The 142,328-nt window shown below is 40.9% G+C and overlaps 8 protein-coding genes, 2 long non-coding RNA genes and 1 pseudogene across 17 annotated transcripts; 6 read left to right on the top strand and 5 right to left on the bottom strand.

Moving 5' to 3' along the window:
• Window positions 1–10,669: 10,669 nt before the first annotated feature.
• Window positions 10,670–38,016, bottom strand: carhsp1 (calcium regulated heat stable protein 1). The gene is made up of 5 exons (XM_003446417.5): window positions 37,821–38,016; window positions 16,850–17,011; window positions 15,461–15,569; window positions 14,283–14,405; window positions 10,670–11,309 (listed from the first exon to the last, which is right to left on the bottom strand). Exons 2-5 carry the CDS (start codon window positions 16,929–16,931, stop codon window positions 11,147–11,149), a joined length of 477 nt encoding a protein of 158 aa, XP_003446465.1. The 5' UTR covers window positions 16,932–17,011; window positions 37,821–38,016; the 3' UTR covers window positions 10,670–11,146.
• Window positions 38,017–43,755: 5,739 nt separating this feature from the next.
• On the bottom strand, window positions 43,756–47,542 carry naa60 (N-alpha-acetyltransferase 60, NatF catalytic subunit). 2 transcript variants are annotated; one of them, XM_003446416.5, is made up of 7 exons: window positions 47,321–47,542; window positions 46,673–46,788; window positions 46,341–46,470; window positions 45,313–45,409; window positions 44,224–44,458; window positions 43,920–44,085; window positions 43,756–43,814 (listed from the first exon to the last, which is right to left on the bottom strand). In XM_003446416.5, exons 2-6 carry the CDS (start codon window positions 46,780–46,782, stop codon window positions 43,929–43,931), a joined length of 729 nt encoding a protein of 242 aa, XP_003446464.1. In that variant the 5' UTR covers window positions 46,783–46,788; window positions 47,321–47,542; the 3' UTR covers window positions 43,756–43,814; window positions 43,920–43,928. The 2 variants fall into 2 exon arrangements, with proteins under 2 accessions (XP_003446464.1, XP_005468613.1); XM_005468556.4 differs by lacking the exon at window positions 47,321–47,542 and adding an exon at window positions 46,881–46,899.
• A 3,162-nt stretch (window positions 47,543–50,704) lies between these two features.
• On the top strand, window positions 50,705–54,292 carry LOC100707017 (putative zinc finger protein 876). Of its 2 annotated transcripts, none has more exons than XM_003446415.5 (4): window positions 50,705–50,860; window positions 51,516–51,622; window positions 51,975–52,377; window positions 53,405–54,292. In XM_003446415.5, the coding sequence occupies exons 2-4, from the start codon at window positions 51,605–51,607 to the stop codon at window positions 53,413–53,415; spliced, it is 432 nt and encodes a 143-aa protein (XP_003446463.1). In that variant the 5' UTR covers window positions 50,705–50,860; window positions 51,516–51,604; the 3' UTR covers window positions 53,416–54,292. The 2 variants fall into 2 exon arrangements, with proteins under 2 accessions (XP_003446463.1, XP_025762651.1); XM_025906866.1 differs by lacking the exon at window positions 50,705–50,860 and adding an exon at window positions 50,949–51,200.
• A 1,325-nt stretch (window positions 54,293–55,617) lies between these two features.
• Window positions 55,618–67,430, top strand: LOC100700560 (deoxyribonuclease-1). 2 transcript variants are annotated; one of them, XM_019358243.2, is made up of 10 exons: window positions 55,618–55,766; window positions 57,093–57,172; window positions 64,343–64,481; window positions 64,882–64,970; window positions 65,073–65,153; window positions 65,880–65,995; window positions 66,198–66,310; window positions 66,399–66,553; window positions 66,631–66,724; window positions 67,238–67,430. In XM_019358243.2, exons 3-10 carry the CDS (start codon window positions 64,344–64,346, stop codon window positions 67,283–67,285), a joined length of 834 nt encoding a protein of 277 aa, XP_019213788.1. In that variant the 5' UTR covers window positions 55,618–55,766; window positions 57,093–57,172; window position 64,343; the 3' UTR covers window positions 67,286–67,430. The 2 variants fall into 2 exon arrangements, with proteins under 2 accessions (XP_019213788.1, XP_019213787.1); XM_019358242.2 differs by lacking the exons at window positions 55,618–55,766; window positions 57,093–57,172 and adding an exon at window positions 63,437–63,590.
• Window positions 67,431–70,532: 3,102 nt separating this feature from the next.
• On the bottom strand, window positions 70,533–71,592 carry LOC112846750 (uncharacterized). Of its 2 annotated transcripts, none has more exons than XR_003219871.1 (2): window positions 71,342–71,592; window positions 70,533–71,001 (listed from the first exon to the last, which is right to left on the bottom strand). It is a non-coding gene; the product is annotated as an uncharacterized LOC112846750 (long non-coding RNA). The 2 variants fall into 2 exon arrangements; XR_003219870.1 differs by having other exon boundaries at window positions 71,358–71,592.
• Window positions 71,593–72,414: 822 nt separating this feature from the next.
• Window positions 72,415–76,373, top strand: LOC102083068 (zinc finger protein 525). 2 transcript variants are annotated; one of them, XM_005468557.3, is made up of 3 exons: window positions 72,460–72,558; window positions 73,953–74,031; window positions 74,130–76,373. In XM_005468557.3, exons 2-3 carry the CDS (start codon window positions 73,990–73,992, stop codon window positions 74,784–74,786), a joined length of 699 nt encoding a protein of 232 aa, XP_005468614.2. In that variant the 5' UTR covers window positions 72,460–72,558; window positions 73,953–73,989; the 3' UTR covers window positions 74,787–76,373. The 2 variants fall into 2 exon arrangements, with proteins under 2 accessions (XP_019213790.1, XP_005468614.2); XM_019358245.2 differs by lacking the exon at window positions 73,953–74,031 and having other exon boundaries at window positions 72,415–72,558.
• A 5,276-nt stretch (window positions 76,374–81,649) lies between these two features.
• LOC109202010 (uncharacterized) lies at window positions 81,650–83,793 on the top strand. 2 transcript variants are annotated; one of them, XR_003219869.1, is made up of 3 exons: window positions 81,650–82,579; window positions 83,050–83,266; window positions 83,468–83,793. It is a non-coding gene; the product is annotated as an uncharacterized LOC109202010 (long non-coding RNA). The 2 variants fall into 2 exon arrangements; XR_002061971.2 differs by having other exon boundaries at window positions 81,650–83,266.
• A 140-nt stretch (window positions 83,794–83,933) lies between these two features.
• Window positions 83,934–89,310, bottom strand: LOC109202008 (G2/M phase-specific E3 ubiquitin-protein ligase-like; annotated as a pseudogene).
• A 3,520-nt stretch (window positions 89,311–92,830) lies between these two features.
• On the top strand, window positions 92,831–98,821 carry LOC109202009 (deoxyribonuclease-1-like). Its single transcript, XM_019358246.2, has 10 exons — window positions 92,831–93,574; window positions 94,676–94,821; window positions 95,534–95,672; window positions 96,100–96,188; window positions 96,291–96,371; window positions 97,284–97,384; window positions 97,589–97,701; window positions 97,790–97,944; window positions 98,022–98,115; window positions 98,629–98,821. The coding sequence occupies exons 2-10, from the start codon at window positions 94,802–94,804 to the stop codon at window positions 98,674–98,676; spliced, it is 840 nt and encodes a 279-aa protein (XP_019213791.2). The 5' UTR covers window positions 92,831–93,574; window positions 94,676–94,801; the 3' UTR covers window positions 98,677–98,821.
• A 1,406-nt stretch (window positions 98,822–100,227) lies between these two features.
• On the bottom strand, window positions 100,228–105,516 carry eci1 (enoyl-CoA delta isomerase 1). Of its 2 annotated transcripts, none has more exons than XM_003446414.4 (7): window positions 105,381–105,516; window positions 104,723–104,848; window positions 103,310–103,437; window positions 102,956–103,102; window positions 102,708–102,829; window positions 102,149–102,327; window positions 100,228–100,840 (listed from the first exon to the last, which is right to left on the bottom strand). In XM_003446414.4, exons 1-7 carry the CDS (start codon window positions 105,421–105,423, stop codon window positions 100,674–100,676), a joined length of 912 nt encoding a protein of 303 aa, XP_003446462.1. In that variant the 5' UTR covers window positions 105,424–105,516; the 3' UTR covers window positions 100,228–100,673. The 2 variants fall into 2 exon arrangements, with proteins under 2 accessions (XP_003446462.1, XP_005468617.1); XM_005468560.3 differs by lacking the exon at window positions 100,228–100,840 and adding an exon at window positions 100,973–101,451.
• Window positions 105,517–109,947: 4,431 nt separating this feature from the next.
• Window positions 109,948–116,972, top strand: LOC100700282 (uncharacterized). The gene is made up of 5 exons (XM_019357449.1): window positions 109,948–110,080; window positions 111,328–111,503; window positions 112,761–113,277; window positions 113,326–113,622; window positions 116,191–116,972. Exons 1-5 carry the CDS (start codon window positions 109,948–109,950, stop codon window positions 116,970–116,972), a joined length of 1,905 nt encoding a protein of 634 aa, XP_019212994.1.
• The last annotated feature ends 25,356 nt before the right edge of the window (window positions 116,973–142,328 follow it).

Genomic DNA, 142,328 nt, shown 5'->3' with positions numbered 1-142,328 from the left:
TGAGACTGCTGACCATCACCTGTTCGCTCCCAACAGACTGTCTTAGGTGGACTTATTTTTCGTTTATATGGGCCGATGATGCTGGTCGATGTGGAAATAATAACTGAGTTGTTTGGTCTTGGCTAACGCGCAGCTACAACAGAGAGCAGCTATCTACCGGTGTGTGTCAGAAAAACATGCGGGAACGAGACATAGGAGGCGGCGAGGGGACCGCGATCACCGGTGGTAGATCGTGGATCAGGCAAACCTAAGGCAGGAGCGTGAGTGAACTGAATTTCAGGTAAGAAGTTATGAATTGCACAGGAGTTTCTATAGAGCTGTGTGCGCGCTAAGTTACTGACGTTGAACTTTATTTTATTCATAACGGTTAGTCCGTAGAGTTGCCGTACAAACGGAATCGTCCCACATTCAGAGAAAATATTACAATTTATTCTGTCGTTATGAAGCCTCCCTGTCATTCTCTGGCCTGTTGCAACTTCAATCGTGAAACTGATCAACGATCGCTTTTCGCTCTTGTTTATCGCGCTAAACAACAGCAGCACGTTTAAGCTTGATCAGCTGTTGTTAGAATTCATTTGATTTTAATTTTGCGGCTGGTCCAAACCAGGAGATGTCCTTACTGAATCATCAGAGCTGAACTGGTGATGGAGAAACAGGTTTACCCTTTACAGGGCTCGCAAATCGCTAGCCCGACGTCCCGGGGCTAGCGATTTTTCCAGTCGGGCTACCAAAATCCATCTCAGCCCTGCCGTCGGGCTATCATGGGAGGGAAAGATATGTCAATGCTTTTGCATTCTTTCGCAAAATGTAGCTGAGTAATTATGTCATCGGCATCGATGAGCCACTGTCAATATGTGACACATTGAAATCGCGTTTGAATTTGCGCTTGTTTTTTGCTTTCACTTTCACTTTGCGCTAACTGTGTGTAGAGAGCGACAGCACTAATTGGTAAGTCACAGATTAATTGCACACCAACTTCCTCTGACATCGTCTTATCAATCGTTAGCTTACTATCAAACATGACAAGTGAAATCTCTGCAGCAAGCTTAAACGTGATAGAGGCTGATTACGCAGAGAATTGCTGATCGTTATGTAAATATGCATGTAAGAGCAGATGGATTTAAGCAGGTATTTTAGTTCTGCAGAGCCAAACAAGAGAGGTCAGGGTGAAGAAGGGGCAGCCAAAAAAAGCCAACCACAAAACGGAAAAGTTATGACAAATCAGACTATGAGGGAAAAAGAAAGCGCAGCTTTATGGTTTCATGGACTAAAGAATTTATGTGGCTGGAATACGACGAGCTAAATAACCTCATGTTCTGCCGTGTTGTGAGTTTCCCTCGATTTCTGAGTCGACAAGCGCCTTTGTTACTGGGACCAGTCATTTTAAGAAAGACCCCATCAGAACCCATGACAAATGCAAGAAATGCATTATTGCCCAGTCTGCAATATTTCCCAGAACAAACACCAATTGCAAAAAGCATACTAAAAATAAACCAAGCATAACAAGAGTCCTGAAAATCTGTTTAGAACAGCCTCTATTTGCAAAGAGTGAACTACCATGACAAAATTTAGCAGTCTTTGCAACTTCAAAAGCAAATGGCCTAGATCTTGGTTGCACTTGCCTCTTACCTGTGATTTCAGTGGAAATGTCAAAATAAGGATCTGACACAGACTGATTCCTGTTGTACAGTTCTTACAAGTTCATAGAAATTTGTTCAATTAGAACCAAATATTTGAGTGATGATTGAAATTGTTGTTGTAATTTGTGTTTTAAATATTTTAGATTGATGTTTGTCCTTACAGTATTATACTTTAATGTATAATATTGTAAAGGAAACAAAAATCAATCAAAAAATTGTCCTCTTTTTTTTTTTATTCGGGCTACTTAAATTTATTACCAAAAACTGAAGAGTGCCTCCCGAAGGGCTACCAGGGATTTTGAAATTTTGCGAGCCCTGCTTTAGGTGACATGAATGAGTTGAAGGAAGTTATGAACTGTTTCTCAGAGACAAATAAACACCCAGCTCCTGTTTTTGTGTAGCTGACAGCTGGTAACTGTGCAGGGGCGGATCTAGCAAAGCTTTGCCAGGGGGCCAGGTAGGGCATAACAGGGAAAGGGGGACACAAAGATATACTTTTTTCTTACTCTCGTATAAAATATTTAGCTTTTTATTAAATAGTTATCTGCATCTTACAACCAAAGTTTGTATAATAATACACAAGTTGGCTGTAGACCATTGTTAATCATTTACTGTGTAAAATAACAAAAAACAAAAAGTAAATGCAAAAGTGCATAAATATTTATTTTACTTGTTTGATGTGTGTGGCGGGGCGTGGTCTGCAGTGCGCTGCAGGGGAGGGACCCACGGGTGTAAAGTCTGTGCTCTTTCGGCTGTTTTTGGGTGTGTCGGGCTGTCAGTTGAAAAGCTACAGCGGCTGTGTGGGTACACCAGCAGTGTGAAAGTGGTCCATAACGTAATGCTTCAAAGAGTGTTCATGCAAACATTGTCGGGTCTGCCGTGGTACAATGGACTTCTGCTCATGAACCTGTGTGCACAGCATCTGCAAATCGGGGCTGTGCAAAGTCACTTCATCTTTACCCAAAACTGTAAGCTGTCATCTGTGAGGCGCGAGCGGTGTTTGTTTTTACCATAGTTCACGGTGGAGAATGGCTGCTCTTCTGAGTTTTGCTCTCTGTAGCCGTATGAATGTCAAACTACACTGATCGCAGCGGCATAGGCACACATAAAATTTCTTCTGAAATTTTCGCTTTCTAGTTATTATTATTCTCCATCTTCCGCCTAAATTTCGGCACGTATCACGCCCCGCAGTTTTGAGACAAGCTTCATATATGTTACCTCATTTTGTGCGCCGGATCTGGAATGGTGTGCTATGACTTTTGGTGTTTATGAATTTTATAGTTTTTGAAATATTAATATTTTAGTGAAAATTTCCCGCGCTCCTCTGCCAAACATTTTGACATTAGGATTACATATGTTAGATCATTTTGTGCGGCTGGAGCTGGACTATTATGTTGTGACTTTGGTGTTTATGACTTTATAGTTTTTTAAATATTAATATTTAGTACAAATTTAGGCCAATTCATCTTTTGGCGCCAAATAAACAGACTTCATTTGTGGTGTCTTGGCTCTCTCTAGTGGTATACCGGGAGTAGTACAGCCGAAAAGATTTATCCTTGTTTTGAAAACTCCATATCCCACAATTCATAGCACGCCTCTACAGAGTGAACAATGGCGGCCACCACTTCGTTTTATATGTCTTTTATTCGTGTTTCTAGGTCACAAATAAACTTTTAAGATATTTTCAGGCGAGAATGTAGGTGTGTAAACTTCAAATATCTGCTTGTTTTATCAAGACATCCCATATTTAGCGACAGTGCTCTGACGACGTCGGTCCTGCCTGACAGCTAGCTGGCTACCTAGCTAGCTGCCGCACTTGGCTGCAAATGGATAGCGAGGGGACTCTCTCTGTCGTTTCACCTCCCCGGTCTCTCGCAAATGCTCGCACAGAATCGGAGTTACAGCTGGATGTGGAAAAATAACTGAGTTGTTTGGTGGTGCTATAATGCGGAGCTACAACAGTGGGCAGCTATCCACCGGTGTATGACAGAAAGGACATGCCGCGACCGCCGATCGACCGGTGTTTGCTAACGCGGAGGTCAATTGTGGATCAGGGAAAGCGAAGGCAGGAGCGTGAGGTGAACTGAATTTCAGGTAAGAAGTTATGACCTGCACTCTATTTGGGTCAGATATAAACCGAGTTTAGGTGTAGTTTATTTAGCAGCAGTTCTCTTATGTGTTGCTGATAGCCGGCTAGCTAGCTAGCGCCGCTAGCATAGTTAGCTAGCACCGCTAGCGACCCTTCGTGACAAAGCACCCAGGCTTGGCTTATATTGAGGCGGGTGAAACTCGTGTCAGCACCCGGTCGCTCGCCGACAGTATGTGTTTTAGCTGGACTTATTTTTCGTTTATATGGACCGATGATTTATTTATTTATTCATTTTAGTAACGGTATAAACAGTGAAAGGTGGTGGATTGGCCAGATGTAAACTTCAAATATCTGCTCGTGTTACCAAGACATCCCTTATTAGCTCTGATGTTTTCGGTGCCTGCAAAGAGCTAGACAGGTAGCTAGCTAACCCGAGCTGGCTGTCTTTTTGACTCAGGGTCATAGCTGGACTTATTTTTCGTTTTTATGAGCCGATGAGGGTTTTTTTTTAGTAACGGTACAAACAGTGAAAGGCGGTGGATTGTCCAGATGCTGGTCGATGTGGAAAAAATAACTGAGTTGTTTGGTAGTCGCTGACGCGGAGCTACAACCGAGGGCAGCTATCCACCGGTGTGTGTCAGAAAGAACATGCGGGAACGAGGCGGCGAGGCGACCGCCGATCGACCGGTGGTAGATCGTGGATCAGGGAAACCGAAGGCAGGAGAAGCAGGCGGCTGCCGGTCGGAGCGTGAGGTGAACTGAATTCAGGTAAGAAGTTATGACCTGCACTCTATTTGGGTCAGATATAAACCGAGTTTAGGTGTAGTTTATTTTCGTTGTGCTGACTTTTACAATCAGTTATAATAACTCGTACTGCGTGGTAGCTAGCACGATGGAGTTTCTATACAGCTGTGTGCACGCTAAGTTACTGATGTTGAACTTTATGACAGCCTCCCCTGTCATTCTCTCGCCTGTTCAAACTTCAGTCATGAAACTGATCAATGATCGGCTTTTCTCTCTTGTTTGTTTATCGCGCTAAACAACAGCAGCACGTTTAAGCTTGATCAGCTGTTGTTAGAATTCATTTGATTTTAATTTCTAGTATCAGCTGATGTTTGCTGGAGCCACAGCTGTAGAAGCGGCTGGTCGAAACCAGGAGATGACCTTACTGAATCATCAGAGCTGAACTGGTGATGGAGAAACAGGTTTACCTTTTTTTTAGGTGACATGAATGAGTTGAAGGGAAGTTATGAACTGTTTCTGAGAGAAATAAACACCAAGCTCCTTTTTTTATTTAGCTGACAGCTGGTAACTGTGCAGGGGCGGATCTAGCAAAGCTTTTGCCAGGGGGCCAGGTAGGGCATTAACAGAGAAAGGTGGACACAAAGATATACTTTTCTTTCTTACTCTCATACAGGGAGTGCAGAATTATTAGGCAAGTTGTATTTTTGAGGAATAATTTTATTATTGAACAACAACCATGTTCTCAATGAACCCAAAAAACACATTAATATCAAAGCTGAATGTTTTCGGAAGTAGTTTTTAGTTTGTGTTTAGTTTTAGCTATTTTAGGGGGATATCTGTGTGTGCAGGTGACTATTACTGTGCATAATTATTAGGCAACTTAACAAAAAACAAATATATACCCATTTCAATTATTTATTTTTACCAGTGAAACCAATATAACATCTCCACATTCACAAATATACATTTCTGACATTCAAAAACAAAACAAAAACAAATCAGCGACCAATATAGCCACCTTTCTTTGCAAGGACACTCAAAAGCCTGCCATCCATGGATTCTGTCAGTGTTTTGATCTGTTCACCATCAACATTGCGTGCAGCAGCAACCACAGCCTCCCAGACACTGTTCAGAGAGGTGTACTGTTTTCCCTCCTTGTAAATCTCACATTTGATGATGGACCACAGGTTCTCAATGGGGTTCAGATCAGGTGAACAAGGAGGCCATGTCATTAGTTTTTCTTCTTTTAAACCCTTTCTTGCCAGCCACGCTGTGGAGTACTTGGACGCGTGTGATGGAGCATTGTCCTGCATGAAAATCATGTTTTTCTTGAAGGATGCAGACTTCTTCCTGTACCACTGCTTGAAGAAGGTGTCTTCCAGAAACTTGCAGTAGGACTGGGAGTTGAGCTTGACGCCATCCTCAACCCGAAAAGGCCCACAAGCTCACCTTTGATGATACCAGCCCAAACCAGTACTCCACCTCCACCTTGCTGGCGTCTGAGTGGGACTGGAGCTCTCTGCCCTTTACCAATCCAGCCACGGGCCCATCCATCTGGCCCATCAAGACTCACTCTCATTTCATCAGTCCATAAAACCTTAGAAAAATCAGTCTTGAGATATTTCTTGGCCCAGTCTTGACGTTTCAGCTTGTGTGTCTTGTTCAGTGGTGGTCGTCTTTCAGCCTTTCTTACCTTGGCCATGTCTCTGAGTATTGCACACCTTGTGCTTTTGGGCACTCCAGTGATGTTGCAGCTCTGAAATATGGCCAAACTGGTGGCAAGTGGCATCTTGGCAGCTGCACGCTTGACTTTTCTCAGTTCATGGGCAGTTATTTTGCGCCTTGGTTTTTCCACACGCTTCTTGCGACCCTGTTGACTATTTTGAATGAAACGCTTGATTGTTCGATGATCACGCTTCAGAAGCTTTGCAATTTTAAGACTGCTGCATGCCTCTGCAAGATATCTCACTATTTTTGACTTTTCTGAGCCTGTCAAGTCCTTCTTTTGACCCATTTTGCCAAAGGAAAGGAAGTTGCCTAATAATTATGCACACCTGATATAGGGTGTTGATGTCATTAGACCATACCCCTTCTCATTACAGAGATGCACATCACCTAATATGCTTAATTGGTAGTAGGCTTTCGAGCCTATACAGCTTGGAGTAAGACAACATGCATGAAGGGGATGATGTGGACAAAATACTCATTTGCCTAATAATTCTGCACTCCCTGTATAAAATATTTAGCTTTTATTAAATAGTTATCTGAATCTTACAACCAAAGTTTGTATAATAATACACAAGATTGGCTGTAGACCATTGTTCATCATTCAGAACACTGTGTAAAAATAACAAAAAACAAAAAGTGAATGCAAAAGTGCATAAATATTTATTTTACGTGTTTGATATGTGTGGCGGGGCGTGGTCTGCAGTGCCGCTGCAGGGGAGGTGGACCCACCTGAGGGGCATCTGCAATCACACCTCTCGGGCGTAGTCTGTGCTCTCTCGGCTGTTTTTTGGGTGTGTGTCGGGCTGTGAGTTGAAAAGCTACAGCTGGCTGGGAGGGTACACCAACCATGTGTGAAAAGTGGTCCATAACGTACTGGTTCAAAGTGTGTTCGTGCAAACATTGTCGGGGTCTGCCGTGGTACAGAGGGACTTCTGCTTATGAACCTGTGTGCACAGCGTCTGCAAATCGGGGCTGTACAAAGTGACCTCATCTTTACCCAAAACTGTAAGCTGTCATCTGTGAGGCGCGAGCGGTGTTTGTTTTTACCATAATTCATGGTGGAGAATGGCTGCTCTTCTGAGTTTTGCTGTCTGTAGCCGTATGAATGGAAAACTACACAGATTAGCAGCGGCATAGGCACACATAAAATTTCTTCTGAAATTTTCGCTTTCTAGTTCTTTTTTGTGTTTCTGTGGTTGGATGACTTTTACAAGCTGTTCGGTAGAAACAGATCAGCAAGAGTTCCTCTTCAGATACAGTAGAGCTTCAGCGACCTCTGCTGGCAGAAGCTGTCACTGCCAAACGCAAGGTGCAGTTACGCCACCGCTGCAGCAGCTGTACTGTAGAGAAGACGCTGTGTTTGCACTCATTTACAGTACTTTTACTGTACTTTTACAGTGATTTTACTGCTTTTTATTTACAGTGTTATTGCATTTTCAGTTACAGTACCTTACAGTACTTTTTTACTAACATCATTGTAATTCTGTACTTTCATTTACCTTTATAGTTTTAATTTACAGTATTTTTACATTTTTTTTAGTGATGCTTTTATGAGTGTATTTTCATTTACAGTAAATGATTTTCATTTACAGTACTTTCATTTTTGTTCTTTTGCTGTGTTTACAATACTTTTGATATACTTTTATACATAAGGCAAGTCTGAGGAAGGGAGCATAAGTCAGTCAGTGTTTTGTTCTATAATGTGATGGAAATGATTTTTTTTTTTTATTTAAACAACTTATAAAATGTAAAATAATAAAAATCAGATAAAAACAGGTGGTTAGTATAACTGTCACTGTGGAGTAAAAAGTATGCCATATCTCTCAAATCCAGTCAAATAAATAGCGGAAATTGAAAATATCCACATACCTTAAGTACCACAAAATTATGCTTCAAATGAATACGAGCACAGCACCACAGCCCACCTGCTGTTTAAAACTTTCTGTTTACAAGCAGGAACCAATCAGAATAAAGACGATTCAACGGGAGAGACACTTGTTTCAGGCAGAACTGAGAGGCCGCACCACGACCCACTTTCACATAAACGAGGATTATTCTGAACTGTGAGTCATGCAAAGCTACTTTAGTGCACAGTTTAAAATTTGGAGCTGAAAATGTGCTCAGCAGTTCTGCCTTTAACTACTTAGAGTAAATACAGCCTGCTTACCTTCCATGCATGGCCTGTGCTTCTGATTTGCGGTTTGATTTTTTCCAGTCCAATAAAAACACAATCTTTTTTAAATACAAGTGACTAAAAGTGCTCAGAATATTTAAATCCACGAGGTGTTTCCTTGTAAAGGAAACGGTTTTGTAGAAAGCTGTTAAAAGCAGACGTTCCCTGATGCCATGATCTTTTAACATGGGAGTTCACCACCTTCAAGTGGTCACAGCAAGGAGCTGCATCGTTGAACATATTCATAGATAATAACCTGAACTTGACTTTATTAAATCAGAAAAGACCCAAACATGCTTATTGCTATCCGATAAAGTTATCACACATTGTCACTAGCAGGTTATTTAAAAAGATAGATCATCATCACTGATGTTTCCCAATATGCAGAGAATTCAACTTTACAACCAACCATCAGTAAGGTCCCTGTAAAGGAAAACACACGTGAAACCCAGCAGGTTCTTGCTCTAGCTCCATCCGCAAAGGTGAAAACATGCACGATGGCACCTGCGGGAATCCACGTCCGCACCGTTGTCGTCCACAGAGCGGTCGATGGCTGGACGTCAGCGAGCTGTAATGGATAAATGCTGCCAGAGGAGGGCAGCAGCCTTTTTCTGATGATAGTAACCTGTCAGAACGTGCATCACTTTTTATAAGCACACATTTTTTTCACCAAGATAGTAAAGATAGTTCGAGCCAAACGATCAGACAGAACGAGTAGATTCACTCCTACTCACACTTAGTTTCACCCTAATTTGTCCTTCAGTCACACGCGTGAATTTAGGATTTCATGCTATAGATCACGCACTCATTTTGCATTTTAGGTTTATTTGTTGTTCTATCCAACCTTGTATTGATCACAGTGAGTTCTGTTGAAGTTTTATTATAAGCCCGGCGCTGGCACGGCTGGCAGCCTTAAACCAATTTCCCTCGGGATGAATAAAGTATAATCAATCAATCAATCAATCATATATAGCACTTTAAATAAACGTGCACTAAACAATTGCCCTTTTGAGTCCTGCTGTTCGTGGGAGAAGTATCGAGTTTTTACTTTGGTTAACTTTCAAAGTTTCTGCTACTTTTCATTTTATTAAACCTGTCCAAGTGTTTAGTTTCTAACAGCCCACTGAATCTGTGATGTTTCACACTGATGTTAATTTTTATATATGTTTTATACATGTAGCCCTCAGAGGAGGTTCATGGATCCTGTGAAGGAGGCCAGGGTGAGCTGGAGGCAGGTGGGATATGTTAAAGGTCAGCAATCCAGCATTTCCCTAAAAGTCTCGTCACATGCAGGTAGTTCCTCCAAAGAACTGGATTTAACATTTACTCATAATCCTGCGGTCATGATAAGTGAGATTAGTGTCTCCATTTAGTATCACAGACACCTTACAAGTTATAATCAGCCTATTAATGTTCATGGCTTCATTATTTGCACCATACTGACAGGATGAGGAGAGAAAGAATACCTGCTGATGTGAGACTGTCCAAGCAGTCTGATGTTGCTTTGACAGCTTTTATCAGCAGTCCGTGAGTCTGCAGCCATCCTCCTGGGTCAGAATATACAAGTAAATTGTTTTCTTCTACTAGTTTTGCTTTGTACACGACAGAAAACTATCAGCATGGAAAAGGCCAGAATGAGAAGCTAACAACTGTCCATTGAGTGGCTGTGCAGCCCACACAGGCATGGTTGTTTATTCCTCTGGTTTCCAAGCTAACAATTAGGGTCCTACAAAACTGTTGCCAGATACATCCAAAAGGTTATAAAACTGCAACAGCAGCGTGCTGCAGTTATCTAAAGCCTGGCTTGTGTGTGTCTTTACTGGGTAATTTTGCCACATGTAACAGAAACCATTTATGGTGGTTTCTGCTGCTGACCAACTCATACAGCCGAGATCTGACAAAGGACCACAAAAGGAGATGGATAATGATGCCCCACTGATGAACAGAACATGCTGACGAGTCAGAGAGCGTGCGTTTATTCACAGAATAGAAAACAATTAGTAATGAAGCCATCAAAGAAAAGACCAGCACCTCCTCCTATGAGAGGTTGTGTAATATAGCATCTATCCCAGAAGCTGCAGAGCCTGTGGCACAGATTGCATTGAATCTGTGCAGAACACATAAAATTCACCAGTCAGACACAGAACAGGCTGACCTGCTATGGTCCTGATCTTAATGCAACTCAACACACGCAGAGCTGAAACCCTTTTAAAAGGTTAAAAACAAAACAAAAACCCTTCCCATCACTTTCCCACAGCTGAAACATAAAAACAAAATGACCAACACACTCAGTCGTACCAGGTGAAAGTTCTTTAATTCACTTGTTGAGCCATCCAAACATGTCAAACACAGATTATAGATAGAAGTAGGCACAAACAGAGGAGTACGCCTCACAGTGTAGTTTGTAGAATAACCCCACGGCGCTGGGTTCATGGGTTATTCAGCAGCCACGGCCAGTTCAGCTCTTCCAAACAAAAATCTGTGAAAACTTCCAGGAAATGGAAACTCTTGTTTCAAACATCTCACTATCAAATTTTTTTAAACAGGGATCTAAAACTCTAACATAATGTGAAGTCTCCCTAGCAAAAACATCTCCCACTCTATCCAGAAATCTATTCACATACCACTCAAACCAACTGTATGCACCACCTCTGGCTCCTCCATCTCTCCCAAGGCCCCCCCCCTTTTCATTCTTCCACCCCGCCCCCCCAATCATGTTGACTCCACCCACTCCTCTTCCCTCCCACCAGCGCGGTTCAGGGGTTCAGCTGTTCAGCTGTTGACGGTGTGCCCTGACCAGGTTTCATGTTTGGTCCCAGGTTTGAGATGGGTTATGGTCACCTCCACGGCCTGGATCTTCTCGAGTTTAGGAGGGATGGAGCACACCTTGTAGCTCACTTCATCGCCTTCCACCGGCACATACTCGCCCTCGATGCTGTAGGAGACAGAGAGAGAGGGGGGTTCAAACCCAGCTGGATTTTACAGACACGCTAAACTCATGCGTCTCCTTTTAGCCTCCTGGGTGTTGGATTAGCTGTAGATAGAATCGAATACAGTTTTCTGCTCACTGTTGATTTGGGGGAAACAGAAGGAAAGGATATAATTAAAGGAGATGAACCAGTGACACAGCTCAGTCTCATCAGCAGAGGTTTGCTGAAGTACTTTTACCTAATAGAGTATTTTTCAAGTAGAGACAAATGATCACTCTGCCACTCAAGTGGCCATTTGACTCCATTCACCCAGTTTGTGCCTCTCATGTTCTGCTTTAACAAGTTAGCCACAGAACAAAGACGTCAAATTTTCCCAAAAAGGCATACCTCCCTCTTATTTAAAAACAAACGATAAACCAGAAGATGAGACACTTCCTGTTGAAGAGGACATGAACAATAATAAGAAACAGTATTATTATAACACAGCTCTCGGGCTTTCTTTTGGATATTAGTGTAAGGTCAATGAATGAGATTCTTGAGTAGTTCCAAGGAAGTGTCGGTAAATCACCAGCGATGATTCCTCGTGTGGTTTCGTTTTCATATCCGTCTATGTGCACGACTCATCGCTCATCTAATTATTCAACAAACCCAGCAGCATCAAACATCACAAATCTGGATACTTTTGTGACAAACACTGTTTAGACATGATGAGTGTGGGCTCACAGTGCAGACATGCTGCACACACAGAGACCACAAAGACACGCTAACATGATCTATAAAAGGCTTATTTTTCAGATTTTGCAGGAATGCAATACATTACATTGTCTCCACTGTGTGATCTTTTGTTTTTTGATTACTGTCCTATTGGTACAGGCCCATCTTAGTTTTATTTGATCAAATACTGCAGCTCACAAACACGTTTGGCTGCTTTAACAAGTCTGTTTCCTCGCCAATCGGCCTCAATCAGTCCCACCCCCCACCTGGTCCCACGATACCAACGCCCTGGTAAAGGAGGCCCAGCAGCAGCTGCACTTTCTGTCCTGAGGGAGAATAACTTGGACTGAAAGTTGCTGCTGGCCTTCTACCGCTCCTCAGTGGAGAGCGTGCTCTCCTGCTGCCTGGGTGTTTGGTATGCAGGGGCCACTACTGAGAACAGGAATGCTGTGCAGAGGGTAAATAACACCACCTCCAAAAAAAATCATTGCCTGCCCTCTGCCACCCCTGGAGGCCTTCGCCAGATCCTCCTTTTGCAGGAAAACCAGGGCCATCACAGGTGACCTCTTGCACGCCATTCACCACCTGTTTGACCTGCTGCCCTCTGGTCGGCGTCTCAGCTTCACTAACAACTTGGGCCATTTGGACTGTCAACAAGCTCTGCCCCACCCCCCTGCCCATCCACCTCACTCTGAGTAACCCTTATCACTCAGGCCACTCACACACGGACTCCATCCTGAGACCAAATCTTTTCTTTGCACTACCTCCAAGCACTGTGTTGTCCAATGTGTGGCTTTCCCTTGTTCTGGATATATTCCTCTAGTTTGTATATATTTCTCCTGTTTGTTATTTATTCCTGCACAGTTGGTGTGGAGCACTCATAATGTCATTGTACAAGAACAATGACACTAAAGAGTTATTCTATTTTATTCTTCTATTCTAAGCAGGCCATTGTTCATGCTGAGTACTGGTTTGTCACTGGTAAATAAGAATAGTAGATTTTTCCTGAACAGTCTTCTTCACATGGCTTTCTTTACCTTGGAAAGGATTTCACAATCATCCCGCACTTTCATGGATGTCAAGGCCAAACTTACCAGCTTGGCAGGAAGTGCTGGAGCTTTTCTTTACCTCACAACTTACCAAACTGTTGATGTGGCCACTCCCAAAACTCCAGTTCACTCACTTACAGGTTTGCACTGAAAGTTCCTTAGACCGTGTGCTTTGAGTTTGCAGAAGTCTGACAAACCAAAATAAACCTTTGAGTGGGACAGCAAAGCCTTTAGGACTGGCTGAATCAACAATTTGGTTCATTCTTAAAAAAAAAAATGAATTTATGAACCAGCTCAACAGCACCAACAGACCTGAAGGACCAGAGAAGGCTAATGAATCAAGTCTGCACTTAAAATCACATTCAATCCAGAAAATGATCGATTATTATTCTGATAAGGGCTCAAGTTGATTAAGTGAAAAAAAAAAAAAGATGCATGAGGAGTTTATGGCAGATTTTGTGCATTTGTGTCAAAGGGTGCAAAACGCATTAATAGAGTGTAGATGGCAGAGCAAAGGACACTGGGGAAAGCTTTAACACAGTCAAAATGATCCCTGAATCAAAAAAAGAAAAATGCCAGAGCAGGACATGAGGGTTGATATCAATATATCAATAGAATTTTATCAATAAACATCACTAGGCTGTGTTATTGTGTCATTAAGCCTTGTTGCTGAGGATAAGCCTGGTCCTGTTATGTTCGACAAACACACGTCCTTCAAAGAAACAGTGGGAAAGTCACTCAAAGGCTTTGTGAACTATTTCATTGTTTTGTGCTTAAAAAGTATCCAATGAGCTGTTTCTACGTGTACGTAGGTGTTTAAGTGTTCATGTGCGTGCTGCTAACGTCTGTGTGTTTTAGGCCTGTGGGTGATAACAAAGGTACCGCAGTGAAGGTCATCAGATATTCTGCGGTCCTCCTACACTTGTCGTCGCCCTGCTGTGTGTGTGTGTGTGTGTGTGTGTGTGTGTGTGTGTGTGTGTGTGTGTGTGTATACACGTTTCCTTTTACTCCTACACAGAGAGCTGACAAACTTTAACATCAGTGATTCAAACCAAAGCTGCACACACCTCATCAGTGACAGAGCAATAAACACATCCTGACCTTTCACCCACAGAACGATGAGGTGTGTGCACTCACCACTCTCCACACCACAGGTGCTTCCCCATGCTGACATGACCACGAACACATTAATCTGCAGAGCACACACACACTTACTCTGAGATATGGACAAAGATGTCAGCGCCCCCGTCCGATGGCGTGATAAATCCATGGCCTTTGGAGCGCGAGAAACATTTACACACGCCAGTAAACACGGGTCCCTCCGATGCACGAGCCGTCCTACACAGGAAGCACATTACAGAGAGAGGGATGGGAGAAGTGAGCACAGAGCAGACTGATGAACCAGCAGAAGCAGATCCCTCGTAAGATTTTTAAAAACACTCGCGAAGACCCGCCATACATGAAATAAGCATTTTATTTTGAAAGGTCATTGGCTGCTAACCAGCTGGCTCTGTCCTGTTTGCTCTCCAGGAGATCCAATCCTGCGAGTCAGCCGAGTGACAAACAGGACTGCTGCAGGGCAACCTGCAGACAGCGCCAGGCTGGCCCTGAATGAGCGTTTAAAAACATAATATTTACTTTAAAGCAGATCTTATTATGCTCTTCAACAACCAGAGTAGCTTTGCGCGATTCACAGAATATAAACTCGTTTACATCATACAGAGCCAAGAGTGAAAAAAATACATATGCTAATATGCAAAATACAGAGTAATGTATGTGCTGACCTCATTATTTAAAACTTTATGTTTAAATTGAGTCTTCTGAAGAGCAGTTTAAGAGAACTGACTGTGACACTGAGCAGATTGTGAAAAGTGCTGGCATGCACTGCTGTTTGTCTCCATCAGCCACATATTAATCATTTACACATGCCTTCCTACGAATACCCCACAAATGCTGCATGAAATGTAACAATGAATGAATTTGCGAAGAGGAAATTCCAGGACACAAACGATGAAAGCCATGACGCGCTTCGTGCTTGGAAACAGCAGTGCTGCTGCCGTGGACGCTTCCCATAAAGTTTTCCGAGCTGATTAGAAGTTCCCACACATGCGATGGTGGTGGTGCTGGTGGGGGTTTCATTGTCAGTGGTTAGACACAGAAGGTCTCACTGAACATGCTAATCTGACAGTCTGATTAACAAACTGATCACCATGCAGCGTCCAGCACGAGATTATTTACCAGCAACGACAACAAGCCTCACAATAGTGGAGACATAGCAGCGAATATTACACTCGCTTCATTGACTTGTGAATTTGTTTCCTCTCGTTAATATCTATAGAGAGTGTGTGTGTGTGTGTGTGTGTGTGTGTGTGTGTGTGTGTGTGTGTCCTCACGCTGAGCAGGTCCTGTTTCTGCGTGTGGGAAGAGGGCTGGGGATGAGGTAGCCTCTCATAGGGGAAGGCGAGCGATCTCTGTGTCTGCAGGCCGGGAGGTGCAGAGATTCTGAAGTAGGGGAAAAAAAACCAAAACCCTCAGTGTGTTACATTTCAACAAATTTCACGCTACAGTATGGCGAGGGGTTAGAGCAGGGAAACGTTCTGTGCCTGTAATACATCGTGCAAATAAATGAACCGTGGCCTCGGAGCCAGAGATGCTAATACTCGTCCGTGCCACATCATAGCTGTAAACCACCTCAGTGTGAGCTCGACGCGCTCACATGATGAAGTCAGTCACATTAAACATCTCACAGCATCAGGGACGGTTAATTATAAGTGAACCATCCCACCACCACTATAATAATAACAAGAACTGGGTTAACGTGCACAGTAGGTCCACATCAATGCAACACATACTGTTTGTACGTTGATCTGTTTATAGTGAGTGCTCTAACAGTGCACTGTTCCTAAAGTTAGCTCACCTTGCTTCTTTATTCTGTATGCAAATGACTGTGCTAGCTTGCAGCCCAACTAATATGATTTTTCTTATGAAACTTATTCTTAATTTGCTCACAGCCGAGCCAACTCTGATATTTCCAGCCATAAAGCAGGACTGCATAGGCTCATGAACTGGTATGATGAGCATCACTTGCACATTAATAGAGAAGAAATGATTATAGATCCCAGATCAGTTGGAGAGCAGACACCTATTAACACATGTGGCCATGACGCTGGGACAGGTTACTCTGATAGTGCACTTACTTGGCACATGCATATGGAAATGGTGTATAAGACAATCCATCAGTGTCTTTGTTTTCTCTGGAGACTTTGAATTTTGGACTCTGTACCAATCACCCCTCTAATATACACTTCTGGGACAATGGTTTAACAGGTGGAGCCCAATGACATTTTCCCCTGCTCATCTTTCTGACCGACCCCCATGCTCACCTGACCTAAATCTAACAGAACACCTCTGGGACATCATGCTTGGGTTCATCTGACACCAACAGGTCGAACCTCAGACTGTCCAGGAGCTCAGTGATGCCCTTGTCCAGATCCGGGAGACAATCACCCCATGACATCATCTGTCATCTCATTAGGAGCATGCCCCCATGTTGTCAGGCATGCTAACAAGTACGTGGGGGCCATACAAACTACCGAGTTCCATTTCGAGTTTCTGCGATCAAATTTCAGCAAAATGGACAAGACTAATCTCATTAAAGTAAAGTGCTGATTTGACATTCACATTGTAGGATGTCGATGGATTTTGCTCTGAAAATGAGCAAGAGTACTTAAATGTCAGGTGACACATAAGAGGGTGTTGTGTGTATGTATTTATGTATATACCTGGGGACCGTGGGGATCTCGGAGAAGGCAGTGGAGGGGTCACAGGTCGAGACCCCTTGATGGCAGTGTCTTGAGAGGACATGTTGGAAGAGGCAGAGTCAAAGGATGGGGAGGGAGGATGGGGGTGGCTCAAAAGGGAGCACAGCAGAGCGTGTTAACCACCTGGGAAAGAACATGAGGATGACAGACGAGATTTAGAGCATGTCACACAGCATGCTTACAAAGAACAGGGTTACCCAACTCTCTCCATTTCTCTCACACACACACACACACACACACACACACACACACACACGATAGTGTGTCAGTCTCACCCAGGTGTTACATGCACTCTTTTACTTCAATAGCAGTTCAAACCGCGAATCCCAATTCCAGCCCCCATTCCCAAAAAGTAAAAAACAATCTGTGCTCACGGATCTCGTTGCCGTGGCAACAATAGTTTGAGTACACGCCGATGCGACCTGAGAGAGACAGTGAAGGACAACTGTGCCCTTATTCACCTCAGCCATTACCTCACCCTCTACTCTACGTCAAGCAATTAGGGGAAGGTGGAAAAGAAAACGTGCACCGGCTTCTCCTTTCCATTACAGCTGTATTGTTGAAAGAGAAGAAAGATGAAGAAGAAAAGAGAAAGACACAAGAATGTTAAACAAATACAACCAGGAGAACTTCAGCGAGGTTGTGAACGTCAGTATTTCTGAGTAATTCTGCGGAACAAAGTGGAGCAGATTTCCCACGGTGCAAAGGTGTTTCCACACAGCAGTTCTGGACAGCGTGGGGAGAATCAGGTCTGTGATTGGCCAAAGTTTAGGAACTATTTTTTGTGATACAGACTTCAGAATATAGAATATTATCCATCCATCCATCTTCTTCTGCTTACCCGGGTCGTGGGAGCAGCAGCCTAAGCAGAGAAGCCAGACCTCCCTCTCCCCGGCCACCTCCTCCAGCTTGTCCAGGGGAACACCAAGGCGTTCCCAGGCCAGCCAAAAGATATAATCTCTCCAGCGTGTCCTGGGTCTGCCCCGGGGCCTCCTCCTGGTGGGACAGGCCTGGAACACCTCACCTAGGAGGCATCCTTGTCAGATGCTCGAACCACCTCAACTGTCTCTCTTAATGTGGAGGAGCAGCAGCTACTCTGAGCCCCTCCCGGATGGCCGAACTTCTCACCCCATCTCTAAGGGAGAGGCCAGCCACCCTTCGAAGGAAGCTCATTTCCGCCACTTGTATCCACGATCTCATTCTTTCGGTCACTACCCACAGCTCGTGACTGTAGCTGAGGGTAGGGACGTAGATCGACCGGTAAATTGAGGGCTTCGCTTTTACGCTCAGCTCGCTCTTATAGAATATTAATCTACTCATAATTTATGGTATATTGGTATAGCTTAAGCTAGCAGCGTATAAAGTAATTAAACTGGCTTTTTAAAAATAAATAAATGGGCCAGCACAAATACACAGGTGGCTAGAAGACAGTCTGATCTATTGGAGTGGTGGTCCAGCGAGGGGAAAAACAAAATAACCTGCATTCTGTCCGTCGGATATCTTTGGTTGCCAAAAGACCTGCAGTCCTATAGCCAGGGGTGCACATAAGTGGCCTGCAGGTGCGCAGTCGCTGTCAAAATAAAAGACGCGCACCAGATAAGAAGTTGCAGTTGGCTTCTGCTTATAGAAGCCAATGGGAAAACAACTTTGGGTCATACTGAATAAAATGTCATTTTGAAAAGTCTTGGTTTGGGCCAAAAAGAAGAATCCATGTTATGAAACATGCTTATTTACTAATGACTTGTCAAACATGTCATTCACCAATAAGCATGTGGTTTCACAATCAGACCTGCTCACTAAGCCCGCCCCAAAAAACATTCAAACGACAATACAGTTTGCATTATAACAATATGGAAGTTAAGCATCTTCCTAAGAGAAGAGTCTGGCACAATGATAACATAGTACAAAGCCACATCAAAGCTGGATGCTTGTTCAGATGGATTACTGAGCTCTGTGGAACCTGGTTTCTGTAACAGAGGATGAATAATAGCTATTGAAAGGTTGGAAAACAACTGCGGATCTCTCTGGAACAGCTGTGTGGAGATAAACAAAAACACCAAAACAGGACAGACTACTGCTAATGAACACAAAAACTACAGCACCACGCTCTAAATATCTGAACATGATTAGCACTCTTATCTTTGATAATTTGACAGGAGCATTTTTTCCCCTCCCAAAATCTGGTCATATATTTATCCGGCAAAGTTCGCTCAGCACACAGCAAGTTGTTTTAAGAGTCTTACAGCTACACGCTCTGGCAGCAGTTATATATACTTTACGGTTTTGAAGCACAGCTCCGAGTTAGCATGGTGTCTGATCCACCTTAACTCAATAGACACGAGGTTAATGTAATCACAGCCCCTCAGGACAGCGTGCTTCCTTTATGACCATCAACACACACACGTACACACCTCTGTCAGTCCTCTGTTTACACTGTGACCAAAGCAACCTCCCCCACAAAGTAATAGCAAGTCGCTAAAGTAAAAAAAAAAAAAGACGGGGAAAAAGGGAAAAGCTTTTACAGGATGATGGAGAGAACAGACATAAACAAACGAGAGGGTCTTTCCAAGGAGAGGAGGTGGAACAGGGAAAAAGTGGCAGATAAGACATAGCACTCAGGGGAAGGTTGGAAAACAAGATAAGGTGAGTACGGATTTAGCTCACTTAGTGTTACTACTTACTAAATGCAGCTGTTAAAAGGGCCACGATCACATTCCTGCATAACACACTAAAAATTCTGCTCTGGGGTCTTCTTTAAAACAATGCGGCAACTGAATTTTTAAAATGAAATATTTTTAAATTTGCCATAATTTTCCAGGTTTGAGGAGGCTAACCAGGCATTTTCAAACATATAGTTCTTTTACTCTGGTCTGAATCACGAGTTTGTAAACCACTTCCTGTGGTTTGTGATTACAGAGAGCAAAATCCAAGTGACGCAAAGCAAAATGCGTCAGTAGAAATAATGTTCAGTCCCTTATTATTACTAGCTGGATGTTTCTGGGGCAGGAGCAACAAAAGTAACTACAGGAAGAAGGTGCTATGTTTCCCCGCCCCTCCCTGAGCCTGGTTCTGACGGAGGTTTCTTCCTGTTTAAAGGGAGTTTTTCCTTCCTGCTGTTGCCAAAGTGCTTGCTCATAGGGGGTTTTTGTGATTCTTGGGGTTTTCTCTCCATTGTTTAAGGGTCATTACCTTACAATATAAAGCAACTTGAGGCGACTGTTGTTTGGCAATACATAAGTAAAACTGAATTGAACCATTTCTTGGTTGCGCTTCACCAAGTTCAGGTTCCTGGAAGAATTCCAGTGACTGTTTCAGTTGTGAACTTATATTTGCCCCCTTTCATTTTAGCCTTGCTTTGGCCACCCTGAGCATGCCTGCTCTTGTCTGATCTCAGAAGCTAAACACAAACACAAAGTTTAAATCATGCCAAACAGGTTCTGGAACATAACAATCAGTTCACCGAACTCAAGTGGCTTCCACAGTCACCAGATCTCAATCTCAAAGGTGGAGCACCTCTGGGATGTGGTGGAACTGGAGATTAGCATCAGAAAGTGTGTGATGGTGTTTGTGTTTTGGCATGCTGCTGTAAAAAAGTAAAGCTGAACAGGCACATTCAAGTAACAGCAGTGGAAGCTTGCCATTTATCCAAAGGGAGCAAAAACCATTACTGTAATAATGTTATTGTAAAAACTGGCCCTTTTTTCTCACAGTAAACTGCAGGTTATATATGCAACACTAATCAAGATTAACAAAAAGAAATACCCCAGGTAGATTCAAAATATCTGGTATAACATAAGGTACAGAGGGGACAGTTTGCAATAAAATGTGTTAGAAAATATTCACGCTTTCCATGCTAAAATAAAAATGCTGAGTCATTAGAGGTGTGAACAAATGTGAGGAGACCAAGATAAGAGCAGGGGACAGTAAGGAGGTCACACATGATAACAGACCCCAGACATGCATGCACCAATCTTTATAGGAAAGTGACAGAAACCACAGCTGTTCTGCTGCCATCGAACTCTCTGCAACACAGGAACGAACGTTACAGTTGGCTCCTACCAGGCTGCTAGCTAAGATTCAAATCTTTTATGCTTACTGTCAGTTTGACCGACATATGAATCATCTGCTCACGAAGACGAACAGGGCAATTTATGATGCCACTAAACAAAGTGTGTATGTGCATACAGTTAAGGTCAAAGTGTAGTCCACGGGATGTGTTGCTTTGTTAAGATTAATATTTATTTGAATAAGAAAACACTTTATCCTCCTTGAAAACTTGTCATACTTGGTGAAACTACACAGAAACATTATCATTTCTTTTATTAATGTTTGAAAGTTAAAGCTGCAATATTCTTTAGTGGAAAGCGTATGCACCCTTGACCTTAGAAATTACTGCTTCCTTTAGCATGAATAACTTCTCAGAGTTGCCAGATCAGTCCAACAGCCCTCGTCAACATCTACTGAAATCTGAACACTCTTGCATCCAAAATGCTTCATATTGATGTTTTTATCCCCCCAGACTCAAAGGAATCCACTGATTTTATTGTTCTTAAATGATCCCACAGTAGCTCTGATTTTGGTGGCATAAATGTATTACTTAGCAATGATTGGAAAATCTTCATCTGTGATTGTGCGTCACTTGAAAGCCTTAGCAGATCACTTACACTCGATCCTTCGGGTCTGGGGAAAAAAAAAACCAAACAAACAAAGCTGGCTACGTCCATCTCTCAGGGGAACGCCACACTCTAGACGTCAGAGATTTAAATAAGACAGCATCCAGCTGTCACTCACTAAGAAGGCTCTATTTATTGGCAGCCAATCTACGAAGAAGCTGGACTCTAATTTTATCAATTTGAAAAGCTGCCATGCGAGTCTGTGTCGCAAAGCATTGGTAACCTGCTGCGATGCTGATGAACATGAAAGTGTAATGACGCAGATTAAGTTTGATATAAATTTAGTAATAATATCTCAGTTATTCAACACTTTAGAATTTCAAAGGAAGTTCAGCACTTCCATGCTGCACATATATGGACACATAAGCATCCTAGTGTGTGTTGTAGTCCATGCATCCTCAAGTATATGAGCATGTGATTCTGCTTCAATTCAAACTACAGACATGCAGGACAACAGGAATGACTTCTTGTCCGCTGTGTCCTAAGCTGCAGTTGTGCATTTTGAAGGGAGGGCGATAGTGACAGTGACTTTTGAGGGGACAGATTTGTGACATTTAGCATGTCTGGAGTGTATAGCTAGTGTATATTGTAGTGTAGTTAGTGTTTAGTGTAGTTGTGTGTCAAAAATTTGCCACCAAAGGCACTTCTGTACAAAAAACGTCTGAGGCATTGGCTGCATTTTAATATCGATAGTTGTATACAACTTTGTTGTTTGCAAAATTTGGGCTTAAGTTTTGAAATCTACAGGTTATATTTTCATTTCAAGTTATAAAAATTATCGTTAACCATGTTTGAGGTTCTCACAAAACCCCCCCAAAAACCAATTACTAACTTTTCTGCTTTTTTGCCTGGAAAAAAACAGAAGAAACTGAGATTCTGGGTTCATCCCATTCTCATGAAAGGCAGCACGGTTTCATCCAGGACTGAAGCTGTATAACCACAGACTTCATACATATTTCAGGATGTCAGTGAGGCAGTTTGAGCTCTTGTTGGCAGAGTTGACATCGTATCTAAGGAGGCAGAGAAATCATAGAGAGCTGACTTACCCAAAGCAGCTTCTAGCTGTGTGTCTGAGGTAAAACAGTATTATTTTACCATTTATATATCATTGTATATTCAGTACTGAAGCACGTTTTCATCTACAAGTGCATTTGTTGCCAAATGCAGTGGTCTGATTGGTCAGATCAGTTTATTTGTATTAAAAAAACCAAAACAAACAAACCATAAATCAATGAAGCTTGGTTGGGAAAACTAAATGTCCCAAATTCGTCCAGCCACATTACGCGGTTGGTATGAACGGCTGCATTACAAATAGATGAGTTTGAAACAATATTTTCAACACACAAAATGTTCGCATGGATTTCACTCGTGCAGTGGGACCACTTCTCTGTCTCTCTTACAAACTCAAACAATAGCCACTCTATATCATCTCTCCCACACACACACACACACACACACACACACACACACACACTAGATAAAACCTATGTCCAGTGGAATTTTCCATGATAGTTCTCTGGACAACACGCCACCCAGAGACCCTGCTGACACAGCAAATACCAGCACCACACACAGTCCACGCAGACATTGTCTGTCAGGCTGAATCCCACACACAGCCAGCTTTGGTGTGATAAACAGTGTCCATGTGATGAGGTTGTTGTACTATACAAGTCAGAAACAAATGCATACAGGTTCTGTCACGGTTTAGTTTCAGAGGTACAGCCTCCTCAAGGTGACGTCTGTTCATCTTCAGCTGCACCCACAGAAATCTCAGTGTTACAGTGTCGGTCCTTGACATTTATATAAGAGCAAAAGTGCTACGTGCTGATTTTCTGTACTAGCCGCCCAAGAGCCTTCAGAGATTTTCTCCTGCACCCCTCCTAGTATTAGTGCCAGTACATTTTAATTAGGTTTGAAGTACGTGGAGGAACTTGTTGGGTGAACAGGGAGAAAGAAATCTCTAATCTTATTCTACCAAAGTCCTGGAATCATCAGACCTAAACTGAATTGAGATTTTGGCAATAAACTCATTTGCAATTTAGCTCCGGGTTACACGAGTAATGATTGGCCAACTGTGACGATGTTAAGCAATGTTAAAGCTCACTGACCGTGGTCATTCAGACCAACGGTGGCACATTTATCTTTGCAAGTCATCCCACATCATGTGACCCTCTCGGAGGTGGGCTGGCATTTAAGCGTGGAAGTGTTGATGCAGGTTGCCGGTCTAGACTCTGACTGACTTCATGAGGTGGTGCAGACAAACACAGCAGCAGGTGACTGACTGGAGCTACTCCACAAAGTTGTCAGGATTTTGGGATCGTCGGATTTCTTAGTTATGTCAGAGGAGATTCCTGACTATGAAGTGACATATCCCAAACTGCTTTAGTGGACATGTTGTTGTTAATGTGTACAAATCCAAACTGTAAAAACAAACACCAGTTTTACTGCAGACTGATTGTTGGGCCGTAGCGGCAACCTCACTACACCGCATGTTGCCTTGTAACAGCACTGCTGGCTCGTGCTTTTGCCGTCTTTAGCTAACACGTGACGTGTGGCTTGCCTGTACTGTGGTACACGGTTTGTTTTAAAAATAAATGTGTGAAGAACCAGTGAAACAGGGACCAACAAAGACACAAGAGCATCAAATACAGTGCAGAGACTGACGGACGAGAAATTCTGCTTTGAAAGCTTTTATAGGAATATCCGGCACCCATAAGAACATCGAATATAATCAATCAGCCTTTTATCCAATCGAGATACGAGAGCAGGAAATGGAAGGGGAGAAAATGAAATCATACCAAACATGAGGTCAAACCAGTACAGTGTGCATTTAAAAGAAAAAGAAAAAAATAGAGATGACAGATGGAAATGTGTTAGAGAGAAGGAAAAGGAGAGTTGATATAATAGGATTACCATGTGGGAAAGTAAACATTTTAATTTTGCTTTTCCATCCCTCCCTTGCTTCATCTTTTTCTTTACCCCCCTGCTTCCCTTCTAGTTTGTGTCTCTGCTGCTCTCTCAGAGGTACACTCAGTTCCTCGTTCACACTGGGGGGCAGAGGAAGATGAAATGTCACCGAGGACAAGATGACACGAAGGCAAAGTAAGGAAACTGAGCCGACATGAAATTAACAGGAACTTTGCAGAAACTTGGAGACTCCAAGGCTGGAAAACTGTTACTGTGGGTGACACAACTATGTCCAGGTAACTGAACACAGAACAGTCTCCTCTTTGTTTCTGAGCTCCAGATTGAAACATTTTACCTTTAGCTTTGCCCAAAAGCTGCACTTAGCAATAAAAAGCAGCTGTTTAAAGGAGCCATTTAGCTTTCTTGCTAACTGTAATGTTGCAAGACTGGTGTCATACTGTGAGTATCTATCAGGAACAAGAGAATAGGAATGCAGCTTGACCAATATTCACTGTTACTAAACTAAAGTTACCCTTAAGATTAAAAACAGTAACTATAAATCCAAGAATCCTGAGGAAAACAAAAAGAAAGCTGGTCTTACTATTATATCGATAAACAAAAATGTCACCAAAGAGCACTCGTGGTGAGCTGTTAAACATGGTGACTATCCAGCGTCCAGTAAAGTGTGGCTTGTCAACTATTTGGGAGCATTTCCGGTTTAGTCATCTTGTTAAAGGTGAGACAGCAAAAACAGGAAAAGCTTTTTGGATAATTTTTTTGTCTTTGTGACTAAAATTGTAGCTTAATAGTTAACATTTCAAAACTGCCAGTGTGCCGTCACCACCGCGACTTCATTTCTGTTCCAACGAGTCCTCCATCGAGACTCTGTACAGGAATGCAGCACTGTTTTTAGATTTATTACATGGAAATTAAAAGAACTAGTTTTATTACTCAGAGCGTGGATAGCATTAGTAGTGAGAGCATTAGCAGCCTTCTTTACTCATAGGTCAATATCCATATGTTAATTAGGCAATGTGGTTATGTACTGCTCCAAATGAATGCTTCTATAAGGGTTGTGACAGATTATAATTCAGGCAGTATAAATTTTTCCATGATATAAAAATGCCCTATGACAATATTATTGCTTAAACAATACAACGCATTTACATGTCCTAGTGTGCACAATAATGGGACAAGTCAAGCCTTACAAGGTTACGTCGTTATAAATCCCGCTTTTTCCTGTATGAATAGAAATATTTTCTTGAAATATTGTGATATTATTTTGAGGCTATGTTATCCACCCCTAACCCATATGTCTGCTTATTTTGACAAAATGCATCCAAATACTTAATAGATCAAAATACTTCTTCATCTTTCTCATTGACAACATCCAATCTGTGTATTAGCAGATGAGATCTGTAATGCAGGAGTGTGTCTGCTGTGTTACACAACCGCTGTAATATAGTGATAACATTACTAATTCATTTAAACAAAAAACCCCCAACAAGGGGTTGTAATATTGAATCCTTCAGTCAGCTAATAACCATCACATCCCTAGCTACAATAACTTCTACCGTCAACAGCTCAGCTCCCCCCTAAACAAAACACTCAGTTATCATTCACCCCTGTGAGGCGCCAGGAAGGTATAAAAGGTATGAACAAAACAGCCCCTTAAATGTACCGCTTTTTTTTGTTTTGTTTTTTTTGTTTACGTCAAAACTTAACTCACCAATACTGAATTAGTGTTTGAAGTATAATCTCTGCAAACAGTGGCAAAAGGCCAAGGAGTTTGATTTCAATCTCCTGTAGCCTGGCACTGGTCTCACTGAGTTAAAGATTCCTAGCTGATATAAACCACGGTCACATGTTTGCATCTGCACTGCGACATTCTGAGAGGACCTTGAGCCGTTGCAGCTGATGGAGGCAGAGTCATTGTTGCATCTCCACTCTTAAGCGGTCGAGATGAATGAAGTGGACGGGGGATGCAAATGGCTCCAGGCCCCTTATTGAAGACCTCAATGCGCGCACACAAAGAATAACGTAATCTGCTTTACAAACACTATGAGCCTGTGTTGAATGCAGAAAGCAACCTTAAGCGTAGCACATGAAGCTCTCTTTGGAAGGCACAGTGGGTGGGTGTGTTTGTGGTACTGTGGATGCGTGCGTGGCTGAAAGTCACTTGCATGTGTGTGACGGCAAAAGATGGTCCCGAGCCCTCAATTTGGTGACTCACTCCCCCGATGTGCGTCACTGGATTTGGTGTTTTAAACATTACGCAGACTGTGACCGTGACCGTCAGCAAACTCCTGCTTCACACCTGTTTACACGAGGAGCCGTATGAATGCATCTACAGACCTGAGCCCCCCCACCCACCGAGGAACCGTATATCTTCCAGGTGCATGTCACCCCTGTTTCCCCCACCTCTTAGAGCCCATAGTCACCCAGACACAGACCTGAAACAATACATACATTTTAAAATGGGTCAGTTAGCTTGAACTTAAACCCTAGAAGCCTAAGTTCTTTTAAAAGTGATCAGCTAATGCAGAACTGAGACTACAATAGAAAACCAAAACGCCTCCAGTATCAAAAATTGCACCTTCAGATACACTCATATGCAACTATTTCTTTCTAGGGACTAGTTTGGCACCAAAACAAGCAGGCGCAGTTAGCAGCTATTATAAGTTACTATACTCAACTCACTTTTTCACTTAAATTACTGCAGCTTTCATTTTAACATGAGAGAGTTTTACATTTTTCTTGATTTAAAAGAGCTGGACTCAAACAGCATTATACTGTCCTTGGTGCACAAAGTGTCAGAATTATACCACTTAAAAAAAAAAAAGAAAAAAAAAAAGATTTTTTTGGTACGTTAGCATACTGTTTTAACATTGCTTAAAAAATAAAAAGCATAAAAACAATGTTTTCATGGGCTTTAGGCACCCGTGTCTCTTGTATATTGATGAGGATCATTACACAGAAATCAAAAGTGGCTCATTTGAAGCAGTGATTTATTCTTGTGGGTTTTTGTGGTCGAGAGCAGGTGAGGAGTCACGACATCGCTTTTGATTTAATTGTTATTTTTGTTGCTTTTAAATAAAAATCTTTTTGTTAATCTTTAAGCTCATAAACTATCTCCTTAATTTTAAATAAAGCAAAATATAATACCCAAATTATTACTTTTTTGCATCCTAATGCAATACTGTATTATATCCCATGAACAAACAGGCTTTGTAACCATCTTTTTACAAGCAGGTCTTCACTGTGTTTATATTGTACACATGCTGCAGACTCAGATTATACTTCTGTTTGTTTACATGAAAACTCCACAGGGGAGCTGAAGGATTCTTCCTTTTCTTTAGGCTAACATCCTCACAGTTCTGCCCTCTCCTGTGGGTGTCATAACCACAGCTGGTGATTAGCACTTCCTGGATAAAGTAGGAAAAAGGAAGCGACCTGTTCAGTCACTGGACAGGAGAAATGCTTTTACCACCATATGTGATTTGCATTTTGAATCTCTTCAAGCTCATATGGGCAGCCAACATTCTCCTTTTATAGCATCTTTTATGATGATATATTTTTTGCCCAAAACAACAAGAAAAAAAATAAAAGATAACTTTATAGAAAGATGTATAGAAAGTAAGAAACCTGAAACCTTTGAACACCATGTGTAAGTATTTTTCTTCCTCCTTAGGGTCATAACTTCCCGTCATTCCCCATGTGTATCTTACAAGCATAAACCTTCTGGAAAATATTGACATTATGATGCACAGACTGCTGGAGAAACGGAAAGGGATGCCGAGTTTCCCATAAGCTGATGGATCTTTAAAGAAAGAGGGTGACATCCCCCCCAGAGGGTCATACTGACCGGGGTAAACTAAGTGAATTTAAACACTGTCTTCTTTAAAGGTTCTTCACTGTAACATGTAACAATCCACCTAATGTTATATGAACACTGAAATTATAAATATCAAACCAGTTATCTGGTATGCACCACAGCATCGCTGATCAAACATATTACACTGGAATCCAGTTAAACAGCAGCGCAGGCTCACTGCAACATACTGTAATGTTGCCTCTTACTGGTGTACTGGGATTCTTATGCTTGGCTTTCAGATTGCCCAGAATCACAGCTACAACAGCCAATAAAAAAAACTGACACAATCATATGTTTGGTGCCACTTCTGCTCTACTGCAATTTTGGTTGTGCAATTTCCACACTGCAGTAACCACAAGCTCCTGAAAACAGTGATTTGGGTAATTTAGTTACATCGCTTGAAGAGAACTTAAAGCAGCGGGTAAGCAAGATCATATCAAGGTCGGGTCAAAGGAGAAATAACCACTCATATCACTTAACTCATATTAAAGTATTTTTTTAAAATATATATGTTAATGTGTATGTATATATCTAAAGTGCGAAGGTTGCAATTATGAGGATTCAAACATATGGTTTGAAATAAATGACCAGCAGATTTAATGGTTATTGATGTGGGACAGCAAAAGATCAATATACTGCTGGATCAATACTGGATTAGCAAACTGATAACTGTCTAACTGAATCATGGGTACTTCTCTATAACATGACAGTATATCCAAGTAAACAACCAACAACAGGTTTTATGCATTTGGCATTAAATTGTCCTCGCAGACTGATTATTTTTCAGATACTCGTTTTATTTTTCTAACAGAGTCCTGTCCACTTCAAACCAGCTAGAAGCAGCAACAACATTGCTTTAGTGTTTAGGACCCACTGCTCAAGAACAGAAGGTTTGAGAAAACAGGTTTAGGCGGAGTGTAAGTATCACTCTGCTGAACGAATGAATGAATATCCTTCGCCGCACTGAAGGGCATCCTCAAACGTTTTTGACCTTGGAGAGCTCTTTAGATTTTGGAGCGATTAAGTCTCTCACTTCAGTGGCAAAGACAACAGCAGGCCGTAAATGTTTAAGCGTTTCGATAAGACGGCTCTGCACTAAAACTAAGGTGGTTTGAGTCATGAGCACCAGGTCTGATTTTAGATAGTGGAGTACATTTTTGTCCATGTTCATTATCTATTTTTTTCCATCCAAAAAGATGAAATGTTTGAAGTTGAGACAATATTTGAACAAAGTGCAAACGTGGATTCATCTTCTCATTTTGATAAATCCACTGAAAATAGGCAGTCTGTGCTTCTCAGTGGTAGCGATCATCAGCTGCTGGATACAGAAACCATTAGAGCGCTCTGGACACAACACATGAAACAAACAATGAGCAATTAAAATAATTATGTCTACAATAAGGGCACAGAAACTGAAAATTACATCTGCTGGCCTGCTCACAAAGCTCTCTCATTAATCGTTAAATTACACGTCTGTTAATAACAATGTTGAAATGAAGTTTGCAGTGAATCCATTTCCCCCGTAATCATTTACTTTTACATCATTCAGAGCATCCAGCAAGAAATCGGACACCTAAATGGTCGATGTTGGATACGGAAATTATTCCCGTTGATCCTTTGGACAGATAAAACTATAATTTGTTACAACATCGATGTTTAGATGTCGACACATTTTCATAAAACATGACGTGCCTTGTTTTTGCACAGTGAAATCAGTCAGTCCGATTTTAAATTCTGCGGAGCAGTAAATTCGGCTTCTATTGCCCGGTTTACACGACTGAGCCCGCCTTCTAATCATTTGAGCCAATAGAATCACGGTAACGTTACTGCGAAGCGGTGAACATTTGTTTTGGATGCAAGACAGCACAAGTAAGACAAAGTTTGTGCTACTGTTTTTCCAAATGTGACGCGTAACTTTGGTCTTCGTTTATGGTTGGTTCAGTGAATTTTGTTCGGAGCGTGACGAAATTTGCAGTTTTGGAATCTGTGAGATGTCAGCGTTTAGTAGAGGCGTTACTCGTCCGTGTACATGCCTTTGGGCGAATCGGGGTTATGCCTGTATTTGCATAACAGACCTGGCGTCACGGACCATTAAACTGGACGTACCCCCTCTCGCCCGAGCAAGTTGGAAAAAAATCAAGAAAATAAAAAAGCTGCCTTAGAAGTTAGCATGCGGGGAAGTTGGGGGTTGTTGGCAAAAAGGCTGATTAAAAACACTTTGGACAGCAAAGCTGGGTGGCAGACATGGAGAGGGGAAAAAAAACCTGGGTGAGGAAGAGAAACTGTAGCTGTGTGAGAAAGGCTAAGAAAACAAAAGAGTGAGGGGAGTTTGTGGGGTCACTGAGCAATGCAGCTTTCTCTGAATGGAGCACAAATTTATTGCTGTTGACAGTTTGGATAAGAGCCACATTTTGATTTATCACCTGGTGTGATTAATGATGTCCTAGCAGTAATTATTAGCCATACTTGCAAATCAAATATGAAACTTTAAAGCTTGTAAGATCATGGGGATAAAATGTGTTTGTATATTAAGTAAGGTGTGTTTTATGTTTGGAGGGCTAGAGAATCTCACTTTAGACCCTGCTGCACATTCAAAACTTCACCTGCTGCAGACAAACAAAATACACACATCCAAGTCAAACAGTGCAACCTGATCCTGTGGTACCATCACTCAGCTCACATGTATACTTTTACAGCTTCCCACAAAATGCATCTTCCTTGACAGAGGAAATTTGGGGGGGTTTGGGGGTCCCAAAGCGTTTTAACCAAAGCCAAAGTTAACTCACCAGCAGTTCTAAAGCTGTGGTGGCTACATTTACTCAAACACAGAAATCAAAGGAAAATGCACAGATCTCTATCAAATATTGAATCACAGATTGCTTGTAATTACTGCAAATGGTATTTACTAATGTAGTCACACCCAAATGGCTCCTTGTCAGCCAGGAAAGTCCCTTCCAACCAACATGGCATGTCTAAACAAAGAATAACAAACGTAAGCGCTACGAGAGAGGAGTTCACCTGCATAAAGAGTCCATTATCATTTAAATTGTTTGTTGGCTTTGTATGTTTCCATCAGTGGCGTCAGATGACTTTTACACAAAGGTAAGCAGAGATGATGGATTAATATTACTGCTGCATATGTTTGAGAAATACTTCATATTCTGTTTATTTACAGCATCATAATCTATTGTTCATGTTTGTTGTCCTGTAAGGTAAAGTATCTCTTGCTACAATGGCTGAGCACAGCCCTACATCTTCATTTAAAAAAACAACAAACAATCAGCTGAATAAACAGGCTAGCTGTGTTTCCACACAAAGCTAGCTCCGTCGACTCACTCCTTAAAGCAACTAGAATGATGAAAAAGACGAGAGCAGTTATTGAGGTCAGTTACAGGATACATAATGCACAGACTCACCATTACAGAGGTGAATGATAACAAAGACATGGCCTGTAAAAGCAAAGATTCCCTAGCAGAGAAATGAAAACTTGCACACATATAAGGTAATACTTGCCCTTTGTTCCAGTCACTCACGGCATTTTGTTCAACTGCATATAAAAGAACTGTGCACTGTGGGTTTTGGCGGTGATCTGAACCATAGTCCAGAGGAGTGTACTATGAAACCAGATTACTGGATTAGCAAACCAGGTCTAGCTTTAAGTCAGAGTTTTCTGTGCCACAAGAGAGGCTCGGTTTTTACCTGGCTAAATCACCATGGTAACTTATACTGATAATAAAATCTGTTCACAGATTTGGTTTGTTTTTAACTCTTCTGGTCTTTACAGCATGTTTTAAATTTGATACAGATTCTCTTCCAGGGGAATATAATTTAAGTTGTTGAGTTGTATCTTACTAAAACCACTGGATGAAGCATTGCATTGTCACATTAATGTATACATGTTGTACTTGATTCGAGTCTGTTGCCAAGTCTCTTTCACACTGCTGGAACTGCAGCTACTACAACAGAGGACACACCATGAATACCTGCTCAATCAATATTACAATTTGATGTGCAACAAACTAAAGTGATTTCCATGCCTCCTTTATTCGGCTCTGGGACATTAACATGTAATGTCTAAATGAATCCAGTTTAAAGTTTCAGAGCTCTAATGTGCAGCAATCTTAGGAATAAACAGCAACACTGAACGTCATCATCTGATAATGTCTGACTAGAGTAGGCGGCACTTACAGGGATCATTTCGGGTTTAAGAAGAATGACATTTTGGGGGGGGTTGTCCCAAAACGTTTTAACGTTTGCAAAATGCTAATTTTTATGAGAGCAAGCTCGCAACCTGAAGCAGAAAGGCCAGCTTAACAGGGAAAGTTGATAGCCAGCATCATGATACTTGTTACCTAGCTGGGTTTTTAGAATTTGTTGAGCCAGCAAATACAAAGTAAGCTTTGCTGTGTTGAACTTTGTTGGTAATACCCCTCAGTAGTCCTATCGTCGCTCTGTGGGATTGCTTATGACTGACGCCGTTCTTGTCTGTGTTGTTATCCGTTGTCATCAGTCGTCTGTTTGTTTTGAAAAGGTGCATTTCAGGGTGGTTGAGTCACTCACTGCAGATCAAATCTACCTCGTCAGGCCAGACGAGGAGGAGGACCCATCAGAGTACTGCTCTCCACCCTACATTAAACCCAGTGTGGGACCAAAACATTAAAACCACAGTAGCATATAGGTGAGAGAAATGTGCCACAATAAATACATAAAGGCAGACAAGCATCTCTGCAAATGCAGTCACATTACACTCTAATTTGTAAATCAAACCAGCAGTTAGAAGTCGAAAATATCCTCTTGCTTTCTGTCATGTGATGACAGATCAGTATTCCCACTCCAAACACACGCAGACACACAAACCAGTCCACGCATGAATTTATGTGCATGCAATCAGACGCATCTTTGCTGCAGGTGTCTATATGAAAATAGAATGAGGCAGAAAAAATGTCATCTCAATAATGATGACATTATTTTAAGACATTATTGGGGAAATGAGGTAAAAATGGCACTGAATGGCTAGCTACTGCCATCACTTTGACTACCACTGATCTAACAACCCTGAGCTGGCTCCAGGTGACACACAGTCTGCAAATCTTCCAATCGGTGCTAGCGGCAGGATTTGACAGGCATCGTATGACAGGTGATGGCAAGCTGGCAGCACTTATTTGTACATGTGAGTATGCGAAAGTATGATTTATGTGTCAGCTCCAAATAAGAAAAGTTGAAGTGTGAAAATGTATCCAGCACGCTGACATGATTACAGGTCGGTCAGTTAAACAGTTCTAATGATGGTTATTGATACATGCTATCAGCTGTGCATCCTTATCAGGTAAATGATTCAGTAATATTAGCACACACAGGCGTGAGATTTTCCGATACTTTGCATATATTTAAATAAACTGAATGTGTGAAACAGTCTTACTGTAGAGGGGAAATACCACAGCTAACCTATCACAACAGCTTAACTCTGCTAAACCTGGATCACATTTTGTGGGTTTTTTTTTTTTTTTTTTTTAAACATGTTGACAGTAAAAGACAAAAGCTTCTGTTTGCTTTTTGTACATCGTTCATACACAGCTTTTACACTACTGTGACACTCAATGTAGTTAGCAGCTAATTTCTTACAAAAATAATACAGATGAGAAGCAGCTACTGACTATGAAAAATCACGCGTATCCAGGTAGAGCACAGGTGCAAAGGAAAGGTCATTAAAGGTCATTCAAAGTCTGTGTGACCTCTGCCACAGAGACTGTTCTCTCACTGCATAACCAGCCCAAATGCTGGGACAAAGACAGGAAACACCTTCTCAGGGTGCAGCATTAGTCCAAACTAAATATCACTGACAATGTGTCTGGCTGAAAAGTTTGGAAAAACAAAATCTGATTGATGACCAACTTTACATTCTCCTTGTAGCCTTGACTCTAACGTGCATGCAAACATAACGGATATTCAGCCATGGCTGCTAAGATGGCTTGTGCTAACCCAGAAAGAGTCACGGAAAAGGAAGCCAGCGGTATCGCTGTGTCCCCCGAATGCAAACAGTTCCAGCCATGATACATTTGCATGCAAATCTTAAGTTACCGGTTTAACTAAGTGCTTCCTACTTTCCAAAGTGTGAGCGGCGATGTGCTAGGCATAGATTGCAAGAGCCATTCCAGTCATAATTCCCTACGCTGCGTGGAATTTGTCCCCAAGGTAAACAACAGGAAACATAACAGCACAAAATGCACGCACGCACGCACGCACTCACACACCTTTACAGGGAAGAACTAACAAAGCGAGGCCACAAAACATCAGTCGCTCTCTTTTATCCCATTTTATCTTCCAGTTGTATCTCACTGGCTTCTCTCTCCACCTCCAGTTACGCATCATCATGTTAAGTGCACTTTGCTACAGAAACAAGCATTACACTCGGACAGTTGCATTTACACATGAAATAATCAGTGCAATGAGCATTTACTAAACCAACAGGAAAGTAATTGGTAACTATTTTAATTACGGTTTTGTGTATGTTTACTTTAACATGTTGGAAATGTGCCTTAAAAGCCAGTTACCTTAGCGTAGCATAAAAATTGGGGGCCAGTAAAAATAACTGGCTTTGTCAAGAAGGTGAGAAATTCCAAAACTGTGTCCATATACTTAGGGCTGTGCGATATGACCAAAATCTCATATCCCGATATTAAGACATCTATCGTCCGATAACGATATAAATCACAAAAATGTAACATTTTCTGTAAATTCTGTGAATGTCGGGCAACTCGACTTGCGTGAAGTGTTTCCAGCTGGGCGTCGCGTACCTGGAGTCGAGTGTTTTAACTGATGCATGAAACGATACATTTTTAGACATAGGTTGTAACAGCCACCGTTTTCTTTGTGAGTATTTATTACACAGCGTGCTGCGGGGAAAAGCCTGTTCTAACATTTGAGTCTAAGGTTTATTTTTTAGCACCTGACGGCTCTTTTTTGCTTCTCATCCGTAAATACTCTGCATCTTTCACGTGATTCAGTTTATTTTGAAAAGTCTCAACAGGATCTTGAGCTTTATTGTGAAAGGTTTATGTGGAAAATAAACAAGCGGACACGAGGTGGTTTTACCGTCTTTGTTGCTAACGACAACGCATAAAAACAAGCGCTTGTCCGTCTGTAGTGTGGTTATATTAAATATAAGAGAAAGAGAGAACTTTAGGAAATTAATATAGCCACTACAGTGACCATCAAAATAATGAAAAAATATTGCCGTAAACAGTTTATTTTGCGACACCACGAAACAAACGATAGCGTAAAATGAAACGATAGACGTTTTTATATCGTCATCCGATATATATCGTTATATCGAACAGCCCTACATATACTTTTGGTGTATTACAAAGATCTTACTGCCCAATTCAACAATTATATTTAAGACACTAATTTTTCTTTGCCTGTGTTGCTGGCTGTATTTAGAACAGCATGGAACAACATAACTGCTCCATCAAGAACCTGACGAGCGATTTTGGAATTTGCTGGGTTGGCGACTGTGAGCCAGGCTTTACCACCAAACATCATCCTGAAGGGGGCTGAGGCAGAACAGAGTCAAAAATCTAAAGAAAAAGTTTAAAACACCTACAGATAAAAATTACGACTTGGAATGAGATGTAGAATAAAGTCATACTGGAATATTTGGATTGCCATCTGCTTTTGTCCCTCCTCACACTCTTACACCTCTCTCTCATTGTCTGTGATTTACTGCCTACAGCCATGTCTCACGGGAGATTATTACACCCGATCATATTGCACAACAACATTCAAAACAAGCTCCTTCTCCTGGCTTCACAGCTGTAAAAGGAACAGCCATAAAAAACAAACAAAGAAACCCACTGGTGAGAATTAAAGTGGCCTGATGGCACCGTTATCGTTTATGAGGGTAGCGTCTACAGCTTGTATTGCCGACATTCAAATGAGTGAGTATCTACCGCCATGTGTAAAACACGGTGGAGGCTCTGACCAGAACCTACAGCAGGTGGAGAACTGGTTCAAATACCACACCCGTCTCCAGCTGCAATCAAAGAGTTCAAGTCTGAGAAGCAGCTGATTATACAGCTCCAAAATTTATTGGGGTAGTTTCTTCACAGCAAGTTGCCCTCTAGCTTATGAAAGACATGGCTGAAAATTCAATAAATAAGAACTCAATAAAAATGAGTAAATCCAGAATTGTTAGAGCTCAACATAAGATCACAAACAGCCCCAACAGCACGGGGGTGTCTTCTGGGTTCACTGCATTCTGCTGTGCAGCTTTACTGGTCGAGGATGGCGTTCATATTTTGACACAGTGTGCTAAATCATCACGTCAGTCAAGCTGACATCGAATGCAGTGTTTACAATATCCTTCTTTAAATGTTTACTGCGAATTTCTAACTCCACTTCAGCGGCCATCTATAGTAACACCATGACATTTGAGAAGTTGTTCAATAAAACAGAAAAACCACAATAAAGCACTTAACAATAAAGTAGACTGGCACAGATCAAAATACATCAGAAATTTAAATATCAAAGTGCTACCTTTGAATTTTTTTTCACGTTGGGGGAAGTTTGAGGCGTCTTATACAGTTTAAAAATACACACAGGCATGCAGGTGCTGGATAAAACCCTAGACCTGCAACCCACTCTAATTTGTGTGCAGCTCTGGAGGGACCTCAGCCTTTAACTGACAACCACATCCTCAGTGAAACTGTGATGATAGCCAGTCAATACCTTTCCTTAGAAATCGAGGATTATTCCTCCCCCACCCACCCCCCACACACAACCAAACAATAAAACTCAACACATCTAATGATCTTTTTCTTGCTTCAACCAACAACAGGCAGGAATCAGGGCTCAAAAACACAGGATCATCCTCCACCTTTGCTGTCCTCTGTGGCTAATGCACTCACACCCACACACATACGGAGAAAAACAAACATGCACTTGTCCAATAATGAGCTGCTGATAGATACTGGCAATATCATGCGGCTCTTAAGCGCCCACAGATGCTCGTCTTCCAGGACTTCATTAGCTCTGAATGGGGGGGGGTTGAGAAAAAGCCTTTTCAAGTCTCTGAATGAAAGCCTCTGACTTTCATAGACACACACACACACACACACACACACACACACACAGAGAGAGAATTAGCTCAGACTGGTATCCCCTTGCATGCTTTTGAGCCCCAACCCCCCAAAGGAAATGAACGCCAGCTCGCGCCAGGAAAACACAATCCTTGATGGAAAGCAAAGACTGTGGAAATCAGTGAACTTTGGCGCCTCCAGTAACTTACAAATGTAAAAGAGCTTAAGTCAAAAACACACATTTCGTCCGCTGAGCTCATTTACAGAAACCACAGTATTTATCGAGCAGGTGTGAACTAAGAGTTGACAGCTTCCTTGGGGCGAAAACTATTAGCTAGCTGCAAAAATTAGCCGCGCGACGCTCACAGAGCAGCACTGTGCTGCTTGTGTTTGAGTCTCACCTTGTTACCTCCAACTTCAGCACTGACGTTTCTTCTGAAGCTGGAAAAGTTTCAACTCTGAACACAGTTTAATGTGGTGCTGCGGGTTTGTTCCTCCGCTGTAGAGAGAGCGGCGAGGATGAGCTTCAGCCTCCCGGAGTCCAGCAGAGTAAACTTGCTCTTTCACTCTCTCTCGCTCTCTTTTTCTTTTTTCCTTCTTTTTTTCTCAATGGGCGTAACACCGTCGGAGTGACGTCACCTGTTACCGTAACGGGCGCTACAGCGGGACGTCAAAAACGAGCAGCCGTAAATATGCGACACAACACGCAAAGCGGATTTGTTTGGCTATTTTATACAGAAAACCACTTTTTACAAGAACAAGGAATAAATACAATGTTTGTTATCTATTTCCATCTATTTCTATCGTTTCCTATTTCTGTATTGTTGGTACACAGGATTAAATCAATATTACATGTAAACTCATTGTATATATCGCACAATTGTACGTAGTATAAAACACTTTTGATTTAATAATGCTTGATTTTCCCGTCTTTTGGTATATCTTGGATTCGATTTTTCCTTCTGACTTGTGAGCTGCTGTAAGAGGTAAATTTCTTCAGTGTGGGATTAGTTAAGGTCTTTTTTTTTTTTTTTTAAACTGTCACACAGCCTGACAAAAGAGATTTCATACATTTTTGAACCAAGAAATTGTAATAAACACCTTACGTGGCACAAAGCCCATGCACTTATTGGAATAAACAGCTAATTTATCATATTTTATTGACATTTCATGTTTTGGTGTGCTTTTTATATGAAGCTACACTTATTCTTTGTTTTGTTTTTGTTTTTTTAACCATGACTAAAAATAAAATGAAACTTGAAAGGAATGTAACAGAAAATAAGAAGAAATAGGTTCACATGAAGCACTGCCTCACATTCAGCAGAGGGAGACATTTTCAAACTTAAGCTCAGAATAAGTGGGAATTAGACATCAATTCTATTTTTGTAACGTTATACCATGTTAAATACAGTTATTCAGTGTGTTCTCTTACCACCGTGACAGACTATTGATGGTGTCCATACAATCCATGTGGGAAAAGCACAGAGAACAACTTATACGTACAAAGGAACGAGACGGTGGGAACAAACTACGTGCACCTCCATTTCAGTTCCATTTGCCCTTTAGATGACAAGAAAAGTGCTTCATGAAAAATGACTTCACACTGAAGAGTTATTCATCACAGCAGCGCTGGTGTGAGGGAGGATAATATAAGTTGAATTTCAAAGAGCATCCATCAAAAATGATCTGGAAATGCATAAAAAGTGGCACATGACCCACAAACCAACTGTCCAATAAGAGAGTGACACAATGAAGAATAGCTCTACATTACTTTGTTTTCATGGGCATTTTTATTCGAGGTCTGCTGACTTTTAGATACAGCTTCATATCACCCTATCTCAATCGGTTTTGCCTGCCAAGTTAATAGTCTGCAAGGTGACCTGCTGTAAAGGCGCACACATGCCAAACCAAACACACAGGAAGCTCGCAGTCTAGCATATTCACAATGAAACAAAAAGAGAAAGTCAAGGTCCGGCCTGCTTCTTTACTGAGTTTAAAGAGAGGCTCCTGTGTTGATTTTCCATTTGAAACTTTTTTGATTAATATTTGAATCTACACACCAGGAAAGATATAAAGCAAGGAAGTCATATAGAATTTACTACACTAACTACACATTTAATCCTGCGATACTGAAAAAGAAATGCAATTTTGAGTACATGATGAAGAAATGCTACTACAGTAAATGAAAGGAAACTGTCAGCATGACTCTCTGGGAAGAATCCTTAAGAAATAAATGTGTAAAATGACAGACAAAGCTGTTAATTATAAAGTGGAAAGTGTGACGAAACGCATGACTAAATGATACATACGGTAAAATATTCTTTTGTTGACTGGTGGAGGGCTCAGTGTTGAACCACACTGTAAGTGAAAAGGCTTTCTAATCAAATGAATCCATAAACTATATACACTCCCTGGCCGCTGGTCAACTGCTCATTAACGCGATTATCTAGTCGGCCAATCGCATGGCAGCAACTCAATATATTTGGACAGGAAGACATGGGTAGGACAATCTGTAAAAGTGCAAACCGAGCATCAGAATGAGGAAGAAAGGTGATGTAAGTTCTCTATGTGACGAGTATTTGTCAAGCAAACCTCCACAAAAACAAAAAAACAACTGAAAAACTTTTGATTGATAGATTTTTAAATCCTCTGTAAGGATTCGGAAACTGAAAAGCCAAACGGCTGTATTGTAAAAGAATGGGTTAACCTTTACTGTAGAGATATATTGTATCATAGAGAGTGATAGCATGTGGAATAAAACATTTCCTGTGCAGAGGGCGATCGGGATTATTCATGCTGGATAACAGTTTGATCTGTGACCTCTCCACCACAGCATCACAAGCTCGAAAGCTGCTCCCTTGGCAGACCGCAGTAAAGTATCTGATGGAGCATTTGCTGCACGTGTTGAAGGATCTGAGCTTCTATAGGAAGTCGAGCCTTCTTGTATGCAGCCTCTGTGTTGGTCCTTCAGTCCTATCTAATGTAGATAGGTCCTCATCTCCATGGACCTACAGTGTACAATATGCGCCAAACTACTGTGCTACAAAAATGGGAAATAGATGCAGCAGTTTATTGAAATCAGGCATAAAATTCCCCTTTCTGTTGGCATAGAGACATTTAACTGGACATTTAATCTCTGAGATTTGTCAGTATAGAAAAAAAAAAACCGCGTGCAACATCAGCAGTAAGTCTCAGTTTTTCTACACAATAAAGAAATGTTGCTGTAGTTTAGTCTGGATACATTATAAGAACAAACAAACAATAAAAACAGCAACTTTCTTTCATTTAATCATTACTGTACCACGAATGTGTGCACGAGAGGTCTGTATCAGTAGGACAAGCTGTAAAATTTCTGAAAATCTAGTTAAAAGTCCAAAACTTTGTCCTACTTCAAGATGTCTTTAGCGGGCCGATTCTGGCCCACGGGTCTTATGTTTGACACCCCTGGAAAGCAAACAGCACACTAACATACATGTTTAACTGACCACACATCTTCATTTCGTGCTCATACAAGGGCGACACAAAACCATCCAACTTAACCACACAACACACAGTCTTTTTTAATTGTAATTTAATTTTAAAGCTAATCTACTTTATTTTTCAGATCTAAAATATTGAGAACGACTTCTACCATCTCGTGTTTCTTTCTCTCTCAGGAAAGCCTAATGTTGGTTGACTGCTGCCGCGTACTTTGAGTTGTGTTACTCTTACAATTGGGTGAAACGTTTCAGGGGAAACATCGGAAGCGTCGGCCCAGAGTGGATTCCTCCTGTTGCCCAGAGAGCATCAATCAGCTAAGTAACAACAAACACAACCAGTGCACAGGACGATGATCTCACCCATGTGTTATAGCTCAAAAACATTTTAATAACCAATTATTAAACCATATGCAGAAACCTCTTAATAGTGCTGTGACCAAGCAGAGCCATTTTATACGCACTCTATATTAAAAATGAATGAAGCTTAATGAGAAAATCAGCCCATTTCCCATCATCTGCTTCTGCATCAGTACTTCAGGACTCGAAAAGCAACATTTTGGCAGGATGTTAATGCTTCTCTTGTGAATGTATGGCACCAGACTTCAGGTCGCACATTAGCAAAGCACTGACACACACATACACACCCCACAATAAGTATGAACTGCTATTTATTAACTCTTATAGCTTTAATATAGCATAATATGCCTCAGTTAGCGGTGCAGTGGTGCATATCATACTGATAGCAGGATTCTTGCTTTTTGAAATAAGGACTCAGGTCTTCTGGAGAGTCTTTTGTGAAAGAATCTGCCATGTCTGCTGAATTCCCATCGTTCAGCACTGTGTCTGCCATGCTTCAGGTCAGTGTGTGGGAGTCTCCACTGACTTCATCTTAGTCAGTATTGCTGAACCCTGCAGGTCACAAGGATCTAACAGAGGCATTTGAAAATGTGTTTAAAGTGTACACAATATTTAGCTCATCAAAATATTTATAGTGCATTTTTCAACTTTGGAAGAACCAATGGGAAGATTATCCCAATGATTCTGTCAGTCATGTCTTTGATTTGAGAAGCTTTAGCTGTTTTTTTAAAAGAGGAAGCTCAGAGTGTGGGAACCTGAAAAGTCAGAAGCTGACCTCAAGTTGCACTGTTGGAAGCGTTATGATCCTGTATTTGTTTTAGCTCGACTCATTCACATGTCTTCAAAGGTGATGAAGTGGAACGCTGAGACACAAACCACTGAGACCAGGGCATGCTTGGAATGAAAACAGGGCTCAAGTTTATGATAATAATAAGACAATCACAATGAAAACAATAGAACACTGTAGTCCTACAGCAGGGGCAACTCAGACTGACTCAGGCTTTACAATCACTCAAATGACACAAATTTATTGCATAAACAATGTCAGATGTTTTCTTTCAGTAACCCTCGGGGCTGGTAAAGTGAGAAATGAACACCTTTGAACTATGATCATGATTTTTTTGTTTTCACAGTCACCCTGACCTCATTCAGTGCTGTGCCATGTACAAAATCAAACACTTTTGCTCTCTGATACAGTGGATCAGGTTTTGTGTGAAGTCCAACAAAGCTCTAACAAAATGAAGAAACCTCACCGCTGCTTTCTGACAACATTAACCAGCAATATTTGTCTTTCACCCCCCAACTTTGGCACTTGCTAGGTTCTAATCTTGGGACCCTGTGTGCTTATACCTACACACCTGCATGCATGCAGGCACGTGTGGTGGATGATGATTTCTTCAGCTCTTCTACAGGCCGACATAAAAATTTAATCTGGGACAAATTAAAAACAAAAATCTGAACAAACAAATGGACATTTCTCTACATTAGCAGCAACATCACAGCCATCAAGCAGACCAACTGGGCTGCAGCCAGTTACATTAAAACCCCTAAAATTCACATCTGGATTATACACAGGAGACACTTGGAAACAATGCAGAGGTTTGCTTAGAAATGTGACCGTACGTTACCATTACAATTACTGCACTGCACAACAAAGTGCCAATTTCTTGAATGTTGTGAAGAAAAATGAAATAAATCTGACTGCACTGTGCCTCAAAGTTTCCTGTGTATAATCACCTTTATTCTTATCTACTAGCTAATGAACTCAGATTCACAGGCCAATGAAATCTTTCTTGAGTGACTTCCTGATTCAGTGTATACTCTTAAAAGAGACAGGGATGGGTTATCTTCCAGCTAGTCCTACTAACAGCATAGAATAGACATACATATTGAGAGCAATGTATATATTATCTTAGTATATATAATATACAAACAGTGTACATAGTCTCTGACAGTGGTGGACAGAATGAAGGGAGACAGAATGATCGGCAGGGCTGAACCTGTAGTCTCTGTTTGGTTCCCAGTGTGTGTGTTACACCCTTTCCACATCAAAAATACAACCTGCGTTTGCCGTTTGTGCATCTGGGTTGACGTATCTGAAGCAGGTCGTCCGCTCCGCGCTGCTGCCTGGCCTCTAAAGGGTGTCTGCCACCGCTCGGCTAAACTCAGATTACAGCTGGAGTACAAATGGGACAGTGTGATATGTATATATGGGCTAGTAGAGGATCTGATTAAATTAAGAAAACAGTGGTTTTTAACCATAATTGCCACTGTCTGTCAGTGTAAAAACAACACTGCACATTTCATGACCCTGCAGTGAAACAAACCCTGTAAATCAGTGGGCGCTGAAATATAGCTGCGAACCTGGATCTTATGCGAGCAGTGCCAAATGTGGATTTCATCGACACTCATGTTCTGGCATGTGAACGGTCAAATGCAGGTTGAACCTGAGGTCCTGTGTGTCACACAGGGTGTGGAAAGCTGTAGGAGACTGAGAATGTGAGTGTGCGTGTACATCTCGGCGTGTACAGGGGAAGACTGACGGGAACATCTGTGCTCCTGAAAAATAAAAAGGAAAACAAAACAAAACAAAAACAGTCAGATTTAATTAATTAATTTAACATTTAATAATGTGGGTGACGTGTCACCATAAGCCCCACCCACCATGCTGTGTCACATTGTTCTGCTGTACTGGATGCCGGTCTTGGAGGCAATGTTGGACCAGGGGAGCAGCGACCGCAGCAGGGACTGGGCCTGTCGGTACAGCCTCTGAGGGATGGAGCAGGGGCTCAGGCTGGCCAGGGTTGAACCAATGTGCTGGATATAATCAGTGGGACAGGAAGTCAAGGAAAAAGAAACAATGCAACATTTACTTTTGCTTTTCCCCTGCAACATCTGGACAAGTATGGCCCAGAGGAAATGAAATAACAGTGAGTAAGTGAAGTTTCCTGCTTCCAAAAAAGGATATAATATTGTCCAGGGTGGATGACCCCCGTTGATGTAGAGCACATATGTGAATCCGTCTTTGAGGACGCCCCGTATGGAGTAGTAGTAGGGTAGGTAGTGGTGCTGCCTGAAGTCCCTGTTCTCGTAGAAGTTGATGGCAGTGTTGTTAGTGGTGAGAACGTGTAGGTAGATTGCCTTACAGTGGTCCTGGGCTGTCGTTGATATGTGCTCCTTCAAACTGTCCAGCAGCAGGGAGCCTGAATCGTTTCAATCAATATTAATGTACTGCAACATCAAATTAACATCAAGTCTCACAGCAGATGAGTTCTGAGTGTAGTTCCAACATGTGACTCAATTAATCATCTGAATGTCCTTAATCAAATCATTCATTAATTTCTTTGATGAGACAGTGTCTAATCCCCGATTTGTTTAGATTCTTGCTAACTGAATAAAGTGTGTTAAATTAGTTCTGAACAGTTTTTGCCTCATCTTGGTGTTGTGACCTGTAACGTGACTTTGAGATGTTAGTGGATGTGTTTTCTTCACATACTTTTCAATTCAATTAAATGTAATTTATATAGTGCCAACTCATAACAGTCACCTGAGGTGGCTTTATATTGTATAAGGTAAAGACCCAAGTCCAACAATCTGATAATCCCCCATAAGCAGCATCTATGACTGTGGGAAGCAAAAACTCCCTTTTAACAGGAAGAGACCTCCAGCAGAACCTTCAGGGAGGGGCGGGGCCATCTGCTGTGGCTAGTTGTGATGAAAGAAGATAAAGAAAAGGAAGAAAAAAAAAAAAAAGAGGACAAGTGTACGGTGACTGTTCTAGTACACGTGTGCCACGTTAAAAAAACGCTAGTAAGCCAAAAAATGTTAAAATGTAACAAAACAAAAATAAAATTGTATAAAACTGGACTTATTCAGCCTAAATGGCATGGAGGTTGTATAACCCCCAATTAGTTTAAAGGGAAATTATTCATTGCATTTTCTGACCATCAGGTTTAAGGCACGTTTAAGGCACTCATGCCCTGGCTTTGCATTTCAGACCTAGAGGCTGTGTTTGCCTTTGGTTTTAGCCACAATTGCAAACTGTGTGTCTGTTTACCTATGCCATGTTTCCTGAACTCTTTGACCACTCCCAGGCTGAGGATGTAGGCTACCTGTGTGTCCACAGGGAAACTGGAGGCCAGGATGTCTCCATCCTAACACGCATACATAGAAAGAAACAGACATATACACGAGTTGATTATTTCACCGTTCACAGTAGGTGACAGAATAAAAACTACACTTCTTCAAGCTTTGTTATTTCAAGTTAATCATCCATACTCTAAATTTTCTCTCCACCCATCGAGATCTTTGCCTAGGGAAATTAACTGCAGGCAAGGGAATTTATAAAATGCAAATTCTGCACCAAAGGAAAAAAATGGCAGATTATGAACACTTTACATCCTAAAGTGAGAGAAGCAAAGTTTAGACATTTGTTAAATGGAATCAGTCGAATTCCAGTGTTTTGTAAATCTACATTTGCCACTTTTTGTACCGATTTCTCACAAGTTAGATCAGATGTTGGAAATGTCACATTTAAAAGATCCTAGAAATTTGCATACTGCACATTCAAATTTGGAGCTTGCAGTCTAAACTCATTCAAACAAGATAACATTGATCCCGATCAAAACAAAATTAAATCCATTGCACGTCGTTTACACAAAATTAAAAAAGACCACAAGTTACAGCTCTTCTTTCATCAGTTTCTTTCTCATTACCCTCGTATCCTATATTTCGGGCTAATGAACCTATCTTTGCCAAAGGTATCCTTTTTGCCAAAGCAGTGCACTAAAAACAGACTCTACTATGTCAGTGATCTACTTATGACATCTCTAAACAGTAGCAGACATTCACACACTCAGTGACACCATGTTCAGAGAATACAATGTCATATTTTGGAGGAAATCCACAATAAGAATGTGTCACTTTCTAGCTGCTGCTGCAAAACATTAAAAATATTATACTGCACCTTTGACTGGACTGAGTACATGTTACACTTTGGAGGTTCTGATTTCTCGGTCAAGTACTGTGCAATATTCAGCCTTACTTTCTGAGTGAGAGATGGCATATCAAAACTGAACCTCTTACCTCTTTGTGTACTTTGGTCCGACCTTTGATCTCGGCCACAATCATTCCCACGATGCCTCCTCTGTAGGTGGCAGCGAGGGAGAAGAACTTCTTGTTGGAGGTGATGTCCTGATACCATGAGTCTGGGTACCTGGAATCAATTGTCAGACAGGTCTCATATCAGACAATTACTCAGACTCCAGAAGGTCTGCTTAACTTATGGGCTGTTACTTATTAGCTCACTGGGCATTCGGTTAACAGGAGTCCATTGATGCCAGTCAATAACAATGAAATAAAGACAGTTCCTATACACACAAATGTTCGCCAATGACACACTCAGTATGATAACTTACTCGATTGGGAACCAATCACCACAGAGCAGCTTAACGTTCTCTATGTCATCGTGGCAAAGGAAGCGGAGCTGGACTTCACTGAGGGCTGTGGGAGGCACCACGTCACTCATTCACACCTGCAGGTTACAACAGAGTGCACAGGAGAGATGCTGAGACTGCAAAAGCAGACTAAAAAAATACCGTTTACAATTAAGTACAAGGTACTGACTAGCACTGAAGCATGCAGACCTCTGCTATTGTGCAGTTCTAGATAACAAAGAGAAGTCAGGTAAGCCCTCACACAATTAATACGCATTACTGACATTTATAAAAAGGTTAGAATGACACATATATAAACGGACCAGCAGAATGAAACGCAATTATGACGTAAAACCCCCCAGAAAATTAAACGCAAATATGTAATAAGCATCACATAAGGTTGCCCATAAAAAGTGATGAGAGTTACACTTAGCAGTTGTGTATACAAACCATACAAAAACAGTGATGTTATTACTTTATTTACGTAATATCCTGGCAGAAATGGAGCCTGCTGCCACTGGTATCAACAGTGTCACTTTTGTGTCCGCAGGTTTAACCACATTTCAGCGTACATCACACAGGCTAGTGTTAGCTGCCGCTAGCTAGCGCGCTGATGCTAAGCTAACGTACCTTGTTTCTACACTCGGACCGGAGGAAAGCCGAACAGAATTAAATTCCTTGGGTGTCACTCGATACAGTCACCACTGCGGACACAGCATGATAAAGCACTGGTTTATTCCCGACTCTCAAAGCCGTTTCATTACGGAGCCACTGCTACAAGGGTTGCTACGCTAACCAGAGCTCTCCGTGCTTTGATAACAGCTGGATGTTTTCTTCCTGTTTGTGGCTGCTACACGAGTGACGTCACTTCTAAGGCGTTTCGTTGTTCTGTTCAGTCCGTTGGCGCTTTTTCGCCACCTGCTGGACAGAAGTGTGTTCTACAGGAGTGACTTCATTTCCATAAAGAAATGGGATCAGAAAAAAATTAATAAATTTGAATTAAATTCAGTTTTTTTTAATCTTAAAAGCATTTTGGTCGATTCATTTGTGTTTTTGTTGTCTTCACAAATTATTGCAGAAAGTAAAGACAACAGTGGTGTAACATGGTAGACTAATGTGCCTGTATTAATTCAGCTCCATATTATTGTATGAAGTTGCACTGGGTTTGGAGTGGGTGTGTGTGTGTGTGTGTCACATTTCTGGTGAGCCAATGGCTGTAATGGGGTTGGACTAATTAGAGGCAGGTGTAATTGATTGCACTGATACACTGGTCTACTTATAGCCCACACTACAAACACTGCTGTGTAATTTTGCCTCTCTGTGCAGGTATGTAATGTGATGATATGTTTGGGCTGGATGGGTTTTGTGCTATGAATTCTATAGTGAATGTGTTATTTTGTCTCTCTGTGCAGGCCAGGGCCTATTAAATGCCACAGCCTAAAGGCAGCGGAGTTGCAGAGGCTGGAGTGACCACTGGCTATATGCTTTCAGGGTGGTGGGTCTCAGAGGAAAACTGCTAACCCTGTTGAAGTCAACACGTGGAGTGCAACTGGCGTTGTGGCATAGCTGGCTCTGGCCTTGGGACTGTGTGTTTTTACTTGATCTGCAAATGGGACACTGGACTGTTTTATTTTTTATCTTTTGAGTATTGTGTCAATAAATTCTTTAAAATTTTTTTTGACTGTCATCTTTTTGCCCACGGCTGAGAGGGTTGGTCAGACCTAGAATCTTAATGGGTGTGTTACAGTGGTTTACTGGACATTAAAATGTTCTCAGAATTTGCAAGTATTAGTACTGGTATCAGCAGTACTGGCCCTGTTCTTACTTGCTATCAGACCGGCGTGAAAATTTGCAGTATGGCACAGCACAGAGGCGCTGCTTATCATTAATAAATAAGACTTGCTGTGGCAGAATGAAGGCGAGACACATATCAGTGGTGCAGATTCAAAACACACTTAACCTGAAATGTTAGCAAGTTAAAGTTAAGAGAGCAAGAAAAAAGAGAGTGGACATGTCGTCAAAGCGATAAAGCCAAGGTAAGGTCTGTTTAGCCCCAATTCACTGATGATGATTTCATGCCCCAAATAAAATACATTTATTGATATGAACTGGTTCACAGTCATGTTGGAACAAGAAGGGACCATCTCCAAACTGTTCCCACTAAGTTGGGGGTATGAAATTGTCCAAAATGTTTTGGTATGCTGAAGAGTTTCTCTCACTGGAACAAAGGGGCCGAGCCCAAGTCCTGAAAAACAACCCCACACCGTAATTCCCCTCCATCAAACTTGCAGTCAGACGAGTATCGTTCTCACAGCAACCGCCAAACCCAGACTCATCCATCAGATTGCCAGACTCAGAAGTGTGATTCGTTATTCCAGAGAACACGTCTCCACTGCTCTAGAGTCCAGTGGTGGTGTGCTTTACACCACTGCAGCTGACACTTTGCGTTGTGCTTGGTGATGTAAGGCTTGGATGCAGCTGCTCAGCCATGGAAACCCATTCCATGAAGCTACACACGGTTTTTGACCTAATCTGAAGAAAATTGCAGAAATTTGGTGACTTTTTATATACCTGTGTCCATGGAAGTAACTGGAACACCTGAATTCAGTGATTTGGATTGGTGAATACTTTGGACTATATAGTGTATACGTACATCTCCAAAGCCAGAAGGATTTATGTACCTATATTGTTTTGTGTCATATGTGTCATGTCATTAGCAAGAATAGGATTGTCCCATTCAACCTTACCAACCTCATAATTATTAAGATCCAACATGTCTCAGAGGGTGCACAGTCTAATTTCCTACTAAAATGACATGTTTGGAAGAACTAGTTCCATCGGGTATCCTTCAGACAGGATTTTCATGCATTTATGAGAGTATATTTAAATAAACACAAAGTCAGAACAATCACAGGTCTGCAGTTAAAACAAGGTCAGTTAAACCTGAGGAGGATATTTTTCAGTTTTATTTACACACGGCACAAAATCACAACAACAGTCACCTCAAGATGCTTTATATTGTAAGATATATAACACTACAATAATAGAACCCCCCCAACATTTAGACGACCTCCTTTAAGCAAGCACTTGGCGACAATGGGAAGGAAAAAATCTCCCTTAACAGGAAGAAACCTCCAACAGAACCAGGGTCAGAGAGAAATTTGCATATCATCAACAAAAACAAGTGGACTGTAATTTTCGTTTTTAAAAATCAGAAACCCAAGACAGAAATGAAAATTGGCCACGTGCACATTCAGTCAGTCACATAATGTCAGCGCGTCCTCTGGTGGTTATCTGCCGGTACTGCAGGTTTTTCCTGCAACTCAGAATGAGCACGAAATCCAAGTCAGATTAAATAATTAGTCAGAAAGACAAAACAAGTTTGAGTTCTGTTGGTGAGGAATTCTGCATGTTTATAACCCAAACAGAAAACATTTGCTCAAATAAGGATTTCATGTCACAGCACCTTGGAGTTTCCAGTAGATGCTCTGGGCCTGGCTGAAACCAGAACTTTAACCCACAGGGTCCCCGAGCACCTGGGAGGAATGGTTATTATGCTGACGTTTGTATGGCAGTTTTAGATTAGCAATTGTAATTAAACAACATTGTTTAAACTTGTGTAATAATTTTTTAAGCACATTTATTGGTGCTACCCTATTGGCCTCTTATCAAGACTTTTAATTGCCTGTCTGCTTATCATGTAGATGCTACTCAAGAGATTACAAAGTAATTTGAATGTTTGGTAAAGAAGGAGGGAGCCTAGATCCTTAGAGCCTAGATCAGTCAGGTCAATCCAGGTTTATAGAGCCATTAATGACCTTTTGACATTAAAACCCAGAAAGGTATTTCTCCAGTGATTTACTTCATTTATAGCTGGAGCTTCAGTACTGACAACTATTTCCTGTTTCCTCATATTAGCCTCAAGGGGACTGAGTTTGTAGTTTACTATTTCAATTCTGTGTACTTGCATGTTCTGACTGTTTGATCCAGGTTTTTAACGTAGCTCCTTTAAGAGGCTCCTTCATGGCGCTAACCTGTTGGCACACCTGTTCTCCATAATCCATCAGTGAGCACAGCAGTTCATCCACGGAGCAGCAAAGATCTCTCTGGGATTTGAAACTGCTTCACAGCAGAGCTTCTCTGAGTTGGTGGGCCTGAGATCCTTCAAAGGTAAACACTCAGTTTACGTTAGCTGGAGTTCTTTTGCATGTTTAGATTAGTTTACCTCTTGAATATTTGTAGCTCAGGTGTGTGTGTGGTGTCTTTGGAGAAAAGAGCTGCTACAAGCACAGAAAATCAGCTCACAGCTTTACTATGACTGCATGGTAGTCTCCTTGTTTGCCATCATGGTTAATGGCAGATCCTGAAGTTAATGAATGCTTTCTAAATAATAAGAGAAGTCAGAGGGATGTTGTAAAGAAGATAAGACATCTGTAACAGCAGTTGAAGTGGGCACCATGTTCACACTTGGGGATCTGTGGATTTCCTGAGTTAGAAATGAGAAAGACAGGTCAGTGTGACGGGAACTCTGGTGGGTTCAAAGACTGGAAACCACACAGTTCAGCTGTATACAGTACAGCAGGAGCTGCAATGGTTCAATGACAGACTTAACAAAGCAGATTGTGAGGTATCTTTTGTAACTGCCTTTACTAGTAACAGGTAATTGTCCTTACTAGTTTTTAATCCTGCATCTTGCAGGCATCTTGATTTAATCCAGAACATGCTAAATCTTTAATGTAAAATGTCTTTAATGTGCATTTCATTCTGGGACTAGGCTCAAGCCTTGTCTGTGAAACTGGCCCAATTAAAATCAGTTTCTCCACAGGTGTTGGGGAGGTGAAAAGAGTGCGACGGAAGAGCAGAGGAACGCTGTCGGCCATCTTAGTCCAGCTCAGCCACTAGAGAAGGAAAAAGATGGCTTATTTACAAATGGTGAGACAACATCCCTGCAGCAACACAGACTCCAATCCAACCCCCTGGGCAGCTCTGGAAAATGTAAAGGAGGACGTAAATTTGAGTTTTAACTGTGTTTTCACAGCTTTTCCTACCAATAAAGAGCTCTACCACTGCGATTCAGACCACACCAACATGATTAAGTAATAGACAAACAGCATACTCAGCTCGCTCTTTGCACAGCACACAGGGTTACTTGTAACAACAACAATAACAAAATTTTTTTAGTAGAACTTAACAAATTCTATGGAGGCACTAACACATCTGCACATGGTTTAACTCAAACACTTATTAAGCTTGCTCCATGACAGCTGTGTCTTTGTTGCTATAGGGACAAAGGGACCTGGGCGGGGAATGCTCTCAGGAGGCCGAGGATGCTCGCCCGACAACAAGCGGAGATGAATCCTACACCTGTGATCAGTGTGAAAGGACTTTTGCTACCAAGAGTCGCCTCACAGTACACAAACGGATCCACGCAGACGTAAAACTGTATCGCTGTGACGAGTGCGGGACTTCTTTTTGTCGGAGCAGCAGCTTAAAAAGACATCGAGTCATCCACAGTGGGCTCAGACCATACACGTGTGAGCAGTGTGGGAAGACTTTCAATCAGATGAGCATCTTGGAAAGGCATCGACTCCTCCACAGTGGAATTAAACCACACACATGTGACGAGTGTGGGCTGGCTTTTACCTGGCTGCCAAGCTTGAGGAAACATCAGCTGTCCCACTCTGGGAGTAAGACACTTTCCTCTGACCTTTTGTGGACAGACTTTTAGCCAGTCAGCTACGCTAGAAAAAAACACACACACAAAAATGATACTGTGACCAGTGTGGGGAAAGCATAAAACCAGTTTAGAGGCCATTTAAATCTTAAAGTGTGATTAAACCACTGCAAAGACATCCACACAGGAAAAAGGTTACGCAGCCACTGTATGCTTCTCAAAACTGTCTTTCTGCCAGACTAATTTTGGCTGTTGGACAGCTCCCCTAAAATTATGTGGCCTGCTACGATCATTTATTTGTTCCCCTCCTTCAGGAAAGTCCCATTCTTTGCTCTTACATTGTGCTTCTGTAATATGTTCCATAGAGGAGATCTGTTAAACACAGTTTATGACCTCATTCACATTTTCCAAAGCTTCTATGACACTGGATTGTCTCATGAAGTAACTTTAAACTAAGTCACTGCTGCGTGCTGCCAGTGGCTCTGTGAGAAGGTGACTACTAGATCACTAGTCAGTTCTTCAGCTGAAGCCCTGGTTTTTTTTTTTGTTTCTTGGAGCTTCACATTATTATGTTAGGGCTGGATCAGGTTAGCCCTTAATGATAAGCTTATATAAGGAAGAAAAAAGTGAAAAGAAAAAAAGTGAAAAGTTTTAAGTTTGATCTTAGAAGTAGAGAGGACGTCTGTCTTCCAAATCCAAACTGGGAGCTGATTGCACAGGGGCCTGAAAACTGAAGGCTCTGCCTCCCATTCTACTTTTAAAGGCTCTAGGAAGTAAGCCTGCAGTCTGAGAGCAAAGTGGTCTGTTGTGTTGCAATGTCTGTGTAGGCTCTCAGTCAACAAAGTCACTGTTGGTTTTGTAATGAAGGCAATTTGACTTCTTTGGTTTGTGAAGATGCTTCACCTCTCATCCAAGAGGTGAAGTAAAGCGGGAGAGTACCAGGAATTTAGCCTCTTGTCTTAGACTCTGTCATCAGTGAAGCCACAGTATTCCCAGCATAACATGATTCAGACAATCCTAACTTACTGTCTTTGTTTTAGTTGCAGACTGAAGCAGATGAATGCAGTTGTCACCCATCAGCGCTGTAGTAGCCACTGTTCTTTACCGGCTTCTTCACAGCGAGCGCACACTGAAGTACTGAAAAGAACCTGGAAGATGTTTCTCCTCAGAAGCTCATCAGAAGTCCACGGAGTCACCCACAGACTGGAAAAACCTTCAGATGGCGCTTCCTAGAACTCAATGTCCTTTTTTTCTTATTTTTTTTCCCCCTTTTTTCTTTCTGTGATTTGCAGTATCTGTAATTTTTGAAGTGTCACAGTGAACCAATCCATTCAGTCACTGGCATTTGTAACTCTGGACAATTTTAATGTCCCGCTGGCTTAGGTGCGCATTCAGATCTCATCAGTTGAACCTGACCAGCAGTAAAACATATAGAAAGTAATCAGATAACCAAAAGAAAGCTAAAACTACTTTTAACTGCTTATTAAACTGACTGCTTCTCTTAAGTAACTAATTAGCTGCTTATAGGAAAAGGTGACCCCCCCCCCCCCCTCAAGCAGCAGTTTAGTATTTATAGTTGAAAGAAATCTGATACTAAGGTAACTTATTGAATCTTAAATTGTATTTTTTTTGTATTCCCTGTATTTCTCTTTTTTCTTTGCATGGAATCAACACATCTCTACGTACAGTACTGCAGTAAAATGGTGCATTTTTAGCAGTGTTTAAAGTTTGGTTGAGTTGTACTATTGGACCGTGTGTTAACTCATATTTGAACATCATGTTTTATGACACGATGTAACATTTTGGAACAACTTGGCTTCTTTTGTGTTTAGGCGGCGCACTGAGAAGTAGCTACTAAATGTTACATGTAATGATCTTCCACAGTGTTTTTCCATAGGTTTAAAAATAAAATCCTATTTATAATTTCAGTTTGTACTGATGGTCAGTGAAACAGTAAAGCTTTCTGAGTTGTAGTTGGATGCTCATGTTTGAGGAACGCATATTAATTATACAGGTTTGATGAAGTTAAAGTACTGACAGTCAAACTCGTCATCTACCATCAGTCTAGAGGTGGAAAGTAGTGCTGCAGAGTGTTTAGATACTTGTACTTTATCACTTGATCAATGCTCTCTACTTAGACTCCATCAGACTTCAGAAGGAAATAATGACACTTCTTATGCACCATATTCATCTGACAGCTTTAGTTCTTCACACATAAAGACTTGACCGACACAGTGACATGAATCACTGCTCTGAATAAAAGCAGCCAGCATTGTTCATCAGTTAAAATGCTGCTTTGAAAGCCCTACGTTATTATTTGATCAATAATATTGATCAGTAGGAGGAACATTGACAAGATCTGGACCACGTTTTTCACCTTGAAGCACATCTCATCTCTGTTTGCTGCGCAATTTCAAAACATTGCTTTTGTATAAATATTTTAAGGATTACAATTTTTAAATTTCCTCCTTTTTTATGTGTTTATTTTTGAGTGCTTTCAGAAATTACCAAAACATTCAGTTGTCATGTTATTTGAACGTTGCTTCTATTAAAAGGAAATTATGAGCCACTTGTGACACAGTCACTGTGTGATGGCTGCAGGAAGCAGCACGGTAATGCTCACCGGGCGCAGCTCGTGCACGCCCTACAGGATTTGCAAAAACACAGATATCAGTATTTCCACTCACAGATGATAAACTGTACTTATGTGCACAGAAAGTGTTCCTAAGTTGGTTTGATTTCAGGACATGAAACTATAAAAATGAGATTAGTCTTGTTACTTATTAGTTTAGCCCCTCCCACCAGTGATGCAAGCGGAGGAGGTAAAAAGACACCATAAGGAGATGGGAGTCAAGGCAACAGGCCTGTACATCTGTGCCTTGGATTTTCATTTTAAAGTGATGTTAAAGCTGAGCTTGAAACCTCTGCATCTAATCAAATTCAAAATATAGCATAATATGAAAAGATCTGTTCACATGGAGAGTCTGATCACCAAAGAACCAGCTTTTTGTAGAGTCGTCCACAGTTGCTTGTTATTCGTGCTGTGTGCGTGCCTATTTATGTGCTGAAGGTGAAAACACTGAGCAAAGGGAGGAGTGTATGATCTGTAGATAATATGGAAGCTGCCCAGTATATTTACATGAAGATTATGCCCTGACACCTGTTTCCTGCTGCCACCTTCTGGCCTTCAGGTGCACTGGTCGTGTTTGTGTCCTACAGCTTTAAGAGGCTCTGTCCTGGCTCTTAATTGTTGGCACACCTGTTCATTATAAGTCATCACAGCACAGTTCATGGGCTGGGCTCCTCCAAAGGTAACCACCAAGCTGATGCTGGCTGGAGTTGTTTCATATGTTTAGATAGTTTGTTATCTCCTGCATGCTGTCATCTGCTGCCCTCCCTCAGGTATGTTCCCAGCTCAGGTGTGTTTGTGATGGAGTGTTAGGGAACTGGAGAGACTCTGGAGACAATAACTTGTTTGAGCACAACTAAACTCATGGCTGCTGATCATTGAAGGTTTACTTTCAGTTTACTTCAAGATGCCAGCAGAAGTTATCTCCCTGTTAAGAAGGTCTTTATAGAGACCGAATCATTGTATCCGGGCTCAGCCTGCTCATAGAAACAGAGCTCCTCAGTATCTGTAATATAGAAGCTGTAAACTAAGTAACGCTCAATACATTAATTTTTTTTTTTTTTTTTTTTAAAAAAGAGGAGAGGTGTGGTCGCCTTAGTGCAGGAGACTCAAACCTTAATTGCACAGATTGTTTTTTTTCTTTCCTCACCTCTGTCTCTTCAGTGTAAACATGTGTTTTTGCTGCTCAGCTGTAGTGAGATTCAGATGAGTGGCTAAAATGTTACTGTGATCCACTGTAACAAAGTAGGAACTTGCTATGCTGTCTTCCCTTAAACTGTGTATACAGTGACTGGAGAACAATCCTCAAATGTTGCACTTTTCCAACAAATAACAATGTTTTCACTTTTAACAGAGTGCTGACATGCACCTGGAACACTGCAAACCAGGGTGCGGTACTACAAAGCAAGTTCAGCACGTGCAGGATGTCTATCTGATATCGGGGTTTCCCAATCTAGCTATGAGCATGTTCATGGTTCCCTTCGGCATCATGAGTTGCCACTTGTTGGGAACATGACCTCCAACTATCTGTCCACTGACTCTTGGGAAGAGCCCATTCTGATGAGCTTCCACATTTTTCATCAGGATACTTGATGAAAAACCTCATTTTAAAAATAGCCCTGCACACTGTTCCTTCACTGTGACCAAAGAGTTTCATGATTCCAGATGTTGACAAGTTATGTCTCTTGATTGTAACAGATCAAGTAGTGTAATCATGTTGGTGTGCAGTTCTTTATTTATATATTTATATTGTCCATGCATGTGAGCACAGCTAAACTTCACTTGCGTCAACATGCTTGCAGAAAATATTGCCTGTTAAGGTGTTTACAGAGACTGAATGATTACTTCAGGGTGTCATTTCTCATCTGCATGTGTATGTTGTCTATGATACCTCAGAGATATTTCAAAGAAAAAGTTAAACCTGTCTCCTTGAAGGATTAAAGTCCTCTGATCCTCCGTCTTGCCATCAGCTCAGTTTAATCTAGACCAGGCTAAAACTTTGATCATCTTAGGACAGTCTAAGTCATCTGGATGTAAAGTGACTTTAATGTGCATTTCATCCTGGCTCAGGAGCCTAATAAAAATCTCTTTCCCGGCAGGTGTTGGCGGGCTGAGAAGAGTCTGACAGAGGAACGTAGTCGGCCATCTTGGAAAGAGGAAAATGTCTTCTTCACACACGGTCAGAAAAACATAATTTATTTATTATTTTTTTAAAATCATGAGTCCGAACATTTTACAGACAAAGCAGAGACTGATGAATATTTTTATACCTGAAATTGTTTGTACTTTATAAACAAATTTGGAAGTGTCTCTGATCATGCAAACAAACAAAGGCCAGGCTGTGTTTAGGAAATGAAGTCTATCAGCACAACTTTCATTAATGATCATAATTTAACATTATTATTATTATTATTATTATTATTATTATTATTATTATTATTATTATTATTATTGTTGTTAATTACCATCTTTTGGTCATTATTTACAGTTTTCAGGAACATGAGACACAAAATGCATGTAAAGAAAATACTAAATGGAAAGATGAAGGCTTTAACCTTTTAGACCTTTGCTTATTTCTTATCTTTTTAATTAAAATGCTTTGTATGACTTTCCTGATGTCATCATTTACAGTCAACATTCTTCTCACAAATATTAGTTAAACCAATTAAGGCTGATTTTTAAGGTTCATTTCAGTGTAAATTATGTCAAAATTTCAGACTTTACATTTTAAAAACTTTACATGATAACATTTTAAGTAACGTTTTCTTTGTGTCCTGATGATGGGAAAAAGTGGCCCACCGTTAACTGAAAGGAGTGTGGGGCTAGATTACCTCTTGAAAACCTTTTTTTGCATCATGTGTAGCGCTGCCTTGTGCAATTATAAAACAAGATGTCAGAGTTGGTTTGCTGGCTGGTTGCTGCAAACAGACACACACAGTTTGATAGGTAATGGACCTGATAGTTTATTTGGAAAAAAGAATACAAATCAGTCTGAGTGGGTCACATTTGTACCACCTCTGACAGCAATGAGTTATGTTTAAATGAATAAATAGACAATCAAAAAAAATACAGAAGGCTAATACCATCCACGTTCACACTCTGTCTACACCACAGGTGTTGAACTCCAGGCCTGGAGGGCCGGTGTCCTGCAGGTTTTAGATGTCCTTGATCCAACACACCTGATTTAAATGAACAAATTACCTCCAGTCCTCCAGAGGCCTGGTAATGAACTAATCACTTGATTCAGGTGTGTTGACCCAGGGTGATATCTAAAACCTGCAGGACACGGGCCCTCCAGGCCTGGAGTTCGACAATGCTACACCAAGGGCTAAATGGTTCAGTTTTGGCTAGCTGCACTGTAACGGGGAATATCCACCTGTTAGCCACAATGCTGTGATTTGCAGAGCACTTTATAAATGAGGAGTGTATGGAAGAGATGCAAGTGCATGGGTGGAGTCGCACTGTCCCCTCTGCATTTGATTTTCCCTCGTTGGGTCAGGTGTAAAGACTGAGCAGGGCAATCAGCTGGTAGAACCGGTGTCCACGAGATGCAATCAGCAATACACTTGTTTAAATGTATTTTATGCAACAATATAGTCTTTCTTTTCCAAAGGACATCCAAACAATTTACAACATAACAGGTTACTATTATGGGCATCATCCAACAAACAGAAGTTTCTTACCCAAGCACGGTGAGGACCTACTCACGAGAGGCCTACATTACAAAATGAGATTTCATTCAGAGACTTATTAAGCATCTGACTCCCTGCCTGTGTCTTTGTTGCTATAGGAACAAGAAGACAAAGACAGCCCAACGCCTCAGTGCTCTCAGTTGGCTGAAGATGCTCACTTAACAAGTGCAGACTTACATGAGCACTACAGTTGTGATCAGTGTGACAAGAAGTTTCATACCCAGGGTCACCTCAGAAGACACCAGCGCATCCACACTGGGGAAAAACCCTTCAGTTGTGACCAGTGTGGGAAGAGTTTTAGTCAGAACCCCCACTTAAAAAGACATCGCCTCAGCCACAGCGGCGTCAAACCACACAGATGCCGCCAGTGTGGAAGGACATTTAGTTTGATGGACAACTTGAGAACTCATCAGCTCCTACACAGAGGAGTCAAACCATATGCATGTAGCCAGTGTGGGAAGGCTTTTAATCAGATGACCCACTTACAAACCCATAAGATGGTCCACAGCGGAGATAAACCACACATGTGTGAGGAGTGCGGAAAGACTTTTATTCAGCCGGGCAACTTAAAAAGACATAAACTGGTCCACAGTGGAGTTAAAGCGTACAAGTGTGACCTGTGCGGGAGGGCTTTTGCTTTGAAGGCGAATTTGGTGTCACACAAGCTGATGCCGCATGTGAGTAATCCTGTGACCTTTCTGGACAAACCTCCAGCCACTAACCCCAGAAACACACCAACAGACACTGATGTGTGATCAGTGCAGCAGTTCAGTTTACACAAACTCGAGCTTAAATCAACTCTACACTTACTGACCATGAACCACACACCACTGTGACCAGTGTGACAAAGCCTAGAACCAGTTTAGAGGTAATTCAACTGTGACAAACCACTGCGAAGAGCTCCACGTGGAAAAGACTGAAGAGCCCCCATTGTAAGTGTTTTTTTTTTTTTTTTTTTTTTTTTTTTTTTTTTTTTTTGTTTTCTTGTCCCTTCTGCACATTTTTGCCACCAGATTAACTTTGGTTGTTTGACTACTCTACTCTTCCTGGTAAGCTGCCTGAAACACCTTTACCTTCAAGCACCCAGGATACACTAGCTATGAGCCAGGTCAGCTGGCTCTGAACCCCTCTAGAACAACCAGGCATCTTACCAAATCTCTAAAGGACAGTCCAGATTTCCTTTGGAGGAAACTCGTGTCTGGATAGTCTTGTGGGCGAAGTGAGGATAGGAACACAGATGCTTTTAAAACCCTGCAGAACCACCTTAGGTGCTAGTTTTCCTTGAAGCTCAACATGTGGTGTAGGTAGAGATGCTCTTTTGGTCAGTCAAGCTGTGATGCTGCCAGCAGGAAATGCTGCAGGAAACTCCGACTTACTTTGTCCTTGTTTTAGAAGCAGACTGGCACAGATGAAAGTGGCCACGCTGAAAGAACGGTCAACATAAACACCAGACACACACTGATGTACTGTAAAGAATGAGGAGCTGTATCTCTATACCAGGCTTGTTTAAAAGTTCATGAAGTCAGCCATGAACATGGAGATCAAGCTTTTTAGGACTCTTCTTGGATTTATCTTTGTGTCTGTGGTCTGAAGAACCGCTCATTTCTGGAGTGAAACGGTGCATTAGGTCAGTTTTTCCACAGTGCTTTATTGGTCCTTTATATATCATAACCTGGATGGGGAAACTCCCAGCGGGAGTAGTGGGTCATTAAATGTTACCTACTTTACAGGAAGTTTTTATTTTTAATTTTTTAAAATCTAAATTACAAAGAATTGTGCTCACTCAGACCCTCATCCTGATCAGTCGTAAATATGTATAAAGTTAAATTTGCAGTCCAGGGTTGGTGCTCTCACTGTTGTAGATGCTGGAGGAGTGACATGTTTTGGGCTTTTGCTTGAAAAGATTATAAAGTTGCAGGTGTTTGAATATTTGGTGTTTGTATTTTGATGCTATGGAAAGTTTTCCCACTTTGTTATTGAATCGCAGCAAGGAAACAAACGGTACAAATAATTCACGAATGTTTTTAATGTAATGTCCTGGTGTTGAGGCAGGTCTGCAAGCTGCATGTGACACAAATCAATGCAATTTTTTTTTTTTTCTTTTAACGAGCTGATGTGTATAAAAGATTTGTTACTGGTAATACGGCAAAACTTTATTCTAGTTTTTAAATGTTCGAGTTAAACCACGTGAAATAATGGTGGAATGGTGTTACATCTGGGAGACACAAATGCAACGTTTTTGGACAACTTGGTTTCTGTTGGGTTTATAAAATGTAGTGAGGATGAACTGTAAAACATTATTACAAGCAGTATCAGATCTACATGAGTGTTAAATAGATTTCAAAATAAAATCCTTTTAAACGATTGGCTTGTTTCATTTATCACCAGCAGAACAGTCCTCTCCCATGAAGTGTCCAACTTTATGGCTCATAACGGGCAAAGACCAGACGCGGCTACAACTTTCTGGGTTATGTGTGGACTCGAGGGTTAATGCTAATCTAAAGGAAGTGAATAAAACTAATAGCACATGAAATACATTTAGCTTTTTACATATGCTGTAATGATTATGTGATGTAGCGCCATCCTTTCTGAAATCGTGAATCTAAAAAATTAAACGACAACAGATTTGTTGTCTGTGGAGTTTAACGCAAACGGATTTAAATAAAACTACATCATGAATGCAAAAAACGATGTAGGTGCATTCATGTGTCCTCCTTGGTTCCAATTATTAATACAGAAAAGCAAAATATATCATTTTTTTCTTGAAGTTTAAATACAGGTGTAAGTATATGGTTTAAGAACGAGTGAGGCTGTTTATAAGTACATTTAGTAAAACGGGGTAAACATAGTATTTTGGTCTGTGTATGTAAGTATACAATAAGGCAGGATTTGTGATCACGTTTTATAGCATTGTGTCCTTACATTCTGTCGTCTGAGCAGACTCTCAAACCAGCGTCAGTCCATTAGTGTCCGTATCACTGCCGCCCAAAACCAGTATCACGAGCTCAGTGTGTCACATGGCCTTGCTTGACCAGATGGTGCTATTCCAAATGTTGCCAAATGGATAATGAACATTGCTCTCATGACATAAGTTATGGAAAAGATTTTATTTTGCACGTTTGATCTGACACGACTGGTCATACATCAAAGTTCAACACTTTAAAGTCCACAATTCTCCACAATCTGATGATAAGCACATTCCAGCAGTGACTGCCCCGCCGGTTCCCAGACAGCAGCCTTGGTGTTAGCTCTGTGGCTTATTTTTAGCTGCACACATGGCACTTTTCCATTTTAACATTCTTTATTAAACATCGTACAAACAAGTATTTACTTAAATTTAATTAGTTTTAACAGAGAGAGTGCATGTTTATGGATATTAGAGAAAAATATAAGGTGCAGATACTGTGCATCTGCAGTCCCCAAAAGGTCACATGTGCATATAACCAAAAGTCACATACAGAAAATACTCATGGTAAGTTGGCCCTAATGTCAGCTCTGTCGGTCTTTGGTTTAAACTGCAAGAAGAGTGGCTACAAATATGTGGTTAAGCTGCACTTGCTGGTGTTTCTCCCTCTGTACTGATTGCTCTTTAGGTCAGTATGTGGTAGCTTTCCATGTCCCAGTGGAGATTTTCGCACTTGCAAGCTTTCCTCACCACGACAACAACACGCGCACACTGACCCCTCATCCTTTCTACACAAAATCCTCGTCTTTTGTCTACTTCATAATCAAGACTAATAGTCAGCAAACATCCTGGCTTCACTTGGACTCTCAAGCTTAAAATGACATTTTAATGGCAATACATTGAAAGTTAGGAAAATGTACCCTGAGGGGAGCATGAATGTTGACAGCAGCGGTGGCACGGAAATATATTCAGTATTTGCTGAGGCATCAGATTCTCGACAGCTGGCGGTAAAGAGAAATCAGGTGGCTGGGTGTAGTGGACACCAGTATATGTCCAAGTATTGTAAGCACTGACCTGGCAGATCTGATTAAAATGTTAAAAACATAGAACTTAACCGTAACCCTCATCAGTTTGCTGCTCATCTGGTAAAACAACTGTAACATGCTGCAAGTATGAGCACTTTTCCTGCCACACTAAGTAAATCTTATGAAAATTCACTAAAGTGTATTATTATTTTGTCAAGCTTGAAATGCATTGTAAGTGGCGTTGATTTGTCTAAATGTATGGAATCTGGGAAGAAAACATTCTGACCTATAAGGTGGAGACGGTGGCATACTTGTGTTTTATCAGCCTATCGATAGGTTTTCTGAAGGTCTGAACTAATGTCTTGGTAGTTACATTTCAAGATATAACATTGGGACACTTGATACTTTAACAAGGCTGTATCAGTATTACTATTGTTATTTTTAATGACTCTTATGCCTCTCTGCTGGAGCAGACCTAGAGTAGATATTATCTTTTGACCCTGTTCTCATGAACAAGGCATCTTTCAAACGGCTTGAAGGAATTTCTTCACTTTCCGTAAGGATTTTGCCAAAGTTTAAGGTCATTCCAACACTGCGACACTCATTCTGAATTCATTTGTGAAGTGTGACAGAACTTCACACAAATGTCAAACAGGACAACAGTAACTTAAAACAATGCTGAAGTGTTACTTATTGTACGACAGGCAGAAAAGAATTTGAGGTTGCAACGTTATCCTTGTTGCATTCCAGTCTTGGGATCTGAGAACCTGAAAACCTGAACGCTCTGTACCCCATCCACAACACACCTTTTCTCTGCACTCCTCCCCAGCACACTGCAGTCACATGCACCTGCAGGTAGATAAAAACCTCAAAACAGACACTGTTCGCCATTCTGCTCAGAAGCCTTTCAGGAGCATTCAGAAGGTTGATTCAAGAGTTCAAGCCACTCCTTACCATGCAGACATACAGGAGCAGGTATGGACCTCTCACTCTTACTTGCTACAAAAACATCTGAGCTGTATTCGGTGCAATACTGTGAGCCAGTTTCTTGTTTAGAATGGAGTTTTCAGGCTAAAGCAGCATTACAGTAACTTTTGTGCATTGTCACTAATTTATTTTTCCTTTCATGCACCTTTAAAGGCAAATATAATAGTATTTTCTGTTGCAGTAACGGATTGTGCTTTTACAAACACACTTCAACAGCACATGCAAACCATCAGAGTATAAATACAGCTCTGTTTCCATATTTGTCAACCTTTGCTCTTCCACAATAGCTCCAGGACGGTGTAACCAGGGCAACAGGATAATATATTGTCCTAAAAGAGTAATATTTTACCAAGCCTTGCAACATGCTGCAAATAGCGACACGCTAAATAGCATGTTAGATAAACTGCCAAAAATACATCAGAGGAGCAGGTGTTTGGTCTCTCACTCTCACACAATTATGTCATGAGCTCTCAGCAGATGGTGAAAACTGAGCAGCTTTGTTTTGGAGTAACCTCCTTTATGACTGGAGTAACCTCAAGCCATGAAGTCCAAAACTGGACTTTATGGCTGAAAAACATCGAATGAAAGGAAAGTGCTTACTTTAGCCTGCAAATCAGTTTTTAATGCACAGGTTAGGAACTGCATACATACATGTAAAATAAATGTCAACTAATTTGTAAGTGTCAGTGTTTCATATGATTTATAAGTCATTTTTTAAACATGTAACCTGTTTGGTGTAGGATGCATTTGGTGTGCACTTTGGGGCTTTTTCTGACCTTGCTGCATCTTTCCAACTCGCTGCTGCTGGGAGCCTTTAACATCAAATCCTTCGGGGACACCAAAGCCTCCAACGCCACTCTGATGAACATCATTACCAAGGTCTGCAACCTTTCCCTCTTTGGTAGATATGACAGTTTGTAAAAAATGTTTACATCTACCCATTTTAATGCAATTTGGGACAGAGTGCTTTCAAAACCAATCCAAAAGTGTTATCTTGTGTGTGTGTTTTAAAATAGTTTTAATAGAATTTTGAGGAATGCTTTGGAATGTTTGGCCTGTTATAGGAGTAAACCTGAATATTCCCACCTCTGTGCTTAATGCTTAAGGAATGATCAGTGAAATAACTGGATGTGCAACACATCTAGGATTGCCTTTGCAATCTAGAACAATGCCAAACACATGAATTTTTTTTACTACAAGTTAAAATATAAACAAATGTGATGTTGCAAGACTGACAATCAGGTGATTTATTTTATTTTATTATGTTTGTGTTTTGCAGATTGTCAAACGCTATGACGTCATTCTGATCCAAGAGGTCAGAGACAGCGATCTCTCAGCGACCCAAACACTCATGAATTATGTCAACAAGTGAGACTGTCTACACACCTGGAACATTCAGAGTAACACTGAGCATGAAATGCAAAAATATGGAAACATTTTCTACAAGTGTGTCTTTGTGTTTTCCCCCAGAGATTCTCCTCAGTACAAGTACATCGTCAGTGAGCCTCTCGGTGCGAGCACCTATAAAGAGCGATATCTCTTCCTGTACAGGTACACCAAGATGAAAGGCAACTTAAGGAAACTAGTCCAAGTCTCTACTCTACACCCAGAGAAATAATATTCAATTCAATTCAATTTTATTTATACAGCACCAAATCACAAGAGTCGCCTCAAGGCGCTTTAGATTGTAAGGTAGATCCTACAATAATACATACAGAGCAAAACCCAACAATCATATGACCCCTATGAGCAAGCACTTTGGTGACACTAGGAAGGAAAAACTCCTTTTAACAGGAAGAAACCTCCAGCAGAACCAGGCTCAGGGAGGGGCGGGGCCATCTGCAACAAAAAATGGTTCTTTGGAGTGATGCAGTGTAAAAAGCATTTTTAGTTCAGTAGTTTCTCAGTTTCTTGCTCTAACCCTACTCTAAATATGTATTTTGTAGAAAGGGAAAATGTCTTTTTCATGGCAGAATGTGAATAGTTTTTCCTGTGTTTAAATTAGAATGATTGTTTTCTTTGTTTCATAAATGGCAAGCCAAACAATTTAACAAAAATAAAAATGACATGTTCACATTGGCTAGGGTTAATGTTAAAGTCGGGATTAGTGTTGGATCATCATCATCACTTAGACCTCAGAGGGTTAAAGAACCTCCCTTAAGTTTGTCAAATAACCATTCAATAAATTTGACCAGAGAAGCAACTGGACAGTTTTGAAAATAAAGTACACACTGGCAGCAAATGAAAAGGTGGTGATGCGGTATATTTCCTCCACAGAGAGGCGTTGGTATCTGTGGTAAAAAGCTACACCTATGATGATGGCCCGGAGGAAACTGGACAAGACACCTTTAGCAGGGAGCCATTTGTCGTAATGTTCTCCTCCAAAAACACTGGTATGCTTTGGTGCTGTGGCATCAGCACAAGAGTTATTCAGCTGATTCTCCATCACACTGATAATGATGTGGATTTCCTCATTCAAACATTTGTGCATGATAGTTCCTGGGACATGTTAGGCACTAGTCATTTATCATTATCATGCAGTGTAAGTGCCTCTGTAACTCTCAACACTCCTTCGTTCTCTTCTCTTCCTCCTAGCTGTGAAAGACTTTACTCTGATCCCCCAGCACACTTCCCCAGACTTAGCTGTTCGGGAGCTAAATGCTCTCTATGACGTGGTGTTAGATGTCCGCGCTCGCTGGAACACCAATGTATATACAGACTACACGTAAAAATCATTTATTTGGTGAATTTGTGTGGAAAAAAACACACATTGAATCACACTACTCTCCCCTGCAGGACATTGTGCTGCTGGGTGACTTCAATGCAGGTTGCAGTTATGTGTCCGGGTCTGCCTGGCAGCAGATCCGCATCTTCACTGACAAGACTTTCCATTGGCTGATCACTGATGCGGCCGACACTACCGTGTCGCAAACTGTCTGCCCTTACGACAGGTAGACACAGATTGTGGCAGGTCGTTCTCATGTTTGCACACAAACTCTAAACTCCAATCATCTTTCTGTATTTGCAGGATTGTGGTCACAACGGACATGATGAGAGGAGTGGTGCAAAACAGTGCCAAGGTGTATAACTACATGACGGACTTGAATCTCAAACAAGATCTGGTAACAGATGAATTTCAATCCTTATCTCTATAAAAACTCAGTTTAACTAAAAAGCATAACCTGCCTCATTCCCCATTGATGCTAATGGAAACATTAATATAAAAAGTTAACTTAATGCTGTGTTCACTGCAACTGAGACCATAAACTCATCAGCAGAATGTTTACTGAGCTCCAATAATAAGAGAGCCATTCTACACAAAAGGCAAAGCAGTCGCCCCCTGCTGGCCATTAGAAATAACGCAGTTTTAAAGCACTTTTGCTTTTTTAATATCTGCTTTGAGCTACAGAAAATTGAGTACCTTTGTAAAGCAATGGCTGTAGTAATGACCACAGAGGTGCCAACAAAATCACTAATGTAATGTATACTGTAGTGATGGCATTACCATGCAGGCACATTGAGTGTTTCAGCACAGTGCACTGGGAAAAAATCAGTTTAACTGTGGAAACTGAAGCCGTCCGTGGCAGCAAACTGTGAGCCATTAAAAGAATGATGTCTCTGTCTCTCTCTCTCAGGCGTTGGCTGTCAGCGACCACTTCCCCGTGGAGGTGAAGCTGAGTTAGGCTCGCGTTGCTTGAACCGTGACTTCCACAAGCTTTCCACACATCGTGCTCAATCTGCAGCCAGCACAATGATCATTCAATTGGGGGACTACTGTCAACCACAGCTTCATGAAATGCAAATGCACAATAAAGCTACTAAAGAAAACCTGTGTCTTGGAACTGGGATGGAAAAAAAAAGAATTCAGTGTCTTATTGCAGTAGAGCATACATGTGTGAAACGAGTCTCTTTTGAACATTTACTAAGACCCTTTCTTGATTTGGAAAATCTGTTTAGATTTAATAACGCATTTGTATTTTATTTCATTTCCCTTGTCTGCTTAAATGTCTTCAGTTTTGAATTTCTAAAAAATTCAAATTCATTTCCCAAAACAGCTCATACACACAGCAAAACACTAACCTGCAAAAATATGCCAAAAATGTTGGAAAAAACATTCCTCTAAAACTTTAACTCTTGCCACTTTTTTCTCTGAAATTTACAACTTTAATCTTGACATTATTTTTTTCTTGAAATTTTAGCTCCCACTTTCAATCGCCCTGCACAGCCATAATACTCCTCTTCCATACTTTCAGTAAATTATTAAAATACAGGAAGAGAATCTGTGACAGTAAATGCATCCGTACACAAAAGAAGAAAAATTGTGTTAATTAAAGATTATTTTTCAATCATCTTCGATTACTACCGTAAAGCTGAAATGTGTTCACTACATATGCTAACCTGGGATTTTTAAACACTGAAATGGAAAATCAGGCTAAAAAGCTAATAAAGCAAGACAGACACACCTGGGAAATAGAGACACTAGTTTCTAACAGCATCCAAGAGAAATGTGACAATAGCTGACTGCAGCCTCAAGATGGCAGTGATGTAGAAGCATGGAACTCACACAGAGATCACTTATGCTTTGGTATAATTGACTAGGCAAGCACTGCTTGCCCTGCTTGTCCTGGCTGAATCGCAGTTCAGTTGGGGTTGTTGTAGCTCAGGTCTTCTATTAATTGGAAGGTTCGCAGTTCAATACCCAGCTGCTCCAAAATACTTCTTTCCCCTGACGATGTAATATTAAAGTCAACACATGCTGATTTCATCTTCTCTTTACAAAGAAAGAACATTTACTTTTTCAGGAGTCACATTAGTGACTTATAGCTGTAGGCTTAATAGACGACTCACACATTTGAAAAATCCTAACACATTTAAGAGTAAAACTATCAAATGTGTAAATGTAGTGCTCAAAGAAAAAAGGGAATACCAAAGCAGATGTCACGTCTGTCAGACACGGGATGTGACAGTGAAGGAGTGTGGAGACACTGCACACAGATATCCCTGAAGTTTAGCTGACTGTGTTACTCACTCAGGTTCTTTTGAATAGTGTATATTGATTCAATTTTCCAAAACATGAACATACACTAAAAAGAACAAAAAATGCTTTTTGTTATAAGAATGCAAGATTTTGCATTTCATTTTGATTGGTTTTACTGTTTTTTTTTAACATTCTCAACTGTCATTTGAAAGTAGAGACCTCTGAGTTACAGTGATAATGAATGAGAACAGCGCATTTTAATCAATTTATTGTATGAATCCATTTATTCTGATATTTCACAGTAAAAACCAAACATTTGTTAGAGATGACAAAGGCTTTGCCACATTTAGATGCACTAAAGGTCAGATTTGCTGTTACAGTTCTTCATACAGGGAGTGCAGAATTATTAGGCAAATGAGTATTTTGTCCACATCATGCTCTTCATGTATGTTGTCTTACTCCAAGCTGTATAGGCTCGAAAGCCTACTACCAATTAAGCATATTAGGTGATGTGCATCTCTGTAATGAGAAGGGGTGTGGTCTAATGACATCAACACCCTATATCAGGTGTGCATAATTATTAGGCAACTTCCTTTCCTTTGGCAAAATGGGTCCAAAGAAGGACTTGACAGGCTCAGAAAAGTCAAAAATAGTGAGATATCTTGCAGAGGGATGCAGCAGTCTTAAAATTGCAAAGCTTCTGAAGCGTGATCATCGAACAATCAAGCGTTTCATTCAAAATGGTCAACAGGGTCGCAAGAAGCGTGTGGAAAAACCAAGGCGCAAAATAACTGCCCATGAACTGAGAAAAGTCAAGCGTGCAGCTGCCAAGATGCCACTTGCCACCAGTTTGGCCATATTTCAGAGCTGCAACATCACTGGAGTGCCCAAAAGCACAAGGTGTGCAACACTCAGAGACATGGCCAAGGTAAGAAAGGCTGAAAGACGACCACCACTGAACAAGACACACAAGCTGAAACGTCAAGACTGGGCCAAGAAATATCTCAAGACTGATTTTTCTAAGGTTTTATGGACTGATGAAATGAGAGTGAGTCTTGATGGGCCAGATGGATGGGCCCGTGGCTGGATTGGTAAAGGGCAGAGCGCTCCAGTCCGACTCAGACGCCAGCAAGGTGGAGGTGGAGTACTGGTTTGGGCTGGTATCATCAAAGATGAGCTTGTGGGGCCTTTTCGGGTTGAGGATGGAGTCAAGCTCAACTCCCAGTCCTACTGCCAGTTTCTGGAAGACACCTTCTTCAAGCAGTGGTACAGGAAGAAGTCTGCATCCTTCAAGAAAAACATGATTTTCATGCAGGACAATGCTCCATCACACGCGTCCAAGTACTCCACAGCGTGGCTGGCAAGAAAGGGTATAAAAGAAGAAAAACCAATGACATGGCCTCCTTGTTCACCTGATCTGAACCCCATTGAGAACCTGTGGTCCATCATCAAATGTGAGATTTACAAGGAGGGAAAACAGTACACCTCTCTGAACAGTGTCTGGGAGGCTGTGGTTGCTGCTGCACGCAATGTTGATGGTGAACAGATCAAAACACTGACAGAATCCATGGATGGCAGGCTTTTGAGTGTCCTTGCAAAGAAAGGTGGCTATATTGGTCGCTGATTTGTTTTTGTTTTGTTTTTGAATGTCAGAAATGTATATTTGTGAATGTGGAGATGTTATATTGGTTTCACTGGTAAAAATAAATAATTGAAATGGGTATATATTTGTTTTTTGTTAAGTTGCCTAATAATTATGCACAGTAATAGTCACCTGCACACACAGATATCCCCCTAAAATAGCTAAAACTAAAAACTACTTCCAAAAACATTCAGCTTTTGATATTAATGAGTTTTTTGGGTTCATTGAGAACATGGTTGTTGTTCAATAATAAAATTATTCCTCAAAAATACAACTTGCCTAATAATTCTGCACTCCCTGTATGTGCAACTTTTGTGACTGAGACTTTTTTCTTGCAACAATTAGCAGTTTGCTTACGTAACCACACTGCAGTTAATGCTGAGTGATGGAGAGGGCTTGACAGGTTGCCTGAGTGTACAGTTCTTTAAACAAAAACAAAAAGTCACACCCTAACTTCATGCATTTTTATTTTAAAACCCTTAAGGTGTAAATGCTACGTGTTTTATCCCCCAAACACTGCTCACTCTTTAATGTCAGATCACCCCATGTTCTGGTCCACATTTGTAACTGGTGCAACAAAGTCACTCTAGTGTGCAAATATGTTTTCCCTCTCTAAGCCTTTCTTCTTTTAAGCATCTCCAGATACATGCCCAGTGACTTCTGAATAGAGTCTTTGGTGATGAACTTGACAAAGTTATTGACATCAGCCTCTCTGTTAGACGTCAGCTTGTCTATGGTTGGCTTCCTCATCATGGACTTTGTGAGCTGTCTGGCGTGATCTGCAAATGAAACAAATGAACATTTAAGGAATTTCTTTATATTTGCTGTGCATTAATATACAACTTCTTCTATGAATACTGAGATGTGCTTGAATTCATTGCAAAATACAAGTATTCAATTGCAGCACTATTGTGGAGCACCTTTTATTTCTTATGTGGGAAAGTGACATTTCTAACAGGGATGATTTGCTGGAAGCTTATACTCTTTTTCCGCCTCCTGCACATCCTCCCAAGTACTAGGATCTACTAAATACTACTGTAAAGACGGTAATACACCCATATCAACACTTCTGAGGTACGAGGTTACAGCTCCCTAGCATGCAGGTTCATGCCACCTTACCTTAAAACAAACATACATTGATAAAGAGTTTGTAGAACCGCCTTGAACAGCAATGAAGTCATTATTGACTGCACGACCTTCAGTCTCACATCATTGGAGGAATTTTGGCCGGTTCGTCTTTATAGTGTTGCTCCAGTTCATTGAGGTTTGGGGGGGAATTCTTTCATAAGGTCACAGCACTTCAATCAAGCTGAGGTCTGGACTTTGACGGGGCCACTGCAAAACCTCGACTCTTTTCATTTTCAGCAAGTCTGTTGCTTGCAGAAAATATTGCCTGTTAAGGTGTTTACAGAGACTGAATGATTACTTCAGGGTGTCATTTCTCATCTGCATGTGTATGTTGTCTATGATACCTCAGAGATATTTCAAAGAAAAAGTTAAACCTGTCTCCTTGAAGGATTAAAGTCCTCTGATCCTCCGTCTTGCCATCAGCTCAGTTTAATCTAGACCAGGCTAAAACTTTGATCATCTTAGGACAGTCTAAGGCTACGTCCACACGTACCCGAGTATTTTTGAAAACGCAGATTTTTCTATGCGTTTGCACCTTTCGTCCACACGTAAACGGCGTTTTCGGTCACTGAAAACGGAGATTTCTAAAAACGCCTGCCAGGGTGGATATTTTCGAAAACTCCGTTTTTGCATTTACATGTGGACGAGGAAAACGGAGAAAACAGCGTCAAAGGTGTGCGCCTTTTTTGACGTCACACTGTGCGCCAGGTTATTGTTTCGGTGAAATGAATTTCTACAATACTGTTAACTGTACTCTCTGCAGTGTTTAAATGCTTACATATACACACACAGTTACTGTCCCTCCACACATAGGACTCGGTTCTGTTTCTATGCCCCATCTTTGTTTACTATTTCCCACCGAGGCTTCTAGACTTCTGATTGGCCAACATTTCTACACGGTTAGGAATATATCGCCACCTGTCGCTTTGGCATGTTCCTAGCAGCGTTTTCCTTCATTTCTGCGTTTACGTGTGGACGGGATTATTTTTTAAAACGAAAACGGAAAATCTCCGTTTTCAAAAATACCCGTGTACGTGTGGACGTAGCCTAAGTCATCTGGATGTAAAGTGACTTTAATGTGCATTTCATCCTGGCTCAGGAGCCTAATAAAAATCTCTTTCCCGGCAGGTGTTGGCGGGCTGAGAAGAGTCTGACAGAGGAACGTAGTCGGCCATCTTGGAAAGAGGAAAATGTCTTCTTCACACACGGTCAGAAAAACATAATTTATTTATTATTTTTTTTAAAATCATGAGTCCGAACATTTTACAGACAAAGCAGAGACTGATGAATATTTTTATACCTGAAATTGTTTGTACTTTATAAACAAATTTGGAAGTGTCTCTGATCATGCAAACAAACAAAGGCCAGGCTGCGTTTAGGAAATGAAGTCTATCAGCACAACTTTCATTAATGATCATAATTTAATATTATTATTATTATTATTATTATTATTATTATTATTATTGTTAATTACCATCTTTTGGTCATTATTTACAGTTTTCAGGAACATGAGACACAAAATGCATGTAAAGAAAATACTAAATGGAAAGATGAAGGCTTTAACCTTTTAGACCTTTGCTTATTTCTTATCTTTTTAACTAAAATGCTTTGTATGGCTTTCCTGATGTCATTATTTACAGTCAACATTCTTCTCACAAATATTAGTTAAACCAATTAAGGCTGATTTTTAAGGTTCATTTCAGTGTAAATTATGTCAAAATTTCAGACTTTACATTTTAAAAACTTTACATGATAACATTTTAAGTAACGTTTTCTTTGTGTCCTGATGATGGGAAAAAGTGGCCCACCGTTAACTGAAAGGAGTGTGGGGCTAGATTACCTCTTGTAAACCTGTTTTTGTTTTTTTGTTTTTGTTTTGCATCATGTGTAGCGCCGCCTTGTGCAATTATAAAACAAGATGTCAGAGTTGGTTTGCTGGCTGGTTGCTGCAAACAGACACACACAGTTTGATAGGTAATGGACCTGATAGTTTATTGGAAAAAAAGAATACAAATCAGTCTGAGTGGGTCACATTTGTACCACCTCTGACAGCAATGAGTTATGTTTAAATGAATAAATAGACAATCAAAAAAAATACAGAAGGCTAATACCATCCACGTTCACACTCTGTCTACACCACAGGTGTCGAACTCCAGGCCTGGAGGGCCGGTGTCCTGCAGGTTTTAGATGTCCTTGATCCAACACACCTGATTTAAATGAACAAATTACCTCCAGTCCTCCAGAGGCCTGGTAATGAACTAATCACTTGATTCAGGTGTGTTGACCCAGGGTGATATCTAAAACCTGCAGGACACCGGCCCTCCAGGCCTGGAGTTCGACAATGCTACACCAAGGGAATATCCACCTGTTAGCCACAATGCTGTGATTTGCAGAGCACTTTATAAATGAGGAGTGTATGGAAGAGATGCAAGTGCATGGGTGGAGTCGCACTGTCCCCTCTGCATTTGATTTTCCCTCGTTGGGTCAGGTGTAAAGACTGAGCAGGGCAATCAGCTGGTAGAACCGGTGTCCACGAGATGCAATCAGCAATACACTTGTTTAAATGTATTTTATGCAACAATATAGTCTTTCTTTTCCAAAGGACATCCAAACAATTTACAACATAACAGGTTACTATTATGGGCATCATCCAACAAACAGAAGTTTCTTACCCAAGCACGGTGAGGACCTACTCACGAGAGGCCTACATTACAAAACGAGATTTCATTCAGAGACTTATTAAGCATCTGACTCCCTGCCTGTGTCTTTGTTGCTATAGGAACAAGAAGACAAAGACAGCCCAACGCCTCAGTGCTCTCAGTTGGCTGAAGATGCTCACTTAACAAGTGCAGACTTACATGAGCACTACAGTTGTGATCAGTGTGACAAGAAGTTTCATGCCCAGGGTCACCTCAGAAGACACCAGCGCATCCACACTGGGGAAAAACCCTTCAGTTGTGACCAGTGTGGGAAGAGTTTTAGTCAGAACCCCCACTTAAAAAGACATCGCCTCAGCCACAGCGGCGTCAAACCACACAGATGCCGCCAGTGTGGAAGGACATTCAGTTTGATGGACAACTTGAGAACTCATCAGCTCCTACACAGAGGAGTCAAACCATATGCATGTAGCCAGTGTGGGAAGGCTTTTAATCAGATGACCCACTTACAAACCCATAAGATGGTCCACAGCGGAGATAAACCACACATGTGTGAGGAGTGCGGAAAGACTTTTATTCAGCCGGGCAACTTAAAAAGACATAAACTGGTCCACAGTGGAGTTAAAGCGCACAAGTGTGACCTGTGCGGGAGGGCTTTTGCTTTGAAGGCGACTTTGGTGTCACACAAGCTGATGCCGCATGTGAGTAATCCTGTGACCTTTCTGGACAAACCTCCAGCCACTAACCCCAGAAACACACCAACAGACACTGATGTGTGATCAGTGCAGCAGTTCAGTTTACACAAACTCGAGCTTAAATCAACTCTACACTTACTGACCATGAACCACACACCACTGTGACCAGTGTGACAAAGCCTAGAACCAGTTTAGAGGTAATTCAACTGTGACAAACCACTGCGAAGAGCTCCACGTGGAAAAGACTGAAGAGCTCCCATTGTAAGATTTTTTTTTTTTTTTTTTTTTTTGTTTTCTTGTCCCTTCTGCACATTTTTGCCACCAGATTAACTTTGGTTGTTTGACTACTCTACTCTTCCTGGTAAGCTACCTGAAACACCTTTACCTTCAAGCACCCAGGATACACTAGCTATGAGCCAGGTCAGCTGGCTCTGAACCCCTCTAGAACAACCAGGCATCTTACCAAATCTCTAAAGGACAGTCCAGATTTCCTTTGGAGGAAACTCGTGTCTGGATAGTCTTGTGGGCGAAGTGAGGATAGGAACACAGATGCTTTTAAAACCCTGCAGAACCACCTTAGGTGCTAGTTTTCCTTGAAGCTCAACATGTGGTGTAGGTAGAGATGCTCTTTTGGTCAGTCAAGCTGTGATGCTGCCAGCAGGAAATGCTGCAGGAAACTCCGACTTACTTTGTCCTTGTTTTAGAAGCAGACTGGCACAGATGAAAGTGGCCACGCTGAAAGAACGGTCAACATAAACACCAGACACACACTGATGTACTGTAAAGAATGAGGAGCTGTATCTCTATACCAGGCTTGTTTAAAAGTTCATGAAGTCAGCCATGAACTTGGAGATCAAGCTTTTTAGGACTCTTCTTGGATTTATCTTTGTGTCTGTGGTCTGAAGAACCGCTCATTTCTGGAGTGAAACGGTGCATTAGGTCAGTTTTTCCACAGTGCTTTATTGGTCCTTTATATATCATAACATGGATGGGGAAACTCCCAGCGGGAGTAGTGGGTCATTAAATGTTACCTACTTTACAGGAAGTTTTTATTTTTATTTTTTAAAATCTAAATTACAAAGAATTGTGCTCACTCAGACCCTCATCCTGATCAGTCGTAAATATGCATAAAGTTAAATTTGCGGTCCAGGGTTGGTGTGCTCACTGTTGTAGATGCTGGAGGAGTGACATGTTTTGGGATTTTGCTTGAAAAGATTATAAAGTTGCAGGTGTTTGAATATTTGGTGTTTGTATTTTGATGCTATGGAAAGTTTTCCCACTTTGTTATTGAATCACAGCAAGGAAACAAACGGTACAAATAATTCACGAATGTTTTTAATGTAATGTCCTGGTGTTGAGGCAGGTCTGCAAGCTGCATGTGACACAAATCAATGCAATTTTTTTTTCTTTTAACGAGCTGATGTGTATAAAAGATTTGTTACTGGTAATACGGCAAAACTTTATTCTAGCTTTTAAATGTTCGAGTTAAACCACGTGAAATAATGGTGGAATGGTGTTACATCTGGGAGACACAAATGCAACGTTTTTGGACAACTTGGTTTCTGTTGGGTTTATAAAATGTAGTGAGGATGAACTGTAAAACATTATTACAAGCAGTATCAGATCTACATGAGTGTTAAATAGATTTCAAAATAAAATCCTTTTAAACGATTGGCTTGTTTCATTTATCACCAGCAGAACAGTCCTCTCCCATGAAGTGTCCAACTTTATGGCTCATAACGGGCAAAGACCAGACGCGGCTACAACTTTCTGGGTTATGTGTGGACTCGAGGGTTAATGCTAATCTAAAGGAAGTGAATAAAACTAATAGCACATGAAATACATTTAGCTTTTTACATATGCTGTAATGATTATGTGATGTAGCGCCATCCTTTCTGAAATCGTGAATCTAAAAAATTAAACGACAACAGATTTGTTGTCTGTGGAGTTTAACGCAAACGGATTTAAATAAAACTACATCATGAATGCAAAAAACGATGTAGGTGCATTCATGTGTCCTCCTTGGTTCCAATTATTAATACAGAAAAGCAAAATATATCATTCTTTTCTTGAAGTTTAAATACAGGTGTAAGTATATGGTTTATAAACAGCCTCACTCGTTCTTAAGTACATTTAGTAAAACGGGGTAAACATAGTATTTTGGTCTGTGTATGTAAGTATACAATAAGGCAGGATTTGTGATCACGTTTTATAGCATTGTGTCCTTACATTCTGTCGTCTGAGCAGACTCTCAAACCAGCGTCAGTCCATTAGTGTCCGTATCACTGCCGCCCAAAACCAGTATCACGAGCTCAGTGTGTCACATGGCCTTGCTTGACCAGATGGTGCTATTCCAAATGTTGCCAAATGGATAATGAACATTGCTCTCATGACATAACAGTTATGGAAAAGATTTTATTTTGCACGTTTGATCTGACACGACTGGTCATACATCAAAGTTCAACACTTTAAAGTCCACAATTCTCCACAATCTGATGATAAGCACATTCCAGCAGTGACTGCCCCGCCGGTTCCCAGACAGCAGCCTTGGTGTTAGCTCTGTGGCTTATTTTTAGCTGCACACATGGCACTTTTCCATTTTAACATTCTTTATTAAACATCGTACAAACAAGTGTTTACTTAAATTTAATTAGTTTTAACAGAGAGAGTGCATGTTTATGGATATTAGAGAAAAATATAAGGTGCAGATACTGTGCATCTGCAGTCCCCAACAGGTCACATGTGCATATAACCAAAAGTCAAATACAGAAAATAATCATGGTAAGTTGGCCCTAATGTCAGCTCTGTCGGTCTTTGGTTTAAACTGCAAGAAGAGTGGCTACAAATATGTGGTTAAGCTGCACTTGCTGGTGTTTCTCCCTCTGTACTGATTGCTCTTTAGGTCAGTATGTGGCAGCTTTCCATGTCCCAGTGGAGATTTTCGCACTTGCAAGCTTTCCTCACCACGACAACAACACGCGCACACTGACCCCTCATCAGTGGCGGTCCTAGCCTGTTTGGCGCCCTGGGCGAACACTCCCTCTGCCCCCCCCCCCCCCCCCCCCACACACACACACACGCACACACACATTGACACACATATGAAGAGAGAGAGAGTATGCATAGTATGCAAACGGCTACCAAACAGCCATCATAATTCGTCATACAATGAGAACAGGACAAATCAACAATTGACACTGACTAATTAATATTATATTATTGTATATATTGTTTGGAGTTTAGTCTCTTACTATTTTTACCATTTCTTCTTGGAGGAACTGTAACCCACATAATCTCCTTAGGGATTAAGAAGGTATTCTGATTCTTAATGTTTTAGGATACATGACCTGCCATTATCCAGTGACACATCTGCTTACCTGTGTCTTTTGCTCGTTTCTCCTTGTAGGAGCCATAATTAAATGTATTGAATTTTAATGATCACTGGGTTTTCATTTGTTTGGTTGCTATGGTGATGTGTAACGGGAGTCACGTGGGTGGTAGTGGTGACATTAAGAGGGAGTTGTCAGTCTGTCTTTCACTGGTTTGATTTTGACAGAGCAGGGCTGGGTAGCCGTAGTTTTTGTTGACCGCAGCACAACGAGTTTCCCCTTCTTGCATTAGAGCAGAGGTTCCCAAAGTGTGGGGCCCGCCCCCTAGGGGGGGCGTGGTATGAAAAAAAAAAAAAAAAGAGCGCTTGGACACTGTGGACAGGTTTTTGACGGGGCTCCCACACAAACGCAAAGCAGGAGATGAACCATCGCCAAATATGTTTCCAAACCAACTTCCTTCCAAGCGAAAGACTAGAAAATATGGTGAAGCATATCTTCCCTTTGGCTTCACCTGCACAAGTGCCAAGGTAGGTCTCCCCTGCAAAATTAGTTTCCCTGCGTTGGGAGCAGTGGCGGTCCTAGCCTGTTTGGCGCCCTGGGCGAACACTCCCTCTGGCGCCCCCCCCCCCCCCCCACACACACAAAACATGTTAAGGATTGTACATTAACATAAAACTGTTGTCCACACACACATATGAAGAGAGAGAGAGAGTATGTATAGTATGCAAACAGTTACCAAACAGCCATCATAATTCGTCATACAATGAGAACAGGACAAATCAACAATTGACACTGACTAATTAATATTAAAATCTGTAACATAATGTATTGTTTGGAGTTTAGTCTGTTACTGTTACTATTTTTACCATTTCTTCTTGGAGCAACTGTAACCCACATTATTTCCTTAGGGATTAATAAAGTATTCTGATTCTGATTGTTTCAGGATGACCTGCCATTATCCAATGACACATCTGCTTACCTGTATCATTTGTTCGTTTCTTCTCCTCTTCTTTTCTCTTTTTTCTAAACTGAGCACCTGATGGCTTTGAACTTTTCTTGTCCATCTTTCATTGGTTTTAATTTTGCACTCCAGTATGAACACCCATCCTTCAACCCGAGGATCACCACAACATAACCTAACAGACCTACACCTTAGCTCACAGATTCACTTTGTCTAGGGTTTATTTCTGGGATTTCACACAACCCAGGATTCAAATCATGAATACATAATGGTCTTGAATTTACAACATTATGAATGAAATGCGCTCTATTTGGAAGCAGCAGGTCTCCCTCCCCTTTCGACGGGTTGTGTGTGAGACTTTAAATCATCAAACTGTAAATTATAAATTTTAAATTGTTATTGATCCCTTTACCCCGAGTCCTAAAGTGTATATTTATTTTCTTACTCTACTATATTTATTGTTCGTTTATTTGCACTGCTGTAACTGGAGCCTCGTCGTCTCGTCTCTCTCGTCTGGACTGTATGTAGCGGAGATGACAATAAAGTTTACTTTGACTTCAGCAGCGCGCAGGCGCACCGAGGGCTCTCTCGCTCACTTTTCGTGTATAGAATTTCGAAAAAACATCGGTGCAAATTATAAGTCTGTATAATAATGTCTGGTGTTTTCGTGTTTGTTGGTTTGTTTTTATTTTGTCTTATTTTGCGAGTTGGTTATTAGATGCTGCTCCAGCCAGCCAGAGAATCCCCCGCCGCCCCGCCCTCTCCTCCCTGTGCCGCAAGCAGCAGGCGCACCTCGCAAACGGAGGGCGCCCTTACTCCCAGCAAATGGGCGATAGAAAACCGATCGGTGCCTATGACATTCCCAATATGCGCTGGCTGATGTCGGGGCAGCATGAGTACGAGCATTTTTTTTTTTTTTTTTTGCCGATGCCCGTGATGCCGCCCCCCACCACGATGCCGCCCCGGGCAACCGCCCGTGTCGCCCGTATCAAAAACCGCTACTGGTCGGGAGCAGCGCTGGGCTCTCCAAATCACGGACAAACAGTATCCCACATTCTTGATTTTTAGTTCACAAACACTTCTTGTAATGACTAACTACTCCTGACATTTTGGAGATGTTAGCTCTTTATGCAGTAAAGTTACAGCGGGATACAAATAATAAAAGGGCTGATCCTGCCGTAATTTGTTCCCCCGGTTCAAATCACGGACAAACAGTATCCCACAGCTGTTTATGTATTTAAACCCATTTTGCACAGAGAGACATTTTTTGAAAAATGTATTGACAGCAATGTTGAACATTATTACACAGGAAAAAAAAAACAACTACACGTAAAATTATTACACCGTGACGCCTCTGCCTTTCTAAATGCAGGGACAGTAACTGCGTGTGTATGTAAGCGTGTAAAATCTGAAGATAGTCAGATTAACAGAAACAGTTTTTTGTCTCTATCTGCCATTCTGCAATTCATCTCATGTAAACAATAACGTGGCGCACAGCGTGACGTGAAAAGAGGCACATACCTTTGTCGTTGCGTGACGAACTCTGTAATCCTCGTCCACACATAAACGCAAAAAAGGAGTTTTAAATAATCTCCGTTTTCGGTGAATCGCAACGCCGTTTACGTGTTGACGAAAAGCCCAAACGCATAGAAACAGCTGCGTTTTCAAAAATACCCGTGTAGGTGTGGACGTAGCGTAAAAGAGTTAGTAGTATATTTTATTACTACCTGTAATTTATTGCCGTTTACTTGTATTTGCTTAATTGTTTACTAAATGTTTGAGGTGTGAAATAAACCGCAATGGAGCAAAATATGGGTGTGTGTGTTTGGAGGATGTGTTTGTGCGGGTAGGGGGGGCGCGAACATTTTTCTTGTAAAAAAGGGGGCCTGGCAAAAAAAGTTTGGGAACCACTGCATTAGAGCCTGTGATGTTTTAAGAGTTTGAATCGCGAGCCGATCACATTGCTCTGTAAACTTTTCAAGCACTTTAATAAACAAGCAAGCAATTCCACCTCTCGCATTATTGCGTAAAGTTGACAGCGCATCAGGCAAATAGGCAGGCTCAGTCCCCGGCCTACACTCCTCCTCTTCTTTTCTCTTTTTTTTAAACTTTAAAAACGGGCTGTGTGAGAGACTTTAAATCAACAAAATATAAAATATACATTTTAAATTGTTATTGATCCCTTTACTACGGTGGCCCTGAAGTGCAAACCACAAAAACAAATCACAAAACGCACAACAAATTGAAAAGCGCAAAAACAAATTCACTAAACGCAAAAACAAATTGAAAAGCGCAAAAACAAATTCACTAAACGCAAAAACAAATTGAAAAACGCAAAACAAATTGAAAAGCGCAAAACAAATTGAAAAGCGCAAAAACAAATTGAAAAGCGCAACAACAAATTGAAAAGCGCAAAAACAAATTCACTAAACGCAAAAACAAATTGAAAAGCGCAAAAACAAATTCACTAAACGCAAAAACAAATTGAAAAGCGCAAAAACAAATCACAAACCGCACAACAAATTGAAAAACGCAAAACAAATTGAAAAGCGCAAAACAAATTGAAAAGCGCAAAAACAAATTGAAAAGCGCAAAAACAAATTGAAAAGCGCAAAAACAAATTGAAAAGCGCAACAACAAATTCACTAAACGCAAAAACAAATTGAAAAGCGCAACAACAAATTGAAAAGCGCAAAAACAAAAGAAGAATCACAAAAACAAATTGAGAAGCACAATTACATTAAGAAAACCGGAAAGGGTAGGTACCAGTCGGCAACAGGAGACATCACTGATTGGATGTCCGCGCTGTTCATCTTTGGAACCGGAAGTTACTCTGCCTGTAGCGCATTATTTTCAAACATGAACATTAGCGGTGACCCAAACATAGCTGTCACTATTCGAGAATATTTTTGATTCAGGACATACATACGAGGTGATACTGGATATGCTCAAGTGTAATCATGACATTTCAATTAGTATGCGTACACTGAAACTACATTTAAAAGAATCTGGACTGTACAGACGAGGCAACTATTCTCCACTTCCTGAGGTGAGGCGTGCCATTTTGTCCGAGCTTCGAGGACCAGGACAATTGTTTGGATATCGGACCATGTGGCAAGTTCTCAAACAAAAACACAAGCTGCGTGTCAAGCGTGATGTAGTTATGAGGCTGTTGAGACAACTAAATCCTCAAGGAATCGCTTTGAGAACTCGGAGGTTCACAAGACGCACGTATCACTCCATGGGGCCCAATTACATATGGCATGTAGATGGCTATGATAAACTGAAACCCTGTCAGGATGTATAGATGGCTTTTCAAGAAGACTGATGTGGCTTGTGTGTGGAGCAACAAACAACAACCCGGCTGTTATAGCGCACAATTATATAAACTGTGTAAAGAGTCTTGGTGTGATACCAATGAGATTACGAACAGACTTCGGGACTGAGAATGGGACTATGGCAGCAATACAGTGTACCCTCCGTCACACGCACACGGACTATTATGCTGGATCGTCAAGCCACAGTTACGGATCATCTACTGGGAATCAGCGCATCGAGTCATGGTGGTCTTATTTCAGAAGAGGAAGGTGGGTACATTTGTGTCTGGTAGGTGTAAGCTACAGTGAAAGCTGATCAGATTGTTTTTTTACATGCATTTAAGAAAATAGAGTAGTGTCCTGCTGGACGTGTTGAAAAGTTGGATGAGATAGACGTTAACAGCCGTCACTTTATTGCAGGAACTCAAAATGGTCATTGTCAGCTGTTGTGCCGAAATGAGCATGCTTGCCTAGATTTAACGACGCCAATACAAAATGAAAAACTCAGACCAAACTCTCCACTCCTCACAATCAACACACAGAACAGAGTGAAAAGAATACAGCATTTTTAACAAGAACATTACTGCAGGGTCGCTACAATATTTATGGAAAACTAATATGCATTACTTTGTTTGACATCCATTTGTGGCATGTTTTAAATGGGACCAAAATGTAACAAACCCTATAAAATGACCAAGAACAAAGCTAAATTGATTCTTAAATATTAATTATATACCCAGGTCTCAGTTTTGGATGGACTTTTTTGGAGGCCTAAGAGACTCTGGAAACTTCAATGGAAGCCACGAACGCCAATGCTTGCTGAGATTCTGCTTCACAGGGGTTCTACAGAAAGACCTGGATGAATGCAAAGACCTCTGGAACAAACACAGGATCCGGCCAAGCAGACTTGCATCGTGTCCAGGGGGGATTCCAAACAAACTCTCTCTTGCCTCACAGGTATTTGAGTTCTTAACAAAATTAACCTTTTGCATCAAACTAAATGCAAGGTGTTGTTATTGCTTAAGTTGGTTAATATATATTCATAATTTTACACATAAGTATGATAGAGCAGTTTATAACATGTCACTGCATGCGTTGATTTATATAGTTCCATATTGTCAGCAAAAAATCCTTCACTGTTCTATTTTCATTTTGCAGATATGGTTCAAGAGACTGTGGATTTGCTGTTGAGGAGAGGGAACTGGATGTGTTTCCCGAGGAGGGGCTACCGGTTGGATTGTGTGGTGATCCAAACATTGGGGAATATTTACAACAGGCTGTACAACAAAACACACTGCAGCAGCCACAAGACTGGGAATCGGCCACAGAACTGTATTTGGCCCTGAAGGACATAGCTGGGTTTTAGATACCAACTGAACTTCAGTTTGTAATGACATTTGTCAGAGTTACTCTGACGAAGACACACACGGTGTCGAAACGTTAGTTTCTTTCCTTTTTTTGCACCTAATAAAACCTTTGGACTTGAGTGCTCCAGCCCTTCTGTTTTTCCTTCATTTTTTAATGTTAGTAGTGTTTCCTTTCCCTCTTGCTAAATTGAATATAATATTGTTCATAATATACAGCAACTGGCATGGATTTAAATATTAACATTTAACCACAAGGAAACATTTAAAATGTTCTTTAATAAAACCATTTACAAATAGTGTCCAGCATTTCTGTCACTTTTCCAACATACACAATATTCAGAAAAAACAACTAAATGTTTAACAATATGGAAGTTGCTTGTCACATAAATGTGTTAAGTAGTATGCCAACGGCAGCTGAACCTAACAGGGTAACTCAGTAACTGTAACTTGATGACCTTGCTGATTTAAGAACATCCAAATCCTGGAGCATTTTGAATTCCAAAGTCCATGTTGGCCTTAAAGATGCTGTATGAGTCACAGATGGGTAGCTTCAGAGTATTTGCACAGGTGTTTGAAACTGGAAAAGGCGAAACACTTAAAAACTGGATGCGTGGTGGTGGTGTCATTCCTGCCGGTGGAACTGCCGTCAGCCCTGTGGCAAACATCATCGAATCTTCCAGACACACTGCTGTTGCCTTCTCTGAAAGAAGAAAGTAAACACTGTAGTACATTACAGAAAATTTATTTCCTCACCTCTCCTTTCATAAAACTATAAACAAATAAAAATGGTCATTCAAACCTTCACAATCAAGGAGATAATCTGCCCAAAAGCCAAGTGTTAGGACCTCCTTATGCCGCTTGTTGCTTCCTGCTGGGCTGAGATCTGGTCTGAACATGCTCTCCAGTTCTGAAGCAGTCAGGGCCTTGGCAGAGAAGCATAGGAGTGGGGCCAGCACACTGGAATTTTGTTGCAGTGCACTTAAAAAATTCAGACTTTCCAGTCCATCTTTAAATCTGCAAAGGATAGACAAATAACTAATAATTGGTTTATAGCTATAACTATTGCAGTCTTCTAAATTGTGTTTAAATGTCTTTACCTACTAGATCTTTCATTATAAATTTGGACAGATTTCAAATGCATAGAATCACTCATACACAAAAACAATTCATAGCGCTCAGAAATTAACTGTGACAGCAAAAAAAGAAGAGCTCATTGGGATTTTAGCATTTAAAAAAAAATAGTGCTTTCACACTGGAATAAACAAGTGTGTCAAACAAGGGATCACCTCTTTTTATAAATAACTGAAAAATTAATCATGTTGCATGACTATGATTATTATGGGTCATTGTGAACAATAAATGTATACTAAATTAGAGTTCTAGTGTCAAAAGGTTAACAGCGTGCGACAGTGGCTCAGGAATTAACTAGTTGTTCATCAGATCACCGATGCTACTGAATCAGTTTTTTCATATACATCTGAAGGTCTGAAAATGTCAGTGGCTGCTGTGATGAGCAACTGGCCATCCTGAATTTAAAAGGAGTAATGAGTTTACCGTTGAATGACACTTTGGTTTCTTTCAAGGATGTACCATCTGAGGTACTCCTCCACAAATGCTTGTTTCTCAAAAGGCTTGACGTTTCTGAGGCATCCAGCAGTTTGGAAGATTGTGCTGTTTTGCAAAATAAGATTATGCAAAGACTCCTCTGATTCAGCTTTCAGAACCTATAAAAAAAAAAAGGTTTACTGTAAGAAAAACAAAAATATAATTTTCACTACTTTTACGATTCATTCAAACATTGGATTAAAAAAATAATCAATTTGTTATTTCACTTGTGTTGTTGGGAGTTGGAAATCTGTCCTTTCAGATTACAGAATCTACCTTGAACCTACTTTCAAGATATGATCCAACCCGGATAACTTTTATCCTGATTAAATCTTTTAAACTGGCCCCAAGTGTCTTCTAAGTAAACCCATTCCCTGAGCCTAGGTAATTTTCTACCTGATGTAGAATTTTTGTGATCTCCTCATCTTGCACATCTTCTACAGTGGCGCTGAAACTCTGATTCCCTGTGATGTGGTTGACCAGGTTCTTGGAGAGGAAATGTGGTGCTGGTCCCCCATGCACAATGGATACAGCGATCATCTTTCCTGCTAAAAAGTACTCATCTTGCCTGGCAGCTGTTATACAGGGCACATAATTATCATGGTTAATTGCTATTAAATATGCTAATGAAAAAAATACGCCAATTTTTATTAAAAGTTCCATTGTAATAATTACGGAGAAAACATCCACCTCTTGAATTATATACAAGATAACGGCTCTCTGGAGGTCCATCAAAGATGGGGCGATTTCACAGACTGCCCATAAGAAGTGTGAGGAATTCACGCCTCGGGCCACCTGTATCCAAACCTTCTTCAAAGCTGCCAGCATCATCATTAAACTTGATGAACATGTCGTAGTTGTCAGAGTATGTGCTGCGTCGAAATCCTCTAACAGCTCCATCCCATACAGCTGACCTTGATATATTGAACCTGCTGACCTTCTTGTGGTCAAGTCCCAGTGCCAAATTTGCAATAATTCCATGTGCCTGCAAATTGGTGTCTCTAAAAAAAAGGGAAACTTTTTTTTTTTTTAAAGGTATATATACTTCTCTCATGATTGCATGATGTCTTGTATAAAACAAGATGGCGGTTAATTGGATTCAAATGTTTAAATTACTAACACAGGTTCTTCTGGGGGCTCAGCAAACAGTGAATCGTTATCTAATTGCAAAGTAAAGGCGGTGGAGATTGTCTGCTGCACTGTTTTACTAATAAAATAGTTTTTTACCTGTTGTACTTCATTAGCAAGCACAAGATCCCCAGCACCCTTCCTTAGAGAACAAAGAAAAGCATTTTTGTTGTGTACTGTGAAAATATTAATTGACACTTTGAAAATATTTAAGCATCTTGATTAACAAACAAGCAATACAAGTATTATGTAGTCCATGTTCCAAAAACCATATACAGAATGAATGACAAAAGTGTATATCTCATTAATACAAAGTGTAGGCAAAAACAGTAAAAGATTACATGTTCTTCAAATATCACTTACTCATATTCTGCTGCTTTCTGTAAAGGACTGCTTTCATGTTGAAGTTCCCATGGCTGAAACAAACAAACAAACACACGCACGCGAGGACGCACACACACACACAAAATGTATTTCACATATAACTATTAACTGTTTTACTGAACTGAGGCAAATGGTGGTGGCTAAACAACAAGAAAACTCTATTAAAAATTTTAAATTGTACTTACCAATGTATCAGCAAGATCAAACTCAGAGGGCCTTTTAATAACAATCTCTGGGTCAGAGTCAGACAAGTCTGAGTTTTCTCCAACTACAAAACATGAAAACAAATTAAGCTAAGCTAACTAAATTCATACTAATGTATGAAACTTTATTTGATCATCAATAATAGATTAATACGAAAGGCATAAAGTTAGCATTTAAAACTCATGACTCAGTAGATCCAAAAATGGCTGAATTTCATGTTTCCAGGAAGAAACATAACATATACAAGCTAATTTAGGGAGCAATGGTGGCAGAGGAGTTAAAAGCCCGCCCTGTAATCAAAAGGTTGAAGGTTTTAGCCCTGCTCAGTTTGTCACAGTCGTTGTGTCCTTGGGCAAGACACTTCACCCTCCATGCCAGGTGGTGGTAGTGGGAGGGATAGGTGGCATCTGTGTACAGCAGCCTTGCTTCAATCAGTGAGTCCCAGGACAGTTGTGTCCACATTGTAGCTAATCACCAGCAGTGTGTGAATGTGTGTGGGTGAATGACTGGTTTTGTTGTGAAGTGTCTTGGGGGGGTTGTAGAACCCTAGAAGGTGCTATATCAAATACAGGCCATTCACCATTTTAATGTAGGTATGCTATTGACTTGGGTGCTTTATGCGTAATGTTATCATTTCACAATTTCAAAATTAGCATTTGTTGAAACTAAGGGAATGTGTGTCAAAATCCAAACAAACATTAGCAGCTTACCATCTTCAAAGTCACTCTTCAAGCAGATGAAAACATTGATTCTTTGATAAGGCTTGCCAACTTCAGCCTTATAAGCCTCAAGTGTAAATGGTCTTTGTGTTCCAGGGACAGTAATGACCTCAGTGCCATCCGGATACAGAAGAAGGAAAGGTCCATCTTTTAGATCTTTGTTAAAGTCCTTCATTTTTTTAACAGCTTGATTGAGCAGACTTGTGGCAGTAGCGTCAGGGTCTGTTGTTAGGAAAATAGTTTTTCCACGGTATGGCTTCAAACCACCCTTTTTAATGGTCATCAAGCCGACATTTATCTGTAAGGAAAAAGACATGAACAATGGGCCAAGTAGATACTAATATGACTCTAAGCAGATCTATTCAAACTTGAATATTTATTAACTGCAAAAGAGGGATCTTCCTGACAACCTAAATGTACAATTACTCATAAACAATTGTTCTTATTCTGGATAGCTTTACTACACTGAACATTTTTTACACAACTCCCCTAAGGAATAACAAAAGAATGTCATTAGAAAATTAACCTCAACTTGTTTTCAGACAGAGCTAGCCAAACTACCTGAACCTTTCTTTTTTCCTTTTTCTTTAAGCCCTTCCTCCCTTCAGAAAACTTTTGCCTCTCTTCATTTTTCTTTTTTCTGTATTCTAAGAAGGTGCTGAAGGTTGGAGTTGGGCAGTTTGAGGTAGTCTGTGATGCTAAAGGGAAACAAAGGAAAAATGTACTACAATGTCACACATTAAAGACATTCATTCATGTGACATTCCATTGTCCACACAACACGCAAATAAGGACAACACTGAATAATCTCACTAGAAAATTTCTACCAAGGAATGACAATGTAACTGATACTATTGACCAATACAATTCTACACCAGTAAGTTTTAATGTATAGACACATAATAGTGTTAGTTCCTAAAGTTAACCAAACATAATAAATGAACTAATTTATTATCGTTTCAGTTGTGGAAATGCTCAGAGGACTGTTCCACGAAGCAAGCTAATCCCAAAAGCCAGGCTCACTCTGAAAATCCAGGCTCGATTGCCCCAAATTCGGTTCCAGGAACCAGGCTAACCTGCAGTCTTTCTGCTCATTCATTATGCAATATGCTTGTGGACAAGTCTGGTCCGTGGCACCCTAGCTGCGAGGTTTGTTAACACTAGAACTGCCCTCAAACCTTCACTACTAGAAAGGTCTTGAGCAGTCATTTTGACAGCTGCGTGCATTTTCAAATGAGCCTCGATTTTCTGAGCTCGCTTAGTGGAACAGCCCTCTGGTCTGCTACGGTCTGGAAACAGCTAACGCTAGGCTAATAAATCAATAAATAACAAACATTTTATTATGCTTATTAACTTACTCAATGGGAGTGAAGTGTCTCCGATGCAAGATGCGTGATAAAGCCTCTCGCCACAGCCGCTGCAAAAGTTTGGTGACTCCTCAACCAGCTTTTTCCCATAGCTAGGACAAAACATTCCGCCGTTTTTCAAACGAAATGCGCTACAGGCAGAGTAACTTCCGGTTCCAAAGACGAACAGCGCGGACATCCAATCAGTGATGTCTCCTGTTGCCGACTGGTACCTACCCTTTCCGGTTTTCTTAACGTAATTGTGCTTCTCAATTTGTTTTTGTGATTCTTCTTTTGTTTTTGCGCTTTTCAATTTGTTGTTGCGTTTAGTGAATTTGTTTTTGCGCTTTTCAATTTGTTTTTGCGTTTAGTGAATTTGTTGTTGCGCTTTTCAATTTGTTTTTGCGTTTAGTGAATTTGTTTTTGCGCTTTTCAATTTGTTGTTGCGCTTTTCAATTTGTTGTTGCGCTTTTCAATTTGTTTTGCGCTTTTCAATTTGTTTTGCGTTTTTCAATTTGTTTTTGCGCTTAGTGAATTTGTTTTTGCGCTTTTCAATTTGTTGTTGCGTTTAGTGAATTTGTTTTTGCGCTTTTCAATTTGTTTTTGCGCTTTTCAATTTGTTTTTGCGCTTTTCAATTTGTTGTTGCGCTTTTCAATTTGTTGTGCGTTTTGTGATTTGTTTTTGCGCTTTTCAATTTGTTTTTGCGTTTAGTGAATTTGTTTTTGCGCTTTTCAATTTGTTTTTGCGTTTAGTGAATTTGTTTTTGCGCTTTTCAATTTGTTGTGCGTTTTGTGATTTGTTTTTGTGGTTTGCACTTCAGGGCCACCGTACTTTACCCCTGGTCCTAAACTGTATATTTATTTACTCTTCTTATATTTATTGTTTGTTTACTTGCACTGCTGTAACTGGAGCCTCGTCGTCTCGTCTCTCTATATACTGGACTGTATGTAGCGGAGATGACAATAAAGTTTACTTTGACTTCAGCAGCGAGCAGGCGCACCGAGGGCTCTCGCGCTCACTTTTCGCGTATAGAATTTCGAAAAAACATCGGTGCAAATTATAAGTCGGTATCATAATGTCTGGTGTTTTCGTGTTGTTGGTTTGTTTTTATTTTGTTTTATTTTGCGAGTTGGTTATTAGATGCTGCTCCAGCCAGCCAGAGAATCCCCCGCCGCCCCGCCCTCTCCTCCCTGTGCCGCAAGCAGCAGGCGCACCTCGCAAACGGAGGGCGCCCTTACTCCCAGCAAATGGGCGATAGAAAACCGATCGGTGCCTACGTCATTCCCAATATGCGCTGGCTGATGTCGGGGCAGCATGAGTACGAGCAATTTTTTTTTTTTTTTCCGATGCCCGTGATGCCGCCCCCCACCACGATGCCGCCCCGGGCAACCGCCCGTGTCGCCCGTATCTAAAACCGCTACTGCCCCTCATCCTTTCTACACAAAATCCTCGTCTTTCATCTACTTCATAATCAAGACTAATAGTCAGCAAACATCCTGGCTTCACTTGGACTCTCAAGCTTAAAATGACATTTTAATGTATTTAATATATTGAAAGTTAGGAAAATTTACCCTGAGGGGAGCATGAATGTTGACAGCAGCGGTGGCACGGAAATATATTCAGTATTTGCTGAGGCATCAGATTCTCGACAGCTGGCAGTAAAGAAAAAGACAGGTGGCTGGGTGTAGTGGACACCAGTATATATCTAAGTATTGTAAGCACTGACCTGGCAGATCTGATTAAAATGTTAAAAAACTAGAACTTAACCCTAATCTTCATCAGTTTGCTGCTCATCTGGTAAAACAACTGTAACATGCTGTAAATGTAGCGGTAGACTACTGTCCCCATAAGGCTGTGTGTGGGGGAACTTCCGGGGTACGAGTAAAGTTGGTAAACATCACCCGAACGCGCTGCGTCCAGTGTCATCATTTATACGTGGTGTCAGAAGTGCGAATGGCGGTCTCCACAGTATTTTTGAGTACAGTACGGTGCAGTTAACTGCGAGAGAAGTTTTCGCATTGGTAATCCGAACAAGACCGGCATGCACAACACCAGCTCTAGCAACAAGGCGCGTGTGCGCACTCGGTCGAGCACGAGCCTTACATGTCGGAGGGAGGAGACGGGGTCGGTGCACCGGTGTTCTGGGAAAGCTTGGATTCTGAACGCGAGGAAGCCAGGGATCCACACGTCACGATGGCGACCACGGTACAAATAACACCCCCAGAAACATTTGACTTTTCTCATCCTGCCGAATGGCCAAAGTGGATCAGAAGGTTCGAAAGATTTCGCATTGCAACCGCTCTTGATAACAAATCAGACGCACTCCTGTACGCTATGGGAGATGCTGCTGCTGATGTTTTGGCAGTTTTACCACTGTGCGATGCAGATAAAAAGAAATATGCAACTGTCAAAGAGGCATTTGACAAACATTACAAAGGAAAACACAACGTAATTTTTGAAAGAGCACAGTTTAACTCCAGACGGCAACAGGATGGGGAAAGTACAGAGTCGTTCATCACTGCTGTGCACAAACTTGCAGAAAATTGTGCATTTGGAGCACTCAAAGACGAACTCATAAGGGACAGAACTGTGGTTGGCATAAAAGACAAAAGACTGTCCGAGCAGCTGCAAATGGACTCAGAGTTGACTCTTGCTAAAGCCATTGAGAAAGTTAGGCAGAGCGAAACGGTAAAGAAACAACAATCAATACTTCACAGCAGCGCGGCAGTGGAGAAAACACTGAACATGGACACAATACGGTCAAATACAACATGTGGGAAAACGCAGACGTGGCAGAAGAAAGAACAAAAGCCAATCAAGCAAAGTGAAAAGGAATGTGGCCGCTGTGGTCGCAAGAACAAACACTCATGGAAAGAATGTCCAGCCAAAGAGGTACAGTGTTGAAAATGTCAGAAAAAAGGACACTTTGCTGTGGTTTGTCCCAATAGTGAAGCTGCAGCGCTACGCGAAGTGACAGAAAAACAAAAAGATACAGACAGCGAGGATTGTGTGTTCTTGGGAGAAGTAGGGACTGAGAGGTCACAGCCCTGGGTGCAAAAGGTCAAGTTAAATGGGCAAAATGTATATTTTAAACTCGACACAGGGGCAGATGTTACGTCTATTCCAGAAGGTTTGTACAGTCCAGACAGAGATAGTAAGCTGCAGAGACCCAGAAAGAAGTTACTAGGGCCAGGCAGTAGCCCACTCAATGTTAAAGGAAACAGTCTGACAACTCCTGGCGACCAGTCACATATATCTCAAGAGGTCTCACAGACACAGAGAAACATTACGCGCAGATAGAAAAGGAGGCGCTCGCTGTAACGTGGGCGTGTGAACGACTGTCATCTTACCTCATGGCCCTACAGTTCACTCTAATCACAGATCACAAACCCCTGGTCCCTCTTCTGAGCACAAGAGGCCTGGACGACCTGCCTCCACGCATCCTGAGATTCCGCCTCAGGCTGCTGCGCTTTACTTTCACCATTGTCCATGTTCCAGGGAAGAACCTCGTCACTGCTGATGCCCTCTCACGAGCACCGCTGGCGGGGCCTCCTTCTGCTGGGGATCTTCAGCTGGAAAAAGAGGTGGAGGTTTTCGTGGACTGTGTAGTTTCCCATCTCCCAGCCACAGATAAAAGGATGGAGGAGATTAAGTTGGCGCAGGAAATGGATGACCTGTGTAGAAAGGTGGTGTATCAATGTGGGACAGGCTGGCCAGAAAAAGGTAAACTAGATCCAGAGTTAAAGGGGTACTGGCAATACAGAATGGACTTCAGTGTAGTTCATGGTCTTCTTATGAAAGGGGAGAGACTTGTGATACCACCTCAAATGAGAGCAGAGGTTTTGTCACGTTTGCATGAAGGCCACCAGGGCGTTTCAAAATGCAAGGCCAGAGCAAAAGAGTCGGTGTGGTGGCCGGGCATCTCAACTCAAATACGTCAGATGGTAGACAGGTGCGAAACATGTCAAAAACATAGATTACAGTGCTGTGAACCAATGCTGGCAACTCCTGTTCCCGACCGTCCATGGCAAAAAGTCGGCATGGATCTGTTCGAGTGGTCAAAGAAACACTTCCTGCTGATTATTGATTTTTTTCTCAAGGTACATTGAGATAGCTGAACTGAGACACACAACTACAGAGGTCACTATTAATGCTATAAAAGAGGCCTTTGCAAGACATGGAGTTGCCGAGACTGTGGTATCGGATTACGGGCCGCAATTTTCATCAGAACAGTTCAAGCACTTTGCCAAAGAGTACCAGTTCACACATGAAACGAGCAGCCCTAGGTACCCCCAAGCCAACGGGGAGGCAGAATGCGCTGTTTGTACCATTAAAGACTTGTGGAAAAAGGAGCTGTTTGAGTCGTTACAAAGTATGTCTTTAGCTAAAAGGAGGAGGTGTAGCGGTAGACTACTGTTCTCATAAGGCTGTGTGTGGGGGAACTTCCGGGGTACGAGTAAAGTTGGTAAACATCAGCCGAACGCGCTGCGTCCAGTGTCATCATTTATACGGTAAGTATGAGCACTTTTCCTGCCACACTAAGTAAATCTTATGAAAATTCACTAAAGTGTATTATTATTTTGTCAAGCTTGAAATGCATTGTAAGTGGCGTTGATTTGTCTAAATGTATGGAATCTGTTTGTTCAGTTACAACTGGGAAGAAAACATTCTGACCAATAAGGTGGAGACGGTGGCATACTTGTGTTTTATCAGCCTATCGATAGGTTTTCTGAAGGTCTGAACAAATGTCTTGGTAGTTACATTTCAAGATATAACATTGGGACTGTCAGAAGAAAATTATGTTTTGATCAGTTACATGAAATGTATTCTTTATATCAGTGAAGCACGTTTACGTGACTTTTGACATATACCTTGTCTGTGATAAACAACTTGCAGCTTCCCCTTTTTGTTCTAGAACATACAGATTTAGAAAAGGGGAACCTCAGCTCTGAGAATAACTCTGTGACAGCAACACATACACACATACACAGACACAACTGTATAAATAAATCTCGCGGACGATGATAGAGCGCGTGTCCGTGAGTGTCTCCTATGCAGGCGCTCTGTGACCGTCCTCGCGAGTAAAAAGGCAACTGCAGTGTTTGTGTGTTTTCTAACTCAGGTGTCTCAGCTGAACAAAGAACGGCAGGGTGATTTAATGAAATCCCCTGTCAGGGACACTTGATACTTTAACAAGGCTGTATCATTATTACTATTGTTATTTTTAATGACTCTTATGCCTCTCTGCTGGAGCAGACCTAGAGTAGATATTATCTTTTGACCCTGTTCTCATGAACAAGACATCTTTCAAACGGCTTGAAGGAATTTCTTCACTTTCCGTAAGGATTTTGCCAAAGTTTAAGGTCATTCCAACACTGCGACACTCATTCTGAATTCATTTGTGAAGTGTGACAGAACTTCACACAAATGTCAAACAGGACAACAGTAACTTAAAACAATGCTGAAGTGTTACTTATTGTACGACAGGCAGAAAAGAATTTGAGGTTGCAACGTTATCCTTGTTGCATTCCAGTCTTGGGATCTGAGAACCTGAAAACCTGAACGCTCTGTAACCCATCCACAACACACCTTTTCTCTGCACTCCTCCCCAGCACACTGCAGTCACATGCACCTGCAGGTAGATAAAAACCTCAAAAGAGACACTGTTTGCCATTCTGCTCAGAAGCCTTTCAGGAGCATTCAGAAGGTTGATTCAAGAGTTCAAGCCACTCCTTACCATGCAGACATACAGGAGCAGGTATGGACCTCTCACTCTTACTTGCTACAAAAACATCTGAGCTGTATTCGGTGCAATACTGTGAGCCAGTTTCTTGTTTAGAATGGAGTTTTCAGGCTAAAGCAGTATTACAGTAACTTTTGTGCATTGTCACTAATTTATTTTTCCTTTCATGCACCTTTAAAGGCAAATATAATAGTATTTTCTGTTGCAGTAACGGATTGTGCTTTTACAAACACACTTCAACAGAACATGCAAACCATCAGAGAATAAATACAGCTCTGTTTCCATATTTGTCAACCTTTGCTCTTCCACAATAGCTTTTGGAGTAGCCTCCTTTATGACTGGAGTAACCTCAAGCCATAAAGTCCAAAACTGGACTTTATGGCAGGTAGATAAAAAGCCATGAAGTCCAAAACTGGACTTTATGGCAGGTAGATAAAAAGCCATGAAGTCCAAAACTGGACTTTATGGCAGGTAGATAAAAAGCCATGAAGTCCAAAACTGGACTTTATGGCAGGTAGATAAAAAGCCATAAAGTCCAAAACTGGACTTTATGGCTGAAAAACATCGAATGAAAGGAAAGTGCTTACTTTAGCCTGCAAATCAGTTTTTAATGCACAGGTTAGGAACTGCATACATACATGTAAAATAAATGTCAACTAATTTGTAAGTGTCAGTGTTTCATATGATTTATAAGTCATTTTTTAAACATGTAACCTGTTTGGTGTAGGATGCATTTGGTGTGCAGTTTGTGGCTTTTTCTGACCTTGCTGCATCTTTCCAACTCGCTGCTGCTGGGAGCCTTTAACATCAAATCCTTCGGGGACACCAAAGCCTCCGACGCCACTCTGATGAAGATCATTACCAAGGTCTGCAACCTTTCCCTCTTTGGTAGATATGACAGTTTGTAAAAAATGTTTACATCTACCCATTTTAATGCAATTTGGGTCAGAGTGCTTTCAAAACCAATCCAAAAGTGTTATCTTTGTGTGTGTGTGTGTGTGTGTGTGTGTGTGTGTGTGTGTTTTAAAATAGTTTGAATAGAATTTTGAGGAATGCTTTGGACTGTTTTGCCTGTCATAGGAGTAAACCTGAATATTCCCACCTCTGTGCTTAATGCTTAAGGAATGATCAATGAAATAACTGGATGTGCAACACATCTAGGATTGCCTTTGCAATCTAGAACAATGCCAAACACGTGAATTTTTTACTACAAGTTAAAATATAAACAAATGTGATGTTGCAAGACTGACAATCAGGTGATTTATTTTATTTTATTATGTTTGTGTTTTGCAGATTGTCAAACGCTATGACGTCATTCTGATCCAAGAGGTCAGAGACAGCGATCTCTCAGCGACCCAAACACTCATGGATTATGTCAACGAGTGAGACTGTCTACACACCTGGAACATTCAGAGTAACACTGAGCATGAAATGCAAAAATATGGAAACATTTTCTACAAGTGTGTCTTTGTGTTTTCCCCCAGAGATTCTCCTCAGTACAAGTACATCGTCAGTGAGCCTCTCGGTGCGAACAAGTATAAAGAGCGATATCTCTTCCTGTACAGGTACACCAAGATGAAAGGCAACTTAAGGAAACTAGTCCAAGTCTCTACTCTACACCCAGAGAAATAATATTCAATTCAATTCAATTTTATTTATACAGCACCAAATCACAAGAGTCGCCTCAAGGCGCTTTAGATTGTAAGGTAGATCCTACAATAATACATACAGAGCAAAACCCAACAATCATATGACCCCTATGAGCAAGCACTTTGGTGACACTAGGAAGGAAAAACTCCTTTTTAACAGGAAGAAACCTCCAGCAGAACCAGGCTCAGGGAGGGGCGGGGCCATCTGCAACAAAAAAATGGTTCTTTGGAGTGATGCAGTGTAAAAAGCATTTTTAGTTCAGTAGTTTCTCAGTTTCTTGCTCTAACCCTACTCTAAATATGTATTTTGTAGAAAGGGAAAATGTCTTTTTCATGGCAGAATGTGAATAGTTTTTCCTGTGTTTAAATTAGAATGATTGTTTTCTTTGTTTCATAAATGGCAAGCCAAACAATTTAACAAAAATAAAAATGACATGTTCACATTGGCTAGGGTTAATGTTAAAGTCGGGATTAGTGTTGGATCATCATCATCACTTAGACCTCAGAGGGTTAAAGAACCTCCCTTAAGTTTGTCAAATAACCATTCAAAACAACTTGATTAAAAAATATTTTCAGCATGTTTGTAGTGTCTGAGGCATGTTTGAAGTAATTTAATGGTAAATTCCCTCCATCTTTTTTCTGGCATAAATATACATCTTATTGATTTACACACTATTTCTCATTCAGAATTCAGAAGAAGTGATTTAAAAAGGGGGCAAAAGCAGAACTACAATAAATTTGTCCCGAGAAGCAACTGGACAGTTTTTAAAATAAAGTACACACTGGCAGCAAATGAAAAGGTGGTGATGCGGTATATTTTCTCCACAGAGAGGCGTTGGTATCTGTGGCAAAAAGCTACACCTATGATGATGTCCAGCACAACTTTAGCAGGAAGCCATTTGTCGTAATGTTCTCCTCCAAAAACACTGGTATGCTTTGGTGCTGTGGCATCAGCACAAGAGTTATTCAGCCGTTTTTCCATCACACTGATAATGATGTGGATTTCCTTATTCAAACATTTGTGCGTGATAGTTCCTGGGACATGTTAGTCACTAGTCATTTATCATTATCATGCAGTGTAAGTGCCTCTGTAACTCTCAACACTCTCCTTCGTTCCCTTCTCTTCCTCCTAGCTGTGAAAGACTTTACTCTGATCCCCCAGCACACTTGCCCAGGCTCAGCTGTTAAGGAGCTAAATGCTCTCTATGACGTGGTGTTAGATGTCCGCACTCGCTGGAACACCAATGTATATACAGACTACACGTAAAAATCATTTATTTGGTGAATTTGTGTGGAAAAAAACACACATTGAATCACACTACTCTCCCCTGCAGGACATTGTGCTGCTGGGTGACTTCAATGCAGGTTGCAGTTATGTGTCCGGGTCTGACTGGCAGCAGATCCGCATCTTCACTGACAAGACTTTCCATTGGCTGATCACTGATGCGGCCGTAACTACCGTGTCGCAAACTGTCTGCCCTTACGACAGGTAGACACAGATTGTGGCAGGTCGTTCTCATGTTTGCACACAAACTCTAAACTCCAATCATCTTTCTGTATTTGCAGGATTGTGGTCACAACGGACATGATGAGAGGAGTGGTGCAAAACAGTGCCGAGGTGTATAACTACATGACGGACTTGAATCTCATACAAAAGCTGGTAACAGATGAATTTCAATCCTTATCTCTATAAAAACTCAGTTTAACTAAAAAGCATAACCTGCCTCATTCCCCATTGACGCTAATGGAAACATTAATATAAAAAGTTAACTTAATGCTGTGTTCACTGCAACTGAGACCATAAACTCATCAGCAGAATGTTTACTGGGCTCCAATAATAAGAGAGCCATTCTACACAAAAGGCAAAGCAGTCGCCCCCTGCTGGCCATTAGAAATAACGCAGTTTTAAAGCACTTTTGCTTTTTTAATATCTGCTTTGAGCTACAGAAAATTGAGTACCTTTGTAAAGCAATGGCTGTAGTAATGACCACAGAGGTGCAAACAAAATCACTAATGTAATGTATACTGTAGTGATGGCATTACCATGCAGGCACATTGAGTTTTTCAGCACAGTGCACTGGGAAAAAATCAGTTTAACTGTGGAAACTGAAGCCGTCCGTGGCAGCAAACTGTGAGCCATTAAAAGAATGATGTCTCTGTCTCTCTCTCTCAGGCGTTGGCTGTCAGCGACCACTTCCCCGTGGAGGTGAAGCTGAGTTAGGCTCGCGTTGCTTGAACCGTGACTTCCACAAGCTTTCCACACATCGTGCTCAATCTGCAGCCAGCACAATGATCATTCAATTGGGGGACTACTGTCAACCACAGCTTCATGAAATGCAAATGCACAATAAAGCTACTAAAGAAAACCTGTGTCTTGGAACTGGGATGGAAAAAAAAAGAATTCAGTGTCTTATTGCAGTAGAGCATACATGTGTGAAACGAGTCTCTTTTGAACATTTACTAAGACCCTTTCTTGATTTGGAAAATCTGTTTAGATTTAATAACGCATTTGTATTTTATTTCATTTCCCTTGTCTGCTTAAATGTCTTCAGTTTTGAATTTCTAAAAAATTCAAATTCATTTCCCAAAACAGCTCATACACACAGCAAAACACTAACCTGCAAAAATATGCCAAAAATGTTGGAAAAAACATTCCTCTAAAACTTTAACTCTTGCCACTTTTTTCTCTGAAATTTACAACTTTAATCTTGACATTATTTTTTTTCTTGAAATTTTAGCTCCCACTTTCAATCGCCCTGCACAGCCATAATACTCCTCTTCCATACTTTTCAGTAAATTATTAAAATACAGGAAGAGAATCTGTGACAGTAAATGCATCCGTACACAAAAGAAGAAAAATTGTGTTAATTAAAGATTATTTTTCAATCATCTTCGATTACTACCGTAAAGCTGAAATGTGTTCACTACATATGCTAACCTGGGATTTTTAAACACTGAAATGGAAAATCAGGCTAAAAAGCTAATAAAGCAAGACAGACACACCTGGGAAATAGAGACACTAGTTTCTAACAGCATCCAAGAGAAATGTGACAATAGCTGACTGTAGCCTCAAGATGGCAGTGATGTAGAAGCATGGAACTCACACAGAGATCACTTATGCTTTGGTATAATTGACTAGGCAAGCACTGCTTGCCCTGCTTGTCCTGGCTGAATCGCAGTTCAGTTGGGGTTGTTGTAGCTCAGGTCTTCTATTAATTGGAAGGTTCGCAGTTCAACACCCAGCTGCTGCAAAATACTTCTTTCCCCTGACGATGTAATATTAAAGTCAACACATGCTGATTTCATCTTCTCTTTACAAAGAAAGAACATTTACTTTTTCAGGAGTCACATTAGTGACTTATAGCTGTAGGCTTAATAGACGACTCACACATTTGAAAAATCCTAACACATTTAAGAGTAAAACTATCAAATGTGTAAATGTAGTGCTCAAAGAAAAAAAGGGAATACCAAAGCAGATGTCACGTCTGTCACACACGGGATGTGACAGTGAAGGAGTGTGGAGACACTGCACACAGATATCCCTGAAGTTTAGCTGACTGTGTTACTCACTCAGGTTCTTTTGAATAGTGTATATTGATTCAATTTTCCAAAACATGAACATACACTAAAAAGAACAAAAAATGCTTTTTGTTATAAGAATGCAAGATTTCACATTTCATTTTGATTGGTTTTACTGTTTTTTTTTAACATTCTCAACTGTCATTTGAAAGTAGAGACCTCTGAGTTACAGTGATAATGAATGAGAACAACGCATTTTAATCAATTTATTGTATGAATCCATTTATTCTGATATTTCACAGTAAAAACCAAACATTTGTTAGAGATGACAAAGGCTTTGCCACATTTAGATGCACTAAAGGTCAGATTTGCTGTTACAGTTCTTCATATGTGCAACTTTTGTGACTGAGACTTTTTTCTTGCAACAATTAGCAGTTTGCTTACGTAACCACACTGCAGTTAATGCTGAGTGATGGAGAGGGCTTGACAGGTTGCCTGAGTGTACAGCTCTTTAAACAAAAACAAAAAGTCACACCCTAACTTCATGCATTTTTATTTTAAAACCCTTAAGGTGTAAATGCTACGTGTTTTATCCCCCAAACACTGCTCACTCTTTAATGTCAGATCACCCCATGTTCTGGTCCACATTTGTAACTGGTGCAACAAAGTCACTCTAGTGTGCAAATATGTTTTCCCTCTCTAAGCCTTTCTTCTTTTAAGCATCTCCAGATACATGCCCAGTGACTTCTGAATAGAGTCTTTGGTGATGAACTTGACAAAGTTATTGACATCAGCCTCTCTGTTAGACGTCAGCTTGTCTATGGTTGGCTTCCTCATCATGGACTTTGTGAGCTGTCTGGCGTGATCTGCAAATGAAACAAATGAACATTTAAGGACTTTCTTTATATTTGCTGTGCATTAATATACAACTTCTTCTATGAATACTGAGATGTGCTTGAATTCATTGCAAAATACAAGTATTCAATTGCAGCACTATTGTGGAGCACCTTTTATTTCTTATGTGGGAAAGTGACATTTCTAACAGGGATGATTTGCTGGAAGCTTATACTCTTTTTCCGCCTCCTGCACATCCTCCCAAGTACTAGGATCTACTAAATACTACTGTAAAGACGGTAATACACCCATATCAACACTTCTGAGGTACGAGGTTACAGCTCCCTAGCATGCAGGTTCATGCCACCTTACCTTAAAACAAACATACATTGATAAAGAGTTTGTAGAACCGCCTTGAACAGCAATGAAGTCATTATTGACTGCACGACCTTCAGTCTCACATCATTGGAGGAATTTTGGCCGGTTCGTCTTTATAGTGTTGCTCCAGTTCATTGAGGTTTTGGGGGGGGGGATTCTTTCATAAGGTCACAGCACTTCAATCAAGCTGAGGTCTGGACTTTGACGGGGCCACTGCAAAACCTCGACTCTTTTCATTTTCAGCAAGTCTGTTGTAGGTTTGCTCCTGTGACAGGGATCATGACATGCTTACGGTCGACTCACTGACTGAAACATTATGTTCAAACATTTCCGCTTTGGTGTCAAATGAGCCTTGCTTGTTTGGTCTTGAAATGTTGACAAGTTTTAACACGCTAACTGAGCCTGTAGGCTCAGAGATGTAGCTCTTGTTTTGTTTTCTGTAGAGTTCGACCTTGAGAAGACTGTGGAATTAACCAGCTGAATGCTCCAAAACTTCAGATTTTACAGAGGTGATCACACATTTCCATCTAACATCTGTTTGACTGAAAAAACCCCAAAGCAGGCATTGAGATAATAGGACGATCTACTAAACTAAGTTTTCCTGTGTTTATTATGCCACATATCAGCAGCAGAGCAGCAGCCGCTACAGGAAGAGAACGTAAGTGAAAGCTTGCAGCAGGGTCAAAGCTATTTCACCCTGACAATGTCAGATTATTTTCATGATTTATGTAAATTTTTACCTTGACTTCAAAATGTGGTCAAATGACCTAATGACTAAAAAGCTGTCAGACCTTTTATTTTATTTTGAATATAAACAAGATTAGAAATTTTGACTCAGGTGAATCTTTTTGGTAACATTCACCTGACATACACATAAACATATTGTGCAGATCAAGTTGCAGCACCACAGGTGGAAAAAATGACAGGTATAACTAGAGTGGACAGCTTGATGTGCAGTATACCTGGTATAGCCAACCACTTGGTCATGGTCTCTGTGGCTGTAGTGAGGACCTGGTCTTCAGGGACCAACTGGTCCACCAATCCTATCTTCAAGGCCTCTGCAGGGCTGTAGAGCAGCCCCAACTGTAGCGCCATCTCTGTGGTCCGATGTCCGACTGTGTTTATCATAGTGTCCTTAAACCTGCAGCAGTAGTTTTACAGTGACAGAAAAGAGGAAAAAAAAAAAAGGATGCGTGTAAAATATTAATAAAGCACAAAATTAAAGTTTTTAAACTGAGAAGTTTTTATTGGTTTTAGGGGCTTTGGCACAAGATTATACAGATCCCGATTCAAAAAGATGAACAGCAGTGAGACTGAAATGAGTTCTTTCTTTATATTTCCACAACATGAGCAGCAGCGTTACAGCGCAGGAGAACCACGGAAGAAACTAACCGCATAAGGAGCGGCAAATCTCTCGCATTCCCTGAGCTTAAATGAGACTAATGCATGTAAATTGTGGTTTCTACCTTGCTACTGGTACTATGAATTAGTCTTGTAAATCCTGTTGGTGTAATTTCTTACCAAAAAGGTGCTACAATGCCGAGCTGGGTCTCATTGAGACCGATGCTGTAACGAGGGTTATCCGCCATTATTCTGTAGTCACATGTCATAGACAGCAGGCAGCCTCCTGCAGGACTGGAGCCCTGGGTGAAGAGTAACGAGAGGCCCACACGCTTATTTCAGTGTCATTTCCCCCCAGAATGCACCACTCTGTCCTTGTGTGAGGTACAGACAGTGTGGAGGTAGGTGCTGGGTTGTTCTGTACGTACATTGACTGCTGCTATAGTGATCATGTTGGAGCCATAGAACTTGAGCCACATCTCTTGCACAGCTTTCCAGAACTCCACACAGTGCTCTGGACTCTTCCCATACATGTCCAAGATGTTCAGCCCAGCTGAGAACACTTTGGGCTGGCTCTGAATTTCAGGGTAAAACACATCAAGAAGCTAAACCTGCTGGATAAACTGTCATTATAACAACAGCACAGTTAACTCAAAATACACTCAGAGGGCAAACCATAGCTTAAGGTACATGTTCAAGCTTCGGCTGTGGAATTGTAAACATGAAAGACTTCACCGTAACACAAATGTTAGTCCATCTGCACAAAGTTGCTTTAACTGTACCGAGGTGACGATGAGGCCTCTGCAGCTCTTGTCCATCTCCAGCTTCTCCAGAGCGATGCAGACATCAGTGAGAAACTCTAGACTAAGACTGTTGACTGGAGGACTCTGCATGCGCATCACTGCCACACCTGCAGAGACACAGAGGCAATGATCATTCACTTGAATGCTGCAGTGATCGCTGCGTCAGGAAACCTGCGATGGAGATTTTGCATGCTTTGCGTCTCCTGATGACGGCAGCTGAGGTCACGCTGGATTAAACTCAAATAAATGATCGGTCTCACTCCGTGAGAGGAAAGACAAACAACCTGAGCGATCGCCAGCCTGCTGCACTTTGTATCCGGCTAATGAACTCAATGGGGTGAGACAATATTGATTTGTACGGGTGTATCCACCCGCTTAGTTGCTTTACTTGGACTGACAGTGATGTGAGAAACTCATCAACATCATCTTCACCTCAGCGGTCTCCCAGCGGCTTGGCTCTGCTCTGGGTGTGGTGAGAGGAGGGGCTTTTGGGGCCGCCACACTGATAAATTCTTTTCTACTTTAATCACTCACGTTATTAGATTTCACTCTACACGGCACTATCAATATCAATGACACTCACACCCCTATACAAGTCTGAGAGAAGCTCCTAACCTCAGTAAACACTTTCCTGATGGCTTTACCGGCTCAGTCAGTCATCACAGCACCAGATCCACATATTTTATTTGGCAGGTTGTTTTGGCCCCTCCCACCTCTGTCTCCTCGCATTCAGACTGGGAGGCGGGTAATATATAAGACGATATTTATTATAGTATAATAAATATACTAACATTCTTTTTCTGATGGAGAAGAAGATTTTATCAAAGTGTATTACACCACCCTGGGTTGGTTAATAGCCTTGAGCATCAACAACTGTTGCTTTAAATATTCAAACAGTTGCTTTTCTGCTGGTTTGCATTATCCATCACGCTGCTCTAAGCCTGCTACGCGCCTCCTGCTTCTAAAAACGCTCTTTTTATACTAGACAATAACTTTTACTTAATTTCATTATAATGCAGCTTTGGTGAGTCACAGGTCTGTTAACAGTCAGAGTATTTCTGTTGTGGCTGCCCTTGATGTAATTGACTACTTCTAGTCCAGCAGACTGACTCCAACTCCCCCTGGTGATCGTAGTGCTCGCTCAACTCTGAGCTGAACATGCTACAGCTGGAGAACTGCCTCATGTGCCAACTGGAGTTGAAGACGCGGGAGTTAGAGTCTGTGAGACAAGAGACTTACTGGAGAGACAGAGCCAGCTGAATTTGCCACACACAGCTGTATTTACATAACTTTCTCCTAAATATTTAGAAGCAACTCACTTACAGCTGTACTTCATGTCTCATTTAAAAAGCATCCTTTCACCTGCACAGTCTGTATTAGCAAAATGCTCACCTGTGCTCTGGTCAAAATCCACTTTGATCTTCTGTGAGGTGGAGCTGCTCCTCCGCTGAGCAACAAGGGCAGGAGACATGTGAGCGGCACCATGACTGCTGCAGGAGGAGAGCTGGGACAGAAGACCTGCAGGGAAACACAGAGCACACTGGGTCAGTTCAAAGACATCGGTCACAAAGTAGCAACACACACACATTCAAAAGACGGGAAACTTAAGGATAGTTTAAAGCCATATAGCATAATTGCAACAGAATTTGATATAATCAAATATCAATGTGCAGTCATCTTTATAGTTTGAAGAGATCAAGAGTTGAAATGATGCACGAAAATATCTTTTTCTTTCGCTAATGAACAGAAAAACAAATGTTTTTGTGAGCTATTGTTTTCACAGCCTCTGTGATAGACAGCTAAAGCTAACACTTGACGTGCAGCGTATAACAAACAGACTTCTTTACACGTTTAGCCTCGTATGTAATTCCCTCTCAGCTCCCGTGTTGTGGATGAGTGGAGTTGCACACACCGACATAAAGAGACACGTACGGAGACTTTGTGCTGCGACTTTTGCTCCAGTTTCTGCAGTGCACCGTCGGCAGCAGCAGCTCGGTGTTTTTCAGGAAATAAAAACGCACAAACTCAAACTTTCTCCCCCAAAACCTACCTGTTAAACCCGGCTTGGTTCTCAAACATGCCCTCAAAGCCATTTTCAGTCACTCAGACAGTCACGTCCTCTCGTTTTCTTCTTTCGCGTCTGGTCTTCTTCACCGGGTCTTTTAGTTTGACTGTGTTGTGACCGAGTAGCGCCATCTCCTGGTTGGCTGGCTTTATGATTTTTTTTTTTTTAATCCAGTCAAGGAATCCTCTCCTCCTCAGTAATTTCTTTTCTGTTTTTTTTTTTTTCGTTTCTTGAGCTACCCCTCATCTCTTCATGTTTTGTTAGGAAAATATAAAATAGGTGCAGCCATTTAGGTGCAAACAAACATGCAAATACAGTATATAAGGCAAAAACAGAGTTTGTGCAATTCTAATAAGCTTGAGAGTTAATATTTGGTGTGAGGCCCTTTATCCTTCAACACAGCCTGAACTCTCTTAGGCAGCTTTCTTGTTATTTCTTGAAGTAGTCTTCAGGAATATTTTGTCTGGGCTCTAGAGAAGCCAGATCATGACTGATAGTGTTCCACTGTGTATTTTCTATCCAGGTTTTTTTTTTTTCCTGCACTGGGAGTGTGTTTGGGATCATTGTCTTGATGAAAAAAATCAAGGCTTTACCAATCAGACACTTTTCAGATGGTATTGCATGGTGGATTAAACTCTGATAGTACTTTTCTGAATTCATAATTCCATCAATTTTGACATGATCCACAACACCACAGGTTTAAATGCACAGTGTCGTGCTTTAGTATTTGCTGGTTTATTCCTGTTTCTTTCAGATGCTGTTCATCTGCTGTAGATGGGTTTTTAGTCCCGTCACTTCTTCTTTTGTCCTCCACTTGTCCAGTTTCTTCAGACTTTTTGAGGACATGGTGCACATCATCTCGAGATATGCACATATGATGAGTTTTTACTAGTCGGGATTGTCCTTGTTTTTCTCAAAGGTAATCCTTCTTCCTGCTGCCATACCCTTTGATTGTGGGTAACTATAATATTGGTACTGTTCATTCATATATTCATAAAGTGTCACAGGCTACAGAAAATCACTCCTATAATCTGCCTCACTGCTCTTGTGCTCCAGTCAGTCATACTCAGGACCCAATCCTGCAAACCTCTCTTCATTTACACTGATGGCTGACTGAATCCAGGAAACACAGGTGATCCAAGACAGGAAAAACAATCAAAACATTGAGCTCAGTCTAATTAACAGACTGACATCTATACCAAAATAAACAACAGAAACTCATCGTGTGATCAATAATCACACACCCCACTGATAATGTTTGCGAGCCGGGTATAGTGAAAAGAGGGATGGAAGATCTGCCAGTAATAAAGAAAATATCCATCCAGGATTACCAACTAGGCAACATCCCTGATGCTCAAAGAAACCCTGTATCATAAATCACCATATAATCAATAAAAAATACAAGGTACTTAAAAGCTACTTTTTGTATATTTCTGATCTTCAAACTAGCTAAAAACCTTCCAAAATGAAGTAAAGCTATCAAATAATCCAAAAATGTTCAAAAAATCAGTTTTGTGTTGAAGAGACATCAACTGAAGTTGAACTAGAGCAGGGCTGTACTTCTGTGCAAGACCAATTTGTACAAAAAGATAGTACATCACATTAATGTAATACATTATTTAACCAGGCAAGTCACTGAGACGACTTTTTATTTACTATGGTGACCACGCAAACCCTGCACGGAAAGGCCCCGGCCAAAGCCAGGACCTTCTTGTTGTGCCACCGTGCTATCTATTTTATGCTCAGTTGATATAAAATTATATTTTAGTAAAGTGCTTCAAGTTTTTCTCTATCAAGAAAAGGACACATCACAGACATCATTTTATTGTAGAAGTACTGTGTGGCGGAAAAACAATTGTTTTCATTGCCAAGTCTGACAGCTAGAAAAACAACCCATTTCCAACTGACCTGTGCAATGATGTGACTTCCTTTAAAACTAAATTATCCCTATAAGCTTCAAAAGCTCATAAGACCGCTCATCCCTTCCAGAAGTGTTTTTTGCTCTGGGCAAAACCACGAACAAAGTCACCGAGCTCCTTGCACATGCACATTTCACCCACATCTCACATGCTGACGACAAGAACCAACCGTTAACCCTCTGAGGTATAAGTCATCATCACTGACAAACCCTAATCCTGACCCCAACCTTTGAATTCATATGTGTTTTTTATATACTCATTGAATTGTTCTCACAAATCTTTGCAAACAGATGACGAAAAAAATCATAACTCTGGTAAATATCAAAGACTTTATCCAAAATACTACTCAAAAGGTAGAGCAGGTCATCTACTAATTGGAAGGTTGGTGGTTCAAACCCTGGCTGCTCCAGTCTGCATACCAATGTATCGTTGGGGAAGACACTGAAACACAAGTTGCTCTTTGATGCATTCATTGGAGAACATCTATCATTCCATGATCAGAGATTTTTAAGTGCTTCTGTAAATGAGTGAGTAAGAAGACTTACTGTTTACTGTTAGGATTAGGTTTAGCACCAATGATGGCTTAGACTGCAGACAGAGCAATGGCGTAAACATCCAGATTCAAATTGTTTGTGTTGGCATTACTGCTGACTTCTCTCTGTACTGACTATATTAGTTGTAAGTTCACTGAGAGAAACAAAAACAGTCAAATTCCTGATAAAAAAGCAGATTCTGAAAGTTATTGATTCAACAATGGACAATGCTTCAAATACAAAGATTACTGAAGTCTCCAAATTCTAACATGTGGATGCCTTGCACACCTGGTGGTCCAGAACATCTGTAGCATCACCACTCTTTAAAGGTGGGCACCCACAATTCAGTATCAGACAAATGCAAAATATGATCCCCATCCACCCTCCCATTCGTGAGTTTAAGTTTGAATTATTTGGGATCACTTGGCTTATCAACAAAATGTTACACTTGTTATAATCCCCATGAATTAATTATGCTTCATGGGAAAAACTTGTTGTATGAGATGACAGTGATATTTTCCATGAGAATATTTGTGCCAAAGTTGAAAACATCACCTTGAGACCATTGTGACACATTGTGTTTATGAGTCTTCGTGTTTTATGACCTCCGCCTTTAAGTACAAATTAAAAACTGCTCCAGATAAGGACAGTGATTTGTACATGGTTATAAGACAGGAGTAAATGCTTAGACAACATCTTTGAGTCAAATACATGAATTCACTGTCCTGTTAGGAACCGAGCTAAGCTAACAATCTAAGAGGTTTTTTTTAAACTCACTATTAGAAAGTTATTTCTTTTAGAGCTTTAAATTTCCATTTCAGAACTATAAATAGTCACGTGAAAAATAAAGTTCGTCACAAACTAAAAACAACCATTCTGCTTCTGTAACAATCAAGAGAATGAACCTGGTTAACTGATAATCAGCGAGTGTGAGCGGCTCTATAAAAGCAGAAAGTTTGGCAGTTTGCTGGTCTGAAACATTCAGGTATTAACACGATGCCACAATCGTCCCAGGTGTGGAAATCTCAGCAAATTAACCCAAGCTCAGACTGTGCAATACTCAGACAAACTCCAAAAAACTCAAGAGCTACATCTCACAGGCCTCGATTAACGTATTGAATGCTAATGTTCATGACAGCACAATTAGAAAAAGAATAAGAATGGCTCATATTGGACGAGTTGTACGAGAAAGCCTCTTCTCACTAAAAAGGCCATCAGAGAAAAGATTTACAAAGATACATCTGAACAAGAACAAGATGTCTCGAAACAAGTTTGATTTCATTATGACACGAAACAGCCTGTGGCATCTTAGCAAACATTAAGTGGGGTAGTGTAAAAGAGGTATGTGGTGTGCTGGGTGCTGTACACAGTAAGACGTGAGAGAGAGAGGTATAAGAAAGAGAGTCAAAGAGAGAGAGAGAGAGAGATTGTAGGTGTGTAAGTCACGGCCAAGGCAGACGTGTGTGTCCACAGCAGAGATACATGACACGCCGAGGCTCAGCTCAGTCAGTGAGTACATTAAGTTATAACTGTGTTTTTGCATGTGGCTAATTTTTCAATCTGAAAATACTAATATGTAGTTTTAGCATTTTTTTCAGATGTTGCAACAAAACTGACTTTTTGTTGTTGTTTTTGTTTTCATTGATATTATTTGTTCCACGTGGTAAAAAAAATTGTTGCTTGGAGAAAAGGACCATCACAGTCAGTAATGAATATGCGTGCACCCATATTTGTACATTGGTTTTCTTGATGTTATAAAGTTGGACTGTGACATTTGGAGCTAATTGTTGAGGGCAGATGTAAACACTGGTGTGCACTCTATAATGTTGTTGTTAACCTTTAATTTAACTGTACTCGCTTACATCACCAACACTTTGTCTTGTAAACCCGTCTAAATGTGTTTTTTCCTCGTTCCAGCTGGACCGTCCTTTCTCTCCCCTGAACATCCCTGTCAGCGTCGGCCCTTATTGAGCGCCATAGGAAATCCATCAGCGTGCGTCACCTCTGCACCCTGTAACCCAAGGGACATACTCTGCTGCTTTCCCTGCTGTCACTTTTCTTGTCGATGCCCACCCTTCCCCTCCTCGCACCCCATCCATCATGGATTTGATGGATGTAGACGCGGGCAGTGGCTGTGGAGAAAAAAACTGCGGCCTTACGTCCGGCTTCCCGGAGGACTGCTCCAACCAAGAGTGCCACTGGGAGGAACCTATGTTTGGACTGATTGAATTAGGTGGGTAAACAGAGTTGTGAAAGTAGTGATGAATAAGGTCTTAGAAATAAAAATAAAAACCTGAAGCTACAGTGCATCTTTCTCTTTAGGAAGAAAAAGAACAAATTGTTGTAGTTTGGGAGTATAATGCTGTGGTCAGAGTATTGCTGAGTACTGCTTGATTCACTCCAGAACCTTGACTTGCTCTACACATGTGGTTTTAGGCTAAAGGATAGGATTGGTTTCTTGGGTTATGCGACTCACATCTAAGAAACTCATCAGCAATGGATTGTCTTGAGAGATGTCCTTGCTAGCTTGCATGGTTGCATGCCCCTATTGTTAGTTAAATTTGTCAATATCAGTAGTAAACTTTATCTGATGTAAACATGGCGTAAGGCCCTTAAATCTGCCAGAGGCTCATCTGCTTACCTTTAACATGAAGGGGTTCTTTTCCTTTTCTTTTCTTCTTTTTTTGGGAATTAGCTTTTTGTGTTTTTTTGCAACACGCAGGCTAGCACTCTCCATTTACACTTTTTGTGTCACATAGCGTATATGATAGTGTATATAAAAAGAACCACAACACCTGGTTATTGAAGTTGTGTTTTGAAGGCTCAAGCTGTGCATTTTTCCATCACAATCCTGATGTTTTAAATCCAGACTTTACAAGCAGGGGGTGGATCTGACAGACAATCTGAGAGACACTGGTTCATCATTGACTGGTTTTATTTTCTCCTTTTATGCAGTCAGTGATAAGGAAAGGGGGGCAACTCCTCTAGGAAAAAAAAGGTCTGACTCTAATCAGGTCTTTATTAGAGTCAGACGCTTTTCCAGTTATTTGACAAGTTGCTAGCCTGTGAAGATACTGTTCCCAGGTAGACCACTCTGCTCTCTCCTTGTCATTTTCTCATAGTATCAAGCTGGCAGCGGTGGTAATATAAGGATATTATTCTAGCTCCACTCTTTGTCTAGTATTTGGAAATGTTGATCTTTTTTATTATCTGTGCCAAAAAGGCATGTCCACCTTTTATATACAGTCTATGGTTTTTGCTAAGCTAACCAGCTGCTGGCTATAGCTTCAGTGCATTATTTGTAAAGAACTCTATGAGAAAGAGACGTCTGTGAGTTTTACATGTTAAACATGTTAATGAACATACGCTGTATTAGCAACACAACATGATTTTATTGTCCATTCTTGGTAAAAATCTATACACATCGGAAATAGATCAAATTGAGATCTGATGAAAAAACATAATTATTTCTTCTTGCAGTGTGCGTGACTGTGATTTACATCCCCCTGATGTTATTTGGCCTCCTGGGAAATATACTAACAATTTTGGTGGTTTGGCTGCGTCCACACATGAGAACCTCCACCTACCTCTACCTGAGCAGCATGGCCGTTAGTGATCTGCTGATTCTCCTGCTGCTGCCTCTGGATTTATATAAGGTATCTACTGACACAGTGCATATTTTGTAATGCATGCATTTTGTGGCACTAAGCAATCAGATCATGATGTTAGTTAGGATGAGTGTCGAGTCAAAGAAAATCACCCCACTGGGTGAACAAAGCAGGCACAATAGATTTGCTTCCTGTTTGTGCTTTCTAGTAATTGTTTAAAGATGTTATTGTTGCCTTCCCCTCAGGGGGATCTCTGCCTCTAAATTAAGTTTTGTTACATTGAAAGCTTGTGTCACACTTAAAGCAATCTTAAATCACTCTTCTATCGTGGGCTCAGCACAATCACTTTAAGTATGTGGATCAATACTTAAAGTGTTCTTCTCGTCTTCTTCATGAAATTTTATTTATATATCACCAAGTCACAGCAACAGGTGCCTCAAGGTGCTTTCCTTCTCTCACCCCAACCGGTCACAGCACAACCGCCCCTCCCTGAGCCTGGTTCTGCTGGAGGTTTCTTCCTGTTAAAAGGGAGTTTTTCTTTCCCACTGTTGCCAAAGTGCTTGCTCATAGGGGGTCATATGATTGTTGGGTTTTTCTCTGTATGTATTATTGTGCGATCTACTGTACAATATAAAGCGCCTTGAGGCGACTTCTGTTGTGATTTGGCGTTATATAAATAAAATAGAATAGAATTGAATTGAATATATCATAAACCCTCTATGAGTACACATTTTGGTGCTAGTAGGAATGAAAAACTCCCTTATAACAGGAAAGAAACCTCTTGCAGGAGCTGGCTCAGGGAGGGGTGGCCATCTGCTGTGACTGGTTGGGGATGATGGGAGGAAGACAGCACTCTGTATGATTTCATAAAGAGAAGATATCTTTAAAACAGTCATCTGAAGCATACAGCCAATCAACAGATGGGCCGACAGGAAGGGTGGCATTAAAGGAGCTAAAACAACTCAGTTCAGCGGGGATGATCTGGTCACACTGGAGCAGTTGGGGCAATTGTGTTTGGAGTTTGCATGTTCTCGGTGTGCCTATGGGGGTTCGCTCTGTTAGGTTAGGTGGGCATTGACTGAAAACAATACCTTTTGTCTTGGAGCATTATAAGTAGAAAATTATGATTTCCCTTATAATAAAGTAGTCTTCAGGATGTTCATTTAAACTAAGCAGCTGAGTTAATATTAAATACTTTTCTTATCTGAGTATGTTGACATGCTATGCACTGCCCACATATTCTTTACAGGTTAACAAAAGGTATAAAATGCAATCAGAGGAAAATAATTGTTCTGTCTCTCCAAGCTCTGGAGGCCCAGACCCTGGCCCCTGGGAGATCTTGCCTGTAAGCTGACTATGTTCCTCTCAGAGTGCTGCACCTTCTGCACCATCCTCCACATCACCTTCCTCTCCCTGGAGAGGTACCTGGCAGTCTGCTGGCCGATCACAGCCAAGACAGTAGTGACACGGCGCAGAACCCGGGCCATCATAGGCTGCCTCTGGCTGAGTGCAGCTGTGAGTGCCGCACCAGTGCTGGTCATGGTTGGAGTTGAGGACGTTGGAGGAGAAGACCTCGGGCTTGTCCAATGGAAGGAAGACGGGGGGTGGACAGGCAGGGAAGGAGATCAGGGAGGGTTTACGATGGGTGGAGGAGAAAAAGAAAGCAGACACATGATGATGTTGGATGGAGCTCTAGAGGGAATAAAGTGGGGTGAAAAAGAGACAGAGAGTTGGGAGGAACGAGTCGGTGAGCTGAAAAGGATTGGAGAAAAAATGAAGACTGAAACAGCAGAAGTAGATAACAGGCCACCAGAAAGCAAAGGTGAAATGAAACATGAAAAACATACAGTTGTAGATGGAAGGGAGGGAGACGGAAAGATGGGATTTGAGGGAGAGCAGCAAAACAAAAAGGAAGACGAGGGAGGAGGAAAGGATGGAAGCTCCAGTGAAGGCCGTGGGGGAGAGACTGACAAGAGAGAGTGCCGCTGTACACATTTCGCCATCTCCTCTGGCCTGTTGTCGGCCATGATGATTCTCTCCAATTTGTATTTCCTGGTACCTCTCTGCATTCTGGGACTGGTATATAGTCTGATTGGGCGCACACTGTGGCTCCGCCCAAAAAGCAGCCGTAGAGACCAGAGTCACAGGAACACTGTCAAAATGCTGGGTGAGGAAAAACACACACACACACACTGTGTTTTATATTGTGTTATATCTTTGTGGGTACATATAATTGACATAATGTGTTACCTAGCCACTCACCCTAACCCTAACCATCACAAATGAATGCCTAACCCTAACCGTTAGCCTAAACCTAACCATAACCTAATAGTAACCCTGACACTAAAACCATATTTTGATACCTTCAAACTTGTGGGGACGTGGCTTTTGGTCCCCACAAGCATAGTAAACTTCCAATTTTTGGTCCCCACAAAGATATGTAAACACACACACACACACACACACACACACACGCCCATTATTGCTTAACTTTTTTTTCCATTCTTGTCAACACTGCCTCAGTGTAACCATACATATGAAAAATTATTCTCCAATGCTTTGGAAGCTACTTATCTGCTGTCTACAATATTTATACAGTGATGAAAAACAAAAACAAAACAAAACCCCCAAATAAAGTATGTAAATGTATAACTGAAAATGATTACTTATTATTAAAGTAAAAGAAGCTGCCAAATTGCAAAATGGAATCAGGGCAGAGTTACTCAAATAATATTAAATTCACATCAGTATAAAATTAATAAAAACTAGTGTTTTCCTAATAAATAATTGGGAAAACATTAAGAATTAGAATTAATTTAAAGTTTGACCTGTTCAAGAATAGTATTAAAATAAGATTAGGACATGATGCATTTGTACTGCAAATTTATCATTATCACTGTCAGACACAAATCCTAAATAAAGTTGGCTATGTTATAGCTGAAGGTTAAACTCAATGGACCAGGCTAATGCAGAGGGACCACCTGTATTTTGCATTAGCAACACATGCTAGCATGCTGTTGGCCTCATCACTTCACATTAGTTATATCACAAGATTTTAAACCTAACCTGTTTTACTCATGTGCAAAAGTTATTATTCCAATAATAAATAAGGTCTGCATGTTGATAAACAAACACTAAGCTACTGTTTATTTATTTAGGGAACTCTTGCTGTGCAACTTAAACTGAATAAAATAAAATAAAATAAAATAAAAATTTGTCTTTGGCTTTATTAGATATGAAACTGGGTTGTAATCAAACAGTTCATCCACCAATTTAGACATTCATAAACTATAAGAATTATTAGCTTGAATTATTTAATTATTCATGAAACTATTAAAAAGTTTTATATGTATAAAAGTAAATTACTGAAAGATTAGTTTTGATAATTTTTGATATAACATATGTCACACAATGAATGACTTTTATCAAAATGTACATTATACATTACATTATCAATACTATTATTGCAATGAAATACTCTAAAGAAAAGAAACTGTTTCCAAATCTGTGCTAATGGCTAACAAAAAATGGGTAAATCTAAGATTAGGAAGCATGGTTCCTTTTTCCCCCCTCAGTTGAACCAAAGGGGTGTGATGGGTGATACCATACCACACCATTTCAGTGATTAAGCACAATTTTTTAAATCAGCCAACCCAAAATTGAAAGATGTATGTATTTTTTGGGTATGTTAGATGAACAGAACATGCAAATAAATGGACTTGTTGTGGTAATGTTTAAAGTGGTCTTGAGCAATAGTCCTATAGTCTTTCCAAAGGACATTGGACAATTGTATCTTTAGGCACTTTGTTATTAGCATCCTGTCAAACCATTTGTTCTATTTTCTTTAGCTATATCTGCCAGAAATGCCATAGATAACATAAAATATTACTTTTTGCACAAACAATGTAATTCCTAAAGAACTATTAGCTGAAAACTTGGCATATCTCAGCATGTTGTGGATTTTGTCTTTAAGCATTTTGTGAAAACTGGACAAATGGAGGAAAAAAGAAAAAGTGGCAGGCCAAAAAATATATCTAATACAGAGAAGAAAATTAAGCAAAGACCTGAAATGGGACCTGAGAGATACATCTGACCTTTCAGTTTGTCCATCTACTGTAGCCCTTGCTGGGAACTGGACTGAAAAACAGTGGTAAAAGGTCTGATTGGAGTGATGAATCTCCAGATTTGAAACTTTCAAATTCTTTTAAATTCTCAGGCCAGGTGAGAGGCTGGGTTTTGTTTGATATTAAAGTAGTTTGTTGTTTTGTTTGTTTATTTTTTTTTTTTACATCAAGTTGGAACAGTTGTTGTTGGGTTAGTTAGTTCTTGGAAGGCTATCCGTCATTGACTGGTGTAGAAACAGCTTGATACAGAATGGAACCAAAAGGCTGCCAACATCCAAAGAAGAGCTTTCAAAAAGCCTGGAGAACTATTCCTGAAGACTACATCAATAAATTATAAGAAAGCTACCTGGGAGAGTTCAGGCTGTGTTGAAGAATAAAGGCGGTCATACCTAATACTGACTCTGAAGCTCATTCGACCTGTATTTCCATGTGTGTTTGCACATGGTTACATTAATGGCTGTGCCTAGTTCCCATTTTTAAAACAAAATATAAAAAACTGAGGGGTGGGCAAAGACTTTTGCATAGTGCATGCAGTACATGCAGTGATTGGTCAGGATTTGATCTGGAACTTTGGTGGTTCTGACTTAATGTTCTCATCATTTTTTCTTTAGGAGTGATCGTCTTGGCGTTCGTCTTGTGTTGGCTGCCCTTCCATGTTGGTCGAACCATATTTTCTCTTTCTCTGGGCACTGGGACTGAGAGACAGGAAACTTACTTGGACACTAACTCCCAGTCAGACACTACGACACATCCTGATGTCAGCATGGACAGAAAAGATGTCACCATACCCACCGTTACTAACCCACCTAGCCACTTAGACTTGGACATGAACACTGAAACATTGTCCTTGCACTCTCATATCATGTCACATACAAAAGGGCAACATGAAAAGACTGACATAAACACACAAAATGGACACACTCACAATCAAAATCTTTCAGCTCATGTTACAAATACGCAACCAGACAATAGAAACACACACAACCAACTGCAAAGAAGCACAAACACAATCACACACAGCATGCAAAGTAAGTTATCGATTACCGTAAAGTCACAACATGACACACCTGAAACAGCACCTCCCATCCCCACAACTGCATATTCTGCAGCATCTACGGAGCTGTACAATGACCACACCTACAATGACACAGTCTTCAGTGACACATACTCACCCCCTGATACACACTTGTACTTTTTATACTATCTGTCCCAGTATTTTAATCTTGTGTCCTCCGTGCTCTTCTACCTCAGTGCTGCCGTCAATCCTTTATTGTACAACCTAATGTCTGCCAGATACAGACACGCTGTATGCAGCCTCATACACACACAGTCTCACACACAAGCCCGTCGCATGCACACGCTCACAGTGCACCACTCCACAACCACTTTGTGATGGCAAAAAACAAATGTATGCACAGAAATGGATGCACCCACTGCAAGCAAAAAAGAGGAAACAATCAAACAAACCTCAATTTCTTTTCATTACAATGTGGTACTGTACCACAAATTGAGAATATTGACATTTATTAATATAAAAATATTTGGATTAAAGGCATATTAATGCTTATGGCTCAATATAGACCAATTCTAGCACAAGCAGTTTTAATTCTTTCTGTAATTTATGTATAAGAAAAACACCACATGAACTTCATATACTGGGCAAAAATATTGTGAATGGCATTTCATCAGTACATGGAATAGTCCATGCAATAATGCACAGGCTAAAACACATAGTCCAGTTTTAGCCTGTGCATTATTACATAGCCCGCTTGTTTCACCCAAAAGATCTATGCACAATGAAAAGACTTATTTGTTTATCTAAAAGTGAGTGATGCTAATTCAGTGAGACTTTGGACTAGATGAGAGTTTTTATATCCAGAATACGCCCACCTAGATTTTAGCCAAAGTCCATATAAGCTGTGTCCAAATTCAGGGGCTGCATCCTTCGGAGGCCGCATTTGTAGACCAATTACGTCAAAGACAGGCAACGAAGGCTGCCCAAATTAGAAGACTTCTCCAAAGGCGTAGAACAAATGCATCCTTCATTTCCCTGGATTTGAAGGGTGGGTTGGGTGTGTCCTTCGTGGCCCAGCCTATCCCAGAATTCATAGCGCAGCCCAGCCAATTCCAGTTTCCAACAATGTTGGCAGCTACTTAGTTTTAATATTACTCTTTCTGGGTCACAAAATAAACTTTTAACATATTTTCAGGCGAGAATGTAGCTGTGTAAACTTCAAATATCTGCTTGATTTATCAAGAGATCACATATTTGCAAAAGTGCTCCGATGTTTTCGGAGATGTCTGTTACCCACCAGCTTGATAGCTTGCCGGGGGTTCAAGGCTCACTAGAGCCAGCGAGAACACCAGATTCCCAGCACATCGTTTTCAGATCCCCACGGTCTTTCGCTACTCAGGTTAAACATGATATATAAGTCACTTAGATAACTTAAAAATTTTATTGTTTGGCTTTTTCCAGTGTTTTATTTGTTTCTGAGTAAATCGGTTTGGCTGAGATTAAAGTTCTAGTTTTCACACAGCTGAATAAACGTCAAACAGAAAACTGATTAAACAGAAGTGTTCGATGGTCGAGAATTTACTGCAGTGTGCTGTTATATTTTAGGGAGCAAGGAGCAGACGGCTGATTTTATTAAACTCCACCGAGACAGCTGGTGACGCAAATCTGAAGGCTAGACTGTCCAATTTCACAGCCTTGCACTTCTGGCCTTCTCGGTCTTTGAAGGACCCAGCCCACGTAGACCGCGAAGGCCGGGTCCTTCGAAGGATCCAGCCCTTGAATTTGGATACAGCAATAGTTTTACTCAGGAGCCATCATGGAACGCCTCCAGGAACCTCGTCAAAAATCTTTCCGATTGGTTTTCCTGAAAATTCCATTTTACCTATCTTTACAATACAGGGTTAGGGTTACCACTTATAATGGCTCAGACCTCAGAAGGTTAACCAGACCTGAATCCTAAGTTTAGATGAGTTATCAATGACCAGGTGAATGTCAAAAGGTTAAAACATGTTTTTCCCTGAAACTTTTATTTCTACTGTACCACCATCTTTGCTGTTGTGAAATAATCCCCAGTAGTCCTGTTAGGGATATTTGAGTGTCATGTCTCTGTCTCCTCTGTCATCTCTGTTTGACTTATTGATTAATAATTGTGTTTGATTTTTTCTCCCACAGTCAACAATTATATTTGACTATTTATATGATCACAACTGCAGTACGTCCGTTTGGTGTACAAAGACTTATGTTCATTTTTGTTAAATGTAAGAAACATGTTAATCTTATTTATGTTCATCCACTTGTAAATTAAATTGGTGTCACTGTATGTCCCATGATAAGCTTATTTGCTTTTTTGGTGAGTCTGTGAACTACAAACTGTAGCTCTAATCATAATATGCATCACATTTTCTCAGTGGCTGAATAGCTCAGCAGGTTAAGAACTGAACTAGCAATAAGAAGTCATCATTTTGAGGCTTGGGTGTTGTTATAGATACAGCTGTTGAATCAGTGTGAGTTGGCATCAGCTTCATGCTTGATATAAATATAACCCGACTGTAGGCTACATCTCTATGTACCATTCAAACCAAAGGCGGGCAATTAATTTTCCCAAGGTGCCACTGGGACTGCTGTAAAACGCTGCACCAATAAGCTGAACTCAATGTCGTTTGAAATTACTTCAATATTTAAAGATTTGAAGTGCTGTTGCAACTTTGCAATTAGTTTAATTAGTTCATCTAGTATTTTTCAGTTATTCTTTTCTTGTTCAGTGAAGGAAAACTTGCCTGTTTTAGACTTGAATAAGTGCAACAAGAGGTGGAAATACAATGAACACTGGACAAGTGATCGTCACCAAGAGAGAGGATCTGTGCCTGGACTTGTAAAACATTATAAGTGAGAATGTTTGTTCATGTGTGAAGGTAGATCCAGAGACAGCAAAGTTCTTTTCTTTGAGACAATAAAAATCCAGCAGTGATCCTGACTTGACAATACAGTGAAGGAACTGTTGGAAGTCCAGAAAGCACTGGATAAGGAACAGTTAGAAGGGAAGGAAACAGAAGTAGAAAGGTCAGACACTATGCTGACAAGTGTGTAAAACAAGTACACAAACAGGAAAAAGAAGCAAACCTGAAACAAGACTGAGCTGAAGACAGTAAGAGAGAAGGAGAAGAAAGCAAAGAAGACAGGTAGGATCTGGAGCTGGTTTAGCTGGTTCAGCGGTGCCAGTGGCACAACGGTTCAGGAGAATGATGATGGATAAGGAATGATGCCTGTGAACCAATAGCTGGTGGCGCACCAATAGCGCATGGCACAACATAGAAGAGCCACCTCCACAGGACAAGACTCAGCAGTCCATCTGCATCTTAAGGATAAAGGTCAGTCTTTCGAGGATGCCAATGTTCACATTTTGGACAGAGAGGACAGATGGTTTGAAAGAGGAGTGAAAGAGGCCATCTATGTCCACTGTGAGCGACCATCTTTGAACAGAGGCGGTGGTTTACGACACCAACTGTCTGCTATCTATAATCCAGTTTTGAGTTCCCTCCCCAGACGCCTTAACGCCCACTCACATCCTGGGCCATCTGACCTCAGGAATTCACATGACAAGGTGGGGCCAGGTTTCACAATGAGCTCACCCGAAACCCTGGCTGATTAGGTCCCACACCCGCTTTCACACCTTGGCTCATGTGATTAGAGGATCACCAGGGGGTCCTTTGTCCCTCTTTGGGGGGATACTCCCACTGGGTTTAAATCTGGGACTCTCGGCCATTTGACCTTAGAACTGAAGAAGCTTCTCGGATGAGAGGTGAAACGTCTTCAAGCAACGCAAGAAGTCCAGACGCTTTTCTTTGCAAACTCCTTTGACTACGATGACCTGAATGACTGAGAACCTTCACAGACAGATAAGGAATGATGTTTGCTGCTTAAACTCATTCCTGAGCACAGTTTCCTTTTTCTCCCCCCTCTCTACTTTTTTGTTATTTTCTTCTCCACTCTCCACCTTTAATCTACTTCCTCTGTCTTGCTGATCCTCCTCCACCACCGTTCTTCCTCTCTTTCATTCTCCTTCCACCTCCCTTCTCTTCACTTTCCTTTGATTAGCCCGCCCTACCTTTTGCTTAATCCCCTGCACCCTCACCCCCTTCTCTTTATCCTCGCTCCTCTTTGAGGTTTTCTGGCCACACCCACTTGGGAGAAGACCCCAGCGGTACACCCAGATATATCTCAAATGGTCTGGGAACACCTCAGGATCTTCTGGGAGAAACTGCAAAATGTTGCTGGGGAGAAGTACATCTGGAATAAGCTGGATACCCTGCAACCATCAACAGATTTCAGCTAATCAGAAGAAAATCAAAATCAAAAAATAAATGTAAGGTGAAAACTTAAATCCAAGTTACTCAAGTCCAGTACGTCTTCTTCCTTTGAAAACGGCCACAATTCTGAATATAGTTATTATTTGGATCATTGTTTTATCTTACTTTAGCTTAGCAGCTAATCAACGCACATGTGGCAAGCATGGCTAAATAATTAGCTGAGGCATTACTTAGTGGTGATACCTCTTATCTTTTTAAGAAATGTATCATCAGCAGCTAATCTAAGAGTTAGCCTCCAGTGATGTTTGCTGCTTACACGTGCGTTTTAGCCTAGTGTGTGTTTGCAACACACACTGTGCTGTACCAGTTTCCACCACCAGGTGTAAATACTGTATTAACATTCCTAAGCACACTAAAGCACAAAACGTTGGTTGGCATTGTGGGGATAACCCTGAAAATTTGACAGGGTATTCCTTCTTTCTTTATTTTACAGAGTTTGATGTTATTTTTGTTGGGACCAGATTTTAATCCAAACTAAAATTTGGGCCCCCACACTTGGAGTTTGCTGTAAGTGTTCCCACAATGTAATAAAGACGAAGACACACACACACACACACACACACACACACACACACACACACACACACATAAGGAAGAGGGCTATCATGTTGATTCATGTAGTTTCATAGAGGCTGATGTGTTTTTGTGTAATATATATGACGTTTCATATACTGCGGTGTCAGATACTGATATAAATGCCTTTGTTTGATTCACAGTTGAGGGTTTATCTCCCTCGTGAAAGAGGTTATGCTTTCTTCCATGCTAGTCTGTCTGCCAGCAGAAATGGATTTCTTGAAGTTTGGTGGACAGACTGGCCTTGGGCTAAGGGACAATTGATTTGATTATATCAATAATCCAGGCCATTTCTGCTATGAGATCAGGTCTTTTTTTAGAACTATGTGAAAAAGAAGCTGTCTTGATTCAAATCATATGTGTATGACAAAACCTCTCAAATTTATGAAGTTATCAAATTATGAAGTTACCTCTTTTCATCACTCTTTTAATCACTTAACTACTAAATTGTAGCATTATAATAATTTTGATTACAGACTGTAGAGCCTGTGACCATTTTGAGGTTAACAAACTAATTGGACTATTGAGATATTCTCAGAACATTTACAGACTCCCGTGTTATAATGTTCCCAAAGGGGCCACAATGTGGAGTTACAATAATTTTTGGGAATCTTTAGGGGAGCATTAAGAGACAACCTTGGAATTGAGTCTCTCCAGTACTTTCTAACAATATTTGCAGAACCCTGTGTCATGTCTAGTGAAAAGTGCATACCCAAAATGCAGACTTGGATAATGAGTAAATGAATAAAAGCAAAAGTCCAAAAGGCAGCAAACAGCAAAATCCATAAATTCTAACAGGTGGAGAACAATGTAAACTCACACGCAGACAAATGATACAAAACAATATGACAAGACTGTGGAGCAGTTCTGAGAGACGGGTTATGTGGATCATTGCACGGATGCCCACATGGGGGCCAGTATAGTAGAGAAAGCAAATCTGTTAAGGGGGACAGCTTGGTGGGCAGCAGTGGAGCAACTCAGGAGGGAGGCTGGGAGACCAGTGATGGAAATGGAGCTTAACTACTGCTGGTGGTGATGACGGGGCGCCTCTGGAGGTTTGCCTGGAGAACAGCAATAGCTGGAGGCCATTATCAGTGGAGAAGGAGACCCCTTTTTTGGAGAAGAAGGCCAGCAGGGGTGGAGGAAGAGTCTCTCAGGGGGTAGAACCGAAGAGTTACATTACCGCTTGGCTTTTGGGTCCACCAGCTCAAGTAGCATTTGACATTCAGACATTCAGCAAAACCCATGGCTTCAGGCTCATGTGCTGCTAGCGAAGGATGGCCAGGCTTGGGTTGTGTAGGACCCACTGAAGATCTTGGTAATGAACTCCTGTGTTGCGCTCCCAGTCTCCTCCAACTTGTGCCTGTAGCACCTAAATGTGCATCACGTTAGCAACATGGCATTTGTATGTGACAGAAACACAACACAACAATGGAGGATGTGATGGTATACCTGCTGCTTATATATGTATCTATATAATATATATGTATATACAGAGGTAGCCTATATATTGCTATATCCTGGTTCACCTTTTGCAGCCTCGCTGTTTCGTGGATTTTTTTTTTTGTGGGCAATTTTGCGTGCTTTTTTTTTCTTTTCTTTCTTTCTTTCTTTTTTTTTTTTTTTTTTTTTTACAGCGCATTGTATTCTGCGTCCTGATTGGCTGTAGACCATCATCAATCAATCGCGTGCCGTGTCTCCTGTACAGTACAGAATGCGTTCAGCTTGTCAAATTTACATAAATCTTCGATCGCTAGCAGTGTAACTCTGAAGTGCTGTACTGTATGTTTGTAAGTTTTCTCCCCAACAAACAACACTGTCAACGAAACGTTTTGCAGCGTCAAAGGCGACCGCGGGTGCCTTTGGTTTCATTCTATAATACTTCACGTATTTTTCTACGAAGGTTTGAGCTTTGAGAGTTTAAACAAGAGAGAAAAGTGTGAAAATGTTCATGTCTGTCTGAGAAAAGTGTATAAAGTGTGTAGTGAGGGGTTTTACAGCCTTAAAACATCTATAATAATTGTAAAAAATACAATTGGATACTTCACAGATTTCACTTATCGTGGGTTATTTTTAGAACGTAACTCCTGCGATAAACGAGGGACCACTGTATATAATATATATGTATAGCTTTTTGTCAGGTTTTTGTGCAGCTATTTAAGCAGGTACTAAAAACGTACCTTGTACCAGAAACTACCACCTAATGGAAAACCCTAAAAACTGAGTCGAGTCAGGTCAAGCCGAGTAAGTATTGGTGGAAAAGGCCTGATACAGTCACAGGTTCAACTGGCTCTGGAAGCTTTGCAGGTTCAGGGTCCTCTGGCTTGTTATGAGCTGGCTTCACCACTTGAACAAATAAAAGTGTCTGGGCTGGCACAGAGGCTGTATTTATCTTGCTTCCCTATCTTGTGGTACAAATTAGTATTACATGAAAGAACAACCTGGCCCTCGTTCAGCCTCTTCAAGAGATATTCCAGACATAAAGTTACATCTGGAGTCTCTTCATATTCTCTTGATATCTTTAGTTAATTATGGAAGGTTTAAAACAATTTTCTAATTCACCAAAAACGAATTAATTTAGCCCTTTAACAGGTTTGTTGCTGTTTCAGTTGTTCTTCTTTAGATCAGGCCATGTAAATATTTTTCTGCTATAAAGGAAATCATTTTAATGAATTTACAAATTCAAGATAAACATATTATAGACCAGTGTGAGCATCCTGAGAAGGCCACGCTCACAACAAGATGTTAAACATGTTTCAGGTTGTGTCTCATAATAATTAACACTAGCATCATACTCATATCCTCTCTGATATATAATCCGAATGTGAAGTTTTTCAAAGTCACATATTTAACTGTGGATGTAAGAGCTGTGCTCCACCACTAGATGATGGTGTGGATCAAGGTTTGTAATGGAGCAGCTAATCCACGGTGAATCACTGCACCTTTATCTTTGTTTGTTTGTTTGTTTTATGAAGATTTGCCACTGAACAGAGATTTAAACACTGAAATAGTCACGACTTCGTCACGTTAATGAGTGAAACATATTGATGCCTGTTAATTAGGGCTACTCTCTTAGTTGCTGTAGCTGACATGAAACCCTGGGAGACAATCCTTTAACACTGCATTGCAAGATTATTACATTTTATTATAACAACACTTTTCTTAAGAAAGTATAGATAATTCTATTAATGCACTTAATACTAATCTAATTCCTAATAACCTAATCCTCCATATATATTATTTCTAATAGCTGCATCGATATATTTTTATGGTCCTTGTTTGGACTTTTTTAGTGCTGAATGCTAATAGTAATAACAGTCAAGTTACAATTATGTCATGATAGATTTTTTGTAATTTTCCTGTCCTTTGCACAATACTGGCTCACTGCACTGGTACATAAAAATGTTTTTCCTATCTACGGTAAACAAAATACTGTACAGTGCTGATGTAATTAGCAGATAATGAGATATGTGTTATTCTAAATTTTGCCTGTGTATACCAGCGCGTGCAAGTCCCTCCTCTTGAAAACATGTGCCCTCCCCACACTAAGATGCTTTAAACAAAGACAGCAGTAAGACCAGTGTCAGCACTGGTCTGGGTTTCCTGAAATGGAGCAGCTGTTAAAAGAGCTTCAATGTTTGGCTCCCGTTTATTGATGCTTGTGCTCTAATGGTTCTGAAGGTCAGAACGTCCTTTAAAGGCCACCGTGTTTAACATAAGAGACATGAGAAATATCATCATTCATTCACCCGCCTTCCTCTCTTTTTTGTTGACACAGCTGTGGTCATTTTGAATTTACCCAAATTAAATATCACTTCTGTCCTTCTCCAGCATCTTTGTGATTACGACCCAGTTAATGAAATAAAAGCAATGTCAAGATCATTTTCAAATTCTTTATTAGCAATTTTAATGACATTATGCGGAGCAGATGTTTACCAAACCACCAGAGAGGGGTCTTATTAAGCTATTAGTTAGCAGAGGTTAACCCGGCAGTGGCAGGGCATGAATTGAAGAACCTTATCTGCGTGTGCCGACCTACATTCGAGGAAGCATGGTTGTTTGTTTTTGACACCAGTGTAGAGCATTTCCCTATGTATAATCCACAGGCCTTGATGTCAAGAAAAGACATTCAGCTAACCAAAGTGCCAAAAATGTTTGCTATCAGTTCTCTCTCAGTAAATAATGTGTATATTTCTCATTGTTTGCATAATTACAAACTCAAATACATACATTTCATTCAGTGACAAAAGCACTTACAGTACACAAGCACATGCAAAAAACACACAAACAAGCAGACATTAAAATACTATCCTCCCCTGAAAGCCTCGCACTCAAACGCTCTGCATGCAGGCGTGCTGTAACTCTCTCTCCCAGCCCCAAAGCAGGACCAGCCTCTCTGCAGCAAATGATTTAGCAATCTAATTATAAAGTGTGGTGAAACATCCTTTCATGTTTACTACCAGTATTCATTACCTGTAGAGGTGCAGCTCAGGGAGAAGCATTTCAGTGGAGACCTGTAAGATTTAGAGCAAGTAAATGTGATAAGAATTCAGCCCTTCAGGGTGGAAAAACACTGGAAGCTGTTTATACTGCTTTATAACTTTCAAGCTTTGCAGCAAACGTCTTTATGTGAACTGCCATAGTTTTGACTCTACTAAAATTATTGAAACACTTAGATACATTAAAAATATATCTAAAAATGTAAAACTTAATGGCTGGTGGACATAATATATATTAATCTACTAGGGTAGCTTTGTTTGATTCACAGTTCAAATAATCTTTATTTGCTTTAAACCAGGCCATGGTGTGCCTGAGGTGACTGTATTAAGGATATCCCCTCTGTTTGACAACATTTGGATGTTCACAATAAGGACAAACGTATTAAGCCAAATCAACAGGGTTTGCCGAGCCAAATAATGCTCAATAGCTCCAAACCCTCTCTGGAATTAACTTTAGCACAACAACTTTGCACAGAGAGCTTCGTGGCATGAGTTTCTACACTCAAGCAGCTCCTGTAGGTGTAAGGTGGCCCAGTACTGTTGTCCATGTAGTCGGGGTGTGCCCTGCTTTTTTGCCCTGTGATAGCTCAACTGGGAAAAAGGCCCCATAAGACCCTGAAACATAAGGATGATCACATTATGGGAACCTTTGCCCAATTTTATTCCACAAATGCAAAAAACATGGGGACTTTCCTAGTTTATTTTCAACTAAAAAGATCACATTGATTGATTTTTTAAGTACTCTTCAATCGTTGAGGGAAATAATTAGATTACAGTAAATACAGTAGATAACATTAAACAACCCCTAAGCACCTCCACAGAGGTCCAGATGAGTCACAGCTATTTTGGCTATCTGCAGTGGTGCCTGCGAGCAGGTATGCAATGTATACCCGCTTGTATCCAGAGAGATTTATAGTTTGCCTATAAATATTAAATAATAAATAATAAAAGGCTGCAGGGTCTAAAGGAGCAGTTGCTCCTTTAAGACAACAGAGCTCTCTAAAATGTAATAAACCTGCAGAAAGGAGCAAGGAGACAAGGGGCATTAAATCCATTTAGAATTTTTTTAGGCTGAACCCCTGCAGACATGCTTGAATGAATGAATGAAATGAATTACAATGAGTATGATCCTGATCCTGTCGTTTCTCTTATTGTTCTATAACCTGTGAGTATCATAGTAGGTATAAAATGAATTCATGTTAAAACGCCAGCTGATCAGGCGAACACATGTAGAAATATAAAAATATGAATCAACATGATCACCAAATCTGGGGCTCAAAGTGGGTGCATAAAGTTCCTCCAGTGGCTGCTTGACTCTAAACACAGACTCCTGTGGTAAAATGTCCTGTTTAATAACACTATAAAGCATGTTTACAGCCTGGTGCGATGAATGGTTTGGGCTTGTGTAGTTTCCTCCTCTGACATCAGACAATGGTTGATGTCATGTTGGTTTTATGCACCTGCAGAATTGAATTGAAGCCCAAAATAGTTGTCATGCTGACATCAGTATTTGCTCAAAGCACCTTTTCTTAATCTTTAATTTAATTCAGCTGGGAGCAATAAGCTGCATAAATGAACGAGTCCATTCCCTGAACAGCAGATTTCCCATATTTGACAATCTTGTAGCAGGCGGGACTCGTTTGCTCTTCTCTGCTAAACGTTCCATGTTTGTTAATAAATTGTGCAGCTTTAAGTCCTTCTATATGTAAAAAACAAAAACCGGACAGAAGGAAGAGCTTTCTGGCAAAAACGTGGCACACACACTGAAACTGCTTCCCTGATATGTGCTGTATGTAATATGACGCAATCTAGCGTCGTGCCTTGACGCGATCTACACTGTGCCAATACTTCGTCTGTTACCGTGCTTGCAGCTGTGCTCTGTTTTCTGCAGCTTGCTCACTTGGGTTTGCAATTGCAATTTTTTTGCTTTTTAGACTGACAAAGAGAAAGAGAGCACATGAGAGACATGAGAGATGAGAGGAGTCTGATCCAACAAATAAAAGCTGATTGGATCTGCAGCTGGCAGCATGACAGGAGGCTGCCTCTTTTCACCTCCAATTCTGGACCTCAGCGTTCCTTTCAATTTTGACCAGCCATGGCTTATTTACAAGTTGGCCACACGCAAATTTGTTTTCCTTCTGCTATGCCCGCGTCACTTTGTGTTGTTTGCAATAAGTCGGAACATCTATAAAAGTCACACAGTAATAGAAGCCGTGCAGCTGAAGCCACGACGCAGCCTAAATGAAATGTGTCATAGTCCCAATAACTCTTATGTGCATAAATATAGTGGCAGACAACTTGTAATGTAAACCCAGACTGATTGTTACTAAAGGTATAAGTGAAGTTAGTGAGCATAACTGGGCCTGAATGTCTGTAATATCTTAATTTTAAAGATGTAATGTTAGTCTGTCTTCCTGGTCTTAAGATCATTTAACTGTTAAAGACAGCAGAGCTGATACCACCATCAGAACCATCCAAGGGATTTACATATTAATGTTGGAAGTAGTAAAATGAAATATTTGAACGTTTATGTTGCCAGCCTTTTGCATTGACAATGTGTATAATTTAAATTTCATTTACTTAGTATCAGTAACCAAATTGTGCATTTTTAAAACTGCCTCTTAGATTTCATTTTTAAATGAAATTAGCTTGAATCACAGTTGTCGTTAGCTGTTATTAAAACCTACAATGTACCCATCTTTAAGTAATGATGTGAAATGTGTGCTGATGTCACCATGTTTCAATCAAGCAACAATGTCCTCGGCTGAAAAATTAAGCCTGGTTGGAAATGACCAACGCTGCAGTTCCAGGAATGACCACTAGAGGCTTGCTTCCAAAGTGATTCAGTTCCTATACCATGTTTATACCCAGGTACAGAAAATGCTTTAGTTTCTTCTTGATAGAGATCTAAGATGTCATTCCCTGATAGCTACATAAATCACTTCCTCTGGCATTTTTGCACAGCCTGAACCTGGTGTGGTTTAAAGTTAGCCATTTAAACTGAATGCGACAAATAGGGAGTTTTTCCTTCCCACTGTTGCTAAAGTGCTTGCTTATAGGGGGTCATGTGATTGTTGGGTTTTTCTCTGCATGTATTATTGTAGCGTCTACCTTAAAATATAAAGCACCTGAGGCGACTGTTGTTGTAATTTGGCGCACTATAAATAAAATTATATTGCAATGAATTGAATGATGTGGTTATGAATTTAATAAGGTAATGGCCACTTTGTGGGACAGGTGGTGTTCATTTAAGCTGTAGCTGTCTGCTAGCTATCCCTTACCTGCACCAGCCAGTCCAAGAGCTTTGTGCTCCAGTTTCGGTGAATGAAATTTCAACATTTTATTGGTATGTTACGCTAATTAGCAGGTATTGGTATCTGTGTGATGCGCTTGCTAGCTGATGTTAGCACTCTGTCCTCTTGTTTAAAGATGGACACTTCTCTCTTCTTCTCACTCAAAAACAAATAAAAAAAGACAATGATGGCCTAATGGGAGTTTACAAACGACTGGGTGACAACACTGTGCTTATTCCATCATTTATCAATACTCTATACTTTTTATATATATTTTAGATGTGTTAAATATAGCAAAACAAGCACCAAAATGAAAATTGAGGGAAACAAAGTAAACATCATTAATCAATCATTTCTATCATTTCTTACATCGCTTTTGACATTTCAAGCTTCCAGCCACACTGGAAAACATTTCATATGACTAGTACACCCAATAATGGCAGCAATAACATGAATGATTGCTTTCCTTTTCTCAGTATCTCACGTCATTTTGGAGGAATTTTACTCTGGAATATTTTGGTATACAGAGGAGTTTACGGTCGACTCAATGACAAAGCGCTGAGGTCCTGTGGCTGCAAAACGAACCCTAATCATCACCTCTCTGCCACCATGCTTGACAGTTTATCAGTTTTATGCAGGCCAAAGCTGTGCTGTGTGTTTTTGTTAGAGACGGAGGGTATTAGCATTCCTTCCAGACAGGCCGCACTTGTTCAGCCTTTTTCTAATTGCACTACCGTCAACTTTAACATTTAACATGCTAATTGAGGCCTGTGGAGTCTCAAATGTAGTTCTTGGTTATTTTTAAGTTTTTTGAACATTACACAATCTGACCTTGGGGTGAATTTGTTGGGATGTCCACTCTTGGGAAGACTGTGTGTTAACACCTGAGTGTTTCAAAAACGTCTGTTTTATAGAAGTGCTTACGCCTGCTGATGATTAATTAATCATGTGAATTTGATGAGCAGCTGCTACCTTTAAATTCCTATGGAAGTAGTTTTTCACAGGATTGCAGAGAGTACAGTGAAAACTCTTTTTCACTTTGCAGTACATGGATTGTTTCAGGCAGTAGGAACAAAATAGCTAAATAAATAATTTAAGGTTTGTTGGACTTGACAACTCAAGGATTGTTAGATTACATTTCCAGATAAATGGTAGAAAACTTCAGGGGGAAATTGTGCAGCAGTTTTATGTAAACTGCTTTACGGCTTTCTGGCAAAGGCATAAAAACAAGGGATTTTGTGGCATGTTTCAGTTGTACTTTGAATTACTTTCCTGGGTCTTGTGCACCTTCCAAACTTCAGTGCTGTTAACACATAAGGAAGAAAAAGTAATTAGCAATTAACCCTAAATAGGTTATAGAAAAGTTAGTTGGTGTCTCTGTTTACCCCTGGAGAAAGTGGTGACAGACGGAGCTATGGAACTGCTCCCGTGGTTGTTTACAGGATTCAGGTTCAGCTTCATCTCCGTCCTCAGACTGCAAAAAGAAAAAGCTGTGAGACACTAAAGGAATGACTGGGAGCGAAGAGAAAGGAGGAAAAAAGTATTTTTTTGTATTTTGAAAGAATTTTCTTTCTAGATTTCTTCTTATGTTGAAGCCAACAAGTCAATTATGGTGAGGGGAGCATAACAAAAACAGTTTTGTATTGTTGAAAGCAGTTTATCACAGCTGAGAGCTTTTTCACTGGACTCTTCTGAGGTCCTGACTGTCAAACTGGGAAAAGGTGAGGGAGACAAAACACTGAGACAAAGACAGAGAGAGAGACACACGGGCGCAAGTAAACATGGAGACAAGACAGTGTCTTCCACATTTTTTTCCAGTAAAAGGACTAGATGTTACAATCCCTGATAACACATTGCTTTAAATGGAGAGAATCTTGAGGGATGGCTGTTATGAGGAAAAGCAGCCCAGAAATTTTACCAGCGGCACACATCGTTGTGTGGCTCAACTTTCGGTCTTTCACCCAAGCTAATCTGCCATTTTTCCTTGGTGAGGTTTAGGGATTAGAGATCTGATCAAGATTATAATATTAAAATTTGGGACACATTGTCAGTAGTGGACCTTGGATTCATCGGGTGTTTCAGCCACCCTCATCCAAGGAGGCCCTGCGAGGGTTGATCAGGCCCTGGAGTGTGTCACTGGTTTATGTTAAATTGTTATTTCTCTTCTTCTTTCTTCTGTTTTGTTTTCTAAAATGTATTTTCTCCTATCTATTCACTGCAACTGAGAAGTAACACTCACCTCTTTAACATTTATGGAGCCTCACTTCTTCAAAGGGATAGAAAAGCTGATAGAGAGAAGAAAGACAAAAGGGACAAGATAGGAGAGAGCAGAGCCGGAAGGGGGGCGCCTGATCTGGCATCCCACACCTCCCCGCCGGATCGGGCTGGATAATGAATCACAAGAGACAAAAATAATAATCAGGAAATTTATAAGCACAAGAAAACTAAACTAGGAAAGATAAATCACTCTAAGAACACAAGAATAATGACTAAACACGACTAAACACGATTCAAAAGTCCACAAACACAAAAAACTGGGATCAAACAATAAAGAATAATATTAAACTGAAAAAAGACAGAGAACCCTGAGAACAGACCAGCGATCATGACAGGATCCCTGGTCTGTTTCAGCCTCTTGCTTTAGTGATCAGCTGAAGGCTTTTAGAACAGCCTGATAACAGAGAAGTGACAAATGGATGAACAAGTTTTTCAGCATCCGTGTCAGATAAGATGTTCCTAATTGTGACAATATGTGCAGATGAGATAAAACAGTCTTTACAGTTGTTTAATGTGAGGAAATAGCTTGATTAAAAATGACTTTGATTTCTCGCAGTAATATTTTAGCCAAAGTACGTGTTGGAGGTTTACTTTATGTAGCCAACTTTTGACCTTGACCTTTTGTGATAAGATACTACTGTAAGGTCTTTAAGATGTGATAGTGCCTGCTCCGTATGTGAGGAGAAAGAATTTAAAGCACGCTAAACAGCATCAGCATCTTAGCACTGTCCCTGTGATCACGCAGGACGCAGACGCACAGCCACACAAAGCTGCCAGCTTAGCTGAAGAGTTCAAGTCTTGTCAGTTCATAAAAGTCGTCTTTTTCTTCTGGATCAGTCACACATTCAGGAATGATGCTTGCTTCCATTTATAATGGAAACTGATTGAAAAGAGACTGATTGCACGATTGTAATTTTTTTTTAAAGAAGACAATTAAAACAACGAGAGATGCAGAATCTCGTGCCACTGTCATTAAAGACACCGCTCTATAAACGACTGATCAACTGGTCCAAATGTAAAATAGTTTGAAGCCGACTGATTGAAGGTCAGCTCCCAGTCCTGAACTGGAACGTGGATGAAGAAAACATAATGATGGGGGCCATCGTGGTTTTTGCTCCCGTTTGGGAGAAGGGGCAATTTTTAATTAAAACATATTTAGAGGTAGTGTACAATGGTGAGCATCTGCACACACCGGCTTTATGATGTTTCTGGGAACATAATGCATTTCTTTCTACAATTTGTTATGACAGTGTTTGATGAGTATTCTTAGAACAGATGTATTTTTAGACTGATGTGTTTCCAGAAGCTGAAACACACATTAGGACACCTCATTACAAAGAACGTTTAAGATAGAAGAATAAGAGGCTCACTGAATGCTTTAAATACCTGTTTATTTATTTATCGTACATGGTGAACTAATAACCAGAAGATATGGTTTCAAAGCAAGGAAAAAAGAAAAGAAAAGAGTTTGTAGACACTTGTAATCCGTCATTATCTGTCTGACATATGCGTACAGATCCGTCTGGATGTGGTGCGTGTGTTTGATTCACCTGTATGAATTACTTTCTTCTTGTTGTGTGGACTTCTTTGGAACCCCAGACTAATTTCCTTCATCCCTCTTCAGCTCTGACTCCCAGCACAGCAGAAGGATGTGAGTCTTATAATGAAGCTCAGAAAACCCTCCCTTGTGATCATAAAGGTTAAGAGTTAGTGAGGCTGATCCCTGCCTGGACTGAGGCAACAGAAGGAGTGTCAGCAAAAAAGTCAAATACGGCAGTAAAAGATATCCGAGTCCCTCCTCTGGGAGGAATGAGCGAAATAACAGGAAAATAATTTCTATGCAGTAACTGGACAGATGATGAGAGAAAGTTTCTTCGGGGGGGACGTGGATCAATCAAAGACTAACGCAAGCACACAAGACTGAATAGAAATGTGACGTAAAGAGTGAATCCATTCATCTTCTTAACCACTTGTGCAGTCCAGGATCGGCGGTGATCAGGCCATCACAGTATCAATACCTTTAATGTCATGTTCCTGAGTCTGGTGACTCAGTGTTTATGTTTTTGATGATTAGTATTTTTGGTTTCTGTTAGTTTCTGATCTTACGTTTTGTACCGTGTGTTCCATGGGAGTCAGTTATGTTTTCTTGTCTATGTTCGTTCATCTCCTGTGTCTCCATGTTGCAGTTCGTTACTCTTGTCTCTGTGCTCCATGTTCGCTCTGCCTCCACTGTCAGCCGTGTCACCTTTTCAAGTCTGCGTCTCCGTGCCTGATTCCTGTTTTACTTTGATAGTTTCATATCCTGTGTTCATTGTTTTGAGTTTTGCTTCCGCGTTGTCTCATTATGTCAGATTTGTCTTGCTGTGTTTCCCTGCTGTTTCCCATTCCCTCGTTACTCCCTCGTGTATTAAGTCCTTTGTCTGTTTGTTGCTGGATCATCTGCATTTTCCATGTCCCTCGTCTCTGATTTTCATGTTTTGTGTTCTGGGTTTTTCATCTCAGGTTCTTAGTTTCTTTATATGTGTTTCTAGTTTTCCCCAGTTTAGGTTTTTGTTAGTTTTTCGCAGTTTTTGTTTTTGGTGTTTTTTGCAGCCCAAAATAAAGACTCACACTTTGTTAAACATCCACCTGCATCTCTGTGTCTGCATTTGGGTCCACATTCTCTCCTCTCCATGCCATCTGCCTCATCAGGCGTGACATTTAAAGATAGAGATCCCAGGAATCAGGGGATCTCAGTTCCATGAGAGTTAATTATAAATAAATATTTGTTTTGGAAATGAGAGACTTCATTCTTGATTAGGCCCCCCAAAATGCATTGGACTCAAATGCAGCAGTCTGGAGAAAAGTTTATTAAGTTTATTTTCCAAACACAGCTCACAAGGCAAAGGTAAAGGTGTCCAGTCAGTGAAGTCCAAGGCCCAGAACGAACAGGAAAATCCACCACCCCTTAGCTCCACAGAATTTCCCAAAGAAACCGAGACCTCTTTCTGTCTCTCTCCGATCTCAAAGACATTCTGCACAGAGACACACAAAGTAAGCAGAAACAAAGGCAGCAAACATTGAGCGAGAAAGCCTGCTTCACTAACTGTGGTCAGTTCAACGATCCAGCAAAGCCTGAACACAATCTTAAGTAGCAGCTGATTGCAAATGGGTGAGCTCATTACCTCCAGGTGAGAGGAACTGAAGGGTGTTAGCCCAGGAAACACAATGCTGAGGTCAGCTCACTCACACAAAACAACAGATAGGGGGAGAGAAGGATAGAAAATGGTGAGCCAGCACAGGAGGACCTAGGGACCATGACAATTTTCTTTGATTTGGAAGGTGAAGATGTGCTACTTAATGGTTCCCTTGTATCCCCACGTTTAATCCCCTGCAGGTTACCATATGAGAAATGTGAGGGAGGGTTCAAATTAAGTGAACACACATCTCCACCAAGAAAGCTGATTTCTTTCTGTAGTTTTTCTCCTTTAGGATTGTTTTCCTTTTACCCTCAGGGTGTTTAAAAAACACTGTCAGACCTGTAGTTCTCAATAAAACAGAAAGTAATGCGGCTCTAGTCGCTACTTCATGTCTAACCATTCCCATTTTAGAACATTACATAGATTTAAGTTCCCGTGTGGCAGAAGACTAATGTAAGCTTTCTTCTGGCCTGTGAATGATTTAAAAACAATGGTTCAGGTTGAGTAAATTTATTTATTTGAACACAAATGCACATACATATGCAAACGGACACAATCGCAGTACCATTAGACTCCATTAAGCTCCTGTTGGACCTCTGACATCTCTGAAAGACTTCACTGCCATCCAGACGTCCACCAAAGGCTCACTAAGGTTGACAAGTCAGGCCTGCCAGGTAGATTCAAGGCCTGCACTCCATCCTACTGCGTGTCCTGTGGACTCTGCTTGTTTATTCAGTTCCAGTGTCAACTGTGGAGTCCCTGGAGAGGAAAATTACTTGCTTTCTGCACAAATGGTTGGGCTTCCCTGCTGCTTCAGCAGTGCAACCCTCTATGGAACCAGTAACACCTTGCAGCTCCCATTTAGTGGTCTCACAGAAAAATTTAAGGTGGCACACACAAGAGAAGTCCTTCAGTACAGGGACCAGAAAGTGTCAGCAGCTGGTATTGAGGTGAGAACAGGGAGGAAGTGGAGAGCGGAGAGAGAAGTGGAGGTGGCAGAGTCATGCCTCAGACAGAAGGAGCTGGTGGGGACGTTGGCCACTGGGCGAGCTGGTCTTTGGGAAAATAAGTGGGGAAGGCCCGAAGGAAGGAGAGATACCAGTTAATTCAGGAAGAGGTCCAAGCAGGCGTGGAGGAAGAGCAAGTGAGTGAGTAAGACAGTGGGGCTCAAGGAAACAGGGGGCATGGACAAAGTGGGAGAATATCTTACAACAGAAAGTAACCTGGACAAACATCCTTGAGGCAGACTTCCATTGTGTCCGTTTCCTTGTTCAGGCTGTATATGATGCCTTACCAAGTAGTGATGGGAATTCCAGCTCTTTTTAGAGAACCGGCTCTTTTGGCTTGGCTCACTAAAAAGAACCGAATCTTTCGGCTCCCAACCGGCTCTTCAGGTTGTTTTGTTGCTTTAATTAATTTATTATCAACAACAATATAAAATTATGCACAAAAGGAATTACTAATGTAAAAAAAACCTGGTTTTATTTATATATGTTTATATATAAATATATAGGGTGGCCCCTAGAGACAAAGCAGAAAGAGAAAGAGAGCCAAGGACAACAACAAGAGACAACATCGTCACATTACAAAGGTATAGTAATCATCCACAGTTATTTTCAATTGCGTATGATAAAGGATTGAGAAAGTTTATTCATGCAGTGAATCCTATGTATGCAATTCCAAAAAATCATCCCAGGCCTATATGACAGAGAATGTGCATCTTCTTTTTGTTTTGCATATTTTAATTTATATTTTATTGTCTTGTTGTTTGCAGTGTTTTGTGTTGTTTCACTTTAAATTTGTTTAAAAGGAAAAAGCTGAAAATTTAAATAGTTACATAGTTAAAAATTGAAATGTATTTGGTTTGGTTTTTGTATTTTATAATTTATTTATTATATTTTTTGTGGAGTGAATAAATAAAAGTATATTTACAGTGGCCCCTAGAGAGAAAGCACGTAAAAGTCCAAAGCACATATCGCGTGGTTCACTTCAAAGAGCTGGCTCTAAGAGCCGTTTCGTTCACGACCGACACATCACTATTACCAAGTCCAGCATGTCAGCTATGATTTGGAGGGGGATCCTTAAAACACCTAGTCCCTTGCAGAAGGTCGCTACCGCTGGTGCCATGACCAGATGCTGAATGCGGTTACAGAAAGTATAGGCAACGCCATAGCGAACCCCATCTTGGCCCAAAGACAAGACTTGCCCTTGTCAAAGCTGGAGAGGAGCCCTGTCAGCAGCAAAGAATAAGGTCAGGTCTCCTCTACAGCCTCGGACTGGCAGCTGCAAGATGACCTAAGGATGCAGTTGATGTTCTCTCAGCACATCACCGAAACATCACTGCAACCAGACATATTTATGTCTCGAAGGCAACAAAACAGCTTATTGTCCTCGAACTCACCATGTCCTGGGAAAAGCATATGGAAGAGGCAAATGAAAGAAGTAAAGAAGTGCCGGGAAGGGGGCCAATAGAGGTGGGCTCTAAAGGCTTCGCGTGATGCTCACTCTGCAAAGTCCTAAACCAACTGGGCCTAACAGGAGTGGCTAGGAAGAGCGCCTTCTGGTCTGTATGTGAAACCACAGAGAAGGCCACAAGGTGGCTGTGGATGAAGAGGACTGATCCATGGGTGGCTGTTGCTGGGACGCAGGCTGGGGTCTTATCAACCTTAGCTGGGAGCCTGGGTGATGGTGTCTGATGTTGAAAGACCCGAAACACCCGATGACCCCACGTTACATCACTGATAATGCGTCCCAGCGCATCCAAAGATGTATCTTGCACACTCCAATAAGCTCCTTATGGACCTCACGTCATGAGCTGGGTACGCTCAAAGGAAATGATTCTTTGGCCTCAGAAACATAAAGCAATAATTCTGAGTAAAATGCAACTGAAATGTGTAAATTCAAAAGTTTATGTATTCAAGCAATGAATCATTAAGGAAAATCGACGTGGTATAAACTGAATGTTTCCCAATTGAGGACATTTCATTTAACCAGATTCCATTCAATTTAAGATTTTAAATAGCACTTATGTAGCAAAATTACATTACAAAATGTACATGTAATCAAATTACTTAAAGTCAGCAGTTTGGGGTATGAATATATACGTATAAGAGAGTACCTCTCTTTTACTCCTCTTTATCACTCACTCTCTCTTTGTACTTTGCTGCAGGGGTCTCTGACTCTAGAACTGCATTTTCCTTATGTTTTCTCTTCCCTTGTCTTTGTCTTACCTTAAAACTGCAAAGACAATCTTCCACGAGCCTGGTTCCATCAGAGGGTCCTTTCTGATCTCTGGCTGCCCTCAGATTATTTATGTTTTGATTTGGTACTAAAGAATTTAATTGAACAAGCATGACTGGCTGGAAGGAGACGTGAGAAGAGACACATATTAAAAACATAAAAAGTTTTGGAGCTTTGGTATTTTCATTTGTTATTATAGAGAGCCATGGGTTTAGACTGAAATATTAAGAACACAAGATTGTGTGCTCCTGCAAGAGAACTATGAAAGAAGCAGAGACAAAAATAAAAAAACGTGAACATGCAAAACTACTTTGAACATGGGCAATAATGGTAACTTTGCTGAAACACACGAGCTATTAAAGTTAAGTGGTTTATAAATTAAAATAAGTGAATTTATCACTGAGCTGAATAGTTGCTGCTTTCACACTTAAGCAGGTTATTTCCCAAAACAGAAGACACTCCCCCTCCAAAGCAGTGTGATATCACACAGAGGTGGAGCCCAAAGGAGTCGAGTGGAATTTATAGCACTGCTCTGAATCCCTGTTGTAGTTTGCATTTATACTGGTGTGCTGTGCTGTTCTGCCATGAAGAGTGAAACTCAGTGCCATACATAAGGTTGGAGAACAAAAGATGAATTCATAGCTCATGACAGAAACATCAATACAAAGAATAAACATGTGAGACAGAAGATAAATCCTACAGAATTACAGGGCTATGAGGATTATGGGACTGTGGAAGGCAGGTGAGGAACAGATGAATAGTAAAGACCATTAGAGCGATGCTGACAATGACAAAGGCGGGGGAAAAACTCAAATGGGAAACAACCAAAAGACTAATACTAAAGACAGACGACTCACAGTAAACATGGTGACGGAGACAAGGGATCATGGGAAGGCAAAAGAAATAACACCCTAACAAGACAGAGAGGGAAATGGTGAGGGTGGAAGAAACACATGATGGCACATCAGTGAAATCAAAGCAGCAACTAAAACTAGCATAATGAAGAAAGCAAAAAACAGGAATCCCAAAACATAACAAACATGGAAATCAAAACTTCAAGGACAATAAAAGACAAACTCAAACACCAAGTCGTTGGAAGTTGCTAAATCTGAAAGAATTATTTTGAAACACAGATTGAACAGGTTGAGTCTGTACACTAATGACAGCTACAACAATGGGAAAAATGTTTACACTGGTAGATACAAGCTACTGCATTGCATTAAGACTAACAGTGAAGCTAGATGCAGTTACAGCCTGTTACACATGGTGTGCTAATCAGTATATTATGTTGGCCCTGCATTTTACTAACAGACAGAAAAAACTCACAGCTGCTGAGCTCTGCATCACTTTTAACACATGCTGCAACGTGCAGCTACATCTTGAGGAAGACAAATGTCAAGTTACATCAATACGCCGAGCATATTCAGCATCAGACAGACAAAGTTTGTGGGTTTGTTAGTTGGTTGAGACCAAAATCAGAGCTAAAAGAGTGAAAAAAAAAAACTGCACTAACGCTCCTCCAAAATGGCCAGAAAGGCTTTGGCTACTATGCTAATTGCTAATTCTTTGCAATCTTCACCTTTTCACAACTTTTACCTGAAAGCTGCTCATAAGAACAGCAACAGCTACTTCAGAAATCATTAAATCTACACACAGCTACAGGAGGTTGTAGAGGTGTATAGAGCAGGACCTGTTATCAGACGAACTGTTCATAAAAAATTATAGACTAATGCAGCGTTGAAGATGCAGTGGCCATATATAGCATCGGCTATGTGGTGTAGGATAAGCTATGCTGTAGATTTAAAGCAGTAGTGCAATCAAACCAAATATCTAATCAGCCAATCACAGAGCAGCAACACAATGAATTTAGTTGCATAGGCATGCTGCTGAATTTCAAACTGAGCATCAGAATGGGAAAGAAGGGTGCTTTAAGTAAGATAAGTAGATGAGCTACACCAGCAGAAGACCACATCAGGGGCTACACCTGTCAGCTAAAAACAGGAAACGATTCACACTGGCTCACCAAAACTTGACAATAGAAGATTGGAAAACCATTACCTGCTCTGATGAGTATTAATTTCTGCTGCAACATTTTGGGTTAGGATCAGAATTTGGTGTAAACAGCATGAAAGCATGGCTCCATCCTGCCTTGTGCCAGTGGATCTGGCTGCAGGTGGTGTACTGGTGTGGGGAATGTTTTCTTGCTGCAATTTGTGCCCTTTAATACCTACTAAGCATCATTTAAACACCACAGTCTACCTCAGGATCGCTCCTGACCGTGTCCACCCCTTTATGACCACACTGTACTCATCCTCTGATGGCTGTTTCAAGCAGGATATGTCAGGAGCATGTCACAAAGCTCAAATCATCTCTCGGTGGTTTCACAAACATGGCAATGAGTTCACTGTACTCAAATGACCTCCACTCTCAGCAGATCTCAATCCAATAGAGCACCTTTGTGATGTGGTGAAGCAGGATATTCACATCATGGATGTGCAGCTAACAAATGTCAAAAACTGTGTGATGCTGTCATGTCAGTATGGACCAAAATCTCTTTTCAGCCCCTTATTGAATCAGGGAGTCCAACCCGGTACTAGTAAGGTGTACCTACTGAAGTGGCTGACTGAATTTTGTGCTTTCTTTAGGATAAATAAAGACATTTCATTCAAATGTTGATACAAATCGATGCATCAAAATTCACCAAAATTCAGGAAATGAAATGTCTCATACTCATAGGTTCCTGGGAGAAGTCTTTCAGATCCCTCACATGTAAACACTTCTGGTCATGTGTCTCAAGCATGAAATCTGCCCGGTACACTTAACTCCTGTCCCAAAAGAAAACTCAAATTTTGCTCCATCTTTAATTCTCCTCACTGAGTCTTGAATGAAGAGCATGTGTAAGAGCTATTTTTTCCCAAAAGGAAGTGAGTGCTCCTTAACTGCTACTAAGAGATGAATCAGTTACGCCACATAAATAACTAACTAACTAAATAAATAAATATGTGCAAAATTGTTTGCGTGGGTGTAGCTACTTGTGTTACTCATTAAAAGACATAGAGGTGGAGACTTTGAGTCACAGATTGATCAAATGGATCCTAATAGCAGAATAATTGTAAATTTGTTGGTGTTAACAACGTTTTTTCAAAGAGTTCTAGTGAGCTGAAGAATCCAGTATTGAAAATGAAAGAAAATTGAAGTCATAGAACATTCAGAGCAAAACCAGTTGAATTTTACCCAGCGGGTGGGTCCTAACCCACATGTGGGGCTGATGCGCAATTGTGTGTTTGTCACAGATCAAGTCAAAAGATGGATTCTCGTCAGAAGCTGCACTGATCATGATTATAAATCCATCATAATACTGTGGCACTCACCCGCAGAGTCACACAAACAAATCATGAATACATCAAGCCCCGAAAATCAAATTGCACTGGGACAAGGTGACATGAACCATAAAGAGGACACAAAACATGATTATGATCTGGTTCAGGTTTGACGGCGAGGAAATATAACCGTGTCAGTTGGAGTTGTGATTTGGTTTGGCGTCTTGTGCTCAGCCTGTAAAATAAAGACATATCCTGTCTTTTCCTTCGCTCGCCCCATTTTTCTTCCTTTGGGTTCATCGAGCTGACAATTCAAAGGCAGACTGGAGTGTCATACATGGCTTTGCCACATTTTACCATAAACGTGTGGGGTAAATGAAACAGAAGGTAACAAATCAGCACACCCATCCTTCACAGTTTGGGTCAGTTGGTTTTAGATTAGATGAAGTTTACTCACAGTCAACAGCACATGAGTCAGACAGAGGGGTGGGAAAAAAAATCTGGCCTGCAGGATGTGTTCGGTTTAATACAAGGCTGCTGGAGGAAGTGGGGAGGAGCGAGCACAGGGCGTTTATAAGAGCAAGCACGGACCTTGACTCAAGACCAGAGCACAAAGTGCAGAAACGTAACCACGCGTGGAGGGGTTGAATTCAGTTGGCTCCTGTATGCGTCCGAATCAGGGAGGCTCTTCTTGACTATTTGCAGCCACTTCTATATTTTATTATTGTTGTTATTACTTTGGCATCCTTAGGTAACCATGGAGACTCTGAAGTTTGTAGTAGTGCTGCTGGTGGTCGTGTTGGTGCAGGTTTGCAGCGCGCTGGGGACTCCGCTCTCCGGGGAAGAAAACGACGGAGAGATGTGGACGGTGGAGAACTGGCAGGTACAACCCCCACCCCGACCCCTCAAAACAAAAAAACAACAAAAAAAGGGAGAGGAAGAGAGAAGTAGATTTGAGGGTTGTATCCCCATATTACAGAGCTTTA

This window comes from Oreochromis niloticus, linkage group LG4, assembly GCF_001858045.2.
Source record: "Oreochromis niloticus isolate F11D_XX linkage group LG4, O_niloticus_UMD_NMBU, whole genome shotgun sequence".
Lineage (NCBI taxonomy): Eukaryota > Metazoa > Chordata > Actinopteri > Cichliformes > Cichlidae > Oreochromis > Oreochromis niloticus.
The sequence above is the reverse complement of the archived record's forward strand: the minus strand, read 5'-3'. Positions and strand labels throughout refer to the sequence as shown.

What these genes read in the sequence shown, in the direction of transcription:
- carhsp1 (XM_003446417.5), bottom strand. Translation starts at nt 16,931, where the DNA reads ATGTCCTCTCAAGACACTGCCATCAAGGGGTCTCGACCTGTGACCCCT. An exon ending in GAGATCCCCACGGTCCCCAG is followed by an intron (nt 15,570 to 16,849) that starts GTATATACATAA and finishes CCCCTACTTCAG; the next exon opens with AATCTCTGCACCTCCCGGCC. An exon ending in AGAAACAGGACCTGCTCAGC is followed by an intron (nt 14,406 to 15,460) that starts GTGAGGACACAC and finishes CTTCCTGTGTAG; the next exon opens with GACGGCTCGTGCATCGGAGG.
- naa60 (XM_003446416.5), bottom strand. Translation starts at nt 46,782, where the DNA reads ATGAGTGACGTGGTGCCTCCCACAGCCCTCAGTGAAGTCCAGCTCCGC. An exon ending in GGTGATTGGTTCCCAATCGA is followed by an intron (nt 46,471 to 46,672) that starts GTAAGTTATCAT and finishes AATTGATTCCAG; the next exon opens with GTACCCAGACTCATGGTATC. An exon ending in CATCCACCCTGGACAATATT is followed by an intron (nt 44,086 to 44,223) that starts ATATCCTTTTTT and finishes TTCCTGTCCCAC; the next exon opens with TGATTATATCCAGCACATTG.
- LOC100700560 (XM_019358242.2), top strand. Translation starts at nt 63,571, where the DNA reads ATGCAGACATACAGGAGCAG. An exon ending in ATGCAGACATACAGGAGCAG is followed by an intron (nt 63,591 to 64,342) that starts GTATGGACCTCT and finishes TGTTTGGTGTAG; the next exon opens with GATGCATTTGGTGTGCACTT. An exon ending in TGATGAACATCATTACCAAG is followed by an intron (nt 64,482 to 64,881) that starts GTCTGCAACCTT and finishes TGTGTTTTGCAG; the next exon opens with ATTGTCAAACGCTATGACGT.
- LOC102083068 (XM_005468557.3), top strand. Translation starts at nt 73,990, where the DNA reads ATGGGCATCATCCAACAAACAGAAGTTTCTTACCCAAGCACG. An exon ending in AAGTTTCTTACCCAAGCACG is followed by an intron (nt 74,032 to 74,129) that starts GTGAGGACCTAC and finishes TTGTTGCTATAG; the next exon opens with GAACAAGAAGACAAAGACAG.
- LOC109202009 (XM_019358246.2), top strand. Translation starts at nt 94,802, where the DNA reads ATGCAGACATACAGGAGCAG. An exon ending in ATGCAGACATACAGGAGCAG is followed by an intron (nt 94,822 to 95,533) that starts GTATGGACCTCT and finishes TGTTTGGTGTAG; the next exon opens with GATGCATTTGGTGTGCAGTT. An exon ending in GCACTCGCTGGAACACCAAT is followed by an intron (nt 97,702 to 97,789) that starts GTATATACAGAC and finishes TCTCCCCTGCAG; the next exon opens with GACATTGTGCTGCTGGGTGA.
- eci1 (XM_003446414.4), bottom strand. Translation starts at nt 105,423, where the DNA reads ATGGCTTTGAGGGCATGTTTGAGAACCAAGCCGGGTTTAACAG. An exon ending in AACCAAGCCGGGTTTAACAG is followed by an intron (nt 104,849 to 105,380) that starts GTAGGTTTTGGG and finishes GTTTCCCTGCAG; the next exon opens with GTCTTCTGTCCCAGCTCTCC. An exon ending in CAAGTGGTTGGCTATACCAG is followed by an intron (nt 100,841 to 102,148) that starts GTATACTGCACA and finishes TTTCATTTGCAG; the next exon opens with ATCACGCCAGACAGCTCACA.
- LOC100700282 (XM_019357449.1), top strand. Translation starts at nt 109,948, where the DNA reads ATGGATTTGATGGATGTAGACGCGGGCAGTGGCTGTGGAGAAAAAAAC. An exon ending in GTTTGGACTGATTGAATTAG is followed by an intron (nt 110,081 to 111,327) that starts GTGGGTAAACAG and finishes TTCTTCTTGCAG; the next exon opens with TGTGCGTGACTGTGATTTAC. An exon ending in CAGGCCACCAGAAAGCAAAG is followed by an intron (nt 113,278 to 113,325) that starts GTGAAATGAAAC and finishes GAAGGGAGGGAG; the next exon opens with ACGGAAAGATGGGATTTGAG.